The sequence below is a fragment of the Pelodiscus sinensis genome, chromosome 11, assembly GCF_049634645.1.
Source record: "Pelodiscus sinensis isolate JC-2024 chromosome 11, ASM4963464v1, whole genome shotgun sequence".
NCBI lineage: Eukaryota > Metazoa > Chordata > Testudines > Trionychidae > Pelodiscus > Pelodiscus sinensis.
The window spans coordinates 33,798,437-33,922,226 of NC_134721.1; the positions used below are offsets into that span (position 1 = coordinate 33,798,437).

The window sequence follows — 123,790 nt, forward strand, 5'->3', positions numbered from 1 at the left end:
TTGTTGCTTTTATTTAAAAAAAAAAGGCATTTTCTGATCAGAATAAAACAAACAAAAAAAAACCACTCACACAACTGAGGTATCAGTACAGATATATACAGGCTGGGGGTGGGGGCGAGGGCAGGAGCAGCCCTAGGGGCAAGGAGTACATTTTTTAGCATCACAAATATGCTTTGATGGATGGAGCGGCGGGAGGGTGTGTGTGTGAATGCAACCAGTGGGGGGAAAGAATGAGGAATCCTGTAGCCCATGTTGGGGGCTGGGTAATATAAAGCCAGGGGTCTCTGCTAAGCCAGGGCCAGCCCTGATTGGAGGGGATGTTAGACCCTCTCCCCTAGCATCACACAACTGGTGCTTTTCCCCTGCCTATTCTTCAAGTACCTGTGCCCCCAATGCGCCAAGGCAGTGACCTTCCCCCAGCCAATGCATACCCAGAAACCGGGGCAGAGGGGGCAGTTCTGGGCTCAGCCAGGACAGACATAGGAAGGGGACTCAAGTTTCACTGGGGACTGTCTGCAGGGAATCCCCCAAAACCACCTCAGTCTTGTGGGCAAGGCATCCTGTGCCCCTGCTGGGGCAGAGGGGAGCCAGAGCCAAGCTCACAGCATGGGGGGAAGGTGTCACTAGCGTCACACTGGACATTGACTCACTAGATACAGGAGTCCTGCCCCTCCCCACTAGGCCCCTTCCACTGCTCAAGATACACCCACAGCCCACACTGCTGCTGGGAACAGAGCAGGGGGGTCCACCCACCGCCCTCAGCCAGTCCCAGGGAGACCCTGTCCTGCCCAAGGGGACCACAGGATGCAGCCAGCTACAGTGGAAGGGGGGGAAGAGCTGGTTGAGAGAAGGGCCCTAGCTGAGCGCTCAGGGCTCCCTGATACCCAGCAGCCGCCCCCGTGGGTCCAGCTGTACCCAATGCGAGGCAAGGGCAGCCTGGTGCAGGGATGGGGGGGAGTCAGTCCTGGCGCCCAGGGGCAAGAACACCAAAGCTGCAGTGCAGGTTAAAAACATTCTTTTATTGTGCCTGTGACAGGCTCAGCTCACCGCAGAGCCCCTCTGGGGAAAAGGCCTCAGACCCTCCAGCCTGACACCCCCGCCCGTCCTGGCCCGGGGGAGACAGTATTTATCACCCCCAGTGGAGAAGCACATGGGCCAGTGGGAATGCATCTATCTGCATCCTCCATCCAAGTAAGGGACAGGCAGTGGGGGGAGGGGAGGTTGCAGCCAAGAGCCCCCCAACCACAGCCAGGCCCTGAGCTCAGACCGCCCCGTTAGGTCTCTAGCACGGACCAGCTGGGCGCCCATTCAAAGGCTGGGGGGTCGCTACGGTCAGACCGAGGGGGAGGGAGCCTGTCAGCCAAGTGCTCCAGGCCAGAGGAGGGGGAGCTCACAGCCCAGCCGCAGCACCCCTCCCCATTCCCCCAGCGGGAGCAGAGCTGGGGAGGGGCGGTGGGGCCTGATCCCCCCCCACCCAGGGCAGGGGCTCAGCCTGGGAGCGTGCATGCTACAGCTGGCCAGGGGAGAAGCTGCGAACAGCCCTGCCCCCATATTAATGCCCAATAGGGGGCACCCGCAGAAAGGTGGGGCCCGGCGTTCCCAGCTCCCTGCTGCTGCCCCACCCTGTGGGGGCTGCCCCCAGCACAGCAGGCCCAGCCCCAAGTAGCCTGCCCCCGGGGGAAAAGGGCAAATCGGTGCCTGCAGGGGGCTGGGTGAAAGGCATTGTGGGAAGAGGGGTGAGGCGACGGGTGAAAGGCATTGTGGGAAAGGGGGCCAGACTTCTCTGGCTTTTGAACCACTTCTCTTTTTGGTAAGAGCTCCAGGCCAGCATGGCGGGCGCCTGAAGGGCAGTACCACGATTTGCTGGGAGCCCGCATGCTAGCGGCAAGGGGGGAAATGCTGTCCCCCAGCCCTCCCCCCGCCACTGTCTTTGCTGCTGCCCCCACCGGGGTATCAAAAAATAAACATTTCTCCAATTAATTACAGTCCTGCGGGGGAGGAGTGTGCGGGCGGCGCACGACTGCATGGGGAGCAGCTTGCCCCCGCCCCGGTGCGCGGCCAGCGGTGTCTCGGCGCAGCAGTGGTGCAGAGGCGGCAGGATTCTGCACCCCCGTCCTGGTGCACGGCTCTGGGTCTTTGCAAGGTGGGCAAGGAGCCTCTCCAGTGCCCTTCCCCAGCACGCGGCCTGAGGGGAGGGTCTCCGGCTCTGCCCCCGGCACACCGCTGTGGAGAGACCCTGCTGCTCAGGGTCCCCGTGTCCCGGCCCAGGGCTCAGGGGCGCAGCGCAGCAGGGGCTCGTTAAAGCTTGAGCTCGTTGGCCACCTTGGAGGCAATGTTCTTGAAGGCCATGGAGGTGCCCGTTATCCGTTTGAAGCGCACGCCGTTGAGCGACAGCCGCGGCAGCTTGCACACCTCCATCTCCCACTGCACGAAGGAGTCGTGCCCGGGCGCCCCGTGCATGCACAGCAGCATGTACTTCTCCTGCAGCTCGCACTGGCAGCTGTTGGCGTCCAGCACCTTGCGGATCTCCTTCATCATCTCGTTGGGCTCCATGGAGCTCGTCGTCTTCATGCTCCAGGTGAAGCGCAGCGAGCGAGGCTTGGCCTCCCGGTTCTCGTCCCGCTCCTTGTCCCCACCCACCATATGAGGCCTGCAAGGGGGAGACAGCATCAGTGCAGCGGGGGTGCCCCACCCCCGGGCTGCCCAGCACCCAACCTGTCAGCTGGAGGAGACAGAGGCAGCGTTACAGACAGATAGACGGAGTAAGGGCTGAGAGAGGGTGCACTCCAGCCAAGGGTCCCAAGGGAGCCCCCAGCCAGCCAGGACCCTAGAAAAGAGGGAGCCCCAAGCCAGGGTCCCCCCACTGAGAGCCAGACAGGCAAAGTAAAGCTGAGCTGCACCCCCCTGATCCCATGGCTGGGGGGCCCTAGGGAGCAGGGAGGCGGCTCTGTTCTCACCTGAGGGTCTCCACTCGGTCTTTGCTCTCTGGCTCATGCGGGTTCCTCAAAAAACAGAGCGGGAGAGTTTAGTTTGGAGGAGTCTGGGGAGCGAGAACGCTGATGGCCCCATCCTGGGGGCATCCCTCAATTGCAAGGGAGCAGTGTCAGCCGGAGCACTGGCACACAACAGCTCCCTGCAGGCCCTGTTCCAGCAGCCTCGCGCTTGGCAAGGAGGAGCAGTGCATGCTGGGAAGGGTTCTGTGGAGGGGGGCTTGCGGGGGTCCTGCTGCACCGGGAGGGCGCCCCACACCAGGGCACACAGGAGCTCCCAAAGGCAAGGGAGGCCGGAGCAGGAGGCACTCGGCTGCTGTGAGCCACACCAGGGAGAACGCCGCATGCCCACTGCCTCCTCTCCCCCCAGGGAGGAAAGGAGCTAGGGCCATGCTGGGGGTGAGTGCGCTGCAGGGCAGAAGGGGCATCACCCAGCTGCCACCTGGCATGAGACCAGGAAACCACCAGGCAGCGCTCACCCCTGCACTGCAGGGATCGGGCCAGTTGGATGGACCAGGGATCTTCCCACAGCCCTGCCCAGTGAGTTCTGGACCTGAGCCCAGGAGGAGTCCTGCCACCAGCCACGATAGCCCATTAGAGCCGCTCACCCCCAGAGCCAGGGTCCATTCAGAAGCAATCTGGGGGTGGGGGCAGGAGCAGGCTTGGCACCCCCCCCCACTATGACGAGCAGAAGTGGCTCAGAGCCAGACACCTCCAACCCCCCATCCTCTGTCTCCCCAGATCTGCTTGGAGGAGCGCTAATAGAGGCTCTTCTCCATGGCCTCTCGGGGTGCCCGTCACATGCTGCTGCTGATCCCTGTCCTGAGCCCCTCTGCTGCACAGCCCCTGGGCCAAGGGCACAACCGCCCAGTAGCAGAGGAAAGGGCAGGCTCCAGGGACCCCCCATCTGCCATCCAACTCCCCCCAAAATGCAGGAAGCTGCACCCCGGAGCCCTGACCTACATCAAGCCCCAGCTCAGATAAGGCAGCCCCAGCCCAGCCCCAGCCCCCCACTAGGGGCACCACTGCTGCTCTGCGATTAACCGCTGCCCCACCCGCCAGCCCTCGCTTCCCTTGGGGGCCCCCAGCCCACGCAGCCTCACGCCCACTCTCATGAGGACATCACAGCCCAGCGCCTGGCACTCAGGGCCAAGGGACGGGTGCCCCTGCAGGGCCAGAGCAGCCACCTAACCCCTGCATCAGCCCTCTCCTGCTGGAGCCCTGCTGCCCAGCTCCTCGTGGGAGGATCCCCAAGGACGCAGTCCAACCTGGAGCACAAACTGCGCCAGGCCCTGACCCCAGCTCTGATGGCTAGTGAGGAAATGGCACAGAAGTGAGGACAGAGGCAAACACAACGTAAACCCTGGGCAAGTCCCAACCCTCCCACCCGCGCCCTGCGCAGCCCATAAGGTCCAGCCGCTCAGCACAGCCTGTGCTGCCCAGCTGGCTCCCTTTGCTGGGGCAGTTACGGGTGCACAGCCATGCAGGGAGCCATGCAGCACGGCGCAGCCACCTCCTCCCACACACTCCCAGGGCCAAGAGCAGCTACGCTCCAAGGCTCTGCCCGTCCCATCCCCGCGCCCAGGCCTGTCCCTGCCCCGGTTCCATCCCCCCACGGCCCAGGCCTGCCCCTGCCCCGGTTTCATCCCCCCACCGCCCAGGCCTGCCCCTGCCCCGGTTTCATCCCCCCACCGCCCAGGCCTGCCCCTGCCCCGGTTCCATCCCCCCACGGCCCAGGCCTGCCCCTGCCCCGGTTCCATCCCCCCACCGCCCAGGCCTGCCCGTGCCCCGGTTCCATCCCCCCACCGCCCAGGCCTGCCCGTGCCCCGGTTCCATCCCCCCACCGCCCAGGCCTGCCCGTGCCCCGGTTCCATCCCCCCACGGCCCAGGCCTGCCCCTGCCCCGGTTCCATCCCCCCACCGCCCAGGCCTGCCCGTGCCCCGGTTCCATCCCCCCACCGCCCAGGCCTGCCCGTGCCCCGGTTCCATCCCCCCACGGCCCAGGCCTGCCCCTGCCCAGGCCTGCCCCTGCCCCGGTTCCATCCCCCCACGGCCCAGGCCTGCCCCTGCCCCGGTTCCATCCCCCCACTGCCCAGGCCTGCCCCTGCCCCGGTTCCATCCCCCCACCGCCCAGGCCTGCCCGTGCCCCGGTTCCATCCCCCCACGGCCCATCCCCCCACGGCCCAGGCCTGCCCCTGCCCCGGTTCCATCCCCCCACGGCCCAGGCCTGCCCCTGCCCCGGTTCCATCCCCCCACCGCCCAGGCCTGCCCCTGCCCCGGTTCCATCCCCCCACCGCCCAGGCCGGCTTGTGCCCCGGTTCCATCCCCCCACCACCCAGGCCTGCCCGTGCCCCCGTTCCATCCTGTTCCATCCCCCTGCCACCTAGGGCTACCTGTGCCACTCCCTGTCCCCCCCTGCACCCGAGCCTGCCTATGCCCTTCTGTCTCATCCCTCTGCCGCTGTGGCCTGCTTTCACCCCTTTGTCCTGTCCCATCTCCCCTGCTTCCCAGCCTGCCTGTGCCCCTCCTTCCCAACCCCTCCACTGCCAACGCCTGCCTGTGCCCCTCCGTCCTGACACCCCCACTGTCCCAGCCCTGCTTGCACTCTTCCACCCAACTCAGCCTCCCCACTGCTCCAGCCCTGCCCCCAATCCTGACCCACAGCCCCTTGCTATTTCAACCCTGCCAGGAGTCCTCACTTCCAGCCCCCTCTGCTCTGCCCACCAGCCTGATGCTGCCCTCTGGGGAACAGGGAGACCTATTCTCTTCTATTTTCTCATGGAAGCAAGCACAGCCACTGCTCCACCTGCTAGGACGAGCGACCACTTTGAGGCCCCTTGAACGTGTGTGTGTGTGTGTGGGAGGGGACCTTGGGGACTCATTTCTTAGCAGTGCCAGGGTGGGGGCCCCACTCCTTGCTCTCCTGACAAGTGACGAGTGCTGACAGCCAAGGCCACAGGCGGGAGGCCAGGCTGGGGAAGGGTCCGGCCGTGTCTGCCAGCCACTGTACGGGGGGACCCTGCCACTGCCAACCCTGCAGACCTGAGACTGGAGCATTGGGGAGGATCTGAGGCTCCAAGAGCAGCCAAGCATCCATCAGAGCAGCCCCCAGAGCAGATCCCCAGCGGGTTAGCAGCCATGGCGAGCACCCACAAAGCCCCACTCCTAGTGCCACATGCACGGGGAGAGGGTTAGTCTGGGGGCAGGCCCAGCTAGAGATCAGAGCCCCAGCACTGCTCACCAGGGAGAGGCAGGGCCCCCTTAAAGGGACAGTGCACTCTCAGGCCCTGTGCCGTGCCATGCCACCCTGCCACCTGTGCTAGGCTATGGCTGGGATGGCAGAGACCCTTCCCCCAGCCCCACGGATGCAGGGGATTGGAAGATTCAAAGTCAGGTGCAGGGCCACATGCCCAAAGTGGTGCCGCCTCCTGAGCCGACTGCCCTCAGGAGAGGGGATTCTAGCCAGCTCACTTGGCTCGAGGGGGGTGATGCCAGGCAGAGAGCCAGTAAGGCCACTGTCCCTTTAAGCTGCTGCCGGGTGGGAGGGGATTAGTACAGGAGGGACAGGACAATCCGAAGAGACGCCTACCTTCTGGCAAACCTGAAAGACACATTTCTACAAAGACACAAACAGAGAAGAGAAGGGAGAACGTTGGGTATGTCGCTGTGAGACCCAGGCCCCAGGGAGGGGAGAGCTGTGGGGATGTGAAGGTGCCATGCCACAGGGGCAGGGCAGCTCCACCCCTACACATCTACCCATGGCACCAGGCTCTCAGCCCCAACCCTCCAGAGCTGGGACTAGAACCCAGGTGCTCTGCCCCCCCAATCCAATGGCTCTTCCCCACCTCCACCTGGGAACAGAAGCAAGCAGCCAGTGCTGGGTGGAGTGTGGCTTAGTGCCTATGAGGAAGGACGGGGAGTGTTGGTTCTGGGGATTCCTGATGCCTCGGCCAGGCTCCTGGAAGCAGCCAGTGAATGGGGTTCCCCAGGAGGAATCAGGGCAGAGGCTTGGCCTGAGGACAGGCCTGCCCGGTTGTAAAGCTCAGAGCACTTGCCCAAACTGCCCCCTGAAATCAGCCCCATTTTACTGGGGGAAATCGGCCACTCGGACATAGCAGCAGAGTCCCTCAGTGTCACTGGACGCAGAGCTGGGAATAGAACCCGAGAGTCCTGGCTCCCAGTCCCCCCCTCCGCCCAACTCTATCCACCTAGACACCACCCTTCCCTTCCTGAGCTGGGAACAGAACCAGCGTCCTGGCCCCCAGCCTCCTCCCTCTGCTCTAACCCATGAGACCATACCGACTGCAAGCATTTCACAAGGCCCCACAGCTCTGCCCGTGCCCCAGAACCCAAGCAGCAGCCCTCATCATCCCAGAACCCCATTCCCAAACACAGCTCTGCATTGCCCCTGCCATGGGCACACGGTGGTTCTGCAATACAGGACTTTACAACCCATGCTGAGGACAGGCTAAGCCAGATCAGGATTGCACAACACAGACAGCCGCAGACGATAGCACAGAGGGGCAGTGAGCCAGCTGGGAGCCCCGGGGTTGCCAACCCTTGTGCCTGGCACAGCACAATACACAGCTTGCTTTGAGGTGCCTTTGCCAGAGACACACAGGGGGCTCTGTGCTGCTCCCTGGCCTGGGGACGTAGGGATTCTAGAAGCAGGCAAACTACCAGAAGCAATACCCCTCCCCCCAAACACAGACATACAGACACACACACCCCAGGCTCACCTGCGCACAAACTTGGAGGTGAACTTGCTGAAGATGCTGCCGGAGGCGCCCCGGCGCCCCTGGCTGTTCCCAGAGGGTGAAGCAGGCGGCATGTTGTAGGGGAGGTTCTGCTGGTCCCGGACCTGCCGGAGCTGCCCGGCGTGGAACGTGCTGCGGCTGGAGACACCCCGTGGGAAGTTGGTACGTTCTGCGATGGCACTGCTGATGTTGTGGGCAGAGGGTGAAGCCACCGGGACCCTCTGGGGTGCAGTGCTATGGTGGGGGTAGAGATCCAGTCAGGGGGCAGTGCTGGGAGACATGCCCTCCCCCCAGCCTCTAGGGGGCATGGACTGTCAGCATCCACTCACTTCCTGACACAGGTGCCATCTGCTGCCAATCCAGACACTGGGCATCTGCTCCCTGAGGACCAGATGGATCCAAGACACTGCTGGTGGGGCAACCTGGAGCCAGATTTGAGCTGGTGCCCCCTGAAGAGGAATGGGCCTGTACCTCATTCCCCATCCACCTAAGCAAGCCAGTTCCCCCAACCCAGGGCCAGATCAGAGCTGGGGCTCCATGGCAGGGAATGACCCATTCCCTGGACTCCCTCCTCCCCTGTGGCTGGCCTGTGCCAGCTGGTTCACGCTCACAGGGCTCTGGAATCTGAGCCTGGGAGTCCACACTGCAGTTCTACAGCCCCACAGCCCGAGCCAGCTGGCACGGGCCAAATGCGGGTGTTTCACTGCAGCGTGGACATACCTTAGTGTCATTAAGTGCAGCAAACACAGGCAGCTCTGAAAGCCATGTCAGTCCAGGATCCTGACCACAAGGCACAAACCCGCCGCCGCCCCCGCCCCCCGCTGCGCAGCGCCTTTGTGCCCGGGGGTTGGGCACTCTCACATGCAGGAGGGGAGGTATCGAGGCGGCCAGTGGTCCCAGGGCCTCCAGCACTTGCTGCATAAAGCCTCAGGGGACCGTCACCTGACAACCTTGTGCTGTGCATCTAGTTATCTCCAGCAGCTGACCCTAAAGGCTCCCCTTGTGGCTTGAGCCCACAGATCAGCTGGGGCACACAGCTAGTGTGGGGGGGCCGTAGGGAGTGGCTAGCAGGGTCTATGGGAAGGGAATGTTAAACTCCAGACCTGCACAGGCTTGTCAGCTCTGGCCTAGGGAATGTGGGATTAGCCATTTCCTCCCTGAGTGACTGGGCAGGTCTCTGGGCAGCACTGGCTGAGGGATCAGCTGCCCTTGCTCACCTGGTGCCACCCACCATGGACAAAGATGGGGGTTTCCCCCTCTGTTGGGCCAGCCTGCTCACTTGGGGTGGGTGCACAGGAAGTGGTGGGGAGCAGACACTAGGGACACCCTGCCTGCCTACTTGCCTGGGTCTCTGGGCCTCACAGTTATTTTCAGTGGGGGGCAGCATGGGCTTGTTGGGGTGCACGGAGGCAGACATGGATTTCTGGTGCTGGCGTGGGCGCGCGGAGCCCACGGCGGCGGAAGCGGAAGCCGTGGAAGCCCTGGACCCCGGAGTGGTTAAACTAGGAAACAAAAGCAGGGGAGAAGCACAGATTTAAAGGGACGGGAAGGGAGGGAGGGGGATGTGAGGCTGTATCCAGAGGTGCACCTGCTCTCAGGGGCTATAGTGCTCTCCCACCCACCCTCCCCACAATGCTGGCGCATGAGGGGGGGCTGGGTTGCTCTTTGGGACCCAGTTCTAGCACTGCAGTGGGGCCAATCAGCATCAGCTGCCTTCTGCCTACTAGCCACCAGTCTGAGCGCCAAACTGAACTGGCTCTGCCATCTGGGAATGACTCTTGCTGTGTGCACCCGAAAAGGAAAGCCCCTCCCTATGGCTCGAGTGGAGCCAGCGCCCCCGAAAGGGGAAAGGCACCAGATCCCATTCCCTGCCCCGGGGCAGGACTGGAGCCCATACCCCTTTTGAAGAGAAAGGCCTCAATTGCTCAGTCCTCTAGCCCTGCTCTGCCTTCCTCCACCACCCCTAGAGATTGGGGGTGGGAGCACCCCTATTTGGAATCCCACTACTTTTCAGGAAGCCCTAACCCCTCTGAGGAAGGGAAAGCTGCACCCCCCTCCCTGTGCTGCCTGAGAGATACAGCCCCATGCTGGCAGAGACAGGTCAGGGAGCAAGATATACAATATACAGCCCAGTATATGTGTATATGGGGAGGGAGGACACACACTCAGGTGCAGAATGGGCAAGGGGCGGGTGCTGATGAAGGTGAGATGGGCAGAGGTGGGCATAGAGCCCCTCCCCCAACTGGGGCCCTGCAGCAGTGGAGGATGCTGAATGCACAATGAAAGGGAGTGGAGATGGAGCAGCAGCAATGGGAAGGGATGGGGGGGTCCTGCTCCAGAATGGGAACCTTGTGCTGCTCCTCAGTCTGAGCTCAGTGTGGTCTAGAAGCAGCGGGGCACCCAGAGCCCAGTCACTGGGGGTAGGGAAGGGGACAGAGCAGGATGGGTAGAGCCCAGTCACCTGGCATTGGGCGGGAAGGGGTAACGCGGGATCGCAGGACCCAGTCCCTGGGCACTGTGGGGCGGAGGGTAGAGTGGGACGCACAGAGTCGAGCCAGCAGGCATGAGGGGGGAGAGGGAAGCTAGGCGCAAGGACGGGAGGAGGGACCCAGGTGCAGGGCCCAACTGCTGTGGGAGTGGGCAGGGTGCTGGGGTGGGACTTCTCCAGTTGAAGGCGCAGAAGACACACGGTGAGCACCAGAACTTGGGGTGTGGGCCTGGCACGGCCCCATGGCTTACCTGTCCTCCCTAGCTACTACCTCTGCCCAGCTCACAACATGAGCAAGCAGCTGGCCCCAGGGAGCAGCAAGTCAGCTCCCGAGGGCACTGGAAGGGGAGGACCCATGCCAGGGCCCCTGCTGCCCAGGAAGGAAGCTATCTCCACTCCTCAGCCTGGGATGCAGTGCGCTCCTGGAAGTGGGGCAACTCCGAGAGAAGACCGCGGTAGTGCCAAGCCCCAGTGTGGCACAGGTGGGAGCACAGACTCCCATGTGACATTACAGGGCTCCCAGGGGTGGGGTGGCCCCCAGGAGTGCCCAGGATTCCCTACCTGTCCTTGCCATTCTGTATGGAGTTCTGGCCCAGGCTGGCCCGCTCCAGCATGGGGGAATTCCGGCTCCGGTTGGTGCTGGTGGAGAGGACGCTGTTCTGTTGGGGGGGGGGGGGGACAGAGAGTGAACGGGGGGGCGTGGCACCTGCTGCCCCTCCACTCGTTCCAGGCCCACCCCAAGGCAGAGGTGAAGTGACTCAGCTCCACAGAGCAAGTCTCCAATCGAGTCAGGAACAGAACCAAGCAGCCTGGCTCCCCGCCACCCGGCTCTCACCCACTAGGCCCCTCTCCCGCCCCAGAGCCAGGCCCACCACCCAGGAGCCCTGACCGTGGATGGGGTGGGCGTGCTCTTCTTCCTCTCGAGCCCGGTCAGTGGGCTGGCAGGCACTTTGACGGTGCTGCTGGCCTTGCGCCCAGCCTCGCGCTCCTCCTCGGGGCGCTTGTTCTCCGCGTTGTTGCTCTGGGTCTTCTTAGAGTAAGAAGTGGAGGTGGGGATGGCAGGGACTGCAATGACAGCGACCGGCCTGCAGGCTGAGCATGGGCAGAACCAGCCCAACCTCCACCCCGAGCTGCTGCCATCCGGCCAGCCAGAAGCCACGAGTCCCCTATTTCCTCACTACTACCCAGGCTGGCCAGGAACCAGCCCACCTCAGTACTGCCCCCATCACCCAGCAGACAGGGGCTGCAAGCTCTGCTCCAGTGCCTGGCCGGGAACCACTCGCCCCACTAGGCTGGAGACCACAAGCGCCACTTGGCTCTGGCTCTCCCCCATCAGCACATGTGCTGGGTTAGCTGCCCGGGACACCCCCATGCCAGGAGACTGGAGCAGCCTGGCGTTCCTGTTTGCTGATGGACTCCAGCCCCCGCTGAAAGAGGGCTGTACTGTCACACAGCCCTAGGATCTAGGCGTGGGGGAGGAGGCTGGGGAGACTGCAGACCCCGGGGGAGTGGTACCCCAGAGGGGAAACCCACTGCCAGCCAAGGCTGAGAGCAGGGCCCCCTTCTCTAGCCCTTCCCACTAGCAGAGCTCACAGCACCCTCTGCAATGTTCAGCCAGCTGCCCTGGCTCACAATGTGAGTTCACAGCAGAGCTGGGAAAGAACCCAGGTCACCTGATTCCCAGCCTCCTTTGCTGTAACCAACTGAAACATCGCCTTGAGCGAAGCAGCCATCAGCTTTGCTGTTTGTCCCGGCTCTACTCAGCTCCAGGGTGGCCAGAGAGGCACTGTCCAGGGGCACTCACCCTGGTCGCTGAAGCGCCGCTGCTTGGGGTTGGCTGAGACGCTGCGCTGTACCTTGTGCGAGGGGGAGGGGGCGCTGCTATTGGCCAGCTCAGCCTGGGGCCTGGGCTTCAGCGTGATGTTGTCATTGTCCAGCTGGAGAAAGAGGAGACAGGCCAGGGTTTCCAGAGAGCTCCAGGGAACCAGCAGGGAGCTGGACAGGGGAGGTGCTGCAGCAGCCTTGCCTGCCAAAAGCCTGGATTGGCTACAAGTTGTCACCATTGAGGTGGCCAGTTCCAGGGGCTCAACCCAGTAGCTGCCCAGAAAGATCATCCTTGAATCACAAGGCAATGAGAAAACAGCTCCCTACCGGAGTCCAGCCTTGGGGTCAAGAGGAAGGGCTGGAGGAGAAGGGCTGGTGGGGCAGCACTACTGGAGCCCACCTCCCCACAGCACCCACCTCTGAGTTCTTGTACCCCAGCAGCAGGTAAGTGGCCATGACCTCGTTATACTTCTGCCCGACCAACGACTCCTGGATCTCCTCCCGCGTGTACCCCATGGAGACCATCAGCTCTGTGAAAACAAACATGCTGTGGTGAGGAGTCCCCCAGGCACAGCCCCACACCCTGCCTGGTCCGGGGGGACCACCGCTGGGCATGGAGGGAGAGGGCTGCCCTGGCACCAAGACAGCTTGCAGCCCTAGTCCAACTGTGCACAGCATGGGGGATCTGGCTATGTGGGTCCCCACTGAATGCCTCATCCGGGAGGCTTGCCCAGGTGATAGGCAGCTGGGCAGGGTGCAGGCCCAGGTGTTTGGCCTGGCTTGCTCTAGCCCCCAGCCGGCACTGAGTGGCTCAGTTCTCTCCAAGGCAAGCTCAAAGCACACGCTGGCACCAACTGCCCCCGAGCATCAGGTACCGGGGGTGATGACGACACTGGGCATGGGGGAAATGGGCACGGCAGTTTGATTCAGTGGGGAACAGCTTCTGTGCCGGGACTGGGCCTGAACCCAGGCACCCTGGCTCTCGGCCCCCACTCCTCTAACACTCAAGTCCCGCTCCCCTCCCAGCGTGGGCAATGGAACGCAGGCAACTGAGTCTCAGCCCCCCCGGTCACGAGACCTCACTGCCTCTGCAGCAGAGCTCCCTGGACCCTCAGTGATCTCCTTCCCCATGGTGGCACGGGGAGGTGTACGCAGGCCAGGGCGAGGCAGGCCTGGCCACCCACAGCAGGCAGGCTGGGCACCGGTCTGTCTGCCTCTCCACAGCCAGTTCAGGGGTTGCAGCCACCATGCCCAGGAGCGCTGGCACCGTACCTGTCCGTCGGGGGTCCTTGTAGTCAGGCTGGGGCTCCATGTAAGGCTTCAGCTCATCGTCCTCGTGCCCCACGTTCATCCAACGGTCTTTCATGATTTGCTGCAGTGAAGAGGAGGAATCAGCATTGGGATGGGCAGCAGGCACCCAGGAAGCCCCACTGCAGTCTTTGAAGGAGCCCCTCCCCACAAGAGTGTTCAGCACCCAATGGGCCCGGGACTGAGAGGGATTCGGGCCTTCCTTGGGAGCATCAAGGCATCCCAGGCCAGAGGAGCTAATGGGTCTGACTGCAGGGTGGGGAAGGAAGGGACACTGGACTACACAGGCCCATGGGTGTATCTGAGCCACAGTAGGGAGGGTAGGTAGATCTACTGAGCTGGCTTGGCCCAGGGGGAGGAGAAGAGGACTAGTCGACAGGCACTTCCGCATTCCTCCTTTGAAATGTATAAGAGCCCCAGTGGGGTTCTGTGTGGCGTTTCCACATGGAAATGCTGCGCAGAACCCAGGATCAGCAGGGGAGTCCTCAGTTGATCCCAGGTTGCAAGGAAATGCCACACACAGCTAGGGGGTCCCCAGCTGACCCCAGAATCCAGACGGCACTGCTGCTCTGAAGAGCCGCACCCTGGGCTCCATGTGGTGCTGCCGCTTTGAAATATCTCCTCTTCCCTCCCCCACCCTTTGCTGCCTCAGACAGTTGATTAGTCCTAACATCCTTAGTGGGGATAAGGTCTGGCAGCTGGAGCCGCTCTTCTGGGACCAGCGTGCTAGGCCCTGCCTTCCTCTCCACGACAGCTCCCCACAGAGGGGGCCCCACAACACCAAGGGTGCACAACCACCCCCAGCTCCAGTGCCAAGCCAGAGCCCATCCCTTGGCTGCCACCGCTGGGCCTGTGCTTGGTCTGGGAACAGTCCCGCTAGCCCAATGGGAATAGCCAGTGGGGCACAGGAGACTTGGCTGGGATGGGCTAGCAGGACCTCCTACCCCTCAATCACCTCTAAAGTGCCTCTTTTGCTAGGGTTGAGAATGAGGAATTTCTTCAGCAGGTTCTCACAGTCCGTGGACATGTAGAAGGGGATCCGGTACTTGCCCCGCAAGACCCGCTCCCGCAGTTCCTGGGGGGAAAGAGGGGTTAGCTGGGGAGATGGTCAGGAAGGTGGGTGCATGGACTCATATGTGCTCATACTTGAAGACCTCACACAAACCCCAACTCTATAATGCAAGGGAAGATGTGGGATTCAATTATCCTCATTAGGCAGATGGGGAAACTGAGGCATGAGGCACATCCAACCCCCATCAACAATTTACCAGGATCAGACAAGGCAGGAAACCAAGAACAGACCCCAAGACTCCCAGCCCTTACCACCAGACCCCAGGACTCCCAGCTCCCTGTTCTACCCGCTCCCTGGCTCCCACCCCCAACTGCGCTATGCTCAGCACATGTGCAGGTCAGGAGAACAGGTGCCAGAGCCCTGCCCTGTGCCCCACAGGGGAATCTCTGGTAGCAGAGGCGGGGGTGCCATGCCCACTCACCTTGAGGTTCTGCCCGTCGAAGGGCAACGAGCCACTGACCAGGGTGTAGAGGATGACGCCCAGACTCCAAACATCCACCTCGGGGCCGTCGTACTTTTTGCCCTGGAAGAGCTCAGGCGCAGCATAGGGAGGGCTCCCACAGAACGTGTCCAGCTTGTTCCCGAACGTGAACTCATTGCTGAAGCCGAAGTCTGCGATTTTAATGTTCATGTCGGCATCGAGCAGCAGATTCTCAGCCTGCAGGGTACGAGCAATACGGTAGGGGTATCGCCACTGCCTGGGCATTCCTCACAGGGCAGGGAGAGAGGGCAGCCTATGGGTCTGGGGCAGCGCTGGCAAAGTTCTGTATGTGGGGAGCCCAGGGCTGAGCCAGTAGGGGCTGTGGGTCAGGATGGAGGTGCGTTGCCAAAACTGAGTGCGAGTGTGGGGGACAGGGGTCAATCTAGTGGGAGTGTCAACTTGAGGGGCAGGGAGAGGAGCTGGACAAGCCCCTGCAGCTAGAGGGTGAGTCTTACCTTCAAGTCTCTATGTACAATGAACTTCTGGTGACAGTACTGCACAGCAGACACTATCTGGAAAGGAAGAGATGATGAAGATGTAGGGGGATGGGGGGTTTCGTGATTAGAGCTGCCCATGCAGGGGAAGGGGGCGCAATCACAACTCAGTCTACCTATGTGTCCCTCAACCTCACTGTACAGCCCAAAAGGACAGCTGAACCCTGCCCCCCGCCCCATGGTATATTGACCACACTGGCACAGGCTGAGAGGCGAGTGTGCCCTCTACACAGACGCCATCATTTCCTGCAGCAGCCCACAGTGTCACAAGGCTAAACTTGGCTTTGGCCAGACTCTCTCCTCTGCAGCCTTAGGCTTAGCTGGGATGGTGGGCTCCAAGTCTCAGATGGCCTTCAGTCCAGACGCTGGTGTGCTAACACCCACACAATAGCCAGCACCCCTACACCAGGCATCAGGGACCCGCATATTCCAGGACCAGCACTAACCTGTCGAAATTTTGCCCTGGCTTCTTTCTCTTTCATTCTTCCATGGGCTACTAAGTAGTCAAACACCTCACCTGCGGTGGGCGACAGAGACATGATCATATGAGAAGGGTGTGGTCCAGAGCCCCGCAGAACCCGTCTGCTCTAGCAAAGGGCAGGAGGATGGTAGGGGGCATTCCCCAGCTGGGCAGGCACCTACCTCCGCTGGCGTACTCCATGACGAGGTACAGAGTCTTCTCCGTCTCTATGACTTCAAATAATTTAACTGCAAGACACAAAGCAGGGGAAGTGGGTGCCCCGCAGTGCTGGCCTGAGCTGGGAACACAGCGGGCCAGCTGTGGTGTCAGACTGGTCATGACAGGAGGATCTCAAGGCCAAACCTGGGGCAGGCACCAACCCACCGACATCACTTGGAGTTGTGCCCACTTGGGCATCCAGTGCTGGCATTGGATCAGCACTGGGAGCTCCTCAGCTGCCCAGAACCACACAACTGCAAACGGCATGAAATTCAGCTCACCGGGGCTTGTGGAGGTACATGGCTCTCCAGACCTGAGAGTGGAAGCTGGCTGGGGGATTTCACCCTCCCCTGCCAGAGCCTGCATTCCCCACTGGGGTGGGCAGGAATTTGCCCCTGGGCATCCCAGCCATCGATTTCCCAGCACATGAGCATGGGATGGGGACAAGCTGGGTGCACAGTCTCACCTATGTTGGGATGATTCAAAACCTTCATTATTCGCACTTCCCGGAAGAGCTGGAATAAAGCAGAGAGGAGAGCACACAATTGGGGTTAAACAGCAAGGGGGGACCCCAGCAGCACGAGGCCAGTGTACCCCAAAGGCCAAGACCCCTACTATAGAACCAGGACCCTTGAAACCAGCCCAGATAACCACCAGGGCCAGAGGCTTGTCTGCCTGGCAATAGCTGAGGATCTCACAGCACTGGCATAGGAGGTAAAATGACTTGCCCAAGGCCACAAAGGCTGAGTAGAGTCTGGAATCTAGGAGTCCGAGAGGAAACGAGCTTGAAAATGGGAAGTGGAGAGACAATGCCCATCTAACAAGGCTGTTGAGTAGGGTGTGTGTGTGTGTAATATGTGTGTGTGTGCATGCATGCACAACACAGCAATCCCTTGAAGTGGGTGTCAGGTCAGAATCCCCCCCAGAGTACAGAGCTTGTTACTGAAATCCATTGATTAACAAAGCAATCTGCTTGTGTGTAACCAGACCGGGTAATTAGGCACTGAGACCGATCCTCCTGTCACCTGCAACGGGAGAGTAACGAAGGCACCGAACACAATTATGTTAATTATCCCTAGCATGCCTCTAGCACTGCTCATCCACAGAGCTCAAAGCGCTTTACAAAGATGGGTGTATCACTATCCCTATTTTACAGATGGGGAAACCGAGGCACAAGTCACTGCAGAGGTGGGACTAGAACCCAGAAGTTCTGAGTTGCAGGTTAGTGCTGTGGCCATCTTGCCTCAAAGTGAGCATGATGCAGGAGGGTCTCAGTTGCTTTCTTTGGAGGGGAAGGGTTCACGTTACCTCCTGCCACGCAGAGCACAGGTACACTAACTCTCTCACTTTCAGCTGGCTGGTCACGGCCAAGCCTCTGCACTGTGTCTCCCCCGCGCAAAGATAAAGAGAGAACCAAGCACAACCAATTAACCAGCAGGGGATGGAGCTTGGCCTGTGTCTCAGGAGATGCCACTTCATGCAGCACCCTCTGCCACGGCAGAGCCCAGAGCAGCCCCCAGGGCAGTGCTGGTGTGCAGTGCCTCAGCTGCCAGCATAGGATTTTAGGGCAGGAACTCCTGTGGTGGGAAGCGCTGTACAGGGCAGACAGGGTGGGTGGTGCCCTGCACAGCTTTGGCTGCTTTCAGCATGTGAACACTGGTCGAGCATGGATCCCCCTTCTCCCTGAGTGTCTGGCTCTATGCAAGTGTCAAGCCAGCCTGAGCTGCTGCTGCATGTACCATGAAGGGCCCAAAGAGAAGTGGAGTGGGCAATGCTCTGGGGGCAGAGAGGGAGCAGATGTGGGTCTGAGAGCCACACAGCAGGTATCGCTTGGACAGAAGGGGTTGGAGTTGTCCCCTTGCTTTGTACAGCCCCCAGGGGCAGCACTGCTATATTGGAGTTTGCTGATGTCTACCCATGTCCTGCCCCAGGCGGGTGTGGCCACAGAGGAAGCACAGGGAGCCCATGGCACAGGTCCCAAGCGGAGGCCAGGATGCCAGACCCCAGGGGTGCTGCAACGTGCCTGGACATCTGTTAGGTCTCGGAAAGGGGCAATGCTCTGGATGCTGCCAGCCTATGAGTATGATTGGCCGCGTGCATGCCTGGCAGGCCAGCGGGAATGGTTGGGATGTAGGGCTACATGTCCTCTTCCACACACAGCTTCCCACCACCTCACCCCAACTCTGCCTTGGGCTGATATCCCTTCTACTCTGAGCTATCCCCTCAAAGCTCTGCCTGGGGGCTGAGCCCTCATCCACACACTGGCCCCAGCACTGTTCTCCCAGCTGTCTGTTGTAATGATACCAAGGGATCTGACTAACACTTGCCTCGTTACCAAGGCAACGAGGCACAGACACAACCCAGAGCTTTCTCTGTTCCTTCCCTTCATGTCTTAGCTTGCAGGGACGCCCACTCGGCATCTTCCATGGCCCCTGCTTGCTCAGCCTCCGGGTGTGTGGGGAAGGAAGGAGATTGTGAGCTGAGCTAATTTGAGGTCAGTCTCTGGATTCTCAGGCCCTTGCTCAGCTTCTGGTGGGACAGGACTGGGTGGATGCAACCCACTTGAAACCCATGGGAAAGCAGGTACCCCACCCCCCCAGCTACGAACCCTTCCAAATAGGGGAGCTGCCTCCCAGCATATGGCATGTGCTCCTACATGGTGAAGGAGGACACTGCACCAATGCCTTCAACATCAATAAGGCCGTGCCTCAGTTTCCACACTGTAAGTGTGTGTGTGTGTGTGTGGCGGGAGGAGGGGGGGGTTACTTACCTGCCACGAAAACCCAGAGGCCTTCAGGATCCCAGGCTGAGTATTACCATGCTCGCTGGCACAAACTTGGCAGTATTTACCCAGGCTGCAGTGGGCAGGCACCTTGGAGCCTGGGCACAAAGTGAGGCTCCATCCCCGGCCCTGTTTTCCACATCCCGGTTTCCCTTTGGGGATTGGCAGGAACATGACAAAGTGGTTTTCAGGAGACCCCTTCCTCCCTCTGCTGGCAGCACAACCACATCCCATCCCACCCCACCCCCCTCCCTGCATCCCAAAACCACAGCAATTAAATGGTCTGTGGGCTCCCTAATGACCATACATGGGAGAGAGCTATAAATACTTCCCCAGCCAACATCTGGAGACTGAGCCAAACTGAGAACTGGCAGCCAGATGTTCAGACGCCGCGGCTGCTTGCACAGAGCCACTCGTCCTGGCTGCCGGGGCTAGTGCTAGCTCCTAGCTGGATGCCCTTGGATTCACCTAATCCACAAATACTCCAAGTGGAGCTGTCTACTTGGGTTCCTGCCCAGCCAGGATGCACTGACATGTGTATTCTCCCTTACCCTGAGGAATCCGCTATAGATTTTCACACAGTCCACTGAGCTGAGAAAAACAATGCTCCCAGAGATCTGCACTCACTCTGGCTTAGCCTGGGTTCTGGGTGATCTAGAACATGCTGCTCCCTCTCCCCACGCGCCTGTGCTTGCTCCGGGCTAGCCCCAGACACTAGGAATCTAGAACTCCCTGCTCCTCAGACATCTATGCTCACTTCCCGCTAATCTGGGCTACAGATGAGCCAGTGCTCACTAGAGACCTTAGTCACCCTCTGGGCCGACAAGCCTCTTTGCAAGCAGCAAGCTGCTTTGCAGGCATTATTTGCCAGCCTCCTGCTCTAGGCAGGGGGCTCTACTGATACTCTCCAGCCAAAAGCTTTTCCTCTAGCAACCGCCTATTATCCCCACCTCCATCTGCGGCTACAGTACAGCCAAGGACTTGCAGAGAGCTTGGGCCAAACAAACAGCAGGGGGTCAGCTCTGCCTTCCACTCATGCCACAGACATGCCCCTGCCAGCCACTTCAGACTCTACAGCAGAGGTGGCCAAACTTACTGACCTTCTGAGCCAAATTCGATCATTTTCAGGTGTATGAGAGCTGCAAGATACTCACAACTTGCCACTGCTTCCTCCCCACGTGGCACGCCTACAAGGGCGTGGGGCCTGCCTGCTGGGGTGCGCACCTGGCTAAAGCCCTTCTCTGTGCAGGGCTGAAGTCTCTTGCCTCACTACCCAGCTCCCTCCCTCAGTCTAGTAGGTGGAGAATGGGGGGCAGAGTGGAAGGCTTTAGGAGTCACACTTTCACGGCAAAAGAGCCACAGTTTGGCCATGCCTGCTCGAAGTGGATCCAGTGGTGCAAACCTCATTGGGGCTAGTAGGTGGGGACATCCCTTCTGTGCTGGCCCACGAGCCTCGACAGAGCCTTCCAGCGGGACAAGGCATGTCACTCTTCAGAGCACCAGAGAAAAGCAGCCGGGGGCTCCAAAGCCTGCACATGCCTCCATACTGCCCACTGTGCCAAGGTTTCCTTCCCCTCTGCTCAGGACGTTCCTGTAAGACACTGCTCAGCACGCAGCTGCTCCCCAGGGTCAGGCATGAGGCCTTGTGCTTAGACCGTAACTCCTCTGGGGCAGGGACTGTGTCATGCATCTGTCTGGGGCGGCGGGGCTCTGATCTGCCAGAGGTCCCTACAGGACACCATGGTAAACAATAAGGCAGAGAGCACTGTGCCAGTGAGAAGACCCCAGGAAAGAGAGCTCCTGCATCTTCTCCAGCCTCAGCCCGGCCCCAAGATGACTGAGGCTGGGCCCAGCACACCAAACTGCCTTGTGACTTGGAAGCTCACTGGGCAGGTAGGGGTTAAACGCAGCCTTGGTGCCCATGCAGAAGCTCCAGGGCTGAGCTCACCCTCACCCACTAGACGCCCCCTCCTAGGATGTGCCCAAAGAGGAGCCCGGAGCCTACAAGCTGGAGAGGCTGAGTCTGTAGGCGGCACAGCTCCATGCTGGTTGCCAGGGATGCTATGGTTGCTATGGCTGGCTGTATGGGGGAGGGGGCAATTCCTCTGCAGAACGCTCTGGTTTCCTGGGGGAAGGCACCGCATGCTTGTGCCCTGAGCTGGAGAATCCAGGGATCAGTGGTCGCAGGGAGAGGAGCTGGCAGGATCACCTCCCCACAGCTGACCTGGAGCATTATGGGGCCAGATCACATGGGCCACAGGCCCCATCTCACATGGCAGGAGGCTTGGGGGCATCTGGAAAGCTGAGCACATGTCTCCCAGCTCCCCTTATTCAAGCTTGGCTGTGGAGAAGCCCCAGCAGTGCCTAGGGCTGGGATTCCTCTGGTAACAGCGCCCATCTGGCAAGGGCCCGGCCCATGGCAGGGGATCGGAAGAACCACCAGAGGTGGTGCTGGGAAGTGGTATGAAGACTTGGGGAAGCTATGGGAGACCTGCATCTTGGTGGGGAGAAACATACAAAGGGTACTGGGGGCCACTGAGGCAACAGGGTGGCTGCAGCAGACAACATCCTGCCATGGGGGGAATGAGATACAAGAGGCCTTGTGGTCCAGGCCCCCGTGCCTGTCCCTCCCTGGTGCTCACAGGCCCTGCAAGCTACAGTGGCTGCAAGCTCAGCCGCTCTGCTCAGGCTTTTGACAAGGTTGTGTCAGCAGCTGCCGAGCCAAGCAGGGCTGCTAGTGCCAGGCTCAGAGTCAAACGGGACACGAAGTACTCTGGGCACAGTGTGCTGCACCTCCTGCTCGGCCTTCTGGTGACCCATGCAGGCGGCGGAGCGGCAACAGCCTCTGCCATTTGGAGCCTGCCTCCTGAGGGACTGGGGGTTATCTGCAGAGCAGCTAGAGGAGCAGTCATGGCCAGAGCAGGCCGAAGGGATCAGCTGGTGAGGGCTCTCTGCTCTGGCCACTCGCTGGGCCGATCAAGCTTCCCACAAGCCAAGAGGAGGGGCACAGAGCCAGCTCTCAGGGCAGGCCACTCTGCCTGTGGGCATTCAGCACCCCTCACCCTGCCATTCTAAGGAGTCTGTTAATGACGGGTCATCCCCTGGAACCATGGCAAGGCTGACTGACCTCCAGGCCCCCACAGGGCAGAGCACAGGGCACCCCATTGGTTAGCACTGACCCCATGGCGCACAGCTCTGTTGTGTCACTCAGCCAGTTCGTCACAAAGGTACGCAACACGTAGCCTCCCCCATTGTGTGAGGCAGAGCAGGGGAGAGAACCTAGGATCCCTGGCTCTCGAGTCCAATGGTTAGCACAGAGGCACAAGTCTTGGCAGTTATGCAAAACCCTTGCAACTTGCTTTTGCTACCCCTGGGCCCCCATGCAGGCATGTGGCTGGGCAGGGCAAGGAGCACAGCAGGTGAGACTGTTGACTTTGAAGGGGAATGCTTGGTTGAAGGCAGGCTTGGAGCACCTCCTGCTGGCAAGGTGCTTTGCCCACTGTCAGAACGCCAGAGGCCCTTACCTTCTGCAGGCTTGATGAGTTGAGCTGCGTCTTGTCAATGATTTTCACAGCCACCTGGATGGGGAAAAGGAGCTCAGTTCTCTTGCCCAAAGAGTTGGACATGCTGGAGCAGAACATGCCCAAGGGAGAATCCTGGGATGGAAGCCCTGACAACCCTCAGGCTGGCTGATTGCTGCTGCCTCTACCACCCCAATTCATGACAACAGAGCTCTACTCCACCGAGTGCCTCGAAGGGATGACAGCAGGGCAGTGGGAAATTTACAGCCTTGGGAAAATGCAGATTGCAGGGCAGAGAGTGCATCAGACAGACTACGGGGGATGTTCTCCACCCTGGCTTGAAGACTGGGACCAAAGGGGTACGAGCCTCGACGGGAGCAGCAACTCAGTGTCACACCGATACATGTGGCAGGTTCCTAGAGCCAGGCAGGGAACCTGCAGTGAGTGTGCAACTTGGATTCTTTTGCAAGAGCCATCTCAAGAGCCCAGAGCTGCTGGCTAATATCAGAGAGATGGCAAAGAGATCACAAGGCAGCAGGTTCAAAGAGCAGAAAGTGGCAGAACGCTCCAAAGAGGCCAGTGAGCTAGGCTGGGATTAGCTGGCTTGGCCCAGTAACCCACAACACAGAGACGGCACTCTATGGGGAAGGTACTTCCACCTTCCCTCTCATCCTGCTGCCTCTCTCTGCCAGACAGACCCTTGCTGCTCCATCTGTCACTAGTGCCCAGGCTTTGTCCACAAACACGCCCTAGCTTGCACTGATCTCCTGCATGGATCCTTTGACCCATTTAGACATGGCCAAAGCTAAATCAACCAAAGACAACCTGGTGCATACATAGGCCCCAGGCAGACATCCCCCGGACCAGGAAAGGCAAGATGCAGAAGAGTTCCACATAGCCCATATCACCCTTGGTCACGATGCTAATCTGGAGCCCACCAATCCTTGGCAGCGGACGGATGTAGCTCAAACACTTCCTCATGGAGACTAGGCCCTATGGCTGCAAGTGCCTATGAGCCAGCCTGCATGAGCCAATGGCTACGGCAGCCCAATGCAAGCCAGCGTGTCAGAAAAATACAGGTCTCCCAAAGGGAGCTACAGCTCCTTGAGTCCAACTGAACTGTTATCCAGGAAAGGAACAGCCAGCTGCCACTTCACCCAACCAGGATCCCTTGGGTAAATGCAATCCTCTTTTCCCTCCAGTGCCTCCGTCAGCAACAGAAGGCCAGCAAGCCTGCCCCCATGCTTCATCCTCCCTTCACTGCCTCCTCTCCCATCACTCTCAGAGCCACCAGACAACAGCTGAGCCCCAGTGTAGCTGTAGAAACCCTGCTGGCTTAGCACCACAGCCTGCACCCCTGCCAGGCCCCTTTAACGCTTCCCAGAGGCCAGAGTTCAGTGGAAACCCTGAAAGAGCTGGAGGGCCAACAGGCTAAGCCAGGGCTGGATGGGAGCAACAGCTGTCTGAAGGGTGTTATGGAAAAGGGGGCGCTGTCATATGATGGGCTGGACGTGAGTGGGATGAAACAGTCCAAAGAGAAGGCTAAGGCCTGCTAGGGGTCAGATCTGTTGGGCCATAGAACTGGCTGCCAGGGGAAGTGGCAGGAGCCCTGTGGGTCAGGACACTTAGACAAGGCACTGGGGAGGGGATGACCCTGCGCGGACTCCCAGGGATGGATGTGGCTCACAAAGTGGATCCCAGCTAGGTCTCACATCACTGACCTGGGTCAATCCCACCTCTGTGTGTGCTGCAGTAGGGCAGAGGGAGAGCACCTCAGAGCCAGGAGTTGCCACCAACACTCTCTGGGTATGTCTACACTACCCCGCTAGTTCGAACTAGCGGGGTAATGTATGCATACCGCACTTGCTAATGAAGCCCGGGATTTGAATTTCCCGGGCTTCATTAGCATAAGCGGGGAGCCGCCATTTTTAAATCCCCGCTGCTTCGAACCCCGTGTAGCGCGGCTACACGGGGCTCGAACTAGGTAGTTCGGACTAGGGTCCTATTCCGAACTACCGTTACTCCTCGTGAAACGAGGTGTACCGGTAGTTCGGAATAGGCACCCTAGTCCGAACTACCTAGTTCGAGCCCCGTGTAGCCGCGCTACACGGGGTTCGAAGCAGCGGGGATTTAAAAATGGCGGCTCCCCGCTTATGCTAATGAAGCCCGGGAAATTCAAATCCCGGGCTTCATTAGCAAGTGCGGTATGCATACATTACCCTCCTAGTTCGAACTAGGAGGGTAGTGTAGACATACCCTCTCAGATCTATGCCTTCCTGGCTTCCCAGCTCGGGCCGATTAACCAGGAGGAGAAAACCCTCCTCTTCCAGCAACCCCCCCAAAAGCTATTTTGCCCCCAGACATCCCCACTGGAAGCCCCTTACTTCCCCTCATACAGACCCTCCTCTGCTAGCTGGCGTGGGCGGGTAAGTTAAGTGAGCACCAAACCCAGAGCTCTGAGCTGCAGCATAGGCAGGGGCAGGCTGCAAAAGCAGATGCCCTCCCAGCCGGTGTCAGTGACAAAGCCACAAGAGCTGTTGGGAAAGAGGCCCTGGCTTCAGGCTGCAGATAACCAGCTTCTTCAGCCTGAGCAAACAGCAGGGAGGCCATGTGAACAAACCGGTATTTCCACACTGCCACCAAGGCTTATTTACAGCCTACAGAGCTGAGGGCGGGGGATGGATGCCCTACCCTACCCTGCTGCTGCCTCTGAGCCCCTGGGAAAATGAGCCCAGGCCTGCCAGGCCAATCTACCACCTCTCTGACATTTCATACCCTCCTGGGAGTCTGAGGAGGACAATGCCCCCCCCCCCCCCGCCCCCCGCAGACTGCCCTTCCCCATTCCCGTCATCCTCAGGAGGGGCAGCTAAGCAGAGCTGCTGTACTGGGGGCAGGGGGCAGCAGAACTAGCCATGAGCTGGTTGGTTCTGTTTGCTCCCCATGCTGGGAAAAATGTGATGGTTCATCTCCTGCCCCAGAAGAGGGGAGGGGGCACTAGGAGCTTTGGGGGAGAAGGCAGGATGGAACCTGCTCTGTTCCAGAGAAAAATACAAGTCCCCCCCAAGAAACAAACACCCAAAGAAAAGTAAATAACAGCATCTGCTCTGGCTGAGCTGCTCACAGGGGCAGGCTCCAGCATCTCAAAGAGAAGATCCCACCTCGGGATCACTCTCCAGTTTGGCCCACTTTGTTTACATCACTCTGCCCCAGGGCCCTTCCTGAGGCTAGGCAGCATCTTGAGAAGGGGAGGGGGGGAGAGAAGCTGCAGAAGTAGCAGGGCCAAGGCACCTCCCACCCGACCAGCAGGGCCTATCCTGGCAGGACAGGATGGGAAGGCCAGGCAGAAACAAGGCTGGGTTCTTCCACCCACCTGCAGTCTTGCTGAGCAGAGCAGGATTCTAGCACATTCCCACAAGTGCACAAGGCTTTAAGGCAGTGGGGATAAACCTGTCAGGGTCCCTGGCTAGGATTCAGGGCTGCCTCTAACCACCCAAGTGGCTGCAGCAGAGCCACGTGCTGGGGTGCATCTGTTGCCATCTGCTTCAGGGGGTGGGAGCCTGGGCTGGGCGCCTGGCAGCTTGGCAATGAACGGCACTTGGCATCTCTGAGCGCGCGCACTTGTTCCGGGTTGGAGGCCTTGCAGGCTTGCAAAGTGCTCCAAGCGGGAGGGAGCACAACACGGCAGTTCCAGGGCAGGTGGGCAGGGGATGTCTACACACTGCAGTTAGCAGCTACCTGGGGCTGGTCTGTGCTAGTGGACTTAGGCTCTAGCCAATGAGCTGGTTAAAGCAGTATAAACACTGGGGCTCTGGGACCCTCCCAGCCTGCCGGGTCCTAGGGCCCAGTCTCCATCGTGAGTCTAAATGTTTCCTCTGAAATGAAACAGCCCCTTAGTCCTGCACAGGCCAGCGGCAGGTTTTTAACTGCTGTGTAGACATACTGGAGTCAGGAGACCCAGGCTCTGCCTCCTCTCGTGCTTCAGCTTACCCATTTGTCAGAGGAGGCACCCCCTCCCACCAAATGCAGTGCAGAGGAGTGGTAGCCTATCAGGCCCTGGCGAATGGCCGAGGGGCCTGTCACAAAGAACAGAGGCAGAGGCAGAGACAGAAAGGACTTGCCAAGGGTCACACAGTAGCAAGGCCAGATACTAATACACTAGCCACTAGTCACCACAGGAGACCAAGTCTCAGAGAGACTATCATGTAGACACTCCATCGTCGCACGCCCCTACCCCCTGCAGCAATGCTGCCCCAGCCTAGGAACATCTGCCCTGGCCTCTAGCCTGCACCCGAGCTGATGGGCTTGGCCCCACACCCTCTCCAGTCAGGTGCTGTGCTGCGCTGCCTCCTCGCCTCACAGGTCTCACCTCCTTCCCCGTCAGGACGTGGCGTGCCAGCTTGACCTTGGCGAAGTTGCCCTTGCCGATGGTCTTGAGCAAGCGGTAATTCCCAATGTGCGGCTGCTCATCAGTGGAGGTGGCAGAGTTGCGGCCCCGCAGCATGTTGGACTTGTTGCTGGCCTTGGACTCTGTATGGCCCAGCACCGGCTGTGGAGACAAACATACATCGGTTAGGTTAGACGCTACTAGAGCAGGTGTGGGCAATAATTTCTGAAGTGGCCCTGGGCCACCTGGAAGGGGCGGGGCCAGGATGCTTCCAGGCTTCCCCACCCACAGACCATGATTGCTCTGGGGGTGAGGGAGCCCCTTTGCCCCCCCTTCCCACTAAGCACATGGGTCCCTGGCAGGACGGGAAGAGGCTTCACACACTCCCTCACCCCCAAGCCAATTAGAGCCTAGGGGCGGGGGAAGCGCACAAAGTTTCCTCCACCCTGCGCTCCTGGCAGGGCGGGAGGAGACTTCAAGTGTTCCTCTGCCCCCAAGCCTTGATTGGCCGGGGGGCGGGAGGAGCGCGTGAAGTTTCCTCTGCCCTCCCACCCTGCGAGGAGTGCGTGGCATGCTCCTGGCAGGGCGGGAGGAGACTTCATGTGCGCCCCCAACCCCAAGCTCTGACTGGCATGGGGGCGGGGGAGTGTGCAAAGTCTCCTCCCGCCCTGCCAGGAGCACAGGGCAGAGGAAACTTTGCGCGCTTCCCACGCCCCCAGGCCCTAACTGGCTTGGGGACGGGGGCGCAGCAGAGCGTCCACGGGCTGGATCCAGCCCTTGGAAGCCCTTTTGCCCACCCCTGTACTAGAGGTCATGCCCTTCCCCCCCTCCCCACTCCCTGGTGCTCTGCCCCATTGCCAAACTGAGGCTCAATGTCCCCACACTCAGCATTAGGGTTGCCAGGTGTCCCGTTTTCTACCAGACAGTCCAGTATTTGCACCGTCTGTCTGGTAGAAAAATTCAGAAAATATTGGACATGTGCAATGTCCGGTATTTTCTGAATTCCTGGCGGGGCGCTGGACTGAAGCCTGGCAGGGGCGGGGGAGCGACTAGGGGGCGGGGCCGCGATTGGCGCTGGGAGCCCTGTGGTCACACACAAAAGCTGGGTGGGGTGGAGTGGGGGCCGGGACTCCCAGCCCCTTCCCCACCCAGCTTCTGCTCCCCACTAAAGGGAGTGCCTGCCAGGGGTGCGGCCCGAAGGACTCCGGCTGTAGCCAGTGGCTGCACCACCCCACCGCCAGGTCTGCTTCCCGCCCCCCTCTGGGCCCCCCTCCCCCCGTCCAGCCCCACGTCTGCCGCCCCGCTCCCCAGCTCTGCTTCCTGCCCCCCCCCCTTCCTCCTGTCTGGCCCCCGCCCCTCCCGGCAGCTCTGCTTCCCGCCCCCTCTCTCCCCCCCCCCCCCCCGACCAAGTGTATCCGTTTTTTTGGCAGGGTCTATCTGGCAACCCTACCCAGTATGCTTTGTGGAACCCTGTCTGATATCCAGCTTCTCACAATGACTAGCAAGATAGAGCACTCAGCCCTCCAAAGACAGGCTATACTTTATTGGGCCCTGCCACATGCAGGGACACCAGGGATCTGGAGAAACATGGTACTAAGCCCTCATCCACCTCCCCACACACAGACTGCAGCCAACACACCATTCAACTGGGTGGGCTGGCAGCAGCCCCAAAATACCTGGAACACTGGCCTGCCCACACTTGCCCAAGAGTCAAGGGATCACAGCAGATCCCACTGAGGATTCGGCTAAAGCTGGGGCATGCTGCAGTCCCACTGCTGAAAAGCATCCCACACTGCTTTGTGGAGGAGCAGGAGCTAGATGGAAAACAGCAGCTTTCTGCTGCAGTCACAGGACACTGCTGGGCAGGGACCCCCCTTCACTTCTAAGAACAACCCTGTAAACCTCCAAGTGTAGTTCTCCACCCCCTACTGAGGGAACAACAAGAGTCCCACTACTCATACTGCTTTTCTATCTGGGGAGGTCTCAGTCCTGGGTGCAGTAGGAGGGATTCTCTGGCCTGTTATACAGGAAGTCAGACAAGTTAATCTAGCAGGCCCTTCCAGCTTCAAGTGTTCTGAATGACCACAAACTCTTTATGCTGGGGATCCTGGCACCAGCCCCACACTAGTACTGCACAGTGCTTAGTGTGGGTTCCTGAATTATGCTCTTCAAGGAAGGGAAAACAAATGCAACCCACTGTGGGCTACCTTCCATCCTGACCCCAGGGGAGAGGACAGCTTAACCCAACTGAGGTAAGACTTAACAGATCAGTGGTTAAAGATACCAAGCGTGTATCTTTACAGATGGATGCTGCCACTATCCTACTAAATAAATGATCCAGTGAGAGCTTCTGTCTCCAGTAAGCTTCAAAGACCCCTCCAAGGGTATTTAATGAGGAGGGTCTGGGTTCCATTTCTGACTCTGACCCTGCACCCTCCACCATCCAGACACAGGAACAATTACACTGCACCCTGTATGTTTCCAGAAAAGGAAACAGAGCGGGGGAGATGAATGTCCAGCTCTGCTCCCATCCACTCCCCAAAAAAACAGCCACGCCTGCTTCCTTACTGTGCTGTCCAGCCAGGGACTCATGTAACATTAAGTACAAAGGAGGCAGAGATGGGAGGAAGTTGCCAAGCAAGCTAAAGGCACACCTGTTCCAAAAACTAGCTTAACCCTTTGGAGGTCAGGCAGGTGTGTGCCTGGCACGGCTGCCCTCACTCTTGGTAAATCAATTACATGGTTACCTTGAGAGATCATTTCCTCTCCACATTCATGGATCCTGCTAGGCAACTCAGAAGGTGTGGCAAAACCTGATACTTCCATAAGCTCTCACACACAGCCTGGGAGCTACCAGCTCAGACCCAGGCAACCTGGCTACCACTTCCCAGAGCAATAAGCATGTTTCAGGATTACACAATGAAGTGTTCTACAGTCAAGACCCTCCAAAAACCAACAGTTTCTGTGACTGAAATTGTCAACCATACAATACTATACTCCTTTCTCCTTCATTAGAAACCAGCTTCACAGTGCTTTAGCACATGGATTGCTATGAGTTCAGACATGACCGCTCCATCCAATACACTCACAGAGTCATATGGCTGGGTTATAGCGCTAGGGCACTTCATGGAAACTGACGACACTGGCTCAGCTATTGATCTGCTGTATAAGTCCTATCTCCCGTGCCTCAGTTCTCCCTCCCATCCTTTGTCTATTCTGGCAGTGAGCTTTCTGGGGGAGGGACCACCTTATGCTGTGTCGAATGCAACACAGAAAGGCTTTTTGGATCCGACCAATGGTTCACCTAGCCCAGTATCCTGACTTCAATGCCAGGTAGGGATGTAAAAGTGTAACTGTTTACATGGTTAACCGATAAGCATGAGCTTATTGTTATATTAACGGTTACACACCGGCTCCTGGTGCCGCTAGCGGCAAGTCAGCTGCCACTCTGCACTGCTGGCTCTGTATCAGAGCATCCAGCATGGGGTGGCAGCATGGGGTGGCTTTAAGCTGGCTCCCAGCACTCCCCAAGAGTGGGCGACAGGCAGGAGCTGGTGCATACTCCTCTCACAGTGCAGCCAGCTTCCTGGGAGTGAAACCGGCAGCCAGGAGCCAACTCCCGGTGCACAATGGCTGCCAGCCCCACTCCCAAGGAGCCAGCTGAGCTGCAGGCTCTGTATTATAATCTTTATACTGCACAGCCTGCAATGTGTAACTGCAAAGATTTTTAATGGTTACACAGTTACCTAATTAACCATTTTTAAAGATCCCTAATTCCAGATGCTTCACAGGGAATGAACACCACACAATCATCAACTCATCCGTCCCAGGGGCTCTTTATTTCCAGCTTCTGGTAGTTAGCGGCTTAGGACACCCGTAGCATGGGGTTGGCTCCTAATCATCTTGATTAACAGCCATCAATGGCCCTGCATCTAAGATTAAAATCCCATTATAGTTTTTGGCCTTCACAACATCCCCGGGCAGGAAGAGCCACTGATGAACTGTGCACTGTGTAAAGAAGTACTTCCTTTTGTTTGCTTTTTAATTTGCTATTAATTACATCTGGTGACCCCTGGTTGTTGTGTTATGGAAGGGGTAAATACATCCTTATTTACTTTCTCCACTCCATTAATAATTTTATAGACCTCTATCATATTTCCCATTGTCTCTTTTTCAAGCTGAACAGTACCAGTCTTTTCAATCACTCCTCAAATGGAACTGGTTCTGTCCCCCAATCGTTTTTTGCCTCTCTGTATGTACCTTTTCCAATACTAATATATCTCTGAGAGAGTGCGACCAGAATTGCACACAGTATTCAAAGTGTGGGTGTAACACAGATTTAGAGAGACACATTTCTTTCCTAATGGTTCTTAACATTGTTAGCTTTTTTGACTGCTGCTGAACATTGATGAGCAGACGTTTTCTGAGAACTAGCCATGAAGACTTAAAGAGCTCTTTTTTGAGCGGTAACTGCTAATTTAGACTCCATCATTTGTATGCATAGTTGGGATTATGTTTTCCACTGTGTATTACTTTGCATTTATCAACATTTAATTTCATCTGCCATTTTGTTGCCAGTCACCCAATTTTGCGAGATCCCTTTGTAACTCTTTGCAGTCTTCTTTGGACTTTCCTTTCCAGAGTAATTTTATATTGTCTGTCAATTTTGCTACCTCACTGTTTGCCCCTTTTTCTAGAACATTTATGAATATATTGAACAGCGCTGGCTCTACTAAAGATTTCAGGGGAAACTACTATTTACCTCTCGCCATTGTGAAGATTGATTATTTATTCCTACTCTTTGTTTTCTGTCTTTTAACCAATTACTGGTCCAGGAGTGGACCTTCCCTCTTATCTCATTTACTTTGCTTAAGAGCTTTGGTGACAGAGCTTGTCAAATGTGTTTCTGGAAGTCCAAGAACACTGTATCCACTGGATTTTCCTTCTCCACATGATTTTTAACCCCTTCAAAGAATTGTAATAGACTAGAGAGGAATGATTTTCCTTTACAAAAGTCATGTTGATTCTGTTGTGCCCTGTGCTGGTGCCGAGGCATTGTTGTAATGCAATTTCCAAGCAAAGCCCTGCTAAGGGTAAGTGGGGGCCATTCTGATTCAGGATTCCTGGTCTGAGATGAAGGAGTTTCAGGCCACATTTTGAGAAAGTCAGAAGAATAAGGTTGTGAATCTGGTCACCATGATTCTGCAGGGTCAATTCAGTAGGGGCAGTTTCTATCTAGGGATGTCCCCATGTTTAGAGCTCTAGACAGGAGAGCACTCTTTGTGTGGACTAAGGATGTTAAGGACTAGTCAACTATCTGATAAGCAAATGCTTATCAGATAGTCAAGTCGAATAGTCGATTCCCCCCCTTTGCTGCTTCTATCAGATAGGCAGCAAAAGGGGCCACAGCGTTTCAAAGTGGCAGCACCGCGTGGAGCCTGGGGTCAGCTGGGGACTCCCTAGCTGACCCTGGGCTCCCTGTGGCATTTCTGCGGAACTCGGAGTCAGCTGGGGATGGTGATGGCATCCAGGTAAGTGCCTTAGACAGACAGAACTAAGCTGCAGTAAGAAGAGCCCTGCAAATCCCAGGCTATCTGCTTTATATCCGCGGATGTAGTTGTGACTATTCACAGCTCGTTTCTGCGGATATGGACACAAATTTTGTATCCACGCAGGGCTCTAGCAATAAACTTTGTTTTAGGGGAACCTGCTGGCATATTCCCATCAACATATCTTGATCTTGCACCTATGTGGGACAGGCAAGGGTGTTGCTTGTATTTCAGTAGGACCTTCACCTTCAATCAGAGGGGGGAAACTATGGGCCACAGGCCACCTCTGGCCAGTTGGACCCTGTAGCCTGGTCCCCGAACTCTCCCTGGGAGCAGAGTAGGGACAGACTTGCTGGGAGTAGCCAGCTCAACTCCCAAGTAACAAGGTGATCAGGGGTGAACAGCCCCATCTCCCAGATCTCACCTTCTGCCTCCTCTCTCCCACTGCCTCAGCTCCCCCAGCACCTGGGAGGAGCAGTTGCTGCACCACCAGCCCCAATGCTCTGGGCCGTGTGGCTACAGTGCTGCCAGCCTGTTCTCTACACAGCATGGTCAAGGAGCAGGAGGAACTGGCAATGGGCAGAGGTCCTGTGGAGTCAGAGGCAGTGTTCCCTGTAAGCTGGGGATATTAAAAATTAGGTTATTTTAGTAATCAAGTAGTCGATAGAATTTTTATCAACTACTCCATTACTCAGTAGGGGAAGGCATCCAGTTCAGTCCCAGCTTGCGCCAGGACCAAGCCCCACTGTGGCTCTGCAATTTAAAATGCAGTAGGGACCGGGGGGCAGGCTGCCCAGCTCCTACTGCCTTTTAAATTGCAAAACTGTAGTGGGGTTTGGTCCTGGCATGAGTCGGGACTGAGCAGGGCTGCCTGCCCAGCCGGTAGCAGCCCCTGTCAGCGAGGGGTCTTAGCTCCTTGCTGAGACTGCTGCAGACAGGGGCGGAGTGAAGACGGTGCTGGGGGGGGGAACTGGCTTTTAAGCTGTCACCTCCCAGCACCGGCTTCTGATCTCCCCCGCCTTCCTGCTTATGATATAGAGGCAGCAAGGGGGGGAAATGCGAGTAGTCAACTCAACTACCCAATAAGCTTATCAGGTAGTCGACTAATTGACTACAGTTACATCCCTACTGTAAGCTGACTCTTTGGGGCTGCTCAGGAGAAATTCAAATGCTGAAGTTGATTAGCAGAGTGCCCACAGCTAGGATGGGACCTCACTATACTACATGCTGAACGGACACTGAAAAAAGACATGGTCCCTGCCTGAAACAGCTCCAAACTCAACATAAAAAGGGCCAATCACTTTAATTTCATCATTTAGGTCTGCATCTCTGTAATATGTGAATGTCTCTCAATCATTTATGGCAGTGATGGGGAACCTAAGCTAGTGAGTGGGCGGAGTTGCCCTCCATCTCAGTGGGCCACAAAATAGTCGTGACAAAGATGATCTCCCGCGATAGGGTAGATTTGCTAACTGTGATTGCATACCTAGAATTTGAAGGCTGTGCCAACTGAACTGTAGCAGCACTCTGATTGGATGGAGAGGGAGTGCACAGCTCTTATAGTTAATGTTGTGTGGAATCAGCACACCCCTCACCTCATGTCAGTTTAGTAATACCAGTAGGAAAAAAAGCTATGAACAGAAACCAGCAGAATCTGGAAACCCTACACATGGGCAACAGTAAAGAAAATACCTTCTGGGCCACATATAGAGCCCTGACGGGCCACAGGTTGCCCACCACTGATTTATTGACTCACTCCTCTGATGAGATAGGGAAGGGTTAATCCCATTTTACTGGGGGAGTGTCTGGGGCAGAGGGACTGAGAAAAAAAGATCCCATAACTCTTTGGTACAGGGATCATCTTTTTGTTGTGTGTTTGTACAGCACCTAGCACAATGAAGGTCCTGGTCTTTGATAGGAGTTCCTTGGTGCTACGGTAATATGAAGAAATATAGGGAGTCTGTGGCGGAACCAAGAATGGAACCCAGTTGTCCTGAGCTTCCATCCAGCACCCTGCTCATTTAACTACTGTTCTGGCCCCAGGCTGAGGCGGAGGAAGGTTAGATTCTCCTCTCAGATACTGAAGAATTAAATGAAGTTTGCTTCGGGTACAGAATTGCTTCTGGACTTGCAAAATAACCACATTAGGCCTTCCTCAAAATGTACCTGCGGGCAGTCGATCTTGTTTCAGCTCTGTATCTGCTGGGGATGTTTTCTTCAGCTGCCACTCTCGGAATGGAGTAGGGACGTTAAATATTGGTTAATGGACTAGTCAATTAACCTCATGCATTCTTATTGGTTACTCAGCTGTTCTATAATAGGGATGTAATAATGTAGTCGAACTGATAAGCAAAAGCTTATAGGTTAATGCTATAGACTATTCGCATCCCCCCAACCCCGCCAGTAATTTTTTTTAGTAGGCTGGCTAGCAGCCTGGCTCATGCTGGCTCTGGGACCTATCCCCAAAGTGGTTCTGCATTTAAAGTGTATTAGGAGCCAGGTGGGCAGGCAGCCTGGCTCAGTTCCGGCTCACACCAGGTCCAGGAGCTCAGCCCCCCCGCTCTGGACAGGAGCTGCTGCCAGCCCGTGCTGCTCCCCTCACAGACCAGCTCCCACCTGCCCCCCCATGCTGCTGCCTCTGATACAGAGGCAGCAGTGTGAAGTGGCAGGGGACCCCTTGGGAGCGGAGCTGGAGCATACTGTAGTCTATAGTCCCTGGGGGCAGGGCCGGCAGCCAGCAGCCCACTCCGGAGGAGACCTGCCATTCTGTGCTGCTGCCTCTGTATCGGAGGCAGCAGCATGGGATGCCAGGCAGGACCTGGTCTGTGAGGGAAGCCAGTTTAAAAACCAGCTCCCCCTCGCAGACCAGCTGCCTGTCACCCTGCGCTGCTACTTCTGATACCGCAGCAGTGCGGGGTGGCAGTAGCCCCTGTTCAGAAGGGAGTGTGAGCTCCCAGACCCAACACGAGCTGGAATGGAGCTGAGCTGCTGGCCAGCCTTCTAAAAAATTTACTGGCTGGAGGTTGGGGGGGGGGGGGGGGAGGGGCAGGGGAAGATGCATGTAATCTATATCATTAACCAATAAGCTTTTGCTTATTGGTTAATCGACTATACAATATCATCCCTAGAACAGCTCACCAGCCAGCAACGCCAAGCTCAGGGCAGCATGGTCAAGGCATCAGACTAGGATACAAGCTCCCAAAACTCCTCTTTGGCCACACAATGCTGCCCACTAGTAATTTAGCTAGCACTGGAAGTTTTGGAGAGAGCAGGACTGCAACTGTTTGTGTCTCTACAGGGACACCCTAACCAGGGAAGGCAAGATGTAGAAATGAGGGTCTTCCTTGCCCCCAAGGGACTGGAAGCCAGGTACTGCTCCATGCGCCCCTACGTGCCCCAGGGACGCTGGCTCCACAGGGTGAAGAAGTAGGCCAACGCCATTTATTTACACAGCAAATGCACCCTTCCCTCAGAGCTCCTGCACTGCTGGGGTCTGGCTCTTCAAGGACATTGTGGGCCCTGGCTCTCCAGACTCCTCCTCCGCAGGTGAGCCACTATGCTAACAGCATCAAGGAGCTGCTGCATTGCTCATCTATAATTCATGCCCTGACAGGGAAGGAGGGCGGGGGAATGCCAAGCAGAGGGAAAGCCAGAGAGCACTTTAACCCCTACGTACCAGGCATGGACGTGCTTTTGCTAGGCACAGACTGCGGGTGCACAAGCCCATCGCCTGCACAGGTTGCAGAGACTCAAGCTTAGTGGGGCTGGGCCAGGCCAGTATTTGGTAGATAAATGCAGGGGGTTGTGGATGACCCTTGCTTCCCCATGTCAGAACCTGACAATGCATCAGCAGAGTTGGGGACAAAGCCCTGCCAAGTTGCTGTCTCCCCAAAGAGGTGTAAGATTGGCAGTCCTGATCTGCTAACCATCGTGGAAGATCACATGCCACATGCTGAGTCAATCCCAATCAAGCTCCGTCTCCTGAATGGCCCTGCAGTTTTCTGGGAACAGTGTCCCTCTTCCTTACCATAAATCTGCCATACAACACTGCTGGGAGCTGTTACTGCTGCATCACACCCCAGAGGTTGGCGCAGAGTTAAAGCGGCCTCAGGAGGGACAATGAGCATCCAGAATGTAAAATACAGTAAGCGTCCCTACTACTTCCCAGACTCTTCCCTACTAGCCGAGCCACCCATCGCTGTCTTTAGTTTCCTTCTTGCCTCAGCACGCGCGCATGCACACGCACACAAAGGCCAGTCATCTTGAGACATTTGCTACCATGGATCACTGTGCTTATTTGTTGCATCTTTTCCCCCCTTTTCTGCCATGCCGCATGTTCTCTGGGACACAGACCATCGTGGCAGCCTGTCCAGTGTCTAGCACAATGGGGCTATGCCAAGCATGCAGGAAAAAACTGTCTACCAATCTGAAAAATCAAGGAGTCACCTCTCTTCTACAGACATGGAGATGTTCAGGTCTGAATGCACCACTGATCATCCAGTCTGACCTCCCACATAGCTTAGGCCAGAGATGTTCACCCAGCAGTTCCTGCATGGAGCACAGACCTCCTAGCTTGAGCTGAGCATGGCTGGGGGTAATGCAAAAGGGAGTTTGCCTTTGGATCTATTTATAAGACATGTTCTTACTGCCGCCTATGAACACTCAGATACGGACTATTCCCCAAAGCCTTAGATACCTGGGGTTTCCTGCACCTGAGGGAAATGAAGCAAAGGAGATGTCAGTCAGGATCAGACCCATGCCTGATACCCTGGTACCAGACACAGGGTCTGTTTAATGCTTCAGCCAATGGTGCAAGAAGCTAGCAGCAGGCGCTAAGGGAAGACCTGGCCCCTGGAAAAGTTCTCAATGAAGGTTAGCTTAAAAGCCCTGAAGAACGAGAAGGCTCATCCATGTTCCAAAAGCTTTGCCAGGATTTGCTACCGTAACACAGAATATTCCTGTTATCCAGGATAAATGGGTATCATGGCCAAAGCAGGAGCCACAGTTCTTCCATTCCAAAGGTAACAGTCTCTGCACTTGTGCAGATTCCAACGTCACAAGGTCAGGCCAGCTGCAGGAGTCCTTGGCATCACAGCCTCATGGTGACAATCTAACAGCAGGCATGCCATGAACCTCCACCTCACAGAGGCAACTCCGCAAAGGTAGCTTTGTTCTAGCTATGCCATGAAGCAGGCATTTTAGGAAAGAGATACTGTGCTCCTAGCTTGCCTACCCTCTGCTTCATAAGGGCTTTCTCTAAGCCACCCTGTGTTCATCACAGCCTTTAGCTTAGGAAGCGAATAGGAAGGAGAGACCAATTTAGTATGAGAGACAGCAAAAACAATCCACCCAGCAGGCCCTTAGGGCTGAGCACGAGATTCGATCTGTCAGCATTACCTGTTCAAAACCAAAAGAGCTCTGTTTTTAAACTGGGGACTATGACAAGCAAGATTCTCCTGCCTACTGCAGCCTTAAGAGCTGCATCCCTACCATGGCAAGATTCGCCCCATTTACTATCTAACCCTTGCCCTCTGGTATATGGAATAATTTCCTGTGCTAGTAACAAGGAGAAAGAGAACACCCTAACCCAGGGCCCCCTAACCCAGTCTATGAGCTCCAATTCTGGGCAGTATCTGAATTCAGGCTCTCTTTGCCTGAACATCTGTGCTTCATAAGTCTCCTGTCTGAGGTGAGCCAGAGCCTGGTGTTTCATGCCTGGAGTACCGTTGCCTGGGTAAGGAGCCATGCTGTGTTTGGAGTTGCTTGAGTGCTGTTACTGATCCCCGGATCAGACCCTGTCTGCAAACAGTCTAAATCTAAGCTGCTCTTCTGGGAGCTTGCTGGGAAGCTATTTGCCAAGAACAGATTAACATTCTGCCTATGACTCCCTTGACCCCCCCCACATCTCCCTGCAGGAGGCCAGCACCATTTACCTCTTCAAACAGGCTCACAGTGCCCCTTCCCTGAGTCTCCATTTTACCTCCCAGCTGACCCTGTGCTGCACTCTAAGAAACAAATGAAGCTGGAATTCTCCACTCCTGTCTTGGTTCGACTCCAGACACATCTAATTAAACCATTGGCTGTGGAAAAGCTCCCATTTCAGCAAGCTTATGTTTTAGAATGAAATGAATGCTGGTTTATTTGATTTCCTTGTAGGCAGGTACCCTGATTCTAAAAGGGCCTATTCTACCCCCACTGCAGAGGGATCAGCAGCAGAGCCAGTTCTCCTGGGCATCTGGAACATGGAATCACCTCCCACAAGGATCAAGGGCCTGATTCATTTTGTGTGGGGCAAACAGTCACCAAATAGTCATCACCCAGCAGACCAGCTGCTGAGCAGAGCTTGAACTATCAACAGCTTTGCTGCTTAGCTCCAGGAGGAGGAAGCTGTGGGAGGCAGTATGGCCTAATGGAAAGAGTACTGGACTGGGACTCAGGTGGCCTACTTCTAGCTCAGCTGCAGGCCACTGTTCCTCAGGTATCCCATCTGTCAGTAATGACTTTGATCTCTTTGTAAAGAGCTTTGAGATTTACTGATGAACTAGGGATGATTATTTTTAAAAATCTCAAAGGACCTGCCCATCTCTTTGAGATCCCCTTCTCTCTTCATAAGGATAAATGTCAATTCCATTAGCCTTCAGGCAGCCTGTAGCAGCCTCCTGTGAGAGATTCACTGGGGTCATCCAGATAGAGAATGCTCTGTTAGGAAATTTCTCGCACTCAGCCATGGCACTGGCTGGTGACAGATCCCTTGAAATTAAGGATGTTAACAGGTAACTGGTTAACCAGTGACTTGGTAAGCATCACCCTTACCGGGTGATACTTACCAGGTAACTGGTTAACCAGTACCTGGGGCGCAGCCCTTTCCTGCAGCCCACTATGGGTAGAGGAATACTCCAGCACCACTGGGCATCCATGTGGACAGGTAGTCAGCAGTTCCACCAAGCCCCCATGCAGGCTGGGAGCTGGCAGCCCCGCATGGGGCCATAAATGGCAGCAACTCCTGGAAGCAGAAGCATCCCCATGCAGGGCCTGTTGCTTCCAGCCCCACGCAGAGCCAGCAGCCCCATGTGGAGAAGGGAGGGGGCAGAAGCAGCCAGGCTAGAGCGCACACACCCTTGTTTAATCAGTTAAGTGGTTAAATTTAACGTTTAATCAGTTAACTAATTAAACAGGATTTTAGATCCCTACTTGAAATGTCACATGTCAAGGAGCAGCTGAGATCCTGCAGGATGTTTGTGCTAATATCTGTAGAGCATATTAAAAACATCCCAAATTCAGCTATGGAAACAAGCAAGAAGGGAGAGGAAACAGGAGTCATAACTAACGTGGGGAGGGATATTAAAGCTCTTGCTTCATGGCTTGAGCAGATCTCTGTTTGCCTATTAGAGGTCAGCTGAGCCTTATATGGGAGGAAATTACCCCTCATCTATGCATGGTGGATATCTTTCACCTTCCTCTGCAGCAACTAGAATTGGCTGCTGTCAGACAGGACAATGGGCTAAATGAACTTTGGGTCTGATCCAGTTTTACAATTCCAAATTTCTGGACAGGGTGTGTCCGCTATACATCGCCCCGATATACATCGGTTCTGCAATGCCATTTATGCTTGTAGGAGCTGTTGCATTTTAAGTCCTCCCATTCCCCACTCTTATATCACACAAAAAAAGAGAGACCAATTTGCGCAAACAAAAGTCAACCACAGGAAAAAAATTCCCCACTTTAAGTTGTTTTGCTATAAGTCCACGTTTTTTGGAACGTATCTTGAACATATAGCGGGGATGCCCTGTACCTTAGTGCTCTGGTATTACCTCTTCTAGCAGGTGGCTCAAAGAGTCCCTCCAATACAAAAAAATATCATATACCACTGAAGTGTAGCCATCTCTGGGTTGGGGCATGGTACCTGTTTATCACTGAGCGTATTTGGGCAAAAATATTTTGAGTTATATTTAGACATCAGCTGAATTGGCAGATTAAAATAACCCAAATTGGGGCTTGGCCAAGACACTGGGATCATCACCGAAACTCCTTACAATGCAAATTGTGGTTGTTTGTGGTCAGCACCTCAGTTTTAGGCCTTATCTGGAAGATGGCACCACTATCAATGTAGCCTCTCCATCACTGGGCTCAATCCTCATTTGATGGGAGACCAGTCCGTTTGGAATGGTTAATATCGAATCCTTCACTGGACACCTCCCAGAAAGAAAAGCGAGATATGACAGCCACAAAGGGCCATTAGCTTAACAGTCCATGTGTCCATAGAGAATTCTTCACAAAAAGTCAGGCTATAGCTTGGGAAGCATGGACAAAGTGTCTTTGCAAGGCGAAGGGGATTCACAGATTCCATAGCTCCAGCCACTATACGTTGTGACCTTCGATAGCTACCGGTCACTAGCTGACTAAAAATATACTGTCTCATTGTTTCCTTGTATTTCCCCATTGGCCTCTCTACCCCCTTGTTATCTTTCTTCTGCTTAGATTGGAAGCTTTCTGAGGCAAGGACCGACCGCCCTTTTGTTCCACGTCTGTACAGTGCCTAGCACAGTGGTACATGACTGGCGTGCCCAGTGCTAATGTAACACACAGAATTATTGCAATCTAATCTGCTGCGGGATCACTCGGGGAGCTGAACTAACTCAATTATACAGGATCAAAGATGTCATACAGCGTGACAGCCAGTAACCAGCAGACCATATTCCATCTCCTAGAAGCCCACCAGGCAGGCCCCTTTTGGAACAGGTGCAGGGAGCTAGTTTCCACAGCAACAGCTCCTTTCTTAGGGAGACACATGGCATGTCAGCAACACACAGCAGGAAGAGCACAAAAGGGTGTTTGGAAGGAGGGGAGCCTGGCAGCTGAACCAGTGGCAGACACACTGCGAAGTGGCTCATCATCAGGGTTGAGATTCTGATGCCACTGCCCATATGGGATGAAGGGCTCTAAAGCAAGTTACCCAATATGAAACCATGTCCACAAAGCAAGAGGACAAGCCTCTTCCCCCAGCATGTAATGGAAAGGAGCAATGAGCTACAGAGAAGAAGAAAAAGCTTCCCCTTATAGCAGTAATCTCAGATATGGAAAGATACGCATCTAACTGATAATGTAGAGGGCTCGGTTTTCAACTCTAGCAGAAGAGTTGGGGTCCAGTAGTTACCACCAGGGAGCCAGGACTAGGAGAGCCCATTCCCAGCTTTCTTCAACAACCTATAGATCAACTTGCACAAGGCTACTTCACCTTTCCTATGGCTGCATTTCCACCACCACACCTCCCTCAAGGGACCCCAGTGCCTTTCTATTGTGCTTTGCCTGATAATCTTCAATTATTAGACTGCTTTGCGATTCCTAGGCTGTGGCTGTACAGGAGCAAAGAAAGCAAACATCCCTTATCTCTATGTAGCTTTCATTCCCTTGCCTTACCCCCAGTTTATTAGAGCTATACAGTCAAGGAGGCACTTGCTCTCCATTTCACAGCAAGAAGGGTTTACCATCAGTCTCAGAGAGGTGTAAATTTTAAAATCAACATCTTCAATAGCTCTTTGCACTCCAGAGTCTGACACCAGAGCTGCCAGGATGTCACTACATGCTGGATAACTGTAAGCAAATGATAACCCTAAGCTTCCAGGGTTTCTGCACAGCTTTTACTACCAGAGCAGCATGTCCTGGGCAAGCATCTGCCTCAGGATGGGGCAGCATGGAACTCTGAACACTGATCAGGGAAATCCATGGTGTCTGGCTGAAGTAGTAGAACATGGGAGAGACCACCAGGACATCCCAATCCACGGGCTCAGATGTTGGTGCCACTGGAGGCTTGGGACTTTCTCCAAGTACTTGTTAGGATGGTAAGGAAGAGCTTATTTGTTAAGTCTCATTGTTCCTTGATGCAAACAGGCCTAGATAAATTCCCTGCCTCGGGTAATTTCCCGAAATCCAGAGGCTGAAATCCTGGTGCCTGGCACAGAACTGTTCTAGCCTCAATGAGCCACCACCTGTGACCTGGGGCTGCACAGGAAGTGCAGCTCCCAACCCCCCTGGGAGAAGGGCACACCTAATGAAGTGCTGACTTGGCCAGGGAGGTAGGCAGACAGCTGTAGAGCCACTGAACAAGCTCAGACGTGACGGAAGCGGCACATGCGGGGGTGGGAATCGCATGTATGGCCTGCACTAGAGGAAGGCAACGTATAGACACACTATATGGGCTATAGGTAGAGAACACCCATGATCCTTCAACAGGCTTCCTCTTCAAATCAGACAGCTGAACTCTAAGGCTCACAACAAATCCTTCTCCTCTGCCCCCCCAAACCTAAGACCCAGCTCTCTGATCACATCTCTCCCATTCATCTCAGGATTCAACATACCCCCAAAACTTACTCCAGCCATGGGTCTTGTGTATGTGCTCCCTCTGCTCATCAAAATCTGTCGTCTTGCCCTCCCTTCACACAATCAGCAATGCTGGCCCAAGTGCCTTCTCTGTAGAGTCTGGAAGGGCAGACGTTGTCTCTCATGGGCTCTCCATTCCAGACCCCAAGTGGAAATGTTTCTCCCTCATTTATATCACTTCAGCCAGCTGGGAAGAAAGCAGAACTAACTCCAACTTATTCCAAGTGTGTTTGTGGCAAGAGGTACGCCATATCTTCTCATCCTCCAAAATCCGTCTTCTGAAGTGGTGCAGGAGTGTATGAACAAACGGCAGCAGCCAAAGTGAAACTCTTGAGAAGGAGCAAAGTACAGGAACAACCCAGACAAGCCACTTCCCCTCCAACCGGCAGCGGGACTCCGCCTTCGATACCTGAGCAAGCCACACCTTTCACAATCTCCCTGATTGCTAACCCAGAGCCCAGCCTGTTTTGCAATTCATCAGTTTCAGGCCAGCCCTGCAACTTCCCTAAAAAGCCTGACAGGTAGCAGAAGCACTGGGATGACAGAGAGCTTCAGGCAGTTGTCTGTATCTGAATCTAGGGAGGAAGGCAAACTTCCCCCACAGCCCACTTGCACTTCTTCCGGCCTGGGCAAGGTGGGAGGAGAATTGTCCTCTGGCTGGGGGAAGGAGGGAGTTACAGCAACTCAGATTCTTCCCCCACAGGAAGCTGCCTGCCCCACCCTTGTTGTAAAGGGCAGGGCTTTTCAGTCCGTGAGCGTGAGGAGGAAATGCTCAGCCTGAAAAGAGTCTGAAGTTAATGTTCTACCTGCACCAGGTGGCCTGCAAGCTCCTAAGCAAGATGAATGGCTTGGAGGCAGCTATCCGGACTGAGTTCAAAAGGAAATCAAACATTGCCAAGGGAGAGCAGTGAGGAGCTGGGGGAGATTAGGGTAGAATGCTATGATGTGCCACCTCCACTCCCCTAGTGGGTGGCTCCTAGCCCATCACATCCGTGTGCACACACCCTTTTTGAGAAATCCTTGAACAGCAGCCAAGCCACAGGCGGGGAACACAGAGGCAAGATGGCTAAGTCAACACAATGAGCTGGGGCTGTCACAGCATCTGAATGGGTGGGAGGAGAGCTTCCCTGGCTACAAGGAAGTCAAGAGCTATGTTTCAGCATTACCCAGTTCAGGACATGAGCTCACAATCATCAGCCCCAAGGCCTTTGGCACAGTAGCCCCATCCCATCAGTAATTTAATGCTATAAGATGGGGACTCAATTCAGTAAGAAAAATGGAAATTCCTTAGCTTGGTAGGTTTATTTTCTGGTGTACCATGTAGTAAGGGGTGTAGGAGAACAGCTAGAGCAAGAGGCCGAGAGCCAGGATTCTTGCGGTCTTTCCCCAGAGGTCTGTATCAGAGGCAGCAAGGAAGGGGGAAACGGAGCTAGTGCCCATGAGGAGCTGGCTTGATCCACCTGACTCCCACCACCCCCATGCTGTTGCCTCCGATAGGCGCCAATAGGTGTGGGAGGCCAGCTTTTAACATAAGAATAGCCATACTGGGTCAGACCAAAGGTCCATCTAGCCCAGTATCCTGTCTGCCGACAGTGGCCAATACCAGATGCCCCAGAGAGAGTAAGCAGAAGAGGTAATCATTATGTGATCCTTCTCCTGTCATCCATTTCCAGCCTCTGACAAACAGAGGCGAGGGACACCATTCCTACCCATCTTGATTAACAGCCATTGATGGACCTAACCTCCATGAATTTATCTAGTTCTTTTTTGAACCCTGTTAAAGTCCTGGTCTTCACAACATCCTCTGTCAAGGAGTTCCACAGGTTGATTGTGCACTGTGTGAAGAAAAACTTCCTTTTGTTTGTTTTAAACCTGCTACTCAATTTTATTTGGTGACCCCTAGTTCTTATGTTATGGTTATAAGAAAATCATTTTTCTTTATTCCCGTGGTCCCCAACACGGTGCCCGCGGGCGTCATGGCGCCCGCGGGGGCATTTGCATGTGCCCGCCAGGTGCTCGGGGCTGGCCTGGCCCCGGGCACATGGTGCGGCGCTTGCGGGGAGCGTCAGCCCCAGGCGCGCGGCGCTTGCGGGGGGGGTAGGGGGGAAGTGCCAGCCCCCGGGAGCGCGGCGCTTGCGGGCGGGGAGGGGGGAAGCGCCGGCCCCCGGGCGCGCGGCTATGGGGGGGCCCCAGCCCCGTGGCTATGGGGGGGCCCCTGCCCCGGGCATGCGGCTATGGGGGGGCCGCCCCCGGGCGCCCGGCGGGCGAACGGCCACGCCCCCGGGCGCCTGGCCACGTCCCCTGGCGCCCGACAACCTCAAAAGGTTGGGGACCACTGCTTTATTCACTTTTTCCACACCAGTCATGCTTTTATAGAACTATCATATCCCTCTTAGTCTCCTCTTTTCTAAGCTGAAAAGTCCAAGTCTTTTTAATCTTGCTTCATATAGGACCCGTTCCAAAACCCTAATCATTTTTGTTGCCCTTTTCTGAACTTTTTCCAATACCAATATATCTTTTTTTGTGATGAGGCGACCATATCTGTATGCAGTATTCAAGATGTGGGCGTACCATGGTTTTATATTGAGGCAATAAGCTATTCTCTGTTTTATTCTATATCCCTTTTTTAATGATTCCTAACATTGTTTGCTTTTTTGACTGCCACTGCACATTGAGTGGATGTTTTCAGAGAACTTAATGACGCCAAGATCTCTTTCTTGAATAGATGTAGTTAAATTAGTCCCCAACAAATTGTATGCACAGTTGGGATTATTTTTTCCCATGTGCATTACTTTACATTTATGAACATTAAATGTCATCTGTCATTTTGTTGCCCAATCACTTAGTTTGGTGAGATCTTTTTGAAGCTCTTCACAGTTTGCATTGGTCTTAACTATCTTGGGTAGCTTGGTACCATCTGCACATTTTGCCACCTCACTGTTTACCCCTTTCTCCAGATCATTTATTAATAGGCTGAATAGTACGGACCCATAGAGACCACCACTAGTTACCCCTCTCCATTCTGATATTAACCATAACAATTGCAGCTGTAATTGGATTTATGGAGACCAAATGGAGATGGTGGCCTAGAACAGGGGTCAGCAACCTTTTCAAACCAGAGAGCCAAACTACATCAAAATTCAGAACAAGTGGGCAACAAAAAGCTGTATAAGAATGTCCATTTGCATGACCGAAAATATCCAACGTAATATTATTGATAAGTGACATCATGATTAATAATAGCATAAATGAAACGTACTCACAGACTACTTAATGGGACTTTTGCTGCTGCAACTTTTCACATTTCTTTGACGTCTACATCATAACTGGTCAAATCCAACTTCAGGCATGCATTCAGGCTTTCTTCTGTCAATCTTATGGCAGGGGACTGGGAATGTGGGAGTGCAAGAGCCTGGGGATGTGGAAGTATGAGGGGCTCAGGGCAGGGGGTTCAGGTGTATGATGGGCTCAGGGTTGGTGTGGGGGTGGTGGTGCAGGAGTGTTATGATGCTGTGGCTAGATGGGGGCTGGGCCCAAATGGGGGCTTGTTAGCCAGGCTTCATTTTTCAATTAAGTAAAATATGTCCAACACAAAAGGTTTCAAAATTGTCTTGATTTATGATAGGGGTGGGGAACCTTTTTTGGGTCAGGGGCCACTAACCCACAGAAAAATCAGTTGGGGACCACACAAGTGAGAAGCAAAAAAAAAAAAAAAAAATTTACACTCTCCAAAAACCCCAAACCCTCACTGATGTGACCCCCAACTGAAACCATTCAATCCCCCTGGTGCTCCAGTCCCATGATGAGGGAAGGTGCAAGGAGGACTGAGATTGAAGGTGTCAGGCCAGATTTACTCTTTTGGGGTTCCAGAGTTAGTCAGTTTTGTGGGCCCCCCAGGCTCAGCGGGAGGGGGGGGGCTAAAATGAAGAGTTAAGTGTGTGGGACAGGGCTGCCAGTGAATGGAATAGGGATGGGAATGTAGAATCTGGGTGGATGGAGGTGGGCTGTAGAAAGGGGTGAGGGTGCAAGGTCTGGCCAGGGGGCCAGCTACCTGGCCATAGGGCAGGGGGCAGGAGCCAGGAGCAGGCAGGCTGCCTTGCCAGGAGGCAGGTGCAGGCTGGGGGCTTGCTGCCTGGCCAGGGGGTGATTCCTGGTCAGAGGGCAGGGGAGATTCTTTGCCAGGGGGCAGAGAGCATCTGGCCATGGGGTAAGTGAAGGAGTTGGGGTCTGGGCAAAAGGGGTTGGGGAGGTACTTGGTTTTGTGCCACATGGCAGGTATTGTGTAACAGGGCCTCCTGCTGCTCCCATTCCCTGGAAGCCTCCAGAGAAGTGTTTCCCAAGAGATGAAAAAGGCCAGTGTGCATGGACTCATTTTTGGCTGCTTGTTTCCCACATGCCAAGGGAAGGAAGAGAGCAGCGCATCAAGACATTTTTTGCTCCATTTGTTTCTGCACACCAGATCTGATGAGGAGGCTCGGGGCTTTCTCCCCCTGTCCACCTCCCCGCAGGAGCTGGCACTGATGTTCCAATTTTGCAGAAGGCTATAAGGCTTCAGTGCCAGCACTGGCTCCATACTGCAGGGGGAGCACGTGGGGGGGAGGGGGGTTGGGCTCAAGCTTCAAAAGAGTCATATCTGACTCCCTAGTGAGCCATATTTGGCTCACAAGCCATAGGATGCTGACCCCTGGCCTAGAATCTTCAACTGTCTGCACCTCGGATACATACAAATACAAGTGTGTTCTTGGAAAACTTCTTGGCAAGATGACAGGTTTCTATTAGTAGCAGGATGGCAGAGGCCCCTAGGAAGTCCAGTCATAGACAGAGGCCCAACGTGCCAGGCGCTGTACAGACACAACAAAAAGATGCTCCTTGCTCTGAAGAGCTCCTAATAGTCAGATTTGGCGGGGGAAACCAGAATGACAACAAAGAGCACTGACTGCACAGATCAGACTGTAACACTACAGAGAAGGGATAAATCCCATCCCTTTCCTAGGAGAGCACCATGAGGCAAAGACACCAAGGATCAATGAAGCTAGTCCCAGCACATGGAAAGAAGAACAAAGTCTGAAACAAAGTTCCTTTCCACACCCTAACATGCGCAGAATCCTCATGGTCTCCCCAGCACTTGCTGCACACAGATGACTCACGAGCCCTTTTGAAACCTGTCTTTCACACCGACTGCCAACTTAACTTCTCCAGCAGCGTCCTTTCAGATCCTTGTATTTCTGCATGAGAGAGAAGAGCTGATTCAAGTTGCCAAGGGGTTAACCTTTTAATGTGACAGACAGCAGATGCACAGCATCTATACACAGTGCTAATGTGAGAGGGTACTGATGCTGATGGCAGGAGTCACAGAGCCAGAGGCACTGTCAGAATTACTTGCATCTTCAAGCATATTATGTTCCTTCAGTCGCCTGTCTGCTTCACTAATAGGTGCTTTCAACAGAGAACTGCTGAACAGCAGGAGAGTAAGGCCTCTATTCTGTCCTAGAGCCATACACAGCTCTTATGCGAATAGGAAGCCTGCAGTAAGCAGAACCTCCCTGGCCAGGTGTGGAGAGCAGCCTAGACAAGAGAGCCTTTGCAGAATGGGAAAGTGACCGATGCAACAACTGGACAATACAATCTAGTAGTGCAGATGGGGTGCAGGGCTCCTGGGCTCTAACCCCAGCTCTGTAAGGAGAGTGGGGTCTAATGGGTTAGAAGGGAGAGTAGGAGTCAGGGCTCCTACCCCAGCTGAAGGAGACCTAGCAGTTTTACTAAGGCACTGGCAGCACCAGGACTCCTGGATTCTTTTCTCAACTGCCTGTGAGACTTCAGACAAGTCCCTTCATCTTTTTGTCATTTCTCCATACAAGGCTAATGCTTTATATAGTTTGAGGTTTGAAGGTGGGGCAGTTCCTGCCTCTCCAACCACCCTTGTATTAGATCAAGGGCAGCTTCCCACAGCAGCAGTACTGTTTTTACACTCTGTCACTGAAGCACTGCCCCCCATGATGGGTGAGTGCATGTGCACAACAATGAGGCTGACATCAAACCCAGAGTGTTCCTAGCAGGTCAAAGTCGATGTAACTGCTTGTGGCTGTGGGAAGTGCTCCCTTGCATCACAACTGTCAGCACTGCTCTTTAGCTAGGGCTACATAGAGGCCTTCAGTCATCTGCTATTGATCTACCATGTTACTAGCAACAGGATTAGGGGAATGGGACCTCCTTCCCTGACCCCTTCATGGAGAAGTCCCGGGAGAAACAGTTTCCAGCTGACAAGACCATTTCTCCTGTGTGGGGTTTGGAAAATGCAGACACTGCTCCTTCCTTCCACCTCTGCTCTCCTCTATATTCCATTCACACCCCCTCTGAACGCCAACCCTGAAAATTCTGCATGCAGTCAGCTTCCTAGGTCCATCGAAGTCAAGTAGGCAATTCATCTCCCACCGACATTTTGCTCTCCAGGTAGTTTCAAGAACTAAGGGGTGGTGGGAGAATAAAAGCACAAAGTTCACTAGAAGCCTCGAGCTGAACACCTTCCAACGGTGCCTTCCGCTCACTTGAACCATGTGAGAAAAAGGCTGGCACATTTAGCTAGACAAATCTGTTTCCATGTCTTAAATAGGAAGGGTGGTGGTAACTGCAGGTGTGGGAGTGAAGTGTCCTCTCCTCCATCCCCTACCACAGCCACCTCCTGCTCTTCCAAGACCACCACTAAATTAGCCACGGCCAGAGATAACAAAAGGCTGTTGTTTAAGCCCGAAGAGAAGCTCTGCCAACTGGGCAGAGGCTAGATAGACAGAGAACTCCAAGCCAAGGGCACTACTGAGGTAAACAAACATGTATCTGAATAGTCATGTAACCTCATGTTTTCCAAGGACAGGGCCAGCAGCCAGCACATTTTCAGCCCCACTTCCAGAGAGCCCCCTACCATCCTGCACTGCTGCAACTCTATCACAGGCAGCAACGCAGGGTGGCAAGTGGGAGCCTGTTTAAAAACTGGCTCTCTGCACACAGAGGCTGTGTTGGCATCCATGGAGCAGCCTCTGTCTGTGGCAAGCCCAAACCCACAGCAGCCTCCCCCACCCCCCACTACTGCCTCTGATACAGGCAGCAGCACGGAGGCAGTGCTTGAGGGGAGCCAGCTTTTAAGCCAGCTCCATATGCATAATGGCTCCCACCTGCACCCCCATGCTGCTGCCTCAGAGAGAGGCAGCAGTGTGGAGGGGTGGGCGGTTCCACAGGAGCCAATACACGCAGGCAGCTGGCTTCCCACATGTATTGACTCCCACCTGTCCCCCTCACCCTCCTCACTGCTGCCTCTTTATCAGAGGCAGCAATGCAGGGAGAGAAGCAGCTCCAAGTGATCGGGTGCTCATGGAGAACCAGCTTAAAAGGCAGTTCTTCACAGGCACTAGCTCCTGCCTCCCCCTTGCTGCTTCTGATACATAAGCCCAGGCTTATTGGTTAATTGTGTAGTCATCTAAGCACTGACATCCCTACCGGTTACCCAGTAAGCATTGCCTTACTGACCGGTTAACTAGTTAACCATATAGTTTAGCAGGTTAACATTTTAAATGGAATTTTACTCCCTAGCCCACACCCCCTTACACAGCAAAACTCCTTGCAAAGGCCTAACACTCTGTTCTATAATCCCTTCTAGCCAACAGCAGCCATTTCTGGTGTCTGGTACACAACTGGCCTGTATTGTAGGGATGTAAGGACTAGTCGACTATCCAATAAGCATATGCTTATCCAATAGTCGACAAGATAGTTGACTAGTCGCTTCTGCCCCCTCTGCCTCTATCAGATAGAGACAACAAAAGGGGGGGAATAGAAGAGGGGTTAATTCAAAGCAGCAGCACCCTTGAAGCCTGGAGCCAGACCCTGGGCTCCATGTGGCGCTGCCACTTTGAAACACTATGTGCAGCCTAGGGCCAGCTGGGGTGTCCCCAGCTCCTCACAGCATTTCAAAGTGGCAGCGCTGCATGGAACCTGGGATTAGCTGGGGAATCCCCAGCTGATCCCTGGCTCCATGTGGCGCTGCTGCTTTGAAAAGTCACCATAGGGTACCCAGCTGAGCCCAGGCTCCACGCAGAAGTGCCCTATCAACTATTCGATTAGTCAGTTACCCAATACTTAAAATCCTTCCCACGTTGTATAACTGGGAAGGGAACACTACAATGAGTCCCACTACTATGATGGCTCAGAGTTTCTGCTGTCCCATTAAGACCAGTCTGGAGATCTGTTCAGAAGCCTCATGCTGGAACTCTTATCTGGGAAGGGGAGGAGGTTGGAATTTGAAACTGCGGAACCAGAGGGACGGTAGGGGCAGGATTCATACACAGAATCACCACAGCCCTGCTCCCTTCCTGAAGCCTGGATCTTTGCTGTAAGGAGGTTTCCTTTCCTTACAGAGCTATTTAATTCTACAATCTCTGAGTGGCACGAGCCATAGCCCAGAGAACAGTGAAATAGTATAACATGTTGAACTACTCAGGAGTACCTCCTGGGAACAATAAGCATCAATGCGTCAACCACAACCTCCCTCACCCTTTGCATACTTTCTTCTGCCCATTAGACCTTCCTGTAGCTTGCCAGAGACTATTAACTAACAGCAATCTTCCCCAAGGTAAGGCCATGTGTTCTGTCTCCCCATGTGGACTCCAGAATGTTTAGTAAGTGACGTCCCCCTGAGAAATGACAGCATGGCCACACTTCTGCCATTAACTCGCTCAATTCGTGCTCCATTAGACTTGCAGACATGCCATATAAAACTAGTATGTTGCTACTTGGGCTTTAATAATAGTACAGGCTTTCCTTGCTATAAGTCCAAGATACATTCCAAAAAACTTGGACTTATAGTAAAACTACTTAAACCAGGGATTTTTTTCTCTTGCGTCTGACTTCCATTTGCACAAATTAGGGTGTTGGGGTTTTTTTGCACGACTTAAGAGCAAGGAATGGGAGGACTTATAATGCATCAATTCCTACAAGCATCAACAACTTTAGTGAGGAACAGATGTATACCAGGACAACATAGCGGGGAAGCCCTGTAACCAGGGATTTGCAGCCACTGAAAGTCTCTTAGCCTCATTTGCTCAGCAACCACCTTTTATCTTTTCTGTCCCTCCTTTAAACTTTTCTGCCTGTCACTTGAAGCAGAAAAACTCAGTCCTCTTCCACAAGCTGTGTGTCAAACAGGCAGCAGCTCCACTTTAGGGTGGGATTTAAGAGCCAAGGAGGCCACCCTGAACGTCCCTATTCCCTTAAGCCAAAGGAGCAGCCAAGACATCGTCTCAGACAGAGAACAGCTGCTTGCAACCCAATCCCAGCTCTGGCTAGTATGTCAAGTACAACCTCCCAAGGGAAGATGCATCAATCTGATTTAAGTAAATCCTGCATGCCATGAAGAAGATGCAGCCTAAGGATGTAAACGACTAGTCGACTTCCCGATAAGCATATGCTTAAAAGCCAGTTCCTACCAGTACCATCTCCATGGTGGGGCAGGGGCGTAGCTGGGACTAACAGTCAGGACAGCTGATTCCCAGCTTGTGCCCCGTCCTCTGCCTTTTAAATATCTTACTCCATTTAAAAGGCAGAGCTGTAGCAGGCTCAGGAGTTTACCCGGCTGTGGCTCTGCAGTTTCCATCCTTATCGACTAATCAAGTAGTCGATGGAAATTTCTCAATTAGCTGATTAAATGAAATTTAACATCCCTAGTGCAGCCACAAAGCAAGCAGGGCTGGGTCATTTGGTTTGCAGACAATGGACTTGCATTGAGGTATATTTCTTGGCACAGCCTGACAACTGCTGCTTTTGAGGTCACCAAGAAAAGACGTAACAAGCAAATAATAGTCTACAACTGCATTCAGTCCACCCTCGCAACAGGCTTGTGCTGGAGAGATAATATGACTTAGTGAACAGGGCACTGGACTGGGACTTAAGAGACCTGTGTTTATTCCTGTCTCTACCCCTGGCCTGCTGGGTGATGTTGGGAAAATCCCTTCATTGTACCTCAGTTTCCCCTCCCTAAAATAGAGGTGATGATACTGCTCTCCTTTGTAAAGTGCTTTGAGTGCTACTAATAAGAGTACTCTGTAAAAGCTAAGTATTGATGATATTTCTGAATACCCCGTTAAAAATCAAGACTTCAGATGTCCTCGGCTGCAGTGTGTGGAAGCAATGTACACAATATCATTTACATTGCCAGTTTACGCACAACTGAATATTCAACAGAAGGTATTATACGTAGGTTTGGCAGGATTCCATTTTTAAAAATAGTTTTAATAGGTAACATGGACGTTTTAAGCATTTTTTAAAATTTACTTTTCCCAACTGCAGAAAATCATATGGGGATAACAATTATTTAATGGCTGTAGATGATGAGGTTCAAAAAGTTAAAGCTTGATGGCCATTAAAACACAAATTGTCAATATGATGTGTCTAAATATACAAAGTAAATATGCTTAAATGAAACTCTAGGAAGTTCAGAAGCAGCATCTTTCTTACTTTGCCTGGCTGAAACATCCTTCCAAGCAGACTTATCTGCATTTCTCCTTCCTTCTAATCCCCCCCATTCCCATAGGCTCTGAGCACCTCAGCTTAAATGTATTCATCCTCTCAACACTTCTGGTTTGAATTCCTATTATTCCCATTTTACAGCTGGGCAGCCAGGGCACAGACACTAAGGACACATTTTTCAAAACACCCCAAGTCAAATTTTTAAAAGTGATTCAAACACTAGGAATCTCTTCCAGAATCACTTTTCATAATGACTTAGTGAAATTTTCCAGAGCACTCAAGTGATTTTGGAGCTTGAGTAACTTGACCAAGGTCACACGGTGACTCTGTGGCAGAGCAGAGACTTGATCCCAAGTTTCCCAAGCTCCCAGCCAGTGCTTTCGGTGCCGATCCTTGGAAGCAATATCTAACACTCCAATTACCAACACCCTGGTTATTCATCCCTCTAGGAATGCACTGGAAGTCTGCACACAACTGTAACTATAGCAAACACACTAATGCTACTGTTACTTCATCAATACCAGAGGGAGAGCAAACAGAGCCCAGACAACAGAACACACAGTTCCAGCTGAGTCTGAGAGGAGACAAGAGAGCGCTAAGAAAGCAAAGAAATTGGGGAGGTCATTTCAGGTGACCAGAACTTCAGAGAAGGAGGCTCTCAGGCTGACAGCCAAGAGTATTTCAGGCCTACTCAACTTTGGAAGCCCCGGGGGCTGCAATGACACTCACAGCACATGCTGAGGGACACAACTTAAGTGGGGTTGCACATATATGCAAATATATATGCAAATAGCTTGTTTCACACTGCAGGGCATGAATACAGAGCACTTCCCACAATGCCCTGGCGCTCCCAGCACCTCCTTCCTGGGGGCTAGAAACACCAACACTCTGTACCCGTCTGTTCCAGCCAGCCCATCCCGCTCGCATCTTCCAATGTTCACCCTGCCTGGGAGAAGCCTTGCCATTGTGGAGCATGTTCCCAGTGGAGGCCATGTGCAAAGGATCCCACCCGCGGGTCGCGTGTTGAGCCCCACGTAAACCCAAACCGCGCCGTGGGCTGCAAACAAATGGGCTGTGGACCGTATGTGGGCCATGTGTTGAACAGCCCTGGAGTATCTGAAAGGATAAAAGAACTGAGTGCTAGATGATCCAAGGCGAGAGGGGTACCCTCTCAATAGTCTGATCCTCACCACGGTCCAAAAACGAATAAGCAGCTGGTTGAACTGGCTGAAACAGGAGGCAACAATACACTGCAGCTCTGCCAAAAAACTGAGGCTGAATCCTTTTACGACATTACTTTATTTATTCTTCTATTTGAAGCTATTACCACCCAACTGGAGAAGAGAATTTTCCCTTGGCCAACCAAAGTGCAGGCTAGATCACAGACTGGTTGGGACACACTGAGTTTAGTCATATCAGCTGTTTTACAGGATCTATTGAAGGGCCAAGTGTGAACCAGCTGGCTGCTCCTCCCCAACCTGTGGCCCTTGGATAAGACTATCAAGGCCCAGCTTCTTCTCCAGCTACATCAGTGCCTAGACTTGAGATTCCCTGGGGAAGCCCCAACAGCCTCTTCACAGTTGCAATGTACACTTGTGATCTCCTCTACTTGCAGAATTCTTCACAACTATGGATTTTTGCTTCCAAAAGTGGGTGTTTAAAGCAGGGACAGAACCCAAGAGTTAGCACAGAACTGGGTGCCAGATGCCACATTTCTCCAGATGTTGCTTTACTGCAGGTTGACAAACAGGCTAAAGCCTCTGATTCATTCAAGGTCAGAATCGCTGAAGTCAAAATCTACTCAACTGTATCCTCTCTCAGAACACTCAGTGACAGCTCCCAGCATGAGAGTGTGGAAAAAAGAGCTAGTGTGATCCTTGGATGTACGATCTGGGGCGCAGCAAGTTGAAACAGAGGTGATTTCATCACAGTATACACCATTGGTAAGACTGCCTGCAGCCCTAGTACCCAACTTTTAAAAATGGATGTTGAAAAATTAGAGGTTGCACAAAAAAGTTAAAAAAAATGTAAGGGTGGAAGAAAAAGTCTTATGGCAAGAGGCCTAAGCTAAGACCTAAGCTCTTTATCCCCACAAGATTGAGAAGTGACAGTGTACATGTACCTTTACAGGGAGAAAATACTGGGAACAAAAGGGCAGAAAAAAAGACACAAGAACAACCAATGGTGGAAGCTGAAATTCAAATCAGAAACAAAGCACCTTTCACCACTGAAAAGACTCCCATGGGAAGTGGTGGATTCTCCATCTCAAATCCAGGCTGGATGTCTTTCTGAAAGATGTATTAGCCTTACGTAAGCTTCTGGGCTCAATAAAAGGGATTGGGGGAAAAACTCTTCAGCCTGTGAAAAACAGAAGGGCAGACTGGATGATCTAATGATCCCTACAGGCCTTAAACGATGGATCTATTAAGCTTTGCTTACCTCCAAGACACCTGAGCTAACATTCTTTTAGTGAAGGGCTATCACAGAATAAATAACATCCTGAGGGGATGTTAGTCTCATTAGTTAACTGTGGTTCATTGACCGCTAGTGGTCTGAGGCACATTTGGTGGAAAGCTGGATAGCTGGCAGGTCATATAGCATATTCTGTATTTCCCAGTCAAGAAAACTACCACCACATTCCTAATGCTGCTTTTCCAAATCAGCAACCACTGTAATTACCACAGGGTTGTTCTTTGATCCCCCCCAGTAGTGAAGGGGAATAGCAATCCTGAGGAGGAGGAGAAGCATCTCTTAAGATGTAGCCCACATCCAGACAAGAGTTAACTTACTCTCATTTGGACTGAGCATCCAATCTGGCAATAACAAGCACAGAGAGGTTTGTAAACCATTTTCTACATTCTATTGGTAGTTGGAATAGAGTCAAGGATGATGCATGCAGGCCCTCCAGAAACCTTACCCCACCCATTTTCACCTTGAAGTCCAATCCCAAATTGGACTACACTGCCCACAACACAAGGAAGACACCTGGATCACTGCAAGGCAGCATTTGGTGAGAGACTTTAAAAATACAGCTGCCTGTGATCATCTTATTCTGAGATAGCGGTCACATATGCAAGTTGCTGGATAGGGAATTTTGCACTGAAGCATCATATCTAGACCTGGATTTCATCATCATGCTTCAAGGGACACTATCAACTTAATGATGCTGCTGCTTGGAAATGTTTATCCTACTTTTAGCTGTAAATGAGATTACTACTTTTGTTTACTTTGCACATTTCACAGCAGTTGGCATATGCTCTGCTCCACCATTATCTGAAGGTAGCCATTTCCCTAGGGGTGGGTCTTCTATATGGTAATAAGAGAATTCGTTTGGGGAACAGTTGAGTAGGAAAAGGTAACTGCAAAAAAACCCACAAAAAATGGAAAAAAAATTCAGGAGCACGTGTTGCACCTGGAGCAATCTTAAACAGCTTGGATTTCAGGTTGGTGCCCCTTGTGTGAGTACAAATGCCTTAGATGAGTTCCTAAATCTCAAACAAGGTTTAGATATTTAATGGATAATAAAAACCCACAGTCACATTAGACTGTGTACAAAAGTTTGTACAGTGATATCAATCCTCATGCTTCAGAGTGTAAACTGACTGCCGACTAACAGGGCTTAGGAAGAAAGTTCTGTTTGGGGCATCTTATTTCATAACTACCTACTATGGGGTGACTTGAACCTACCTTTAAATTTAATCCATGGATCTCATGTCATTTTACAGAGTCAATATTGTTACCCCACTTTACAGATGGTATAACCCACGCACAGGGAGGCAAAGTGATTGCCTAGTGTCCACCCGTCAGGCCCGTGGTAGAGCTTGGACTAGAACCCAGTCACATTGCAGTGTTTACTCCACTAGACAGACAGAACTGTACATTCCTCCACTAGCCACATAAAGTGAACGCCAACTCAGTGCTAGTCTATGCGAGAAAGTGTAACCCAAAGGGATCTTTAAGGTTAGGTCTGCACTTGCAAAGTTTTGCACTGTTAGTTTCACTAGTAATAGGGAACTGAGAAAAGAAAAGCACTAGTTTGTGTTCTCTTTGATTTCCACAGGCATCAAATCACGTTCACATTTGCAGCTTTCTATCCCCAATGAGAGCAGAGCACTGAGGAGCAGCCATTGTCACCTGGCCACAAGGCCATCCCTACCAGTATGCAAAATACGCAGCCATATAGGCACAGCAAAATTTTGGGCAGCCAGCCCCATCTATCAGCTGGCCTTTCCGCAGGCTGTGCTGAGAAGGGCCATCCCTAGGGCGTGCATGACCCGGGGCACCCCCACTCCACCCTTTCTTCCAAGCCCCTGCCCTGCCCCCTCCCAGGAACTGGGGGAGCACAGTGGCCTGGGGCCAGATTGCTCTGCTTTTCATTGCTGCTAGTGAGTGTGGGCCCAACCTCTGCTCCCTCCTTGCCCTGCTCCTGCCCCCACAGCTCTTACCCCTGCAGCCTCCCATCGCCTCACAGGGTTGAGTAAGGCAATAGTTCCCAACTGCCAGTTTGTGGTCCGGTGTTAGGCCACGAACCACTGACTGCCGGGTCTGGGGTACACCACCCAGATCCTCTCCTTCCGCCACAGCTGTTGGGAGAGGTGTATCCTGCTCCGCCTCTCAGCCAACCAGCACCGGGCAGGGTTGGGGTCTCCTGCGTCCGGGAGAAGAGCGGTTCGCTGAGAAGCAGAAGGGCTGCACAGAGCCCAGCATGGCAGCCTTACAGCAGCTGCAACCTGGGCAGCAGCACTCAGCTGGTGGCTGGGAGGCAGTGTAGGGCTAGGTGAGGGGGTGGGGCTAGTGCTGGGGCGCTCTAAGGGGCGGGGGGCTGACACTGGGGGGCACTGGGGCACCCATGGTGGGGAGCTGGCACTGGGGGGCTCTGGAAGTGGAGCTAGTAGTGGGGGGCTGAAGGCAGGGCTAATATTAGGGACTGTGGGCTGGCACTGGGGGAGGTCCAAAGGGGATTGGGTGCAGTGATGCTCTGGAAACAGGTGCCTGGCACTGGGGGGGTCTGGTGGTGGGAGGCTGTAAGGGGTAGGGGCTGACACCGAGGCATTTGGGATGGGGGCTGGCACTGGGGGGCTCTGAGGGTGGGAGGCTGGCATGGGGGGGTGCAACGGACTCTGGGGTTAGTGGCTGGCGCTGGGGGGGGGGTAGTGTAGGGGTCGCTAGGAGCTAGGGCTGGCACTGGAGAGCTAAGGGAGCAGGGGTGTACCCCAGCCCCAGCGCTGCCGTGAACAGCTAGCTTCAGCCATGGTAGCTGCCCACCACGTGGCGACTGCTGGAGCTAAAGCTAACTGTTCGCAGCGGCTCTGCGGGCCAGGGCTTTTGGCAGACCGGTAACATTTTTTTTGCATGTTTGCATGTTAATTATTTGCATAATAAATATGCAGATGTGTAAATAAAATGTTGCCAGTCTGCCAAAAGTTTGTGAATGGGTTTGCCAGTTTGCGGTATAAAAAAGGTTGGGAAACACTGGAGCAAGGCACCAAAATTTCCAGGGACAGCCCTGCTTGGCCAAATAAGTAAGCACTTGCCAAGAAAACAGTGACCACAAAAAGCCATTAGCAGGTGTAGATGCTCCTGCAGTTTTCGTGCAAAAAAGGGACTTTTGAGGTATTAAATGTCAAGTGTAGACATGCCCTAAAACACACTGCCTTAAACTCATAAATCTCTCTTGTGGATACTCCAATTTAGTTTCAAATGTGGTTTTTTTTTGGAGGTTTAGCTTAAGGTGACTGTGAATAGATTTGGGTGAAACATTTCTAAAACAGACATGACCTAGGAGCCTTCATCCTGCCAAGAGCCAGGACTGCCCCCAAAAAGCTTTGTTGCAGTTTTGATAAGATAATTTAATTTAAGAATTGCTTCTTTTGGTTAAGTGTGTCCCCAGAGGCCTGCACCAGATGGAAACAAACTGAATTAAATCCAACATATTCCTTACGAAGCGGCTGTAGTTTCAATCCTGTTCCAGGGCAAGACGGCAGTTATAGGAGAGGACAATTCAGCATAGGAAACCAATATTTAAACTCGGGATGTTAGTGTATAGCTGTTTAAACGATTAACCGATAAGCCTCCAAACTACTACCCGCAACCTCCCCCTGTATCAGAGGCAGCAAGGGTGGGGAGGAAGAAGCCAATTCCAGAAGCCACTCCCTGTGCATGCCACTCCATGGAGCCGCCTGCCCTCAAACTGCCTCCCATAAAGGCATGGGGGACAGGCAGGAACTGGTGATCAGAGGGTGCCAGATTAAAAGTTAGATCCCCATGAACACTGGCTTTGGGGAGCCCCCACACTCCCATACAGCTGCCTCTATATCAGAGGCAGCAGCACATGGGGAAGCAGACTCTGCCCACTCCCCTTGCCAACAGGCTCCGCCTGCCATCCCATGCTGCTGCCTCTGATACAGAGGCAGCAACGTGGAGCTGGCAGAGGGCTCCTTGGGAGTGGGACTAGGAATGCACTGGCACCAGCTTGCCTCGGGGAGTATTTTAGCAACTGTGTAACTGCTAAAAATTGTTTTAGCTACACAAATTACTAAAATACTTGGTATCTAACATTCCTAGTTTAAACATGTTGTGAGCTCTTTGGGGTAAGTCCCCAGTTCTCTCATCTATACAAAGCCCAGAACAATGGGGTCCTAGTTCATGACTGGGCTCACAGATGCTACTGGAATATAATTCAAGGTACAAACAAGGCAGAGATCAAGGCCACAGAGTCATGGCATGAAGCCAAAAGTCCTCTTCCTGGTCCCATTCTGGATTGGAGGGAGGAAATTTCCGAGAGTCAGGTTACCACCTCCTACTCTAAAGTGATCAGGTTCAGGCTCCTCACAGCAGGACACGTGCAACTGGCCCTGACCAGCATCCCTGGGCAGATTATGCAGAGTGACAGCAATGAGTGCAAAGTGCAGGACTGTCAAATTCACACACCTCTTTTGCTTGCTCTCAGAGCTGTTCCCTCACCAACTCAGCACAGCAAGGAGGCCAGGCCACGACATGGCTTCCCTGGAGGCTGAATTAGACACTCCAAAGCAAGATTCACAGCACTCTCAATGGGGTGTTGCTCCCAGATTATCTTCTCTCTCTGTCAAGAAGTCTGGATCTGATGCTTGAATAGTCAGCGGAACAGCTCAGGGTTACCTGCCACTGGTCTCTGTTACCACAGTAACACAACATACCATCAGTCTTTCCAGCGGAGAGATTAGCTCAGGATACCTCTTCATTAAGTGTTAACTTGTGCTTCCACCCAAGGGTTCCACTCATGCCCACCACCCAATCTACATATAAATCCCTTTCACCCAAGCTTAGTGGTGCTTTCAAACACAGCTGACCAACCCACCCTGGCCTATAGGCTAAAAGCCAAGTGAGGCTTCCACTCAGGCTGGTAAACTGTCAGCTTTGCAGTGAGGATGGAGACCAACTCACTCATGTGTGGATCATTCTCCACTGTCTTTCCCACAATTCTGCCCAAATGCCCACACAAAGACTTCCCCCACAATTCACTGGTAAAGAATCAGAGGGGCTCAAGCTCATCACTGCAGGACACACGCCCCCAGAAGAACTAGTCACACGTGGAGAAACAGTGGCATGGGAACAATTTTGAGGGTGAGAGTGCTGAACTGTGCCCCCCCACCCCCATACCAGTCTACATCCTTCATTGTCTTAAGCAGGGATCACAGTTGAAGGCAGCTGTAGAGCCTGCCAGCAGCCCGGACCCCAAGTGGCAGAAGCAGGGTGGGCAGCCAAGGCTCTTGGCACAGGGCTATGCTGGGTGCAAAGCCTGAGGATGCTGCAGCCCCCCTCCCACTCCTACTTCCCCGCACCTATGTGCAGAAGTGCAGCACCACTGAAGACAGTCATTCAGGCAGGGTTTTGCAGCATGGCTGCTCACCCCTCGGTGAGGTTAATGTGGGTGCTCAGACTCTAGTGCCCATCACCCATGTTAACTCACAGTGAACACTATCTTCAGGGAGATCAGAGGTGAGACTTCCTGTTCAAACCTAGTAAGGATGAATCACAAGTGAAGGCTAGTTGGGTGGCCTGCAGAAAAGTCTCTGAAGAGACACACAGTCAGTACATTGGTACAACTGGTACGCATTAACCTTTCCAAACCTGAGGGTAGAATGCTTGAGGTCACTCAGCCAGCAAGAAAACCCTGCCACTAATTAACAGGCCCCATGATTAAGCTTCCAACCCCCTTGTGCTGCTGTTCCCTTCCCCTACCAATGTGGTTACTGCAAGTATTCATCTTCTATCACCTTCCTTTGCATCTTTTGCTCCATGCACAAGTCCAAGGAGAGATAATAAAAGCAATAAAGACATTACTGTACTTCTGGCAGGAGCAAGGCACAAATAGAGTTTATGCCACAGTTTAAATGATTTGCTAAAATAAAAAGGAGAAAATACTCTAACTGAATTTAGAAGAAACCTCAAGCCAGCTTTGCTGGAAGAGCAACTACTCTTACAGACCAGCTGTATTATGCAGAAATAATCAAAAGTGAAGAATAGTCTGGTGTGTTGTACAATCAGATCAAGGAATTCTAATGTAATTACTTTTAGGAGAAAGGCCTGAAAAATCATCTACTGGGACAGCTGCAGTTGTCTCTATTCCCAATGCAACTCTGCTACATACAATCTAGTGCTTTGAAACGTATGAAGCACCATATTCTAAGTACAACTCCTTTTGTTCTGAAGCAGTGGGAGAGGGAATGGGCTTTAACGGAAGCCTCAGCCTAAATCCCAATATATAATGCAATTATAAGCACCAATCACCCCCAAAACTTCCAGTTATTAGCATTTATATTGCAGCGATACCTAGAAACTTTAGTCAACATTGTGCCAGGTGCTGCACAGAGAAACTGATGGGCCCCATCACATGATCTTAGTTTGTCAGACAAAATATTAGGTGGATGAGGCAAATGAACAGGCTGGGGTAGGGAAGACTAATGAAAACAGGAGGCACATAGCTCTTTGCCAATTGGGAACCAAGATCACAATTCAGTTATTGGATAAATCAAGGGGGCAGAGTTTTTACGGTTACATGAGGGTCAAGAACTGTAAGGGTTCATTTGTGCCATGTATGTTTCAGATTAAATGGCAACTCCAGCTTGCAAAGAAGGAAAGGAAAAAATATCTATAATATCTATTACAAGAAGATTTACCTGGTGTTGCTCAGGTCCTTAACTTCTTTTTTTTTTTTAATAAAATGAAAATGTCCAGGCTTCATTTAAATTGCTCCTCTGGGGTGGGGCTGGGAATGAGGGGTTCAGTATGCAGGCTGCCCTGGGGAGAGAGGACAACCCCAAACCCCTCTAACCACAGTAAGTTGAGGACAGGTGAGAAGCGCTTCTCCAAGGCCATTGCTGCTCCAACAGTTACAGCTGGGGCAGGGATGCATGTCCCTCAGCTGGGGCAGGTCCAGGCTTGTCTGCCCCCTGCGCTCCCCAGCCAGAACTGGAATGAAGCAAACTCTGCAATTTCCCCTCACTCCCTGACAAAGGGGAATAGCCAGCAATGTTCCCCTATTAATGGGAGGGGGGTGTCCTTCTGACCTCCCCAAAGGATGCCTGGGGGTGAAAGGCTTGGGTGTGGGGCAATCCCAGCCAGCCCCTTTCACCTGCCTGATGATTCTGTCTCTTTAGGGGTTCCTCGAAATTCTTCCAAGTTTAAAAGGGTTCCATGGCCAAATAAAATTGGGAAACACTGCTTTACTGTATGGTTTTATAAGACGCAATCCCATTTCAAGACCATCCCATTTTCCCAGCACAACCAAACAATTACCTTGCTTTTAAGTTATAAGAGAACTGTTTACCGCATTTGGTCATCCTAGCATTTGAGTTCTCAGAAGATAAACTGTTACATGGTAAAGGCATGAACAGGAGACCTCAAGAGGCCACCAATGTCTGACCCCAGAAAAGGCCAGGAATCGATTAGGTGAGACATGTCCAGATGATGCTAGCAAGTCTGAAGGGGCCAGGTAGCATTTTTCATATGGTCTCCATTGCTATAAAAAGGGCCTGTTTGACCCAACAGTGCCCATGATGGATCTGAAGGGGAGGAAGCCTATCATGTTAAGGCTGAGCAAGTTCCAGGTACAGCACTGAAGACAGCATGGACAAGTGAGTGCAAGAACGAGTGAATAGGTGGGAGATGCTCGCAGAACAAAGAACAGTTTGTGGTGAAAATAAAAGGAGAGCAGATGCAGACTGGAGGAAACTCATGTAATGTCACCAGGATTCATAACTGGCACTTGCTGTGGAAGGTAGGAAGCAGTCAGTGGAGAGATTCCAACCACCATGCTACTATCATTTTTGGTATAATGGACCACTTAGGAATCCCGTTGTTTGAGACACTTTGCAAATACAACAAAAATACTGTCCCTTGGCCAAACAGTTTATAATTCAAGTAACCTAATTCAACAGTATCTCCAAGAGCAGGAGAAGAAAAACTCTACACTGTCCAAAAGCACCCAAACTTTTGGATTCCACTGGAGAGACATACAGTCTAAACCAATGATGGGCAACCTAGGCTAGTGAGTGGGCTGCATGAGTGACCCTCCGTCTCAGTGGGCTGCAAGACTGTTGTAACCAAGACAGTCTCCCAGGTTAGAGAATAATATAACTGTGCTTGCATACCTAGAATTTGTGGGATGTGCCAATCAAACCATGGCAGCACTTTGATTGGATACAGAATTACTCTTACAGTCAATGTTGTAAGCAATCAGCATGCATGTCACCTCACTTCACATGCCCTTGCTTTAAGTCCATGGAATCATGGATTACAACAAACAGAACGTCTCGTAGGCCACACACAGAATTTCGATGGGCCACATGCAGGGCCACAGGTTGCCCACCGCTGGTCTAAACAGAAGCCTAGCGAACAGGAATTCCTATATTCCCCTCCCAATTCACACACCAACTGTTTCCCCAATGAATCATGCAGGCTGCATGGCTTCACATTACCATCCGATCAATGGGGATAAGGGAAGGCATGTGAAGGATTAGATCATGTTTACACAAGTTGTGGAAGAGGTGGAATGCTGGATGAGAGCTAAGCAGCACAAGACTTGCCTTTGAAAACCTCCTGATGCCACTTCTCTCCTTTTAAAGCTCAAACAGCTGGAACCATACCTCTGCAGAACACAGCCTGACATCACAGTGCAATGACCAGATACCCTCCTCCAGGTGGCAGGGGGCGGTCAGTGAAGCCCAGCAAAAGTTACCAGAGAGTTCATGCTGCCAGTTTAGCACAGTGTTGCAGAAACATTTCAAACTGATGCAAGGACTACTTTTGGATAGCAGCAAGCACTCTTGCCATTGTTTATACTACTACTGAAAGGGGCATGGCTGTTTCCATTTTTTATTCCATTTTTACCATAAGGGCTTATCATCAGATGCCTCAAGTCAATGAAATGATAAATAGCTTCTTCCAGACAAGCACATTCCACCCAGCTAGCCAACAGGCTGGTTAGCAGTTTATCCTGCTGACAATAGCACTGTGGAAGAACCATCTTCAGCAACAGTGTCTGGCTCTAAAAATGCTCAGCTCTTAACACCAGGGAGAGTGGCTAGTGGTTAGAGCACAGGGACTACAAACAGGACTTCTGGGCCTAAGGAGTCTCTGAGTAGCCTTGAGCCAGGCACTCCCCCACCCTTTGTTCCTCTGTTGCTTAATATGCAAAATGGAGGGAGAGGGTCACCTCACTGCACAATATGGGAGAGCCTCAGATAAAAGGTGCTAGAGATATTTAGCATTACTAGGCTGGGTTAGCAGCAACCACTTTAGTCTGTAGCTGTTACAGTGGAGACCCTGTTCATTACTCGCTCCCAAGTTGAGACATTTTTGTAGGTGACTCCACTTCATTTGAAAAGCAGTCACAGAAAACTCTGCAATGACAACATGAATAATGATTTGGTCTTCTCCATAAAGGATCACATGGTGCTTTACAACATCCCTCTGAGGAACAGAACTGTCCTGCCCATTTTACCAACAGAAATAATGGGAAAGAGGGGAATTTACACAGGACAGAACCCTCAAGTATCCTAATTCCAGGGTCTTCCTCTAATCATTACACATGCTCATTCTTCAGGACACATGGAAACTCAGAAAATAACCCTAGCTTCTGAGAGTTGGGGGAATATTTAAAACACACTGGGTGATCTTTGCTTCTACTACCTTGAATGGGAAGCTGCAGTAAAATGCCTGCAGCACTGAGCCACAGAGACAGTCTTGGGAAACCTCTTGTTATGAGCATGTCAAGCAACAAAACTGCCTATTGTTACTATGTGCTGTAGCAGATTTGATTTATTGTGACAGGCATGTCCAAGAATAATCCATTATCCCCACAGCTGGCTACAGAATCTACATGGACCAGGCACTTCCTGCACTAAAGGGGACTTTCAGCCGGCCTCTCAAGATGCACAGACAGGTAAGCAGCAGAACAGTAATACCATTTCCAAACCAACCTTAAAATCAGACTAAAAAAAACAAACCTAAGGAGGCCCTTAAGCCAAGTTTCCAAGAGAACCTCACAGGAGGAGGAAAGGAAGGCACTGAATTTAAATACCAGAACAGGCCACAGACCAGCAGGGTAGGGTACCCTCCATCAAGAATAGAGGCCAGAAAGAGGAGGAAGACAAAGAGAAAATATGATGATACACCTCTCCCTTCTCCAAACTAGGTACTTCATGCATCTCAGAAATAGCTAGATACATTATTTTATAAAGCATTCCTCACAACATTTGGACCAAGTTCTGCTGCAGCACATGTGACTCTTGCTCTCTTTCTAGGGGAAAGATTCAAGATTCTACCAGGAAAGCTACCTTCCACCTCTCTTTTCTTTTCTCTCCCTACTACTCCAGGCTTGGTCTATGTTAAAGTTAAGCCACAATTCCCTGCAGTCCCCACAGACTGTTTATAATCCTAGTATCTTTTCCCTTATTCCTAGTCTCTATGCAGTGGGACCAAGAGGGAGAGAAAGAGACACCAGGTTAGAGAGACCAACAGGGGATGAGGAGGTGGGGGGGGGGATAGCTGGCACACTAGAGAGCTTGATTCTAGTCAGTTTTGTTTGCTGACAGCTGGCGTTGCCTCAAAACAGATGCACTCTTCTAAAGCCTTTGCGTCAGATTTTTTTATATCTTTTATTTCTTCTTCTCATTCCATCAGCAAGGGATTAACAAGGTTCAGGCCCGATTCCAGTGCCCTGGAAATGGTAAAATACTTGGGTCTATAAAATAAATCCTCTGTACTTGAGCATTCCATTTAAAAAAAACACTTTAAAATGTATACTGCTATAACGTTAATTAAAAACTTCCCAATGCTCAGATCTGTAGGTTCACACCTTGAAAAACATGGGGGTGGGAGAAAGAGAATACACAGAAGGCTCCTAAATTGAGAATGCCCTGCCCCATGTTGTTTGCTGTGATGTTGCAGCCATATTGGTCACAGTATATAAGAAAGACAAGGTGAGTGAGGGAATATGTTTTACTGGACCAACTTCTGCTGATTCTAGTGAGAGTGAGAGGGAGAGGGAGAGAGGGAGAGACTTTCAAATTACATAGAGTTCTCTTCAGGGTTGTGTAGCTCAAAAGCTTGTCTCTCTCACCAGCAGAAACTGCTCAACAAAAGGTATTACTTCACCCACCCGGTCTGCCCCAACTACCCAGATATGCAAATCTTAGGCCAATGAACTCAGGAACAACAGTCTCTAATGTTGAGAGGAATAGTCCCACAGATATGGAGCACTACACCTTTTAAAACCAAATCAGGGGCAACCAGACCAACGTGTGGGCCACAGAAATGAGTTACCATTTTGCAGGCATGAGCCTTTTGAGGGAGGGATCTGGTCTAGCTTGTTTCACCCAAAAAGGCAGAATAAGCTATACTAGAAAAGACTGTAAGGGTAAAGGCCTTCTCCTGATATATGTAAGAGCCCTGCAAATCCACTGATATCCACAGGCATCCCGGATGTGGTTATGGATATCAGCAGCTCATTTTTGCAGATACAGATGTGGATACAAATTTTGTATCTGTGCAGGGCTCTGCATATGGCCTTAGACGCCAGTGCTACAACTCTGCAAGAAATCTTACTCATTGTGGTAACAAGAGGGAGCACTGCCTGGTGGTTAGAGTGAAGAAAGAGGCATGAGCTCCTCAATTCCATTACTGACTTCACTACTAACGCACAGCCCTTTGTCCCGCTACACAATGGCAATATCACCACCCCTCAAGGCAAGCTAGGGGACCTCATTTGTCAATGTTTGCAAAGTGGTCCATAGTCTGACAAAAGGACTCCTCTCTTCAGAACAGAGAACACAGACTCCCAGTTCTTTAAGTTCAAATGTTCAAGTTTGTGTCCAAATGCAGAGCTCTCCCCAGGGATGTGTGAGCAAGCTTCAGCTTGGAGATCTATTTGGTGCCTGATACACTAATGCTATTGCTGCTTTCGATTGCATTTGCAGCCTCTGGACATCTCCTGCTGTCCTATTTGTGTATTCTCTGCAACAACAGCTTCAAAGGGATTTTTCTGGGAATGTCCAAAATATCTCCCTTGGGGCTGTTAACTGTACAACCAACCATTTACTTTCATTTGGTGTCAGGTTGTTGTGCCCCGACCAAATGACCCAGTTTAGAACTGGAGTTAAGTTCTGCATGGTCCAGTCTTGTGGTTTTACTGTTCCTTAACATCTCTTATAGTTTGAGATCACACACCATACAAAGATATATCAAAATAAAAGGCTATTGTGGCACTTGTGCATCTCTGAAGAATGGCTCTCAGCCAGTTCCTTGGACAGACTTTCCAGATGAAGAGTTTAAACTACTGACACTTTCCTAGCAAAACAGATTTGCAGACAATCACGACTCACAGTGCAGCACAACAGCACCTTCCAAAGTGTATCGTTACTACAAGGAGCTCTTTATTTACACTAGCACGGCTGAGGTGCAATGGGGCAGCATAGGCAGGAAGATGTGGAGGTGAGGAGGGGCGGGCGAACAGGCGGCATGGGGGAGGGCAGGGCACCAGCTCAGGGGGCTGAAGGAGGAATGGGTGGAGCACAGCGGGAAGAGACTTAGTGACAGACCCACCACTCATAGCACCTCCCACTTCAATACGTCCCCTGGCCCAATGTGCCACTCAGAGAAGTCATCAAGCGCTGGCAGCAGCTGCTCGATGGACCGCAAGGCGTTGCTCCCCTGCCCACGCCTGACAGACATGCCGTCCCTGGGGCGCAGGAGTGGTGCGTGGTCCCTGTCTACAAGCCGCCCATCCCAGCGGGCACAGGTGTGCGTGGTACCACTGCCACCTCCAGCTCCCCACTAGGGATGTAAGTAGGTAGTGGAGTAGGAACTTGACTAGTCACTTCCACTGCCTCCCCTTGCTGTCTATCAGAGAGAGGCAGCAAGGTGGAGGAGGTGGGGGACGGAAAAGCAGGAGCCGGTACTGGGGGTACTGCCCCCACCCCCCAGCACTCTCTCTGCAGAGGGCAGGGCAGTCAGAGGGCAGTGGGAAAATGGCACGCAGGGACTGAAACAGTCCTGCTTGCAACTGCCCCACTGCTGCTCCTCTCCCTTTGGAATGTACAAGAGCCACCTGCAGCTCTTATACATTTAAAAGAAGAGGCACAGAGGGGAACCCATGCCAGCTGGGACTGCGCTGCTCCCTCTGCCTCTCTCCCTTTGAAATGTACAGGAGCTGCTGCAACTCTTGTACATTTTGAAGGCAGAGAGGCAGGGGGAAATTCCATCAACTACTCAATTAGCTGATTAATTGAAATATAACATCCCTACTCCCCGCCACATCTGCCAGCCACTTGCTGGGGCGACATCAGGGCCCTGCCAATGGCAACTCGAAGGGAGGGGCTCCAGCCACGTTATGCCCAACACAGCCTACCAGGCCACCTGCCACAAAGTGGGATTCCCCTTAACTCATCATTTCTCACTCATTCTGGCATTTTCTAGAAACTTCTCAAGTCTTCCAGTGTATTCTCAAATGTTCTCTGTGACATATGGCATGATGGACACCTCTGTTTTTATAATAGTTTAGATTTAGATTAATTCAGCCTCAACATCCCAGAGGAATGTTATGCCCATTTTACAAATGTTTCAACTGGGTCACAGAGAGAACGGGACAGACTTGCTTCAAATCTCACAGTGAGGCAACTGCATAGCTGAGAATAAAAACCAGGAGATCCAATTCTCAGTTCTCCTTTCCTCATCCCTAGGTCTAATCCACTAGTCCACACTCCTCTCTCAGAACTAGAAATAGAAGCTAGGGACGTGTCTACATTGGCGCGCTCTTGAGCAAAAGCAGCCGCTTTTGCGCCAAAACTTGCTGCCTATCTACACTGGCCGCAAGTTCTTGCGCAAGAACACTGACATTCTAATGTATGAAATCAGTGCTTCTTGCGCAAGAACTCTGATGCTCCCACTCAGGAATAAGCCTTCTTGCACAACGGTTCTTGCACAAGAGGCCAGTGTAGACGGGCAACATGAATTTCTTGCGCAAGAAAGCCCTATGGTTAAAATGGCCATCAGAGCTTTCTTGCGCAAAAGAGCATCTACCCTGGCATGGATGTTCTTGCGCAAAAGCACATCTCTTGCGCAAACGCACATGCCAGTGTAGACGCTCTCTTCTGGAAGAGTTTTTGCACAAGAACTCTTCCGCAAAAGAGTTCTTGCACAAAATCATGCCAGTGTAGACGTAGCTTAGGAGTCCTCACTCCCAGCCCAACCCTCTTGCTCTAATTGCCTGGAAGTTAAAGCCAGAAAAATTCAAATTAGAAACAAGGCAGAAGTTTTTAGCCATAAGAGTCATTCATTGGAACTAACTTCCAAGGGAAGGGCTGCATTCTCCATCTCTTGATGTCTTTAAACCCAGACTAGATGCCTCTCTGGAATAAGTATAGTCAGGGACAGAAGTTACTGGGCTCAACACAAGAGTAACTGGGTGAAATTCTCTGGCCTGTGGAACACATGAGATTAGACTAGAGGATGTAACAAACTCTTCTGGCCTTAAATTCTAGTAATCGAACCAGCAGAGTCCACTTCCTTCCTAAGGCAGGATTAGAACCCAGGAGTCTTGACTCCTAGTGCTCCCTATTTAACTACTAATCCACATTCCTTCAATGAGAAATATCATGCATCAAGAGGTTTTGAATTCTACCACTGTGGTAAAGAGCAGAGAACAAGCTGCCATATTAGCAGGACGATTGCTGACATGCATAAGGAAAACAGAATACACTTAGAAACCTAGTGGGAATGTTTTGTGATCTGTGATTTCAAACAGCCCTACTCCACCTGTTGGGGGAACATACACAGCAGAGTCAGTAAGCATGTCAACACAGAACTGGCTAAACAAGGATTTAGTCACTGATGTGGCTCAGGCCACAGCGAGTTCAATTGTAGCTGGTAGTGTGCCTGGTTTGTCAGTTTCTGATGTGAAAAGCTTCAGCACTGGGGGTAAGCTATTCAACAGGTGCAATTATTGGGGGGGGGGGCAGTACTGAAGCACACTGGACACCTCTAGTCATTAGAGAAAACGACTGCAGCTAACAGTTAGTTGTGAGCAAGTTCAGAATTTTAAAACCACACCACATTTTAGACCTAGGACACCCTGGTTTAAATCCTCTCAGCATCTCATTTCAAACCTCTCCAAAAAACTCCTATTTGTATCATCCCACAAGGAGCAGGTTTTAGTATAGGCATCCAGAATTACTTTCAAACCCTGTATTAGTACTGCCCAGGTACTACACAGACACAGAGACAATCCCTGCCTGGAAGTGCTTATAAGCCAAACAGACACTGTAGTTCTAGGGTGGGGAAGGGAAACAGAGGCACAGAGAAGCAAAATGACTTGTCCAGAGGGACAGGGTGTCTGTGGTCACAGGACAAGCCAATGGCAGAACTGGAAATAGTTCCCAGTCCACTGCCCTTGCCTCTTTGACAAACTGCCCTCCCATGTACACTGTGAGTATGTGAGTGCTGTGACACTTGTCTGGTGGGCTCCATCTTACACAAAGCCTCTTAATTCTCCATGTTATATCATCCAGTCACTCCTGCAGAGTCCAGGCTGGTTAAGGGTGGGGCTCAAACCCTTAGACCTGTGGTTCCGGAGGGGGGTATCTTATCCACTGAGCAACTGGAGGAGCCCCCCAACCTCTCTGCAGGACTGGATGATATCACATCTTTGTTACCATGGGTCTCATGGTCCATTCTAGCTTAAAATCCAGGGATTCATGTTTAGATGCTCTAGCACAGAGTCACTACATGGGCCATGGCTCCTGCTGTAGAATTAGCAACATGAGATAGGCACCTGCCCAAAAGCCAGCTGCAAGGTACAGAATGCTCCTCAGAGGAAAGCTTACCTGCAGGAGGGACCGATTAAGTGGAAGTAAGAGTCTGGAATCTTTGTTGACTCACCCTGAATGCTCAGCTCTCTCTTGTTGGAGCTCTGGCTGTGTTTGTCTTCCATGGTGTGGACAAAGCAAAAAATCCTCATTTATGCAACAACCTCTTCCCAGCCTTTGCACTGATTTAACCTTCCCTCCTGCTCTGTTCAAAGGGAAACAGGCTTTGAAAATGACTGCACGATAGCAATATTATCTGTAATGAATTGACAAGACAAGACTTAAGATACAAGGACTAGAGCCATAGATATTTTATTAGGGATGTTAGCTTATAGACGTTTAAATGATTAAGAGATATGCCTAGGCTTATTGGTAAACCAAAACAACTATGTTCAACACCCCCACTTGCTGCCTCTATATCAGAGGCAACAAACTGGGGTGGGGGGGAGAGAAGGGGAGGCATGAGCCAGTGCCCATGGGGAGCCAGCTTTTAAGCCAGCTCCCCCCACATGCCAATTCCTTCAGAGGCCCCTCCCCCCCTCCTTCTGCCTCCCACAGAGGCAGCAGCTCAGGGGCAAGCAGGATCCAGTGCTTGGGGGGAGCAGCTTAAAAGCAGGTTTCCCATGAGCACCGGATCCCTCAGAGCCACCTACTCTACCCCCTGCACTGGTGCCTCTCTATCAGAGGCAGCAGCAATGGAGCCCATACGTCTGGGCTCTCTCTGTGTGTGCAGGTTCCATGGAGCCACCTCTCCTCCTCCCTCTCCCCGCCACTGCCTCCCACAAGCACTGGCTCCCTGGAGCTGCCTTCTCTCCTCCCCCATGCTGCAGCAGGATGTTGTCGGGTGCAGGGGAGGCTGACACGAAATAGCTTCTGTCTGCATGGAGCTCGGGACCCTCGCGGACAGAGGTTGCTGTGGACAAAGACTGCTCCATAAGATGCTGGAGCAGCCTCTGTCCCTGGGGAACTCAGGCCCCCTGCAGACAGGGGCTGCTGCCGCCCTGCACTGCTGCCTGTCTCAGAGGAAGCAGCATGGAGTGGCAGGGGCTCTATGGAGTGGGGCTGGGAGTGCACTGATAAAAACAGTTGCGGCCACATGATTACTAAAACCCACAAATCTACTAGCCTAGAGATATTTTATCAAGGCCCTATCAGGGTCTATATAAAACACCATCCTTGGATCTAACTATGCCTCCAGTGTGTAAAATTTAACTCTTATTTCAGCCAGAGAATTCCACGCACTTTACAAGTGGAAGTATGTTTGATGGCCCTCGGTTTATAGTAAGGATGTTAAGAGACGGGTAACTGACTAATCGTATATTCGATAGAATTTGTATCGACTAAACGATTAGTCTATAAGGGAAGATGCTCTGTCCCGGCTTGTGCCGATCCCAGAGCTTCCCCCTCTGCGGTGATGCAGTTTAAATGCAGCAAAAGCCGGATGGGCAGGCAGTTCCTACTACATTTAAACTGCAGAGCCACAGTGAAGGTAGCTCGTGGACCTGGCGCGAGCCAGGTCTGAGGAGTACCAGCTTGCGCCAGATATGGTAATGGAAATCTGGACACCTAGGTTCCACCCTCAGTTCTGCTGCCGATTCACTGCAATATCTCGGGACTTCTTCCTGTGCTTATAAAACCGTGAGGTAGGTCAATGAAGTTGCCATGTTGGAGCATAGACAGCAGTCTAAATTGCCTGTTCAGTGGCACTACAGTTGTGTTGAGTATTACTTACATAGTGCTGTTCAGTGTATATGGTGCTTCATGGACACAGGTCTCTGCTCCTCATCAGTAAGAGGGCTATTTGGCAACCAACAATGTACAGCCAGAAGTATTAGACTACTTAGGCACTGACTCACGCTCATTGATTAGAACTAAGATGATAATTAAAACTGTATAGTGCTACTTTGGGGCTAGCCCAGTTCATTTGTTAACCTGAGGAAACACCAGTTATAGTCAAGTACTAACTGGTGAGGAGGCCCGGAAATGAAGGACTACTGTGTATGTACCACTGCGTTGGCTGCAGATTGTGTACCAGCAATATGGGAACAGGCAGCCTGCCAAGCCTGCAGCTCTCACTCTTGGATATTCACAAATAGAGCAGGCAAAGGCATGACGGCAAGAGAAATGTCAGCGTCTCTTCTCAGACATGTCTGCCGGAACATTGGGTCCCCAGTGGGCTGGGCAGGCAGCAAGAAAAATCCCACATACCCTTGGTTCAAGATTGCCTCTCTCTAGCCCATGGGGGAATGGATAAGTATATTCTAGTCTTGATGTGCAAGCCCAGTTTGTGCCAATGGCATTTTCTCTTCTTGATGGCAACTTATAATGTATCCAAGGTAGTGGCCCTGGAAAGATAACTTCCCAGCGTTGCTTATAGCACCTCCTGGACGAACCACGTTTTGGCGCTTTATGATGTGTGAATTCAGTATAACCCTTCTCTCATCCCCATCTGAAACTGCTTTGCTGCAGACACGCCTACTGCCCAGTAAGACTCATTAACCAAAGAACTCAGAATTAACTTCTCAGCACTCTGAAAAGCCCAGACCCTAGTCACCATATTGCCAGTGGGTAAGCTAAGGCAGAAACGTGAAGTAACTCATTCCACCTGATCCGGCAAGGCAATGGCAGAGCTAGGGTTGAACTCTGCTGTAGATTCGGTACAGGAGTCCCAGAGCTGAGGCTAGAACCCAGGCATCCTGACTTCCAATCCCATCTTCTTCTAAGCTCTAGAACTTGCTCCTGACCTTCAAAGAGCTGAGGATAGAGCCCAAGCATCTTGATCAGCGTTCCCTGTATGCCAAGCGCTTGTGCAACCACTCAGGAGAGATTCCAATGCCACCCAGCTAATTAACAAAGCACCCACAGCCAGGTTTGTGTTTCTCCTGGTGGTGCACACTTGCACATTCCTTTGTGCACATAACATTTATTCTGCACATGGATGGAAAAGATGAGAGGGAACATTGATCCTGACTCCCAGCATTTCCTGCTTCAACCATTAAATTGTAGAGTCAGTTTGATGCAAGAACAAAAAAATCCATTTTAAAAACCCAATGAAATGATAATTGAAGTAAGAATGCAGAGCAATGCACTCTCCCTAGGTCATAGCTCTTTTGCAGAATCCCCTTCCTTGGGGAAACTGCAGAGTGTCTTTGGTGCGCTGCAGGCTGGACACCTAGAACAGTTTCTAAAGCATTACATTTGTCCTTCATGTAAAGTCAAGCCAAGGGCCACAAGACAGACTGTTGGTGGAATTGCAGCACGGAGATAACTATAAAGTGAGAAGAGTGGTGGGAGGGAATTTGGACTTTTTAAAAAACAACCTGAAATTTGGGTTCAAGTTCCCTACTGTCAATGACTCAAAGAAAACACATTCTATCTTTTAGCACATTGTAGCACTCCTAGAATGCAACCAGAACAGCCGCACTAGCCTTTCCTTCTGTCCTAATAATCAAGTGGTTGAGACACATCCTGTGTTTTCTCATGAATCAATCACCTGTTAGCTGAGGCACACATTTGCTCATGGAAAACCAGTGCTGCAGCATGAGCAGGGCTAGAAGAAAGTGGTGTCCAAGAAGAGGAGAATGAGGAACACAGAGGTGATCAAAGACTGCTGCAACCATACTGAAATCCAGATCTGCTCAACACTTTCTGATGGTGTATTTTTCACATGCCCCCTCACCCACTTCTTCTCCCCCCCCCCCAAAAAAAAGTCATCATTGCATCTTCCAGCCTCATCACTTCAGCTACACTCTGCAACACTCCTACTAAGATAACTTAACTCGCCAGCTGATTGCTGTATCTCAAACTCCAACACCAACAGCATGGCTGAAAGATAACAAAGCTCACATGAACCCAGGCAGGCACATTGTATTCAACTTGTTTACAGGCAAAAGGATTAAAACCTGAGGGGGAGGAGGGAATGGAAGAAACGTCCATACAAGCCTGTGGGAGCTTTAGCAAGGAAATACCAAGAGGGCCCCCTACCAAGAGATCTTTGAAAAGCATAAAGCAGATACATATCACTGGCCACTTACTAGTATGCCAGATGCTGCTTAAGACCAAGTGACCTTGGAGTTATTGCTAAGTTTTCACAGCTCCTTGTGCTAACAAAGCAAGGTTACTGGGAAGCAAAACATTCTTCAGCGATAGCTTGACTGAAAAAAGCAGCACCGGCCAAGCGTCCAAGGAAACAAAGCAGATATTTGTGCTGGCAAAAGTGACAAAGCCCAAGCACCCCATAACTCCCATGCAAGGCAGAGGGAACTGCTGGTGCTCAGCACCTCTGTAAACCCAGGCCAGGATGCATACCAAATGCCAGGAACTGCTACCAATCTCTGTACCAGTGCTGGGCTGCTCAGTAGGGCAGCGGGGATAGCAGGAGGTAGGGCAAACCTCCCCGGTCCAGCAAAATCCTTCATCCAGGACCAATCAAGTCCTGAGGGTGCCAGACCAGGGAGGTCCAACCTGTACTTTAATAGGTATCTGCTCTCAATTGAGGAGCTCAGGGCAGTCCTGTGGTAATGTTAATAATACACACAGTAACTGGGGTCTCTGCCCTGAGTTGATGCTTCTAGGGAATATCATAGCACTACTGTTACTAATGTGCACAGCATAATGGGGTCCCTACTCACTACCGAAATAAAAATAAAAAGTGCTATTGTAGTTGTGCTGATCCCAGTACACAGGAGAGAAGTGCACACAACTCTGAAACATGTTCACTGATTCTGCTCCAGATGCAACATGGCCTAACAGATTGAGTTTGGGGCCAATAATTCAAATCCTAATCCTCACTTTGACACAGACTGACTGCTAGAGCAAGAGTAGAGTCACTTCCCAGACCTCACTTTTCTCCCTTAGACATTGGGGATATCCCCTACATCACAGGGGTGTTTGAGGATCAATTCATGTAGGCTTTCAAAATCCTATTTTCCATTGCAAAAATGATTTTTATCTTAGCAAATGAAGCTGCTAATTGTCACCCCCATAAAATAGTGCTGGAGATCAGATTTAGGTTTAGAGACCGGAGAGTTCTGAAAGCCTAAGATGAAGGTAAAAGGGCAGGTGCCAAGGATTGTTATTAGAGCTGCAGCCTGGTAACCAACCACACAAACAACAAGCCAATGACACTTGCTCAAATGGCTACAAATATGAACACTACCCAGAGGTTCAATACCCACTCAGTGGGACAAGAGTTGATGTCATCCTACAGAATGAGCGTACATGGCAGGCCAAGGCAGCCTTGCTAGGATCCTAACTTTTGATCCTAGGGAGTTTCAAACATAAAATACAGAGCATTATCCCAGGTTTTCCGCTATTGCAAGTGAGAAAAGACTGAGTTTGTGGATTATTCAACATTACCAAAATAACACGGAGCCACACTCAGTTCTGTTCGTCAGACTATAGGCCAAACGCATCATCAATAAAAATAGTCTGAGATACAAAAAGAGCCTTTACTGATGAACGTGCACATGCTTCTTGTTCAAATACTCCCCTTTGGGACCCTAATTCCAAATCCACTTCCACTGAAGCTTTTCCCTTAGCAGCTTCCTTTTATTATATTATAATTTGCAGATTTCTTGGTTCCTGAGAACAACAAAGGGAGAGATTGAGAGTATGCTGTTTGCACTAGGCTAATTAGAGGCTTTAATGTCATTCTGGTCAATTAGATCCCAGAGCAAAGAGGGTGAGAGAGAGATGGAGTTGGAATGAACAAAAGACAACTGAAAAATGCTTATGACAGGAAAGAATTAATTGATTTAAAGAAATTCAGTGTCCCATCAGGGGTTCTAAGAATAATTCTGACACACCCAGCCTACATGAAAGCGAGGGTGTTAGTTACAGTCTTGTCACTGAGAAATCCTATCGTATTTCAGACACAAAAAGGCAAAACACCTTCCTGCTCCTATCACGTCCCAGGAAGATCTAGAATAGGTGTGACAGCTGCAATCTGCAAACACCCAGCTAGATCCAAAAAAGCACAACCCGGAGATGACAATCAACTACTAGTCTCACGTACTCACTAGCCCATTAATCTTCTTCCATATCAAGGCGGTCATCAGGAGCTGTTAGACAGGCTAGCTCCCAATTCTCATGGCTGGTAACTCCGGTTTGTCCCAGCTTCATAAGAGAACTGAAAGTTACTTCCCTGTGCTGAAGCACCGCCCTTTCCTCCCCCCCATGACGTGTAGGGGAGGTAAGAGTGCTCTTTTGAGAGAAAAAAAAAAGGAACTTCCTGCAGCTGGGCAGTGCAGAGCAAAGCAGCTGAACCGTGAGAAATCTAGAAGCTGTGAAAATTAAACACACAAGGGAAAAAACACATCCCATGATGGTGCTCTCTCCCTATCAGAAGAAGGCTGGCATCTTTCCAGGAACTTAAAATGCCACTACCTCAGCAAAAATTATCAATGACGTGCTGTGATCACTGCCAGGGCAGTACAGGAGGAAAGGATGGGCTTGGATCACAAGAGTAGGAGTCAAAGATGGATTGAGGAAGCACTGCAATTTAAGTGGTGCGAGAAAGTATTCCATGGTACCCAGGAGCAACTAATGACCTAGCTTTCAAGAAGTGAGGAGCAAAAACAAGGGTGGACATTCAGTACTTCTTTAAAATCAGAACGCTCTAAAGCATTTTAAATTGAACACAGAAAAATCGCTAGTAACTTTGGCAAAGTGTCAGCCAACAGATTCTGACTATTGAAAAAACAAACGAGGTCACAGCTGGAATGGCTTTTTGGCAAGTTTGGGCAACGGTTCCAGAGTTGTACATTCAGCCTCCAAAAAATTAATTTCTAACTCTCAGTTTCTTTCGATGCCCCTCCACGTCCCCTAGGTTAGCACAAGCCTCCCACATCATCCCTTTAGTTCACAAGATCTTGGGTCCTATCTTCAGTATTGCCATCATCAACATAATTTCTTCCCGTTCCATTCTCTCTCAGATGAGAATTCTGCCTATACCTAAATTGCTTTCCTCACTTCTGCCTTTAGTTCTAACCTTTAAAAGATCAAGGAAAGCAATTTATATGGAAGATATCACAAAAAGAGGTTTACACAGTATCAATCCCCAAACTAGAACAGTCTTTTTAATACTTCAAAACGAGCCATCAGAAGTTCTAGCCTTTGCCTCCAGACAAGGAATTTCAAGAGAGGTGGCAATGGTTTCATTATTCTGCCTCTCCAACCCATCTACAATGACCAACTGGCTTCCAACTACTTGCCCTTGCACATGCTTATCTGGGGCAGGTAATACCCAAAAAGGATGCATGTGCAGAGTTTGCTTTCACTCCCCAGCCACACCCTTTCACTGAGACAGAGGCAGTAATCTGAACATAGATTATCTTGTCTGGTTCTAGACAATGTGTTCCCCAGCCAGAGATCTGCCGAAACAGATGGTCGCAAACTAAAATCCTGCTTGTTTGACCTCCTGGTTTAATTCCACAAGCTGCTGTTAAAAGCCAAACATTTGTGAGTTGCTCCAAATCGACCCTGCCTGAAAGCCATGATGCTTGCGTTCTATACAGAATGTTACTTTTCTCTACAATGAGGCTCAAAATCAATACTGAATCATAGTGCTCCACAGTTTGCATGGTTTGTTGGAAAGTAGCAAAACTATTGCCCCCATTCAATGCCCACGCTGGGACAATACAGCTTCCTTATACATACCGGGACAAGATAAGTCTTTTCCATCCCTAGTGTTGGACCCCAATGGTGGCTGCTGGGAAGAACACTATTTACCATTCTATGGCACCTCCTTTATACACACCCTACTCATCATACAGCCCGTTAATACTCAAACTTGCCAAACCCTTTGACTGCTATGTCCTATCTCATAACACTTCATGCTTCTAAAGTGACTTTCACCAGAAGATATCAAATCACCTTTAGTCATTCAGCAAACCTCACCCATAATCCCAAGAAGTATAAATTAGCTCCATTTATAACAGAGGGCTAAACTGATGCATGGACAGGTTAAGTGGCTTGCTCCTATAGTTGATAGAAGGGTGATGCAATTGCTAGGGACTGTTGAGACCCAGCTTCAATTTGGCGTTCCACCACAGACATCCTGTGGGACTGTGAGCAAGCAAGTCATTTAATCTCTGTGTTCCAGTTCCTCATTTGTGTAATGGGGATAATAGCACTGCCATGCCTCACACAAAGCTCGTCAAGATAAATACAAAGATTGTGATGGTAACAGAGGTCATGTAAGTACCCAAGATAGAGTGAAAGATACATGAGCCCAGATGGGAAGCAGAAACCAAGAATCCTGATTCATCAATAGAGTGCTCCAAATACAAGGAACTATGGGACAACCCCCTCGGAAACATACATCAGTCCCCGCCCTTTGGGGAGTCAAAGAGGGCACAGCACTTTTTGAATGAAAACCCTCTCGGAGACTGTGTGCATGCCCAGAGCCATACAGACTTAGTTTTATTGGCTGATCTTCAAAGCTACCATGTAATCTGAGACTGAACTTTGTGTTCTCCTCCCCTCTTCATTTCCTTTACAAAAACATGCTGAGGACACTTCTGCAGAGGGCTTAGCCCTCCTATTCTATTTCTGCCTGTCAGCAGGGAACAATAATTTTAAAGGGGGCTCAGAATGGCTGAACATCTGATACCTTTATGACAATGTCACATCCCCCTACAAAGGGAATCAACTGTTCCTCTCCCCTCCTGGAGCTTGGGGACAGAAATAGGAAAGAAAAGTACATTCAGTATTTTTAAAATAGGAGGTTTTTAATGGAACCAGTGCAGGAAACACTGTGTTTGTGCCACTCTTTAGAAGGAAGGCCTAGAAGGTTTCATCCCTGCTTTTAAAACAAAAAAACAAACCAAACAAAAACATGTAAAATTGTTATCTATATTGTAGTAGTGCTAGGAGACCCTAGCCAACACGGAAGCTCCTCCCCATCATGATGCAACACAGACCCCCAAATAAGAATGCTACTACCTCACGCTAGGCACTGCACAGACATGTAGCAAAAGACACACCCTGGCCCCAAGAACTTAAGAGTTTAAACAAAGGAAATATTATTTTTGCCATTTGACAGATGGGAAAATGTTGGCACAGTATGATGTGACTTACTCAAAGTCACACATGGAGATGGCGGCAGAGCAAGGAAATAAACTCAGATCTCAAGTGCTATTACTATTAATATCTGTATGGCAGCAGCACTGAGGGGCCCCTCTTATGGATCAGGACCCCACTGAGATAAGCCCTGCACAGAACATCTTTTCACCAAAGCCCTCCTTCTGGAAGTATCACATCTGACATTTTCATGTAAAGCAGGGGTAAGGAACCTAAGGCTTGCATGGATCCAGACCCTGAGACTTGGGGCTCCCCCATAGCATTGAGGAGCCCTGCCCTGGCACTCCAACACCCCCACCCTCTGCTGTTTCCCCCATGGGGCTGGAACACACAAAATGTACTAGCCAGGGCCTGACTGATTTTTCTGTGGGTCAACAGTCCCTGACCCAAAAAAGGTTCCCCACCCTTGATTTAAAAACTCATGGCGAGGAGCTATATCATGCTTCTGGGGAAGGGGCAAAGAGAATAATCTTTAAGGGGTAAAGAGAATAAGGAAGATCCTGGCTGTGTCTACACTGGGCCACTTATTCCGGAAAATCAGCCGCTTTTCCGGAATAAGCTGCGAGCTGTCTACACTGGCCCTTGAATTTCCGGAAAAGCAACGATGCTCTACTGTACAAAATCAGCCACTATTCCGGAAAAACTATTCTGCTCCCGCTCGGGCATAAGTCCTTATTCCGGAACACTGTTCCGGAAAAGGGCCAGTGTAGACAGTCCAGTAGTCTTTTCCGGAAAAAAGCCCTGATCGCGAAAATGACAATCGGGGCTCTTTTCCGGAAAAGCGCGTCTACATTGGTCACAGATGCTTTTCCGGAAAAGCAGCCTGCCAATGTAGACGCTCTTTTTCCGGAAATACTTATAACGAAAACTATTCTGTTTTAAGCATTTCTGGAAATTCATGCCAGTGTAGACACAGCCCCTGTGTTTAGGGCAGTAGCCCAGCACTGGGAGGCCCACGGTTGAAGTCCCTGGTCTGACACAGACTCCATATGTCACAGTCAACAAGTCATATATAGTCTATGTGTGTTCCTAGTCTATTTCTGTATAAAAGGGTAACAGCGCACTGCCCTACCTCACTGAGATGGCTATGACGATAAATACAATAAAAATTATGAAGTGCTCAGATGCTAGTTTAAACTCAAAGCAAGAGGCGTGGAATTCTTGAATCTTTTCTCCCAAGTGTGTTAAAGCAATCAACCCCCACCCCGAGTTCTAAAAATTAAATAAAATTGTCTTCTCTATCATAAGGTTGATGCTTCCCCAGGATTACAGCCTCATAATACAATGAGTTCTCTACCCAGCCATAGTGTTTTTCAGGCCAGAGTTTGATATCAGTTGAAATCAGACCTTTCAGGCTATTTTTACAAACCATGAAGCAGCAATCAAAGCACACATATCCAATTCCTTCACTCAATTCTCCTCCTAGGTCAGTGTTTCTCAACTTTTTTTTTTTTAATATGCCCTTTAAAAAAAAAAGTACCCCGGTATCTTCAGTTTTCAGACACACAATTTTTTTCTATCGTTTCAACACATTTGTTTAAACAACTTAATCGTAGCCAGGCGGGTGATGAAATTTTTGGGTGTAAAAAGTACAAAAATAATAAAGCACTGTAAAACTTAAAACAAAAATTCTGTTTTCTCCAAATTTCAATTGTGTTGATGTACCCCACAGACTTCTCTTGAGTGCCCTTAAGGGGCTCATACCACTGGTTAAGAAACACTGTCCTAGATTACCTTTCAAACAGATTTCTGAGTCAACTCTTACGCCTGCCTTCTTAAAGGGTCTGTCTTACTGCGCTTAGCCTGGGTGATCAGCCCCAGATTACATACAGCCTCACATGGGTAGAAGCAGGTATACTGCAGCATCATAACTGAGCTACTCTGTGCTCACTAGTGCTTCATTCCACTGTGTTGCCAGGACATCTAAGACCTTATCCCATGGCTCTCTGTGATGTAGTAGCAAGCGGATCTGATTCTTTCCCAGTGAATTGTGGGAAAACCTGTCTGTCCTTCAGGGCATGCAGGGGAGGACTACCCAAATTATCCAGTTACCAGCCCAAATGAAAGCAGAACTTGGGCGCTAACCCGTAAGTATAGCCAGGACCAGCCCAGGCTGAAAGCTCTACTGGTGTGCTTGCCTAAACTGAAGTGAGAGACTGTGTGGGTAATTGAGGCAAAGACAGATGCAAGGAGGGGATCACAAAGCATTTTACAAATGTTGGTTAAGTATCTCTCTCTACTTCCTGGGAGTGGCTAAATAGAATGAGCATGTTTAAAACAAGAAGTAAACAAGTGGCACAGGCAGGTTTGGTGAATAACTACTTGTTCACATTCCCATCCACACAACTTAGTCTTGCTCAAGTAGCTACAGGATCAACCCGGATGCTCCTCCCTCCAAAACTCATACAACGAAAGTTTAACTCTGTACAGCTGCATTTAAAGATGGTGAAGAAATGAAGGAACTGACTAAGCGCTCACTAACGTGGGAAGTTTCAGCCTACTTGCCCAAGGCGATAAATGAGATCAGGCATAAAACGTGAGCAGACCAGCCAAACAAGTACTTTCAAAATGCAGGCTATGAGAACAAATCTCTGCTGACTGAATAAACAAAAATCTTTCTGGAAACAGACGGGAGCTGGCAATATTACCTTCAGTTCCTTGGGAGAATCAACTGAGGGGGCATTTGGATTTCTGAATAATTCTTCCCCTCAGCAGACATGCTATGGAGGTGGATTCCAGAAACTCCCGATGATAGTTTTGGTTTCATAAGTTGTGTTCAAGTAACGAAACTGTAAAGATGTTCAAAAGGGAATTTTTTAAAATCCCAGTATATTAGTGCATCTGTTTGAGGGGCTCACTGAATTACACAAGAGAATGGTCAGTCATTCTCTCTTAGGTTTGCTCTACACCAGTATTTCTCAACCTTTTTTTCATAAAGTAATCCTTAAAAAAAAAAAAAGTACCCCCAGTACCTACAGTTTTGAGAGAGATGCACGTTTTTCTCTACCATTGCAATACATTTGTTTAAACAACTTAATCATACCTGGGCGGACAATGAAATTTTTGGGTGTCAAATGTACAAAAATAATAAAGCACTGTAAAATTTAAAACAAAAATTCTGTTTTCTCCAAATTTCAGTTGTGTTGACGTACCCCCCAGACTTCGAGTACCTCTAAAGGTACTCATACCACTGGCTGAGAAACACTGCTCTACACAATTAGATCAACATAAGGCAGCTTATTACATCGACCTTGTTATGTCAACATACATACTACAGCTTTGTCCTGGCAATGTAAGTACCCTACTATACACCGACAAGACTCCGCCACCATGAGAGGCATAGCACTTATGTCAGTGTAGTTAGGGTGATGCAGTGTCTATGTAGAATCAACTATTGGCTGTCTTGTGAGCAGACTCCCTGCATAGGGAGTGGGGATGTTAAATTTCATCTAATCAGCTAATCGAGTAGGAATTTCCATCGACTACTCAATTAGCCAGTAAGGGGGAAACTGCAGAGCCGCAGCAGCGTTAGCTTCCAGCCCTGGAAGCTAACCCCGCTGTGGCTTTGCCTTTTAAATGTAGTAACAGCTGCCTGGCTCTTACCACATTTAAAAGGCAGAGGTGCAGCAGGGGCTGGGCACGAGCTTGGACAGCGGATTCATGGCTCATGTCCAGTCCCCCACTGCGCCTCTGCCTCTCCTGCCCCACACTGGAGACAGTGAGGGTGGGAAATGGGCTTTTAAGTCGCCTCTCCCCTGAAGCGACTAGTCGAGTAGTCACTCAACTAGCCACTTACATCCCTATTAGGGAGGTGAGAAGCCTAGACAACTGCTCCCTGCCCCTGGCTGGGCTCGAGGAGCCAAGAGCCCAAGACGACAGCTGTGCTCCCAGCAGGGAGCTGAACAGAGCTGAGCCTTGGCTTTCAGACCCTCATCACTGCCTCTCTTCAGTCCATGGAAGTGCTCCTGGTGAGGACACACATCACTCACAGGAGAGTAGTATGGGTATCAGCCCCTGTGGTGGCTGCAACTCAACCTAATTAAAGGTTAATTTAAAGCTGTAGTGTAGTGTAGCCAGACACAAACCCCATCTTGTCGTCCCCCCCCAGAGAGCAAGAGAACGGCAGTCAGCCTTTGATGCCCTGGGAACGCAGGTGTGGTGCCTGTCCCTGACTCTACCATAAACAGAAACCAGACAGTAAATGGGCTAGCTTACGACTGGGAGGCCTCCCGTCGCCAGGATGGCTAGTACCAGCAATTGACACACCTGCACTGTCCCAGGAGAGGAATCTTCGCCCATCACATACCAGAGGTGCCCATTGTCTGCATTTTCCCAGGTGTAAATTATGCTTTGCACCCTTTGTGGGAAACTTGGCATTCAAAGCCATTTTTCCTAATTGGCCACTTGAGACCAGGAAGAAGCCCATGTGACCCAAGGGGTATAAAGAGGGGTTGAGTTGCCCACCCCATTTGAGCTCCAATCACCTACACCTGCTGGCAGGTATTGATTGTCTCCCGAGGTCTGTGGGATGCCCAACCTCGCCCTACTTCTTCCCGAGGGATTGAGAGAAAGACGCTGGCCACGCCAAGTCTGGAACGCAGGAGTGAGAATTGTACCTGCAATGTGTTTTCTTTATGTATACACTTTAATTGTCACTCTGTAATAAGTTTAGTTACTTAAGAAAACTATAATAAAGTCAAGCTGCTTCATTTCTATTGTAAAATGCCTTTGGTAAGGTGATTTAGTTATAAACTTTGGAAATAAATGGGATGTCCTCATTCACTTATAAATATATATATACTGAACCAAGTTTCTTTATTTCTTTTCTCTTTCTTTCTCCTATAAATAAGCCAGTGCGTGTCAAGCTTCTGACTTGAACCCGTGCTGCTGTACCCGAACCGAACACAAACAAAAGAACTTCAGCCGGTCAAAAGGGACAGGTATAGGAAGAGCTTGGGCGTTTTGGATCGTGTCGCTTCCAGGGGACAGATCCGTTGGGGCACCTCTCAGCCTCCCCAGGCTGCCCGCTGTGAAGGGATTTCTGTATCCTAGCAGCTAAAATCTGAGGTGTAATAAGCTCTTCCTATAAACTCGGGGCATCTGAGAGCCTGTTGGCTGCCCTCTGCAACGGGACCCTGGTCCTAGCAGTGAAGTCACAGACGTTAAACTATTTTTTCGGGGCACCCTCCAGCCTCCTAGGCTGCCCACTGCAACAAGACTTTGCGTCTCAGCAGTTGAAGACTTGGGTGTAACACACACGCACACACTGCCCTGACCATTTCGGCTGACATGTTGACATGCCAGTAGATATTTATCTGGCACCCACCACAGTATTAGCTAAGGCTAGGTCTACACTATAGCCTTTTTTTTTTTTGGAAAAAGCTACGCAAATTGCGGTGCATAATGTCTAGACGGGGCCAAATGGTGGAAAAGCCTCCTCTTTCGGAGGAGCCCTTATTCGTCATAGAACGAGGTATACAGGGCTCCCTGAAAGAGCGCGTTTGCTCTTCTGCAAAAAAAAAGCGGAAGAGCAAATGCATTCCCTGGACGCTGCAGAGTTTTAAAACCCCGCAGTTTAAAACCTTAAGAGGCTCAAAATCTTTAATGCATTTATCATCTTCAAACGCCCTGAGGCAGGGCCATGCTATAATGCCCATTTTAAAGATGAGAAAGTAAGGCACAGAGAAATTATGCAATGCTGCCCAAGGTTATACAGGAAGTCTGGACTGGAGCACTCTACTTCTCATTTCCCCCTGCTGCAATGGTTTGCTGCAATACAGCTGGTCTGCAAGACATGGAGCGAGGAAAATATCAGCTCAGAAAATATCAGAAAATAGGAGGAAACAGGTAGACTCAGTGCCCGAGTTAACACCCTTCCTCCCCCAGTATCTTCCCACAAGCTAATATTCTTAAATGTAATCTAAATGACTGAGAGCGACTTCCAAGCAGTAGCAGTAAGAGCGGCAATGGGCACCAGCAATGGGCCTGAGGGACTAAGCCCTCCTTATTCCCCCAACCCCTGTCCAGATCCACGTACCCTGTGCGCAAGCGGCACTGGTGCCGCTTCCTCACAGTGCACCCTTTGCAGAGGGGCTGCTTCCCTATGGGGGAGTTCAGAAAAATGCAGGGCAGCGGGAACTCCAAAAGCTGGCAGTGTCGGGCCAGACGCCCAGGTATGTGCCCTGAGAAGCACCGGCTCCTGAAGGAGGTTCGGCAACATCCCGGCTCTAGCTCCAGTTTTCCACCATCTCTTTAAGTTCCACCTTCTGCTAATCTCATGCAAACTTTCTCAGCACTTGAGATCTCTGAGCACTTCTCTGATTTCTCTCGGACCACATGGCCGCAGCAGCGGCTCCTCCACAGCCATCAAGCACCTTGTGGCCATGGCAGTTGCTGCAAGGGGGCGTGAAGCCAGGTAAGCATCTGCCCACATGTCCAGATTCACTTCCCTCCCCCAGCCAAGACCCTGCACCCCTAGCTTGCTCTGACACCCTCCCTTGCTTCTGCTCCCTCCACCTGGACAGACACCCTACTCACAAGACTGCTTCTGCAACCTACCTCTCACCCAAACCTTGCAACCTCTCCCCGTTCTGCACCCCATCTCCCACACAGGTCCTGCACCCCCCCATCCCTATCCCACTCGCTGGCAGCCCTGTCTCACACACTGAACCCCTCATTTTTGTCCCTACACCCTGAGCCAAAGGGGGTCCATAAAATCCAGTAACTCTGGGACCCCAGAAAAGAAAATCTGGCCTATGGGAAACCCTGAACCTCAGTCCTCCATGTCCCGTCCTCTCACCCCGTGAGGCTGGAGCACCAGAGGAGTGAGGTGTCCCAGCTGGGGGACACATCAGTGAGGGTTGGGGGTTTGGGGAGGAGTTTTTTTTGCTTCTCAATTGTGTGGTCCCCAACTGATTTTTCTGTGGGTCAGTGACCCCCGACCTAGAAAAGGTTCCCTGACCCTGCTATAAATAAAGAAAGCACACAAATCCGTGAATAAGTTAAATCTTGGCACGCCACTTCTGAAAGGTGGCTGACCGCGACCTATACAACCTAGTACTTATTTAAGGATTTTTTATACTTATTCCTCCAGAATGCCCTGAGGGATCCTGGCCGCAGGATGCATTCATTTCAAAAGATTTATCCTTGGAGAGTTTGTAATTCTGTCCATGGTGGCTCTTACACTCACTGACAGCAGTCTAAAGGAAAGCCAAAGTAAGGAGGACCTTCGCCTTCCTTCCCTTTGAAAAAAACCCCAAAACCAATACTGAAGATGAAAGCCTGAGGAGCAAAGTGTGGGTTCCACATGATCATTCCAGTAGGGGCCAAGGAGCATATCAAGTCTCACATTCAGCAGCTGCCTTTGTGGAAGACTGGAAGCCCTTCTTTCCCCTCCCCTCCTCCACATTCCCATAAGGCACCTGGTCAACTAAGGAGCTGGGGATGGAAGGACAGATTTCTGACTCTTCCAAGAGGACAGAGTACAAATCCTTTTAACACATTTGTATGTAAATTTCTACCACTATGTCAATTAAGAGCCTCTTGATTGTGGTGCCCTGGGGCTTCCTCCACCCCTTCACAGTCTGGCCAAGCTGCATAATCCTTTTGCAAATACTCTTTCAGTTTGCTTTTGACTCTACAATTCTTTCAGGCTCTTTTTTTGTTGGTCAATCAATTCCATCACAAGGTCCCACTGTCCTAACAAACAACTGATTCCATCCAGTAGAGCAGCTAAAGCAGTTTGCACTCCACTTGGATGAGCACTGAGCTGGTTGTTTCCAACCTTGTATATCCCCAACAGGAAATCTGGATGTGGGGAGGGGACCCAAAATATTGACTGCTTATATGCTGGCAGTATATTTCATTGCTATCTCAATTTCCTACAGTGTTTGCTTCCTCCTCTTCTCCACTCTAATTTGCTGTTTTGTGCTGTTCCACCATCATCATCTCACTTTAGAAGTATCTGTATTGTATGGGTTTTGTGCATGCTGTCAACAGAAAATTTTGAGGGGGGGGGGCAAAATCTGAGCTGCCTAAACACCAAAAATATTTTATTCTGAAATGCCACCACAATGCCTCCTGGGAGTTATAGTTCAGGTGCCTCATGCCCCCATTCTCCTCCAAGCCAGGCTCCCTAGATGGCCTACATCTCCATGTTGGCCTGCAAGATGCCCCAACAGCCACATGACTACCATGATGCACTGCCCCCCCTCATCAAAAAGGGAGATCTGCTCCACCCAGGAAGCCTAATCTACAGAGGAGAATGGGAGTGTGAAGTATTTCAACAACAATTCTGACAAGGCAAATGGTAGCATTGCACAATCAAAATATGTGTTTTTTATTTCTTGCCAAATCCTTAAAGTTTTCAGGAGGGGAACAAAATTTTCTAATCAGCCCTGATAAGGAGTATTATGCCATGGATTTGTTTCAGCCTCCATGATTTTGCTGAAAGCATCGTATGTTTGCCCTGATTACATCAGACACAAAAATCAGAAAGTCAGGTATCCTTCCCCATATGTAAGCAATAATAAATCCTCATGCTCTTCCATGGCTCTTCTGTCCCCAGCTGCCTTGAGAGTAAATTATTTGTTCTAATCTTGGCAACTGTAATTCTCAACCCAACAGAAAAATCTGGGAATGAGACTAGTTCCTCTACAGAGCCTTCCAGATCTTGAGAAAGTAACTAACCAATAGTGGTTTTCAATGGCTCGTTTTCCATGAGACAAGATACAGCTTCCAGGCTGGAGTGGTCTTCTGCCCACGATCCCGCATAAACATTTAAACTGATTAAATGGCATTTTATATCCCTAATGCAGTGTGCTTATCCAAACTCTAGGTCAGCAAAAAAATAAAAAATGTGAGGGCACAAGTGCTCCCCAACTCACATTTTTAAAGTGGCACATGAACATAATTTACCTCAATATGGAGACCTAAGCAACTAAGAAATATACAGATTAGAGTTTATGTTTTAAATGAGCCATGCAGAGTTAAAACTATGAAAGCATTGTTTTAATATTAAACTAACTGCACAGAAAACTAATAAATATTAACTGGACATATTTACAAGCAAATGGGGGTATCATTCCATAATTCAAGTATCTAGAAATACAGGTATTTTATCCAGAGCCTAAATGGTTTATTTTAAAAATGCCTAATGAAAATGTAACATCTAGTATTTGATACTTCATCATTAAGGGATGGGTTTTACAGCTTGTATTCAGTTGGATAGGGGCTGAATGCAATATTCATTAGCAATATTTTCAATATTTCAAATAGGGATGGTTTTAGAAAACATGTTTATTTTTTAAAGATTATTTGAAAAGGTGAAAGAGGCAGTTATGCCAAAAAAAACTACTGTAGTAACAAGCAAAAGGCATCACTTACCATATGGTTTAAACTACTTGGGACTTAACTTAATTTAGAATTTAATGCTTTCTGCAATAAATGAAATAAGAGTTATTGGAATACTATTCACTGAAGCATGTGTCCAAAACACAGTCTTAATACCAAACTTCCTGTCAAACGGAGTCATACTAACACAAAGGGCTGCCACCTAATCAATTAGCATCCACCCCGCTACAAGGGCAAGATTTTTGTAATTAAGGTAAAGATTTTCTTCCCAAGAAACGCATGTAGCAGTGAAGTGCTAACCCACTGAAGGCAGCCCATTAAAGATGCTGTTTTCATTAGCAAGAATAGCACAGCAACCTGCATTCTACAGATAATACAGAAAAATGAGCTAGTCTTTCCCAAGACCTACCTTGCCTCAAAGCATCTGAATATAGCAGCTGGTTCCTTCTCTGGTATCACAAGAGGCATCTTAGAAATCAGAAAATCCACTTTAAAGATGAAGAAAATAAAACACGAAGAAACAATTCTCAGGGAATGGCTGATTGCCAAGTTCTGGAATCAGCCAGAGACCTAACTGTCAGAGGTTGCTGTCTAAAGGCCTAGCATGCTACAAAACAACTAAGCCAGGGCTCCCAGTCACAACAAGTGTCAGCTGACCTCCTCTCCCGCAACCATTCTCCATAACAGGGCTAAAGCCTAAGACATGTCTTCACTGTGAACTTTAACTGTATCAGAACCAATTCCCATGACTATTACTACAGTAATGCCCAGAGGCCTCTATCAGGACACTATTGTGCTAGGAACAGTACAATCATGTAGCTAAGCTCTTTAAGGAGGATTGTTGTACTAATGTCATTGTCCTCTCTCAGTCCATCATCTTCAGTGTTGAGGTCCTGATTTTTCAGCCCCAGATGAGGTGGAGCTGGCACTGTGTACAAATGCTTGATTTACATTTACCAAAATAACTGCTGAACGACCAACGGAGAAAGGAAATAAAGAGCCCAAAAATGCTTTAAACCAGCAGTTCTCCACTTTTTGGGTCCCGGAGCCCTTACATGCATCAAAATTTATGTGGAGCCCCAGTGGTCAACTGATTGTATGTGTTGTATCTATCAATGTTTCCAATTTGTCAACTTTGCGGAGCCCCTGGAGATGGCTCCGCGGAGCACAGTTTGAGAAACACTGCTTTAAACTAAACTGAAGTCACACTCAAGATAAACATCATTGAAACCACACACTGGGAGATAGCAGCCCAGGATAGGGATAGCTAGTGGAGATTTTTCAGAGGGAATATCTTCTTTAGAGGAAAACCACTCTGCCCTGCTTGCAGAAAAATACCAGAAAAGCAAGGAAAGGCAACTGTCATAGTAATTGTGGCCCAATCCTCTCTTCCTACATCATCTGCCAACGAGCCTGTGGCTCAAGGATTAGAATCCTCAGTCACAAAAGGACCCATGAAAAATAAAGCCTGTGAAAGAGATCATTCTCAGCCTCAGGGATCACCAATGACGACTTCAGTGTGGATTGACCCTTTCAGATAACTTACAAGCCCAAAAATATTGTAGCAAAAGCAACTCCAAGTGCTTACTTGAGCTATAAGGCAAGAAATCCTAAATTGGCACAGAAAAAGCATAGAGCTAAACACCTGGTCTACACTAGGAAATTAGGTTGATATAACACTGTCACTCACTGGTGTGAAAAAGCCACACCCCTAAGTGACAAAGTTAAACTGACCTAATCTCCCTCCCTCCCTGTACACAGCACTAGGTCAACAGGAGACTTCTGCTGTCAACCCAGAAACAATTACAGGCAGTCCCCCGGGTTACGTACAAGATAGGGACTGTAGGTTTGTTCTTAAGTTGAATTTGTATGTAAGTTGGAACTGGTACATATTATAGGGGAAACTCTAGCCAGAGCTCAGTTCTGTTCTCCCACACCTCACTTCCCTCAGTCCTTTATTCTCAAGCTGAGGTGTCTGCTGAGAAAAGTTGCTCCGCGTCTCCCTGGTCTGCTGTGGGGGGCGCTAGCTTCGCATCTCCCTGGTCTGCTGGGGAGAAGCAGCTAGTGCGGGGTTGTCTCACCCCGTTTGTAAGTAGGGATCCGATGTAAGTCGGATCCATGTAACCCGGGGACTGCCTGTATTCAAGAAGATGATTATCTATCTACACCAATGAAAGAATCCCTCCTATCCATGAAGGTAACATGTTTGCTGAAGTGCTGCAGTGGTCCCACTGTAGACAAACCCTAAAACTGCAAGAACATTATCTTTTAAGCAGTATATTCTTTCAACATACAATTTCTTCTTTCCCACATAGAAGTTTGACAAATCTAGTATTTTGACCATAGGAAATTATACTAAAGCTACAAATACAAAGTCTTGAGCCTTCTGAAGGCAACCTACCTAGACTTTTACCCAGGTCTCATGCTATACTAAATAAGGTTACCTCACTAAATGAAATTGGATGACAAGGCAAGGTATCACCTACACTAACTTTTACATTTTCCCTGTACTGGCCAAATGTAGCCAGACAATATACTGACACGACTCATCTCTTCTCCATATTGGGGTTTCATCTTCACTAGGAAAATGGGTTTGTCTTTTACCTCTATAGCTAATACAAGTTAAATATATGTGAAGAAGACAAGCTATTGTGTAGTTTTAACATTTGTTAGCAAATTAGGGTAAAGTAGTGCGAGACCCTAGGTTTACCCCCAACCTGCTCACGCATGTTAAAAACCACAAACTATCTTAATGTCACTAGAATTTTACCCAAGTTAGCCAACATGAACTAAGGTGAAATCTGTATTTTGTTTTGTTGGCTAATGAAGATGTACCCAACAGGGGAATTTAGTTTAGGTTAAACATAGAATTTACATTTTTATTTTTAAAAATGTTTTTTAATTGGTTCTCCTCTTAACAAAAGCAAGTCAGTTAACATAGGTGCCTTCCTACTGGCATCACAAACCCAATCATAGCATCCTCATACTGTACCAGAGCCAGAAAGTGAAAACTGGCAGTAAGAAGTGAAAATGACTCATCTGTTTTAATTGTCCAGACTGAGTTAAGAGCAAAAAGTAAGCAGAATGGATGATTAAAAAAAAGTAAATTAGTTTAGCAGTGGAAGTTTTTTTTTAAAATCTAAGCAGAGAGGGGGATAATTTTGTAAACATTGATTTTTATTTAAATGGGCCAAAATGTATGTTTAGCACTGCTAAATTTTCTGATCCTCAAGCCAAAAACTCTGATCCTACAATCAGATCCATGGGTTCATAGGCACCTTCTGAAGGACTGGGGCTATTTATTTGGTTTTCATTCCATTAAGAGTTTGAACTATGAGGCTACATCTACACTGCAACGCTATTTCGGGATACCAGAGTATCAGCAAGCCCGTTATTTTGAAATATAACAGACTTGCTATTCTGACGTTCCTGTAAAACTCATTCCACGAGGAGTAAGGGACATTTCAGAACAGCAGGTTATTTCAAAATTTTGCACTGTGTAGACAGTTCCAAATTACAAAATCAGCTATTTCAAAATAAGATTGAAATAAGATACGCAATTTGTGTAGCTCAAATTGCGTATCTTATTTCGAGCTACAGTGTACGTAGATGCACCCTGACAGACCTAGAATAGGAAACTGTTGAGTATAATGAACATTGCAGAATCCCAAGAAACATAAGCTATATGGACCCTGTTCAGCAGCTAGTGAATAAAGGATATACCTCCAAAACCTCTCTAGTCTAATTAGGCATAGTCTGCAAAGTGTAGGTACCCCACTTTAATTACACCACTACAAATCCTAGTATAGATGGAGTTACAGCTTACTCCTCTTCTGGCATGAGAATAGCAACACTGGAATAGCAACATTCCATCTGACACAGCATCATTCATACCACAGGGAAGAGATTGTTGTACTGACTTAACTATCCTAGTGTCGTTAAGGTACTACAACTTGTACTCAAACAAGCCCTTGGAGCTATGCTTACTAAGCCCACTCCACAAAAGCCAAAAACCAAAGTCACAAGAGTGCTCTAAATCTGAACTCCAGTGGGCCTTTGTCGCAAGACTTGGCATTTTAAAGAAAACAAAACACAGATGGGAATAAAAACGGGCAACTTCCAAAGGAGGATGCTGGAATCCAGATAACCATGTTATGTGTGACCAAACACAGAGCAAAGTCAGGGTACTGGATTTGTCATGCAGAAAAAACAGCTAAAAGGCTACCAGACTTTTCTAACTTAAGCCTGGATCACCATTTCATCTCAAGTACACAGAGTGCCAGGGACAGGTTTCATGCACCACATGCATTTTTAGCATTAGGTGGTGATAGGAAAAGTCTGTCATGATTCCTAGTTTGTAACGTACTTATAGAGATGAGGCAGGGGTGCATTTGTCATGATTCCCTTTACTACTTCCACGTAAAAAGAATGGTTGACATTTCTATAGCACCTTTTATCTGAGAATTTCAAGTGCTTACAAATATTAGCCAATTCTCAACTGCACCAAGACAAAGCCAAGGGTCCGTCCCACTAGAAAGACAGAAAATGAGAGTGATGAAGCAACTTCCAAGGTCAGGCAGCAAAATGGAAATAGATCTTATGAGTCCTGGCCTTAGGAAAACACATCTTCCTAGATGGGTTTGGAACAATTTGAAAAAAAACAAAGGGCAGGCATTTAAAAAAGTCTGAACTCTGCATTATTAGGTAGCACCTAGAAACCCCAACCAAGATCACGGGGAACCTCTCCCAATTGTGGAGGCCCCTGCAAGTCAATGGCAAGCTGGATAAAGAACGCAAGCTCTCTCAGTCCAGTAGGTTACACATTAATTATTATTATTATTAACAACAACAACATCTGGTTCTCATATGGCATTGTTCATCAGCAGATCTCAATGAGCTTCACAGATGCAAGTATCACTATTTCCACTTTATAGATGGAAAAATTGAGGGAAGTGAGTTGCCCAGTGTCATCCAGCAGGCTAATGGCAGAGCTGGGAATAGTAGGTCTCCTGAATCCCAATATAGTATTGTATCTAGTAGGTCACGCTGCCTTCCAAGTGGAGCACCTGAACCTTCAACCCTAATTGGAATCTGTCACCTGCTTGTCACACAGTTATTAAAGCAGGGACTAGGAGCAAGTTTCTATTCCCAATAATTTGCCCATGGTTACAGTGTAAGCTATTTACTCTGTAAAGTAGGGCTAATACTGATCCACCACAAATGGAAGAGCTGAGACTATTAATTGAAAAAGCACTTTCCAGACTCTTTCAGATAAAGTGTTTGTGGCCACCTTGCACTTCTAAACATCAAACTTGAAGTGCACACAGCCCACCTGCCCAGCTCTTTACTTCATTGTTTGGACAGTGGCAATCAAGTCAGCACAGCACATCTCTGAGGCTGAATCTTGTAAGCAAACTATTTAAGAATGAACCAAAAACATTATTTGTACATGGATCCAACATAATTAATTGATAGGATTGTGTCTCATGTTTCTCCTTCATTTCTCAACAACAGTGGTAGATTGTTTAAGACTACAAATATTTAGAATCCAGAGGACTGACTACAATGCACTGTAACAATAAACTCAGATAAACATTAGCTATGAAATACTCAGGTGCTGCTCTTATGAACAGATTAGAGGCTGGAGCAGAAATAGGTTGTTAAACAGCAGTTTTAAAAACTAAGTATTCCCTGTCACAAGCGTGAACATTCATCTATGATTAGCATAGTGGTAAGGCCTCAGGGTCCCCATTATGGACCAGGATCAACTGTGTCAGGTACTGCAAACTAGGGATGTCAATGTGTAGTCGATTAATGATTAACCAATAAGCCTGGGTTTGTGGGTTAAACCCATCGACTACATGCATTCCCCACTTCCTGTCTATGTATCAGACAGCAAGAAGGCAAGGTGGGAGCAGATACATGCAGGGAGCCACCTTCCCCCCCTTGTTCCCCACATATGACAGCTTCCATGGAGACACTGCCCCAACTCCCACAGAGGCCGGGGGGGAGGGGGCAGGGGCAGGGGCAGGAGGGAGCTGATGCTTGGATGGAGCTGGTTTAAAAGCCAGTTCCATGTTAGGAAAGGCTCCTGCAGAGCTGCATCCCCCCACCCCTCTCTGCTGCCTCTATCAGAGGTGGGGGGTGAAAGGGAGTGGGAGCCAGTGCTCCCAGTTTAAAAGCCAGCTTAAAAACCTCCCCTACATATGTAAACATGTAATGGCTAAAATTTCCAGCAGTTATACATTTACACAAATTCCTGAGAGCTAACATCCCTAGCCCAAACACAGAACAGACCTCAGAGATGTGTTTTCCTGACCTCACTGCCACTGCCCAAGTAATGAAGTAAATGAAGTAAAAAGCCAAGTGATAGGCTGTGTGCACTTCAAGACTGATGTTTAGAAATGCAAGGTGGACATAGCAGTCCTTGCCCCCAAACAGCTTACAATCTCTTGTGGCCAACAGAACACAGAAGTGTGAATCCTCCACATATCGGCCAAGAAAGGAATGAGAAAAGTTAATACTTGTATCCAAATGGCATCTAACAGTCCCAATCTAGGTCAAGACTCCAAAGTGATAGGTGCTGTATATCCAGACATTGTGGGGCAGGGTTTAAGCTTATATCTAAATCGAGACAAAAGAATTACTACTCACATTTTATAGATGGGGAATGGCGACACTCAGAGATGGATGAACTCAAAGCCATGCAGAGGGCCTGGGACAGAGGCAGGAATTGAACCCAGATCTCCTGGGTCACAGTGCTATCCTCCCTCTCTAGAAGACAATGGCTTAGTTTAGACCAGGGGTCAGCAACCCCTGGCATGCATGCCACTTGCCAATTTTTACTGGCACTCGGGGCAGAAGTTCAGCCCTGCCCCTCCCGCCCCCTGTGAAACGGGGAGCTCATGCTGGAGCTCCTGCTGCGGCTCCAACCTCAGCCACACAGCTGCAGGCTGAAGCAATAGCTCTGGCTTCCTGTTGGGGTGGGGGCGGGAGAGGCACGCACATGTCCCTGGGACTACCCCTGCTCAGCCTGAATATGCTGCTCCCAGCTACACCTCCCCTTCTCCCCCGCCCCTCCGCACAGGCTCCACTTCCTGCTTCAGGAGGGGGCAGTGTTGGGCTTGCTCTGCAGACCCAGGGCTGGGCAGCCAGTCACACATGGCACACCAAGGACCCGGGCTGCACCACACTGCTCCCCATGGGCTGTGTACAGGGACAAGGAACCCCTTCCCCAGTGCCCTGCTGTGCTCAGCTGGGCTGAAGCCAGCTCTGGGCAGTCCCAGGCTCTGCAGCCAAATGGCTGGGCTGGACTGGGAAGGGAAGATACTCTGCCCTCCCCTCACCTCTCCCTGCCCCAGCGCTGCTCCTGGGGGGGGGGGGAATGGACAGGACTGAGTCCCAATGCTGCTGTTCTGCTGATAGGTGCACTAGGGACACAGGAATGTAGGGGTGGGGGGTGAAGGAGGATGCAGGGGCAGGATGAGAGGGGAAAGGGTTACACTAAGGGGCATGGAGCAATGCAGGGGATCAGCATGGGGGGAGGGATCATGGGGCTGAGGAAAGATGTGAGGGAGGATATAATTTTCCTTTGCAGAAGCTGCACTTTCCTTTGCTCCCCATTTCTTTGCTTCCCTCTCCAACTAGCTATTTGGCTGCATTCTCACCTTTCCTGCATTACTCCCTCAACTCCCTTCCACTACCAAACTCCCTCTCATACCCCCACCCCACATACGCTCCTACTGCCAAACTGCCTTCCAGACCCTGCCCTCCTCACCCTGTCCTGCACCCCACGTCCCACCCAAATCCTGCATCCCTATTCCACTCACTGGTAGCCCAGTCCCACACACTGAACCCCTGATTTTTGTTCCTAACCCAGAGCCTAAGGGGGGTCCTCAAAATCACTAACTCTGGAATGCCAGGAAAGCAAATCTGGCCTATGGAAAGCCCTGAACCTCAGTCCTTCCTGTTCCTTCCCCTCGCCGCATGGGGGCTGGAGCCTCTGAGAAGTGATGTGTCTCAGTTGGGGGCCACATCAGTGAGGGTTGGGGGTTTTGGGAGGAGTTTTTTTTGCTTCTCACTTGGTTGGTCCCCAACTGATTTTCCTGTGGGTCAGTGACTGCCGACCCAAAAAAGGTTCCCAACTCCTGCCGTAAGTAAAGAAAACACTGAAACTTTTTATGTTGGCCATAATGATTTACTTTATTTAAAATGAAGTTTGATAAACTAACATGAGAAAGTTAAAACACTTAATCTGTTTAATAATTTAAATTAAACTGTTCTCCCCACTGCAGCATAAGCAAAATGGCTGGGGCGTAATTATGTAATTAACTATGAGTTTCCATTAGCAACTGGTAGACCATGGAAAGGTTTACATTGACCCAGGTGGTCCACAGAGCACATGATGGAAGGCAGGAGGGTTAAATCTTAGCACTCCACTTTGGAAAGGTTGCTGATCCCTCGTTTGTACCATCTAACAAAGATGTGACTTCGCAAGCTCTGAAAACTAACAAATTTAGGCTCAGACAAAGTAATGCCATAGTCAAGAAGCTAACAAAAGCATGCCTAAGAACTTGACAGTATATGGCAAGGCCTGCCCAAATAAAAAGGAAGACACTTAATATTTAGCTATTTGCTCATGTAATTGAGATCTAACTTGGTAGAGTTTGTTACCTTACATGCCTTCAAACAACTATTTCCTGGTGATACAAAGCCTGCTAGTGTCTTCCTCAGCTAGCACAAAACAACAAAGACATATTATGACAAGCTACTAGAAAATATCTCACACTGGAGAGGGAATAGTGATGCCAAGGTCTTGTCTATAATAGGGTACTGTCCAACAAAACCCCTGCCCTTCCCTCTGGAGGGCCTGCCTGAGGGCTCCTGCCACCACTGCTGTATTCACCAGCCAGAAACCCAGTGGTTGGGAAACAGAATCCAACAGTGCCTGTAGTCACTTCACTATTTCTACTGATCTCCCAAAGTTCAAAAGTGCTCCCCCTTCACAGGGATGGGAATTCTCTCCAAAAATAAGTCAAAGCGCAACACTACATATTGAAGGCCTGAGCATAGAACAGTGTCTTACCTACATGAGACTAACTTTAGACTACAACCTTTGTGTGGTTTCAGAGATAGCCATGTTAGTCTGTTTCAACAAAAACAAGGAGCCTGGTGGCACCTTAAAGACTTAGCACTTTTATTATGGCATAAGCTTTCGTGAATTGCAACTCATTTCATATTCCTGTATCAGATGTGAAAGGTTAACCAATAAGCATCGCCCTTAATGTTGCAAGCCCCCCAGACCCCGAGAGCAGCTGGTGGATGAAATGTATGGCCCCCCCCCCACCCCAGAGAGCAGTCATCACCACCCACTGCTCTGAGCCTGCCACCTCCTGTTCTGACTCCTGCACCTCCAGGCCCTGCCCTGAGCCCCTCCTCACCACACAAATGTAAGTATATATATTCATCAGCTCCAAAATCCATCTTTTCCTCCCTACAGCTGGTGGATCTCTTGGTCAGACCCTTATGTTCTCTCACATCTGCTGCAGAAACGGACACACTTACCATCCCTTGCCAGCCCATACAAAGAGGCTGCTAAAGGCATCTCTGTCTGTCATTTTGGTTACATCAGTCCTTTCTCTAAAACCCTCCACTGGTTTTGTTGCAATAACACCAGCACTTAGCTCATACATAGCACTTTTCATCAGCACATTTCAAAGTACTTTACAAAGAAGGCAAAGAATCATTATCCCCATTTTACAGATGGGAAACTGGGAGAAGTGATTTACTCAAGGTCACCAAGCATGCCAGCAGAAGATCCAGGAACAGAAGTTATGTTTCCTGAGCCCCTGGGCAGCATTCTATCCACTAGTCTCACACGGCATCTCTTGGTAGTTGGTTATCTCCTTTAAGGTTTATGTAACTTAGCCATTCCCTAGAAGAGACTCTCACACCCCTCCATGAGCCGACATTCCTACCCTTATGTGTCTCCACAAAGTCATCTCTGTGCTCCTTAATCATGGTATTAATCAGTTTACCAGGGATATTAATCAGTTTACCAGGTACCAGTTAACTTGGTACCTAGGAGCAGCCCACAGCGGGCGGAGGGCTTCTCCAACTCCACGGGGGTTGGGAGCCAGTCACACATGCACGGACGGGCTGGGAGCAGGAGCCACCCCTCCCCACAGGCAGGGCTGCCAGCTTCTGCTGCCAGCTCCCCTCTGCGCGAGGCTGACTTCCCATGGTTTAACCTAAGGTTTAACCAGTTAACTGATTAACCAGGATTGTATATCTCCATCTTGAAAATACCTGCAAGGGCTAAACTCCTTTTACTTTCAAGTTCCTCTTAAAAGATTTAATTCTATTATGCTGATGGTAGTAGATCTTGATGATGCATATATAAACTTCCCTTCCTTCAGTCCCCTTCCCAGACTTTAGACTGAGTGGCTCTAATAGGGATTGACCACTTTTGTATGCTTGAAAGTACAAATCAGACTGTGGAGAGTATCACAAAGAATGAGAATTTTATACCCTCACTATCACTTATCCAAACTACACACACTAATGGTAAATATTACTGGGCAAAGATTTAATTGATTCTACCACCAGAAACACACAAATCCCATTCAAACTAGCATCATACAGGACAGCACATTTCCCCAGAGCAAAGAACAGAGAGAGCTTATGTAGCAGTTTAATCTTCAAAGTGCTTTACATACTTAATTAGTTAATGACTGTAAAACTCCAACAAGACAGGTAGATATAATCATCCTTTTACAGATCAGGAGGCAAGGAATAGACTTGCTTAAGGCCACAAAGTGAATCTGAGACAGAACTGGCATTAGAATTCAGACCACTAGAATTAAATCATGCAGCTGAATAAAGAATACAAGGTGGAATCTAGAACGCTCTGTAAATCTACAGTACAGAAGATCCAAAGAGGATCTTCAAATTGCTTCAGCATTCCTCCCTCTTGAGATTAGTTTGCTACCATTTTACAGAATAGTAGACTGAAATTAACTTAGATTTCTTAAATTTTCAAACGAAAGATCAAACAGCTAATCCTCAGTAGAGGCAGGAACGCGACCCAGGAGTCCTGACTCCCAATTCTCAGCCTGGACCACTAGATAACACAAGTTGCCAGAAGAGACAGTTTGAGATTTGGATGTAGTTTCCTGTGAAATGCATTCCCAGCAAGTTCTCAAAATGTGAGGTTAACTTACCTAGGAAGACAGTGGACTCTCCACTACTACTGTATAATTAAAATTGAATCAGAATTGGCTGTCTTTCTAAAAGCTATTCTCTTGCTCAAACAAAATAGGATGTAGGAAACATCAGTGACATTCTATGGGCCTGTATTACGCAAAAGGTTGTATTAGGTTATCAAAGGGATCCCTTCTTAACTTTAAATCTATGACTTACCAGGGAAGCTGAACTTCACAAGACTCTAGGGCCCTTACATTTTGATTTGGAACTTCAACCATCTGAGGATTGGTCACTTAAAATAACAAATGCTCTTGAAAGTCTTCTATTCCTCTTCAGACACCCAGAGGGTGCCAGGTAGGCTACAGAGACACGCTACAAAGAAGCTGTTGAGATAAACTGCTGTAGTTGGCAGAGGTTCTTTGAAAGGAAAGGAGCTACTCAGAACATTTTGCAAACAAACCTACCTGGCTATGGTGGAAGAAAAGATAGGCAATGCGCTTTTAGACCTTAAAATAGCAGCAGTGTTCTTAGATTTCCTTTGGGGACTACAGCAGTAGCTACTCAAGAGTAGCAGTTGTTTCAGAGACAGAAAGGGGATCATTGGTATCAGAACACAAGTATTTAAGCCAAATAGTTTAATTGATCAATTAAAAAATTGCTGTTTTGAAGACAGTGAACTATAGCTGACTATCTGGGTAGAATCAGCTCTTGTGCACATGGAGATTTCCAGGAGGCACTGTGCAGAGCAGCAAGTACAAAACTGTAGGGGTGCACTGAAGCGCCAAAGATTGAAACTAGGACAAGGCAGAGCACTGGAGTATACACTTCAGAGATCAATCCCATCAGTGGTATCTCAGGATGGTGAAGAAGGGATATTGACTATGTAAGGCTAAATAAGGCTTTTCTATCTCACCCAGGTCAGATTCCAAAATGGAACAGATGAATTGCTTCAAACTTCATGAAACTGGCTTTTTATGGCTAAATGATCTCCAGAACAAACCCTTCCTACTCAACAAACAGCTTCTTTCATATGGTCAGCAAGATCTCGTGGCCACAAGGATGAAGTAGCATCAGGTATGAGTATAACGGCCACTCACAGGCAGAACCAACATGAGGGTCAAATATGGCCAATGACTAACGCACCAGGCTGGGACTTGAGACACCTCAGTTTAATTACTCTGCTCTACCACAGACTTCCTGTGTGACCCTGGGTAAATCAGTTAGTGTCCGTGCCTCAGTTGCCCCATTTGTACAGCAGGGATAATAGCACTGCCTGCTATTGTGAAGATAAATACATTAATGACTGTAAAGTACTTCATGCATTATAGTAACAGGTAGGGATGTTAAAGACTAGTCGACTATCTGATAAGTATTTGCTTATTGGATAGTCTTTTGACTAGTTTATTCTCCCCGGCTCCCCTTGCTGCCTCTATCAGACAGAGGCAGCAAAGGGGAGGAAGAGGTACTTCAAAGTGGCAGCGCAGCACAGCTGTGTGGCACTGCCACTTTGAAATCCTAAGGCAGCATTTCAAAGGGGCAGCCGCTACACAGCCTCTGCGCGTTTCAAAGCGGCAGTGGAGCCAGGTGTCAGCTGGCAACTTTCCATTGACTAGTCAATTAACCACATTTTAACATCCTTAGTAACGGGGGCCAGTTAAGTACCTGAGAGTGATTTTTGAATGTCTTGGTTCAACTGAAGCAAAATACAGGACTATGTAGCATTTTAAAGACTAACAAGATGGTTTATTAGATGATGAGCTTTCGTGGGCCAGACCCACTTCCTCAGATCAAATAGTGGAAGAAAATAGTCACAACCATATATACCAAAGGATACAATTAAAAAAAACACGAACACATATGAAAAGGACAAATCACATTTCAAAACAGGAGGGGGATGCAGGGGGGGGGGGAGGAAGGTAAGTGTCTGTGAACTAATTATATTAGAGGTGGGGAGAGTTAGATGTCTGTGAGCTAATGGTATTAGAGGTGATAATTGGGGAAGCTATCTTGGTAATGGGTAAGATAGTTTGAGCCTTTGTTCATTCCTTCCCGGAGAGTGTCGAATTTTAACATGAATGACAGTTCAGAGGATTCCCTTTCAAGTGCAGATGTAAAAGGTCTTTGTAGCAGAATGCAGGTGGTTAAGTCATTGAAAGAGTGTCCTTTCTGGTTGAAATGGCAAGAAACTGGTTTATCTTTGTGATCTTGTCTGATATCTGTTTTGTGGGCATTAATCCTTTGGCGAAGTGTCTGAGATGTTTGTCCAATGTACATAGCAGACAGACACTTTCGGCACATGATAGCATAAATTATATTTCTGGATGTGCAGGAATATGTGTTCTTGATCTTATAACTCACTTGGGTAGGTCCAATAATGGTGTCAGCAGAGTGAATATGTGGACAAAGCTGGCAACGGGGTTTGTTGCAAGGGAAGGTACCAGGGTTGGTATTAGTGTGGTATGTCCTGTGGTTGTTGGTAAGAATCATCTTGAGGTTAGGAGGTTGTCTATAGGAGACTATGGGTCTGTCTCCCAGAGCCTCTTGGAGTATGGTATCCTGTTCCAGTATAGGCTGTAGTTTATTGATAATGTGTTGGACAGGTTTAAGTTGGGGGTTGTAGGTGATGACAAGTGGTGTTCTATTGTTGGTTTTCTTGGGTCTGTCTTGAAGTAGATGGTTTCTAGGTATTCGTCTGGCTCTTTCAATTTGCTTTTTTATTTCTCCGGGTGGGTAGTTGAGGTTTATAAATGCTTGGTAGAGATCCTGAAGCTTCTGGTCTCTGTCAGTGGGATTAGAGCAGATGCGGTTGTATCGAAGGGCTTGGCTAAAGACGATGGATCGTATGGTGTGTTCTGGATGGGAGCTGGAAGCATGTAGGTAACTGTATGAGTCGGTGGGTTTTCTGTAGAGAGTGGTGTCTAATTTTCCATTGTTGATTTGTACTGTGGTGTCCAGGAAGTGGATCTCTCATGTAGAATGGTCCAGACTGAGGATGATGGTGGGGTGTAGGTTGTTGAAATCTCTGTGGAATATCTCCAGTGTTTCTTGGCCATGCGTCCAGATCATAAAGATGTCATCGATGTACCGTAGGTAGAGAAGGGGTGAAAGGGGACGGGAGTTGAGGAAACGTTGTTCTAGGTCAGCCATAAAGATGTTAGCATACTGTGGGGCCAGTCAACTGTAGTTTGTAGGGCAAGTTGCTTTAGTTGTGAATTGCTGGTAGTGCAGCTTCTTTTAGATATGGTCAGATACTGTCCGTAGAGCTCTGAAGCCAATGAGACAAATCTTAAACAAAAGGTTCATAATGGTACCACACCACAAGGAACACCACACAGCCCAATTGTCTATATTGCCCAAGCTAAAAACAAGGATCTCATTCCCACAGGAGACTTTGTCAACTGCATTTGCTCCAGCAATTGGATCTTCCCAGAGAAACCTTATGACACAGATAATACCCAACTCTTATCTAATGCTTTACATCAAAAGATCTCAAAGTGCTTCACAAAGTATCGTCATCCTCATTTTACAGGTGGGCAAACAGAGGCAGAGAGAGGAAGGGCCCTCTCTGCCCAAGGTCACCCAGCAGACAAAGAGCAGAGCCAGAACAGAAGCTTGAGTCCCCATCCAGCACTAACCCACACTGCCTACTAAGACAGAAGAGATGACACTTCCATTACACCGCAGCTATACCAAGGACAGCAAACACACTTTGTCTGTATCCCTATACCTACACCTCAAGCAGGCTTCCAACTGAAGTTGTGCTTGTGTTTGCATAGATTTATGAAGGCCAAAGAAATTGCCAGAGTGGATCAGACCCAAGTCCATCTAGCCCAGTATCCTGTTTTCAACAGCAGCTAGCACCAGATTCTTTAGATTCAAGGTGGTATGAGAACCAGACAGTGGGCAGATGTAGGGTAACCTTCCTCCCCACATAGAGACTGGGATGAAACCTAACAAAGACTGAAGCATGACACTTAATACTCTTTAAACCAGAATTGTTTCCAATTAACTAATACCCCAGATATTCTAGAGATCCATTTAAATATCCATCTCTTTTGGAACTGGACCTAATGACATCCTGCGACAGCAAAGACCAAGACTCAAACTAATAAAGCCAAAGGAAGAAAGTGCTGATGAAAGCCCAAGCCCAATTTACTAGTGTTTGGGTTACAGGCAGTCCCCGACTTACATCGGATCCGCAGTTACGAACAGGGCTCGCCACGTGTATTCCGGGGCTTTCTCCGCGTCTCCCTGGTCTGCAGACCAGGAAGACGCGGAGCAAAGCCGCGGAGGGGTTCGGGCAGCAGGGCAGCCCAGGCGCGCCTGGGCTGCCCCGCTGCCCGAACCCCTCCGCGGCTTTGCAAAGCCTCGGGGAAGCTGGCAGCGGAGCAGCCCAGGTGCGCCTGGGCTGCCTCGCTGCCCGAGCCCCTCCGCGGCTTTGCAAAGCCTCGGGGAAGCTGGCAGCGGAGCAGCCCAGGTGCGCCTGGGCTGCCTCGCTGCCCGAGCCCCTCCGCGGCTTTGCAAAGCCTCGGGGGAAGCCGGCAGCGGGACAGCCCGTACGCCCCGTGGCTGTCCCGCTGCTGGCGTCCTCAGAGGCTTTGCTCCCCGTCTCCCTGGTCTGCTGGTCTCCAGCAGACCAGGGAGACGGGGAGCAAAGCCGCGGAGGACCCAGGCGGCGGGACCGCGATGCATCTCGGTCCGCCGCCCGCGTCTTCCTGGTCTGCTGGGGGGGGGGGGGGCGCAGCTAGTACGCCCCCCCCCCCCCCCCCAAGCAGACTAGGCTTTTCTCCGGACGCCTGTGGCAGAGCAGCTGGGGCGCTGCCGGTTGGTCCCGCAGCGCCGCTCTTGGCGCTACTGGACCAACCTGGCAGCACCCCAGCTGCTCTGCCCCAGGCGTCCTGATTCAGCCGCTGCTGGTCAGTTTCAGCAGCGGCTGAATCAGGACGCCTGGAGCAGAGCAGCTGGGGTGCTGCTGGGTTGGTCCAGTAGCGCCGAGGAGCAGCGCTACTGGAGCAACCCAGCAGCACCCCAGCTGCTCTGCCCCAGGCGTCCCCAAGTCAGCTGCTGCTGAAACTGACCAGCGCTGACTACAGGAAGCCCGAGGCAGAGTTGCTCTGCCCCGGGCTTCCTAGAATCAGCTGCTGATCAGTTTCAGCAGCAGCTGACTTGGGGACGCTTGGGGTTCTTAAGTTGATTCTGTATGTAAGTCGGAACTGGCGGTCAGTTTCAGCAGCGGCTGAATCTGGACGTCAGTTCCGACTTACATACAGATTCAACTTAAGAACAAACCTACAGTCCCTATCTTGTACGTAACCCAGGGACTGCCTGTATTTTATTTCATAACTGCAGAAACTACCGTATGTCAGATCTTTCTCCTAGACACACAATCTAAAGGGCATGTGCACATGCACAATGAGCCACCATTGGAAAACTAACCAGGAAAGTAACAGAATGTCCCCTACAAATTACAGCCCCATTCTTAGAGCAAAGAAAGTTTAAGCTGGATAATGTGCAGGAGAGACTTATTTAACAAAAAGAGCACATGTAAACAGAATAGCCAGCCAATTCAGATAGATCAATTCAAAGTACATTTAGACACGACAGTTCCTTCCCTCAACACAATTAAGCTATTGCACAACCTGGTGCTGTTTGCAAGTGTTTGGTTTTATGATAAATATGAAACGCACTACTTAAAAAACAGTGCTGCTAATGCTTGGAAGTCCAGTTCCTTCACAAGCAATGATGAAGCAGACTGAGCTTTTGACCAAAAGTATCTCTCACCAAGTCAGTAGTTTTTCCTCTCTCTCAACTGTAAAAAAAAATTACCACAGGAAGAACACAGAATTCAAGGAAACACAAAGTGAAGCATCAGCCATTGGGGAACTTCATGAAAACACAATGCCATGAGAAAGATGCTTTCCATGGGAACATCAGAAAAACTAGATTAATTTGAAATTCAAGGCACTTCCATTTAACACACCTAGCCTTTCTTAAACTCCTATACAGCCAAATATGTACAACCCACCACCCCCACCTAATAAATGTATCCAAATATTTTTGAGAAATAAAAAGGACTAGCATAGTGCTTATCTGACAGTAATCAGTATCCGAGACACAGATCAGGAGATATATGGCAACTTTCTCAGTGTAGGCCAGGTCCACAATAGGGGAGAAAGTCGACCTAAGATACACAATTCCAACTACGTGAGAGACGACATACCTTAGGTTGAGTTTCCATGGCAGCTTCTCCCATCAACGTCCCTCACTCCTTGCAACACCACTGGAATACCAGAGTGTGGGAGGACAACAGCAGTCAATTTAGTGGGTCTTTACTAGACCCACTAACTCAAACCCCTGGAGATAAATCTTTATAGCGTGTCTCTCCCCAGTAAGCGGAGACAAGCCCTCGCTGTAACCAAAAGGTTAACAAAGGATTGGTTAAGACTCCTGGGTTCTACTCCCAGTGTTTCCACTCACTACAATGATCTATCTTCCAGTGAAGCATTGGTAACTGGAGGGGTCAGGTGGCATTTCTGGGTATGTTTGCTCCCTATATTTGAAATAGGTGACTTCTCTTAATCTTAAGCAAAATGGTCTTAAACATTTTTTAAGGGAGGGGAGGGGAAATGGACCATACTTTCTTGTCTCACGGGTATTACACAGATCTCCTTCCCAATCATCTTTCCCAGTCTCAAATATCCCTGCAACTCTATGGAAACTGCCAACATGGAAGAGTCATATTAGGGAAATATTTAACATGCTCCCATCTTCTTTCAGCAAGAAGAGGCAGTTCCACACAACCCACTCTGTGAAGATTGCCAGTGGGCATGCCAGGGGCCACAGCTGAAGAACAAGTGTTCTGAGCCAAGGCAAATGGAATTTTGATATTACTGAGCTGAACATCTTACAAATGTTTATCAAAATATTGTACAAGACAAATATCATCTTTACCTCCTTGCTCTGTCACTGACACGCAGAATAAGGATGTTAAAAGCAGGTAATTGACTAATTGTGAAGCCAATACAATTTGTATCAACTACACAATTAATCAATAAAGGAAGGCACTTTGTCCCAGGTTCTTCAGTCCAGGAGCTACCCCAGCTATGGCTCTGCATTTTAAATGTAGTAAGAGCCAGGTGGCTCTTACTACATTTAAAAATCCAGAGCTGCAGCAGTCCCGGACTGACGTGTACTGGGACTGAACCGAGCTTGCTCAGTACCAGATCATGCTGGGTACAGCAGGGAGATGGGCCCCATCTGCGCAGACAGAGGCTGAGGCCATGAAGCATTCCCTGTCCGCAGCAACCCGGAGCTAGCTGCAAATAGGGCTGCTTCATGGCAGCCTCCCCTACCCCCACCTTCCCCTGCTGCTACCTCTGATAGAGGCAGCAGGGTGGGGGAGGGGAGGCAGCACCACAGAGATGGTGCTGGGGGGAACCAGCCTTTAAGCCTGCTCCCCCCAGGGCCAGCTCCTGCCCCCACTTGCTACCTCTGATATAGAGGCAGCAAGGGAGAAGGGGGGGAAGAGTAGTCAACTCAACTAGTTGTCTACATTCCTAAAGCCAAAAGTCACACATGGAGTGTCAGTGCCTTAGTTCTCCATCTGTCAAATGAGGATAATGCCTCTCTTGCAAGATGGTTGAGAAAATAAATAGAGTCAAGGCTGTGAGATGCTCAGGCCAAGTCTACACTAGACCTGGAAGGTTGGGTTAAGGTACGCAACTCCAGCTACATAAAATACATAACTGAAGTCGGCTTACCTTAAGCCAAGCTTGGCACAATCTTCACAGAGGGAGGCCAATGGAAACCAACAGGAGCAATTGTTTCCATTACTCCTCACGAGTGTGAGGAGTGCTGGCACCGACCAGAGCCATCCTCAGCATTTGAATTAGGTGGTCTCAACTAGACCTGATAAATTGAATGCCAGAAGATTGATCTCTGGCAAGACAAGAAAAGACATGGCCTCAGATACTACTGTAACAGGGACTAGATAAGTACTTCAGATAGCCTGTGGCAGAACCAGAAGTCAAACCCTGATCTCCAGAGTCCCAGCCCACAAAGCAATCCTGTCTCTGCTTCAGTGCACAAGACAATAGTATCACATCCTTTCCTCACATGGCTTAACAAATTAGTGCATGGAGCAGGGCAGTATTCTTTAGGTGCTGCTCCCATGTTCTTCACCATTGGCTTTATTTGTAGTCACTGTTGGTATAGGAAGTTCCCATCTATCAAGCACAAATCACCATTGAGTCTAACCTGTTTGGCAAGCATTACCCTATGCTAGCCTCCCAGTAGGAAGGAAAGAGTGATTTAATAGCCTAGAACAAAGCTCTGAAGCTGGGACTCCCCCATCACGTGATTGGTAAAATATCAGCCTATTGCTTAACAATTACACTTCTTCATAATGCAAAGAAACAGAACAGCCATTTGGGGCTCATGAGGAAGTTTCATTTGTTTCTGCCCCCCAGGAGTTTATCCCATCAAATGTCAGGGATAATTAGGGGAGAGAAAAAATACCAGAAGACAGACATCTGCAGATACAGCTCCCAGCAGGAATTAAGAAACTCAGAACTGGAAGAGACAGTAGGTAAAATATCAGCCTTGCTGGACATGTGACAGGTTGTGTGTCTAATAGTTAGTACAAGACTCCTGGGTTCTATGCCTCACATGGCTGCCCCTTAGGCTGCATCTACACTAGGGATGTTAAATTGAGGTTCTGATTGATCATGTAGTCGATATTTGTACTGACTACACGATTAATCAATCAGAGCTGCTCTGCAGAGCCGCAGCTTGTGCTGGCTCCAGAAGCCACCTGCGTTGCAGCCCTGCATTTTAAACGTAGTAAGAGCCACCAGGCTTTTACTATATGTAAAATGCAAAGATGCAGGGTCCCGGACAGACCAGGGCAAGCCAGGACTGCTCAGTCCTGGCTCTCACTGAATCCTGTTCACGGAGGCCAGCACTGTCTGCCACAAGCAGGGACTGCTGCCAGAGCAGCTCCTGAGAGCAGCCAGCCTAGACTGCTGCAAACAGGGGCTGCTTGGCAGCAGCCTCCCCTGCCCCCCACCTCCCACTGCTTCTGATAGAGGCAGCAGGGAGGGGGGAGGCAGCTCCTGTCCCCCACTTCCTCTTGGGGAGGAAGCAAGTAGTCGCTACTCCAGTTGACTACTTGCTAACATCCGTAATCTATACTAGAATACAGGTAGAGTTTACTGTAGGTACAGTTATATCATCATAAAGATGCTTTATTCCCCTTCCAGTACAGGATAAGCTATATCAGTATGAGGCATCTTTATACCAGTATAACCCACATCAACATTTGCACCAGTTTAACTATACAAGTATAACTTTCAAGTATAGACTAGATCTAAGATCCTGGTATCTCAATTTCTCCATAGGAAAAATAGAGTTAGTACTGATTCTCCCTCCACAAGCATTAATATCTATAAAGTGCATTGAGATCCCTGAAGGAAAGGTATACAGGAGCACAAGTTACTGAATACATATTCCTAGACATTTTTACAAGACTTTGGTATTTCCTTATTCCAAAACCACCCAAATGAAAGGGAACAAAAAGTGGTTAGGAAATGGCAGGCGACAGTTCAGCATGGACTCAGAACAAAAATAAAGTCACATCCCTCCCTCAATCTGAAAGCTAAGTTTAAATTGTAAACTCTATAGAGTACAGCCCTGCGTGGATACAAAAGGTGTGTCCACATGCAATCTGCAAACAGTCTGCACATGTAAAGCGAATATCCAGAGTTTTCCAGGGCTCTACTTTGGGGCAAGAATGTGAAGTACCCAGCATGCTTTGAGTCCATTCATCAATAGGAGGCTGGGCTGCAGTATTTTAGGGGTGTAAAATCCTGTTTAATCGGTTAATCATTTAAGCATTATTTTAACCGAGTAATTACTCTCCCACCCACAGCGTGGCAGGCCTATCCTCACACCCGCCACCCGTGGCACAGCATGGCGGGCCCTGGCCTCCCACCACAGGCAAGGGCTGCTCCTGCCCAGACAGGTCTGCTGCACCACACCACAGGCCCAGTGGGCTGGAGCAGCCCCCCACCATGACCATCAGACGGAGGTCTGCTTCAGCCCAGCTAGGCTGCTGGTTAACTTCATAATTAACACTCATTTCACACCATGAAAAATCACCATAGTTTGGACCTCCTAAGGGAGGGGGGCAGCAACTACACACCCAGATTATCAGCATGACTTAGAATTCACACACCATCTCCTTGTCCTTGGGAAGGAGCAATTCGGCCAGTGTCTTCCAACCTGGAGGTGAGGGACCAATTTAGGGAGAGTAACAAGCAGGGCTGACCTTAAGGGGTAGGAACCAAGGTAACTGCCTGGAGTGGGGCCTCACATTAAGGATGTTAAATTGCAGTTATCTGACTAATCTCATAATCAATACAATTTGTACTGACTACACGATGTCGATAAGGACTGCTCTGCAGAGCCGCAGCGGAGGTAGATACAGGAGCCGGCTCGAGCTGGGACCAAACATTCCCCGCTCCTGCCAGCTCTGGAAACTGCCAGGCTCTTACTACATTTAAAATGCTGAGGCGCAGCGTCCTGGACCAGCGTAAGCCAAGACTGCTTGGTCCTGGCTTACACTAAGTCCAGCAGCCCCTGGCCACAGCCAGCCTGTTCACAGTGGCCAGAGGCTGCTAATAAAGCAGCACCTGAGTGCAGCTAGCCTGGGCTGCTGGGCAACAGCAGCCCCTGTTTGCAGGGAGCCTCAGGTCCTCCTTGGGACCCACGCAGACAGGAGCTGCTTCACAGCTGCCTCCCCTATGCTCCCCCCGCCCAAGACAGCGGGGGGGGGGGGAGGGCAGGGGAGCACCACGGAGACAGGTACTGGGGTGATGAGGGGGGGACTGGCTTTTAAACCAGCTTCCGTCCCTCACTCCTTCTGCCTCTCAGAGAGGCAACTCACTAACATCCCTACCTCACATAGCTAGTTTACACATTTCAGCATAGGGCTGACATCCAAAGCTTAAAGCTTAAGATAGGGGAGCAGTGTTCCTTGTAACTTGAGAGCTTGGCTGCCCACCCAAGAGAGATTCAAATGCTGCCCAGCTAATTAGCAAAGCACCCACAGCCAGCAGCACGTGTTTCTACTGGTGGTGCACATCCACACATGCTTCTGTGCACATAACATTTATTCTGCATACGGATGGAAAAAAATCAGAGGAAACATTCCTGGGGAGTCACAATTTTTTGTAGCGGGGTTAATAATCCTTTTCTTTAAAAAAAAAAACAAAAAACACACCCAAGTGGGTCTCCAGAATAAAAATGTTGAAAAACACTAGGTTAGGCCTTTCCATCCATGAAACTGGACAGTACCATCACAGTATTCCCACTTAGCTCATCTTTACCTACTGCTGGGTTACAGTATCTCCTTGTATCTAATATAATCTTGAAAGTGGGACTACCACAGTTGGGAAGCCAATCTGAAGAATAAAACTTAAGGAAAGGAAGAGTGGGAAGTACATCATGTGGGTATGTTGCTCTGGATCTCAGAAGATGGTCTTCTGCTCTAGTTGAGAGCTCTATTCTCAATTATGATGCACATTAGCAGATAGCAAAAGGTGCAAAGGAACATGCTTAAGCTGTAAAACATCAGTGAGAGGACCAGAGGTCCTCATTTAAGTAACAGACAATATAAAGATTTCACAATTTTTTGTACCCCTTAAATTATTCAACTATAGATTTTAAAATATCACCAATTCCAAATGATGTAAGCATACATGTAAATTAGGGATGTGACAGACTAGTAAACAGGCTAGTCGACTAGTTACTTCCTCCCTTGATGCATCTATCAGAAAGAGGCAGCGGGGGGAGGAGAGGGAAGGGGGTATCAGACCCCGGGCTTCACACAGCACTGACACTTTGAAACGCTGCATGCAGCCCAGGGCCATCTGGGGTATCCCTAGGCTGCACGCGGAGTTTCAAAGCGGTAGTGCTGAGCAGAGCCCGGGACCAATGCGAGGGATGGTCCCCAGCTGATCCCGGGCTCCCCACGGCGTTTCAAAGCGGCAGCATCACATGGAGCCTGGGGTCAGCAGGAGAGTCCTCGCTCCAAGCAGTGCTTTCACTTTTGAAGTGTAGCTACAGCCCTAGGGCTACTGCTATACTTCAAAGGCAGAGGTGCCCTATCGACTAATCGAATAGTGATGCAAAATGCACTGACTATTCAATTAGTCAATTACTCACAATTTAACATCCCTAATGTAAAATGGATGTCCAGGGAGACTACTGAAATAGGGCACCCTCTGCTAGAGGGTACAATGGGGAAGGTTGAGAGACATATACGATTTCACCAAGTAAAAACAGCCTGGCCAAACAAGGTAATACAATACAACCCCTGTTTACTGGAAATATTTCTGGGATAGCAAAAGCATTTGGATAATTGAGAAGAATAGACAAATCTGTTGGAAGGGGTTAGAATGGGCAAAGACGCTGCGAAAAGGGAGTTTTGTGTTAGAGGAAACAGTTTGATACTAAGTTGGTACCTGTATATGTTGAACCTCTCTTGTCCAGCATCCTCAGGACATGATTGGTGCCAAACCAGAGAATTTTCTGGATTACGGGAGGACAATATTGTCTAGCTGCATGACCAACATTTCCACTGCTTACTGGATTCTCAGAAGGCATTTGGGGTAAATTAGAGCTAAATAACTGCACAGAACACTGAGAGCCAGGACTGGTAGCTGAACACAAACTTCATGTGACTACAGGAAACTTGGCCACACCCATAATAAGTGGAGAACCAGCTAACTAAAATCATGCCGGACCACGGAAGTTACCGGACCAGAGAGTGCCAGACTAGAGAAGTTCAACCTGTTAAGCTTTTACTCAATGATGAAATATACATCAGTTTTGATGGTCCAGATGCCTGAAACAGTCATCTGCAATGTTCTAGATAAGAGAAATTACAACACTTCCTGTTTTTAACCTCAAAATAGTTGACTCTACCTTGAAAGCAAGAGGTTCTCAAGCTACATTTTCCACTAGAAACAGTTTTTTAGACAAGGCACACCTCAGTTTTGATCATGAAAAGCCACTACCACACAACAAAGAGAACTTTGGCAAAGTTTTGCTCTTCAGTTTAGATGATCAGTTTAGGATGGTTAATAGCTCTCTGGTCAAAACAAACCAAGGGTGGAAATGTCAGGACTAGGGATGTCAGGACTAGGGATGTGAACAGTTAACTGGTTACAGTTAACCATCACCTTTAAAGGTGAGCTGCTCCCAGCTCAGCCGGAGCAGCTCCTGCCTGCGGGGGAGGAGGAAAAGGATTTCAACCTCTGCTTCTCCCTACTCCTTTTTTAATCAGTTAACCAGTTAAACATAGTGTTAATGCTGCGTTTGAAAATTAAACAGGATTTTACATCCTAGTCAGGATTTAGCTAAGTTGGTAGAGCTGTGTGGAAAAGGATTCTGTACAAGCCCCCTACCCTGCCTCTGATGCTGTTATCTTCTTAAAAACACAAGATGACCCCAAAGTGAAAAAGCAACAAGAGATGGAGATGCACTATAGTTTGCCTTCCTTGGTTTCAGTTCTCTGACATCTCCACAATTCCCTCTTAACACTGCCACAAAGATAAATTCTTATATTATTGATCATTCAGATTCCTGCCAACTCTCCAGACCTCTAGTTTTAACGGAAGAAGATGACTGAAATCTTGGCTCTGAATTATGTTCTGCTTTTGCCTTTATTATGCACCATAATAATCTACTTGCAACCCTCCACCCACAAAGAAAACAGGGAAGGACACAGCTAAAGAAGCCTAAATCATTGACAGCCGGTCTGAAGTGTCAGTCTGAGATCTGAATTCTCATTATCCAGCCATTCATACAGGGATAAGGGAAGCAGAAGCTTTATTTTTATGCTTTAGCAATTTAAAGTTAAGGCAGCTGAAGAGAGATCATGGAAACAGCTTTAGATCAATTGTGCTTAAATGTCAGCCAAATTTAGTTATTTTGAAGAAACTGTTAAGAACGCCAGATGAAATGAGACCAGTTAATAGAAACAGAGGGAGCTGATCCCCATTCTGAAGCTGTATTCCTGCTTGTTTAAAGGTACCAGAGAAGAAAATTCTATTAATTCTAAGAAGCACCAGGGCATGTTTTGAAACCAGGACCAACTTCACCAACATAAAGCATACATTAGTGGTCAAAGGGCAGCTAGGGCCCTCTTAGCCACACAATACACAAGCGTACATACACAATTCCACACCTCCTCAAGCTTCATTAGTAATGGGGATACAACCACATTAGGGATGCAATAGTGTAGTTGATTAACCAATAAGAAAAAGCTTATAGGTTAATGCTACAGACTACATGCATTCCCTCCGCTGGGCAGTAAATTTGTTAGCAGTATGGTGAGCAGCCTGTCTCAGTCCTGGCTCGTGACAGGTATGAGACCTACCCCCACTGTAGCTCTGCATTTAAAGTGTATTATTAGGAGGTAGGTGGGCAGGCAGCTTGGCTCAGTTCTGGCTCACAATGAGTCCAGGAGCTCAGACCTCTTCCCACCATGGACAGGGGCTGCTGCCTCCCCTATATTAGAGGCAGCAGCACAGGGCAACAAACAGCTGGTCCACAAGAGAAGTTGGTTTTTAAACTGGTTCCCCTCACAGACCAGCACCCACTTGGCACCTGCCCCCCGCCTCCCCCCAGGACTATAGAATAGTCGAGTAATCAATAAGAATTCATGAGGTTACTTGACTATTCAGTTAACCAATATTTAACATCCCTAAACTACATAGCCATCTCAAGACTGGGAGTGAAGCCCATTTTTAAAATACCTTTGCTTTGGACAAAGATAAGGAGGAGACTAAGTAGCATATGGCATCAACCACTTAGAATGAATCAGACTTCATGGAAGGAAGGCTGTTAGTGCAAGTGAAATACTCTTTACAAATAAAGTCCAAAACCATGTTTTGATTACCTTATGCAGCTAAACACAACAGCCAGAGAGATCCTGGCTGCACAGCCAGTCCCTTCTTTTCTCCACAAATCACCTAAAAAAAAATTACTGACTATGGGAAGTTCATGTCTACAGCAGGTCTCGACTCACAAGGGTCATGAGGATTAAAACAGGTTAGATTTGTGTGTCTTTATGAGCTGTTTCTTAAATTCAGTTGGGAATGCAATTTGCTCACTAGTTGTCATCTCTCACAAATGCACCCCTGAAAAAGCAAACCACCACCATGTCACCAGGCATCTTGAGCTGCAAATGAATGAGGCACTTGAGAGGTAAACCTAATAAGGGCATAGGGGAATAATGAGTGAGCATGGAAGTGGGATCTTCCTTCACTATGAAAGCCAAGGAAGGACCTGATGTGATATGGAGCAGCAGAAAAGGCAAAGAGAGGCAGAGCAGGGGGCCATTTCCCTTGCCCATTCAAAACCCCCATCATTCAGCATGGGCTGATGAGGCAATTAATATATGGGAGGGGAAGGAAAGATGGAAAAGATCCCTGCTCCCAATTGCTCATGCATGCCACAGGGAATAAATCAATCCACTGCTCTCTTCTTCCCATTTCAGGGAGATTGAAAGTGGAGCATTAATGCACAGAAGTGGATTACAGCCACTCCTGCATGGACCACTCAGCCTATGGGAATAAGAACTATATAGATATTTATTTGTATCATCCTGCCGCATGCCTCTCTTTCACCAGGGAATCATTACAGGGTTCCAAGTGTCCCTGCATCCACTTTGAGGGAAGATACACAGGGGATCTGTAGCTCTGTGCACAGAGCAGATACATAGTAGTCTCTCCCTTATTTGTCTCAATATCTCATTCTCCATTGACAGCAGTTAGTGATGAAGTACTGGGTATGTGGGAATACATATAATCTCTTCCCTGATCTGCACTATCTCCAGTAGGTACACTATAGACCACAGAGTTTGGGAGGCATGAAGGGACTTACTAGGTGGAAGATACGTATACATACACAGGGGATTCTGTAGGAATCTCCTCTCCTGCCTTCCTGCTCCACATGCCCCATCACAGGGAAGACCAGATGGACCCTTAAGGACTCAAGAAGGATGCATATCGATCTATGAAGAAGGAGGTTCCCACCCCTCACTTAACCATTAGAAGCACAGGATGGGGAGCTGCAGGGCATGGGGTATTACCCACCCTATAGTCAATGCTTGCTCTATCTCCCCCCACCCGGAGCAGGGAACCCCTCTCCTGCCCCCCTGCATTCCCTTCCCTCAGCAAAATACGGCATCCCGCCCTCCCTGCCTCGCTCCCTCCCTCCCTCGGGTTAGGGGCCCCCCAGCCCCCTACCTGTTCCGTGTCTCTCTCATTCACGGTGGGGAGGGGGCTCCGGCCGCTGCTCGACATCTTGGGCCCCCTTGGCCAGCGGCTCCTGGGGCTCCGGCGGTTCCTGGGGCTCTCCTCACACCGGGGGGGGCGGCCAGGCCACCACCATGGGGGAGCCCAAAGGGGGAGGGGGGATTCAGGGAGCCGGAAACCGCCGGGACTCGGACATGGGTCTCCGCCGGGCCGCGATGAGGGAAGCCCGGCCCGGCGGCTCAGGCGAACCCGGGGATGAGGCGCAGGGACCAGGCCGCGCCGCCGGCAGCCAGGCGTACGCGTGAGCGAAGGCTGCACAGAGCCGGGGCTGAGGAGACCCGGAGGCCGAGTGCCCCTGGCCGAGCCGCCTTCTCCGCCCCGAGACCCGGCTCCCCTCAGCGCATCTCACATTCACACAGCAGCAGCGGCAGCAGATCCCAACATGGCCGCCGCCACCGGCCTTCGGCCATTTCCGCCCCCTTCCGGAAACATCCGAGCCGCTCGTCGGAGCCAGTTTCCGCCGGTTCCGGAAACCCCAGCCCCCAACCCCTTCTCGGCAGCTTCCGCCGTCTGACGGAAACTCTCGATTCACCCTCCCTGTCATCGCCAGTTCGCGCCTCCTTCCGGAAACATCCGAAACAGCAGGCGCGGCCCCTTTCGCGATCGGTCACTTCGCCTCCTTCCGGATAAACCCGAAGTTCGCCTTCGGGACAGCAATCGGACACTTCCGGATGAGCGCCCGAGAGTAACCGAAGGCTGAAGATCGGCAGTTTCCGGAATATTCCCCGCCCCCTTGCTGACGCTCTTTTCGGCAATTTCCGGAAACCAACGAACAAGCCGAAGAGGTTTCGACTCTTTCCGCCTTTCCAAGGCGAATAACCGAGCCCGGGGGCGAAAACAGGAGGAGCCGACTAGCCTCGGCTATTTCCGCAAATGTGGTTTGCGCGAGCCCCCGAGGGGGCTTATTCTCCCGTGCGGAGGGGAGCCAGGCTAAAGAGGAGGAAGATTAAATCAGCCATTTGGGTAAATGGGCGCACAAGGATGCACACCCGGCACACAACGGATTGAGTCGCTATGCGCTCACGTACACACCGCATCGTGCAAACATGCACAAGTGTGTGTGTACACCTGGGCGCGTCACACACACACCTGCAAGTGCAGCTGCATAGACACACGGCCTAGGCCTGCAAGTGCCCGTGCCCAGCCGGAGAGGTCCTCGCACTCGCACTCCCATCTGCACCTGCGCTTCATGCGCCCCCTGGAGACGCAAGACTCACCCGTAACGCCCCTCCCCCCGCGCGTCCCTGCCTCACCCACCTACAGCACAGGGTTCCCCCCCCCCGCTCCCAGTGGTCTCTTCCGTGCATGGGGGCTGGCGCTACCCAACCGCCCTCCTCCCCCGCGCGCGCAGTGACGTTCCGAAGCGACGAGACCCCGCCTTCTCCCGGTTGCTACTGCCAAGCCTCGTCACCCAGCCCCACGGGCTGATGTGCGCTAGCGGCGCCACCTGCTGTGAAGCGGTGGAACTGCAGTTGGTGCCGGCCGGCAGCAAAGGCTGACGCAGCTGGCGCTTAGCACCCACTGCAGCGTCCTGGAGATGCGATGGGAGCTGACTGCTGCTGACGACGTGCAGCGCCCCAGTTAGCCGGAGCCGGAGTGTACGAGCTCCAGGAATTGGCAGGGGGAGCCCTCGCATGGCTTGCACATGGCCACAGCTGCATGCAGTGCACACACACAGACAATCTGGGTCCCCACTGCCTCTTTCACACACTTCCTGGCTGGGCTGCACACACAAACATCTGCATATCCACAGATGCTCACTGCTGCATGTACAATCATGCACACTCACATTGGTACAGGCCCATAGTGGCAATCACATACAGTACGGGTGGGGAACCTCAGGCCCAGGGATCAGATGTGGACCCCGGCTTGCCCGGATCCGGACTCCGAGATTCAGGGACTCCCCTGCACTGGGGAGCCTGTGCTGGTGCTCCAGTGCCCCCTCTCCCTCCACTGCCCAACCACAGGGCTGGAGAACACAAAATCTACTAGGCTGGGCCCGCCAGGCTCTGGTGTGCAAGGGCAATGTAGGGAGTGTCTTTCTCCTCAATCAGCCGCTTCAGTGTGTGTGTTTTGTGTGTGGCCCTTGACTGATTTTTCTATGGGTCACATGGCACCAGACCCAAAAAAAGTTCCCCACCCCTGACATACGGGAATACTCCAACAGCTACAGATACCCACCCACAATGACATGCAGATGCATCCATAGCTTCATGCACATGGACACATCTGCAGCTGCATGCATACACCTATAGTTGCATGCATGCTCATGTAAATTTGTGCACACACAAAAATACACATCTGCTTGCACAGCCATGTGCACACACTCAAGCACTCCTACCCTGAGTCACAGCTGCCTACACACACCTGTGCAATGTTGATGTGCAAACACATCCACATACCTTCCCAGAGTCTCAGCTGCATGCACATACTCACACCTACATGCACACACTTGTGCAATATCTCTGCATCCACATACACACTAGAGCAGGGGTTCTTATTGCATCACAAGCCCCCTTCTGACAATAAAGTTAATGCATGATCCGGGGGGGAGAGGTTGGAGCCTGAATCCCACCACCCTGGGTGGGAGGAAAGGGGTCCACAGTCCAAGCCCCACTGTCCTGGGTGGGGTGGAGCATGTGCTTCAGCTTCAGCCCTGGTTCCCAGCAAGTCTAATGCTGGTCCATGCAACCACAGTTTGAGAAACACTGTACTAGAGGATGCTCATATATCATGTAGCCAACATTAGCACCACCAAGTGGGACTGGCTGATGCTTGCATTTGTGAATTGTTCCCAAATCTGGGTCTCTGTTGATCTTCCCCCAGAACCAAATATCCTGTAAAGAGGTAGAGATTCCAGTCAGAGAGCTAGGGCATAGTGAGCTAGCAAAGAAGCAAGTCAGGCCTCCAGTGCAGTGCAACACCAGGAGGATTATCAAAACTGTTGTGTTCAAACACACCATGACACATTGCACACTGCAGCAGAGCTACACACTGCCTCTCTGCTTAGCAGCTTGGCACACAGCACTACATCAGCAAGGAGGGACTGCTGATGAGGCCAGTTCCCCAGGGATCCCTAGCCAGATTGCATATGTAGCACACCAAGCAAAATTTTCAGCCTACCACTGGAGGGCCCCAGTCATGAACAGAGCTTCATGCCGCTCTTGAATGTCCGTCCAGAATCACGCAGTGGGGAACTACTTTGTGCAGCTTTATTGTTGTTCTGTGTATCCACGATCGTCTGGACCAAGATCAAGACCCCATTGTGTTGTGGCTTCACAAACTGACCAAGATCAGGGTCTCCATTGTGCCATAGGCTGCATAGACACAACCTCCCCCCCAGCTGAAATCACAGCACTATAGGAAAGGCAGCGTGGGCCCCTAAGAGCTTAAAATCTAAACAAAGGTTGGGGGGAGATATGCAGGCCCAGAGACGAGAAGGCCCTTTCCCCAAGGTCAGTGGCAGAGCTGGGAACAATTCCCAAGCATCCTGAGTTCCAACCCAGTGCCCTACTCACTGGGTCCCATTATTCCCCAGGGCCATGGTTTGCAAACCTAGAGGCAAAGGGAGAGCCAGAGCTTGGACCCAAGAGTGTTGACTCAGAGCAGCCTGTGTTTAATAGCAGCTAGGGCTTGTTGAGCCAGCCTGACCTGCTTGGAAGGAGGTTACTTTGGCTTTCTACTCCTGTCTCAAACCCCTGAGTCCTGGGGTTGATGCCAGGGATAAGGAATGCCCCATAGCAGCCAGGAGGTGCAGAAAAATATGGTCCCTCATCCCTTGTGGCTTCCAAGGGAGCAAAGAATGTGCAATATGGGGGCAGGAGACTGCGCCACTCAGCTGCCAACAGGGGCAAGGTTGCTGTCCAGCAGAAACACCTTCCAATCAAAATTGAAGGGAACTGGGGAAAAGCAGATCGCAAAGGAACTAGTCCTAGGTTCCCTGGGGGATCAATTGCAGGCTGGCCAGCCAGTAGTTCGTTGTTCTCCTGATTTGTTGGGGCTTCCTCAGGAACCAGGGGCTGGGCTCTGGAGTGTTTGCCGTGGATGATTTATGACGGCCATGGAGAGAATGGTCCTTGCAGCAAAAGGCACCTCAAGGGCTGGAGCGGGCAGCAGAAGACAGTCAGCAGGCTGGAGGGAAAGCCAAAGAGGGGGGACAGAAGGAAACCTAGAGGCTGGGGAGAGGAGGCAGGAAAGGAAGGAAGCCTGCTGGCTGGAGGGGGGCTGTGAGTCAGGATTCCCCCACCCCCACCCCAGCTCTGCCTTAGAGTAGGAGTTTCCAACTATGTAGCCCCATCGCGGCAAGAGGGAGGTGCTAGTGGCGCAGTCACATGGTCAGATGGAGGAGGGAGGAAGCTGCTCTGCTGTTAACTCTTTCTTGTTCTGTCCCTTCTCTGGCTGCTGGACTGAGGGAGACTCAGCTTTCCCTGCTGCAGAGGGTGGTGCTGAACACCAATGGGGGGGGAGTTTTTGTGCACTGGGAGAGGGTTTTGTAGGGACCATAAGAAGGAGCCCTGCTCCCGGTGGAGAACCAGAGCAAATCAATGTCTAAAGCCAAGGCAGGAAGGAGCAAGACACTCCCACCACCGGCTGGCATGGCCCTGGGGATCATTAGAGGCACCACACATGCTGTCCCCCCTCTGGGTCCTTTGTCCCATCCCCAGTCTTGTATGCCTTGGACCCCCTCTACTCTAGCCCCATCAAGCCCCCCAGTCCTGTGCCCCCCAGACCACTTCCCTCCAGCTCCCTCTGAGTCCCCCCAGTTCTGTGCCCCCAGACCTCTCCCCCTCCATCCTATTCTGAGCCCTCCAGCCCCCTCTGAGCCCTCATAATTCTGTAACCACAGACTCCTTCCCCACCAGCCCCCTCTGGGCCTTCCAGCCTTCTCTGAGCCCTCCCCCCCAGTTCTATGCCCTCAGACCCCTTTCCCTCCAGTCCCCTCTGAATCCCCCAAATCTGTGCCCTCCAAATCCCTTTCCCCTCCAGACCCGTCTGAAACCCCCTCAATCCTGTGACCCCAAACCCGTTCCCCACCAGCTCCCTCTGAGTCCCAAGGCCTGTGTTCCCCAGGCCCTTTCTTCTCCAATGAGTTCCTCTCTAATGTGTTCCCCACTGATCCCCCTAGTCCTATGTCCCCTAGACCACTTTCCTTGGCCCTGTTACCCCCTACTACGTCTGCATCCTAACCCCCTCCCTCCCAGGGAGGTGAGGGATGCAACCCCTGTGGTCAAGGGTAGGGTTCATATGCCCCAGTGTATTATGGGCAGGGGCAACCCCTATAGTTGCTCCCAGCCCCATGTATTATGGGTGGAGGCACCTCCCCAAGGCTGTTCCCAGGCCCTGTTGCCTTTTGAGTGGAGGGAGCCCTTGGGATTCTTCTGGGCCCCGTTGTGCTGTAGAGGATTGACACCAGCCTGGGACTGTAGCAAGAGAAAAAGGGCCAAACGCCCATAATCCCCCTGCCCACTGGGTCCCAGAATCGTCAGGATGCCAGAGTCACCTGTGAACAGGATCCTCCTTCCCCTCTGCATGGAAGCACACTCCCAGCAGCAGGGATGCAGTGCCAGCTCCTAACCAGCAGGGGCATCCCCCCAGATGGCAGCAGGGAAGACAAAAGTCAAAGGGGAGGGGGAGGAACAGGCCAATTGTTACTGCTCAGGAGAGGGCCTTGCCTCCTACTGCCCCACTGCAGAGAACTCCATGGGCCCTGGGTGGGATACAGAGAAGCCCCAGGCCATCCCCCACAGACTGAATAAGATCCCCCCCCAAATATGAGCCCCCCCAGGAAACACAAACAGAACGTCCATATGCACCCCACAACTTTCCCCCAAGAAGCCACGGCCAAGGTGGGCTGGGATTTAGGGGTATCTGCAGGGCTGGGCTGGTACAGCCAGGTGGGGAAATTAGGATTTTCAGTTTTATGCTCTTCTCCCAGTGACTCCCCCCCAATCCCAGCCATCCTATCCACAGGGGGCTCTAAGTACAGGCTGCAGGAGGGATGAGTGGACACACTAATTCACTCAATTGCATCCATGCAATACAGGAGGGTGCCATGGGGTGCAATGCATAAGAGGACGACCAGGAGTGTGCAAGTTCCCAGGCACCCAGTGCCCAAGGATGCACTGGACGAGTGGATGGGAGGCCAGCAAGGCTGCCCCCACCTGGATGCAAAATACACAGCTGCATAGGGCTCCATGAAATTTG

General features: G+C 50.4%; 1 protein-coding gene across 12 annotated transcripts; it reads right to left on the reverse strand.

The window, feature by feature from the left end:
• Positions 1-998: 998 nt before the first annotated feature.
• MARK2 (microtubule affinity regulating kinase 2) lies at positions 999-118,697 on the reverse strand. 12 transcript variants are annotated; one of them, XM_075939096.1, is made up of 19 exons: positions 118,676-118,697; positions 26,762-26,941; positions 22,399-22,452; positions 16,559-16,607; positions 16,056-16,121; positions 15,860-15,930; positions 15,375-15,431; positions 14,860-15,096; positions 14,322-14,441; positions 13,331-13,430; positions 12,476-12,588; positions 12,039-12,171; positions 11,124-11,299; positions 10,796-10,893; positions 9,090-9,248; positions 7,729-7,980; positions 6,579-6,605; positions 2,958-3,002; positions 999-2,650 (listed from the first exon to the last, which is right to left on the reverse strand). In XM_075939096.1, the coding sequence occupies exons 1-19, from the start codon at positions 118,691-118,693 to the stop codon at positions 2,299-2,301; spliced, it is 2,307 nt and encodes a 768-aa protein (XP_075795211.1). In that variant the 5' UTR covers positions 118,694-118,697; the 3' UTR covers positions 999-2,298. The 12 variants fall into 12 exon arrangements, with proteins under 12 accessions (XP_075795211.1, XP_006125118.1, XP_075795214.1 ...); XM_006125056.3 differs by lacking the exon at positions 118,676-118,697 and adding an exon at positions 117,518-118,023; XM_075939099.1 differs by lacking the exon at positions 118,676-118,697 and adding an exon at positions 96,651-96,770.
• Positions 118,698-123,790: the final 5,093 nt, after the last annotated feature.

Coding starts and splice junctions, on each gene's coding strand:
- MARK2 (XM_006125056.3), bottom strand. CDS start 117,574: ATGTCGAGCAGCGGCCGGAGCCCCCTCCCCACCGTGAATGAGAGAGAC. Junction 22,453..26,761: donor ACGTCCTGACGGGGAAGGAG/GTGAGACCTGTG, acceptor TTCCCCATCCAG/GTGGCTGTGAAAATCATTGA. Junction 12,589..13,330: donor CAAGGACCCCCGACGGACAG/GTACGGTGCCAG, acceptor TTGTTTTCACAG/AGCTGATGGTCTCCATGGGG.